At 36.8% G+C, this 113,615-nt stretch overlaps 15 protein-coding genes and 1 long non-coding RNA gene across 16 annotated transcripts; 7 read left to right on the top strand and 9 right to left on the bottom strand.

Annotated features, from left to right (window-relative positions):
• Nucleotides 1-8,200: 8,200 nt before the first annotated feature.
• LOC148768372 (uncharacterized) lies at nt 8,201-9,769 on the bottom strand. The gene is made up of 2 exons (XM_088821173.1): nt 8,773-9,769; nt 8,201-8,682 (listed from the first exon to the last, which is right to left on the bottom strand). The coding sequence occupies exons 1-2, from the start codon at nt 9,767-9,769 to the stop codon at nt 8,201-8,203; spliced, it is 1,479 nt and encodes a 492-aa protein (XP_088677299.1).
• A 2,078-nt stretch (nt 9,770-11,847) lies between these two features.
• LOC148768371 (uncharacterized) lies at nt 11,848-13,059 on the bottom strand. The gene is made up of 2 exons (XM_088821172.1): nt 12,939-13,059; nt 11,848-12,797 (listed from the first exon to the last, which is right to left on the bottom strand). The coding sequence occupies exons 1-2, from the start codon at nt 13,057-13,059 to the stop codon at nt 11,848-11,850; spliced, it is 1,071 nt and encodes a 356-aa protein (XP_088677298.1).
• Nucleotides 13,060-16,946: 3,887 nt separating this feature from the next.
• Nucleotides 16,947-20,129, bottom strand: LOC105976811 (amino acid permease 3-like). Its single transcript, XM_088821809.1, has 7 exons — nt 20,009-20,129; nt 19,696-19,823; nt 19,290-19,523; nt 19,111-19,204; nt 18,816-19,030; nt 18,536-18,675; nt 16,947-17,790 (listed from the first exon to the last, which is right to left on the bottom strand). The coding sequence occupies exons 2-7, from the start codon at nt 19,820-19,822 to the stop codon at nt 17,134-17,136; spliced, it is 1,467 nt and encodes a 488-aa protein (XP_088677935.1). The 5' UTR covers nt 19,823; nt 20,009-20,129; the 3' UTR covers nt 16,947-17,133.
• A 2,497-nt stretch (nt 20,130-22,626) lies between these two features.
• Nucleotides 22,627-28,483, bottom strand: RSW3 (Glycosyl hydrolases family 31 protein). The gene is made up of 6 exons (XM_013002132.2): nt 26,651-28,483; nt 25,877-26,150; nt 25,646-25,781; nt 24,808-25,018; nt 24,429-24,635; nt 22,627-23,165 (listed from the first exon to the last, which is right to left on the bottom strand). Exons 1-6 carry the CDS (start codon nt 28,223-28,225, stop codon nt 22,797-22,799), a joined length of 2,772 nt encoding a protein of 923 aa, XP_012857586.2. The 5' UTR covers nt 28,226-28,483; the 3' UTR covers nt 22,627-22,796.
• Nucleotides 28,484-33,025: 4,542 nt separating this feature from the next.
• Nucleotides 33,026-36,495, top strand: LOC105976870 (BTB/POZ domain protein TNFAIP protein). The gene is made up of 10 exons (XM_013002133.2): nt 33,026-33,544; nt 34,771-34,868; nt 34,957-35,002; nt 35,128-35,210; nt 35,343-35,407; nt 35,620-35,681; nt 35,851-35,910; nt 36,026-36,058; nt 36,172-36,237; nt 36,324-36,495. Exons 1-10 carry the CDS (start codon nt 33,104-33,106, stop codon nt 36,366-36,368), a joined length of 999 nt encoding a protein of 332 aa, XP_012857587.2. The 5' UTR covers nt 33,026-33,103; the 3' UTR covers nt 36,369-36,495.
• A 3,715-nt stretch (nt 36,496-40,210) lies between these two features.
• On the top strand, nt 40,211-41,454 carry LOC148768370 (F-box/kelch-repeat protein At3g23880-like). Its single transcript, XM_088821170.1, has 2 exons — nt 40,211-40,470; nt 40,698-41,454. The coding sequence occupies exons 1-2, from the start codon at nt 40,211-40,213 to the stop codon at nt 41,452-41,454; spliced, it is 1,017 nt and encodes a 338-aa protein (XP_088677296.1).
• Nucleotides 41,455-41,947: 493 nt separating this feature from the next.
• LOC105976810 (uncharacterized) lies at nt 41,948-55,508 on the top strand. Its single transcript, XM_088821169.1, has 14 exons — nt 41,948-42,005; nt 44,044-44,133; nt 44,283-44,401; nt 44,483-44,571; nt 44,875-44,980; nt 46,950-47,017; nt 47,093-47,215; nt 47,295-47,553; nt 47,615-47,719; nt 47,801-47,923; nt 48,019-48,079; nt 48,187-48,300; nt 54,311-54,369; nt 55,235-55,508. The coding sequence occupies exons 9-14, from the start codon at nt 47,628-47,630 to the stop codon at nt 55,506-55,508; spliced, it is 723 nt and encodes a 240-aa protein (XP_088677295.1). The 5' UTR covers nt 41,948-42,005; nt 44,044-44,133; nt 44,283-44,401; nt 44,483-44,571; nt 44,875-44,980; nt 46,950-47,017; nt 47,093-47,215; nt 47,295-47,553; nt 47,615-47,627.
• A 12,742-nt stretch (nt 55,509-68,250) lies between these two features.
• Nucleotides 68,251-69,303, bottom strand: LOC105969684 (uncharacterized). The gene is made up of 2 exons (XM_088821168.1): nt 68,730-69,303; nt 68,251-68,672 (listed from the first exon to the last, which is right to left on the bottom strand). Exons 1-2 carry the CDS (start codon nt 69,301-69,303, stop codon nt 68,251-68,253), a joined length of 996 nt encoding a protein of 331 aa, XP_088677294.1.
• A 1,679-nt stretch (nt 69,304-70,982) lies between these two features.
• LOC105976851 (uncharacterized) lies at nt 70,983-72,728 on the top strand. The gene is made up of 3 exons (XM_013002112.2): nt 70,983-71,119; nt 72,155-72,289; nt 72,384-72,728. The coding sequence occupies exons 1-3, from the start codon at nt 71,072-71,074 to the stop codon at nt 72,462-72,464; spliced, it is 264 nt and encodes an 87-aa protein (XP_012857566.2). The 5' UTR covers nt 70,983-71,071; the 3' UTR covers nt 72,465-72,728.
• Nucleotides 72,729-79,608: 6,880 nt separating this feature from the next.
• On the bottom strand, nt 79,609-80,932 carry LOC105960505 (uncharacterized). Its single transcript, XM_012984693.2, has one exon. The coding sequence runs from the start codon at nt 80,820-80,822 to the stop codon at nt 79,755-79,757; it is 1,068 nt and encodes a 355-aa protein (XP_012840147.2). The 5' UTR covers nt 80,823-80,932; the 3' UTR covers nt 79,609-79,754.
• Nucleotides 80,933-82,176: 1,244 nt separating this feature from the next.
• On the top strand, nt 82,177-83,358 carry LOC105976807 (F-box/kelch-repeat protein At3g23880). The gene has a single exon (XM_013002068.2). The coding sequence runs from the start codon at nt 82,177-82,179 to the stop codon at nt 83,356-83,358; it is 1,182 nt and encodes a 393-aa protein (XP_012857522.2).
• A 545-nt stretch (nt 83,359-83,903) lies between these two features.
• On the top strand, nt 83,904-87,441 carry LOC105976908 (putative late blight resistance protein homolog R1A-3). The gene is given in 4 exon segments (XM_013002181.2): nt 83,904-84,682; nt 84,685-84,912; nt 84,914-86,136; nt 86,285-87,441. Coding segments are annotated over 4 exon segments (3,174 nt in total). The 5' UTR covers nt 83,904-83,983; the 3' UTR covers nt 87,309-87,441.
• A 1,551-nt stretch (nt 87,442-88,992) lies between these two features.
• On the top strand, nt 88,993-90,403 carry LOC148768369 (uncharacterized). Its single transcript, XR_016032828.1, has 3 exons — nt 88,993-89,472; nt 89,556-89,625; nt 90,213-90,403. It is a non-coding gene; the product is annotated as an uncharacterized LOC148768369 (long non-coding RNA).
• A 2,155-nt stretch (nt 90,404-92,558) lies between these two features.
• On the bottom strand, nt 92,559-94,030 carry LOC105976853 (F-box/kelch-repeat protein At3g23880). Its single transcript, XM_088821167.1, has 2 exons — nt 93,566-94,030; nt 92,559-93,434 (listed from the first exon to the last, which is right to left on the bottom strand). The coding sequence occupies exons 1-2, from the start codon at nt 93,952-93,954 to the stop codon at nt 92,687-92,689; spliced, it is 1,137 nt and encodes a 378-aa protein (XP_088677293.1). The 5' UTR covers nt 93,955-94,030; the 3' UTR covers nt 92,559-92,686.
• Nucleotides 94,031-97,218: 3,188 nt separating this feature from the next.
• Nucleotides 97,219-97,608, bottom strand: LOC148768368 (uncharacterized). The gene has a single exon (XM_088821166.1). The coding sequence runs from the start codon at nt 97,606-97,608 to the stop codon at nt 97,219-97,221; it is 390 nt and encodes a 129-aa protein (XP_088677292.1).
• A 1,971-nt stretch (nt 97,609-99,579) lies between these two features.
• On the bottom strand, nt 99,580-102,602 carry LOC105976907 (G-type lectin S-receptor-like serine/threonine-protein kinase At5g35370). Its single transcript, XM_013002180.2, has one exon. It carries the CDS (start codon nt 102,434-102,436, stop codon nt 99,791-99,793), a length of 2,646 nt encoding a protein of 881 aa, XP_012857634.2. The 5' UTR covers nt 102,437-102,602; the 3' UTR covers nt 99,580-99,790.
• Between the last annotated feature and the right edge of the window lie 11,013 nt (nt 102,603-113,615).

Here is a 113,615-nt window from a genome sequence, read left to right as displayed (position 1 = left end):
GTTGAATTTGAATGCCTATCAAAGTCCACTCATCTGTTGAGACAGACTACATGTTACGACATTAGGTGACGTAACAGAATTGTTGTGTTGTCACAGTAATAAATCTACGAAAAGCAGAATAAAGAACACAACAATTTAATGTGGTTCGGATACAAACGTACCCTACATCCACGAGGACTTGCAAAACTAGTTCAGATTTATGTGTACATTAATAGGACTTAATAAAACACTAAAGACTCCCTCTTTATGTGATACGCCGTTCTTGCACACGACTCGAACTTGTTGATAATCAAAGCAATTCCTCCTCCGCACTCTTGGACTTCCTCCAATGTTGAACTTCCTTCAAACGGCGGATCGACCTCTCCCGAGATCTTTTAAGCACTTCTCCCGAAACGCCGATCTTCTTTATGGCCTGGTAGAAGAAACCTGTTCTGTTGCCACACCTGCCGTGCAGACAGGGCTGCAGCACGGGCTGCACCCTTCAAAGCCTTTATGCTGGGATTTATCTTTTTTTAAAGCTCCATCGGACTCATATGAGGTTGAGGGCCTTATATAGGCACGAAATCCACCACCCTAAACCTAACTTGGGCCCTAAGAAATCGATTAACTAGGTAATAGAATCCTAGTCGATTTCTACTTATATTCTAGATAAGTACAAAAGATACCTAACTAGAATATAATACATGGAAATAAATCTAAGTCCTAATAACAATATTACAAAAATAGGACTCTAATTAATTCCAAAATAAACATGGAAAACAAATCTTTGCCAATCTTTAATTTCCACGTATGGCGGATTTCTTCAATCTTCACAAATAGAAATCTCGTGCCAACAGTAACTTAAAATAATTAGTTTAAATTGCTAGTTGAGAATTTGGAATTCATAATTAGATGCACGGCTAAATAAATTGAGTAAACTATAATATAACATAAAGTTTTTGAAGTGAGTGTAGATCGAAGTCTAGCAATATAGTGGACCTATTTGCAAATTGCCATTGATTAATTAATTTCAAGTCCATTATTTGTGATTTGCGGAAGCTTCCATTAATTATATGTGATTATATCAATTATTAGTCCATTTAAGCTTGTTATACTATAGTTTATATTAGGCCTCGTATACCATGATGCAGTTCCGTTTGGCCAAGCTTATTTTAAACCAGCGTCAAGTCCTACATCTGATAAGTTATTTTAAAATCTAATAAACTGTTACATCTTATATTTTGAACTGATTTTTAAATTGTTTGGATAATGATATTATAAGTCAGTTTCACTCATTCTAAGATCATAAATAAAATGATGGGCTAAATGTTTTTTTTTTAATATCTCATTTGCACATCTTATATGCTCTCAAACACCTTATAAGCAACTTATAAGTTCTCAAACATCTTATAGACTATTTTTAACAATGGAACAAATATGGCAATTTCATTTACTTTAGAAGTTGCTGTTGAACTGTTGTTGAATTGGAAGTACAAAGTACCGTAAGTAGAAACGTAAGAAATAGAAACGTGTTAATAAAACCCTAATAATAAGTAAGGTTCTCCGATTTCTTTGATGGCCTCAACCAACTCTCGACGGTCACCGAGTCACTCACCCTATTATTTAAGTTAAAGGATTGGGAAATCCGTAATAACAAATTTATTGAATATGTTTGGATTGAATAATTTGGCTAGGAATTTCATTTTTCCATTGCTCTTATTTAAGTTGTTTCTCGAGCAATGCTGGTGGATTTCAAATTTCTTCACAATAATTATAGTAATTTGAAATTCTCTCCATTTGAATTCATTTCAACTACATTCATGTCACGTTTTCTCAATTACTAAAACCCTCGACATTTATTAATATTTTTTTAGCGAAAAATAATGCATTGTTTTAGTCCAACTCCTAAATTATGAGTTTCTGAGTTAAAACATGATTATATGATTAAGAAATGTAAACTAGAACCCCCAATGATTCAAAATATCAGCCAAACTTCTCAAACATGCTAATATATATAAACATCATGAAAACTTTAAATTAGATGTGAAGAACTCAAAACTTTAGTCCGGTAACATGTATATTGAATCGAATTCTAAGATAGACATAGACAATAAATTAAGTATTCATGTGTGTGTCTATATATGTGTGTGTGTGTGTGTGCGCGCGCGCGCTCTCGCGTGCGTGTGTGTAATGCCACCTAAGTAGCACAGACACAGAAACGGCAATACAGCAAAACATCGAAACTTTCACTGGAAAACGACATGTCCGAAAAATGATGATACGGAAACTTGGGGAATAATATAAATATTAAAAGTATAGGGATATATTTATAAATATGCTATATACACATATATAACTTTTTATTTACATATAATTTGTTTTCTTTATATTTCCATACAAATACATTCAAAATTAATATTATTATCAACCGTCAATTTATAGTTGGTCAATAAATCGTCTAATTCACTAGGAAAGTAACAAAAATATATAAAAATTTGCTTTTCAAATATGTTCACTAAATTTGTAGACATTGCAAAATGACCCATAAGGTGTCCGACAAGCGTCCTCGAGTGTCGGACACAAACGTGTTTAAAACAAGAAACGTTAAGTTAAAATTTAGTATTATAGAAGCCCACATATTAAGTTTTTCCAAGATGCACAAGATAATATTGTAGTAAAAAAATCTTTTGAGTTATATGTGTGCCACATATAATTGCATGATGCAAATGTTATTCTTTTTTTTTTTTTCGAAAAAAGAAATATTCGAATATAAGTCTTATTGATACATGCACCGACACTCATATATATCACATGGGTATTAATTAGATCGTTGCAAATTGCAATTATTTGAATGTATGTTGATGACGTAAAAAATAAATCACCTAGTGTGTTGAAGCTGGGAGAGCAAAGTAGGTCACGTGCTCACGAGCTAGATAGTCCTGAGAACTTTAATTTACTCTAGGATTCTGCGAACAGAAAACACGTAATCTAAGCCGGGGGTTGATCCGACGGAAACCCCTCCGACGCTCAAGTCAGACGTGAAGATAGTGGGTAAATGAGGAGAGAATTCGAATAGAAGAATTGAGGGAATAATAATAACGTACCTTTATTAAATGAATTTAAGTTGTATTTATACTTTATGGATTGGGCCGAGATCAATTTATCGGACCCAACCTTTTTTTGGTGTGATTGGGCCTTCGTATAAATAGCTATTAAGTTGGGCCTGTGGCCCAGTAAATATGGGTCAATTGGGCTGGCCCAATAGGCATATCATTAAGCCCCCCACTCTCGAGTCGATGTGGAAGTGAATTGTGGTGAAGTACCGGATCGTGTCGAGAGTAGAATTGTTTTTCGGTCTTCGTGTTTGTGTCGTTGACGGAGGGATCAGAATAATAATTTATTATTATTACTGTGTGAACCGGAGTCTTGAGCGGATTTATATTTAAAGTGTTTAAATATAAATTTGCTCCTTGTAGTAAGTAATTCCTTGTGAAACAGTACAGAGGTCTATCAAGATTCACGTCGAATAAATATGGGTGAGTAATCAAATTTATTATTTTATATATCTCTCTATTTTATTTTGCTCCATATACTCCGGTGTAGAAAAGAAAATATCTCTGGTTGAGAAGATCATCGGATAAAATAATTTATATGTCCCAAGCGGGGAAGGCGAAACAATTGAAAATTATCCTGCGAAAGTCGATTGTAGAGACCGAGATGACTTTTGGTACCGTAGGGAAGGTAATTGGGTCGAGTTCCGGTAAAAAAGTTGCACCGGAGAAAGACATCGCGCGTTCCGATTGTACGCGATTGGGGATATCCGGAGAAATTTCTGCGGAACCAGTAGACGGAGCCGCGCGGCTCGAGGATGTGAGAGGAGCCGCGCGGCTGGGCTCCGCGCGAAGTGGAGCCGCGCAATCCATGTGTGAGGTTGAAGCCGGGCACGGAGCCCAGAGTGGAAAAGTGTGTGAGGAGAGAGAAGGGGGTAGGAGGAGATGGTGGGGTTGGGGTAGGTGGTGCTGGGGTTGGTAGGGGTAGGGGGAGGGAGGAGAGAGAGAGAGAGAATGAGAGGGTAGGTAGGGCTGGTAGGGGTGGGGGTAGGGAGGAGAGAGAGAGAGAGAAAGAAAAGGGTAAGGGGGTAGGGTGGGGCGCATCGCGCGGGGGGGGGGGGGGGGGGGGGGGGGGGTACCCGCGCGACGCGCGGGATGGGGGGGGGGGTCTGGCGCGCGTGGACGCGCGTCCGCCGCGCGTGGGGGCGCGTGTGCGGGCGCGTGCGGGCGCGTGGAGGGGCCGTTTTCGGCCGTTTTCGAGGCGCGTCAACCTGTTTCTTCTCCGGGTGATTTTTTGGCATCAAATGTTGGTGATGATGTTGGTACTAGTAGGAGACGTATTCGGTCTCAATTTGTGGACTTTGGGAGTGATAGTGAAGAATCGCTTAAGTCGAATTCTTCTAACGAGTCCGAGGGATCCGAGGGATCCGAGAGTGATGTAAATCCGGATGGAGATGTGGGAGATGGTGATGATATTCCACGAGAAGATGTCATTATAGATAAAAATAGAGGGAAGAAAATAAAACCACTTAATTTGAGTTTGGTGGATTATGATACTTCGTTAACCGAATCTCAATTCGGTATTCTTCGTCAGCTAGTTGGGGCTCCGAGGAATATTGAGATGCTCTTACCTAAAAAAGGTGAACGATTGTATGCACCCCCCGTAGGGTTCCACACCCAATACGTCGCATATTTGACATGTTCCTCGCAGATTGTGCCTCACTCCACTCTTTTGAAGGTATGTGAGGAATTTCGGGTAGGATATAGTCAATTAACTCCGAACGTGATTCTCACTTTTGAAGCTTTTCGACAAAGAATGATCGAAGTAGGATTACCGATTAGTGTGGAGATGTTCAAGGCCTTGTTTACTCTACACCGTTCAAGTGATTTACCCTTCTTCTGCACACATCCTCGGGTTCCTTTAAAATTTTTGAAGAGCATTAACTTGAAGTGGGATAAATGGAGTACTTTATTTTTTTATGTAAGGGCTCCGACGTCCGATGTTCCCCTTGTTTGGAATCCGGTATGCGAATCTTTTAAGATAATGAAGAATATGAAGAAACGTATTAAGGAGTCGGGGTTGTGTGCTTTGGAGTTCGATCCGAGTTGTCTTATTCCAAAGGGTCAGGTGCATACACCGTTGCGTGTAGTCTACATGTTTTATGCATATGTGCCTTATTTTGTGTTGTCTCTGCTATTCTATTTTATCCGTGAGTAAATGTTTTTTTTTTTTTTTTTTTTTTTTTTTTTTTTTTTTTTTTTTTAGATGGGTGTATTGATTTCGCGGCTCTTCGGAAGAAGGCTACTGGAGGTGCAAAAAAGCAAGCGAAGAGGGATCCTTTGAAGCAAGCGAAATCGAGTAGTAGCAAATCGCGCGAAGTGACCCGCGTGGAGGCTTCGCATGTGAGCGGAGATGATCGTAATCATATGGTTGAGGGGGATGAGCTGGATCGAGCGGTTAATAATGGGAAGGATGAGTTGGTTGAGATCGAGAATGTGCCTGCACCGAAACGGCCTCGAGTGGATCCTGAGGTTTCTCATGTGCCTCCAGGGGGTGCAGGCAAATGCCTGTTCACGTACGGGGTGAACCGAGAGGGAAAGGATTCTTTGTGGGATACGACCGATCATACTATCGCGTTGAGGAAGACCGAGGATTTTGTTGGGGAGTACGACCGAAGTCGGATGTCGGGTAAAGGTCGTGCTCATATGCTTTCGTTGGCTGGAGGAGACATGTGTCGGGTAAATTTTTTTTTTTTTTTTTTTTTTTTTGGCTGGTGACGCGCGCGCGCGTCAGCGCGTGAACTCCATGCGCGCGTGATGTGCACGCGCGCCCCCCTCTTCCTTTTTTTTTTTTTTTTTTTAAATTATAAGTTTCGATAATCTAATATTATCTGTTTGAATTTTGATATAGCTTATAGCTATATGGAGGTATTTTATGGAGCAGGAGGAGCAAGTCGAGAAGACCAATGATGAGGAGCGTGCTGGTTGGGAGGCAAGGGAGAAAAAGCTAAAGGCTCAATTGGAGGCTGCGGAATCCAAACTAGAGGTGGCCGAGACTCTGCTCATTCAGAGGACCGATGAATTGGAGATTAGTAGGAGCGAGACCGAGGCGAGTAAAATTGAACTGATGAAACTAGATCGGTGCTATGACGAGCTGAAGGAGAAGTATGATGCCGAGAAGTTTACGGGGAAGAGGTTTTTGGCTTCTTCGGCTGGAGCAACTTACAAGGAATCGGTTATGTTAGAAGGGGAACGTCGCTTTCAGAAGAGTGATATCTGTCGAGCTATGATTGAAGATCGAGCAATAGCTGGGGTTTATGCTCCTTTGGTTAGGACGTGTCGTCAGTACTTACGCAAGGTTGGAGGAATTGACGAGAAGATTATTCGAGGTATGGAGGAGGACATTCCTGATGATGGGGAGGATATTGATGTCGAGTGTACTGAAATTGCCTCGGATGCGGAAGCAGATGACCGAACTACCGAAGCTACTTCTGCTCGTAAAGTGTAGTTTGGTGTGATGTTATGTTTATTTTCCTTAGAAAATGACTTGGTTTTATTTTTATGTTTTATTTTTATTAAGTGGGTATGTCCACTAGTATTTTTGCATGCTTCATGACTGGATATTTGGTTGCACCTTGAGACGTTGATTTTACTATCAAAGTTTATGGTTTCTTCTTATTTATTGATTTTGCACTAATGTTTTGCATATAGCATTGTTCGCAATGTACTTGATGAGGGGATCAGTCTCTCAAGATTTTTTATATTTTTTTGGGATCATGCCCTTTATTTTGGACCTCGTAGGTCGGAGTATTATTTAGTCCATGACCACGTTTTAAGCATGAGGACCCTGAAAATCAAAATAGAGAGACTCAGATAATCCAGCTGGCCAGGCTATATGGACTATCTTAATTTCTCTAAGTGTTTTTAGGGTTGAAGTGAGATGAACCCATCGTAACGGTTAAGTAGTATATGAACAATAACTTTGAGAGTAAAGTAAAAGCTTGATTTAATCATTAATAAGAAATTCGAATTGTCATAAGCTTCCGTGAGGCGAAGGGAAATAACTTGTAAAAAACAAATAAATTGAACTATTGAAAAGTAATCTATGTGACTATAAGAGATTCTATTCTTCTTCCACGTCTTCCTTGTGCTCATCCGTGCTTGGTGTAGGGTAGTATGTCTACTATCTTTTGGTGTCTCTTTGCCTGAAAAGTATCGGGGTAAAAAAAATTCAAGTACTTGTATTGAAGATTTAATAGTTTCATAAGTTGGAGTGATGCGTATTTGGGATCACGTACTCAATATTGGGACTTTTTCTGTTCCTCGCATTCCGAGATATGAGAACAACTCATGAGTTGCGGTGGATTGCTGCGCGACCCTGTCTGTCAAAGGAGATGGCGTTATTGTTTAGTATAGAGACCCACTAATGTGCTTGTGATATGACTTAGTAAAAGTGGTGTTACCCTTAGTGAGATAGTACAGAGTATCTTCTCTCTTTGGGTGAATGGTGGTCGGTAAGTATCCTCTCGTAATTGGCTCTCAATCTGTAAGAAGATGATGAGACGTGTTATGGAAGGTTGATGTAGATAATATCACTAGCCCCCCTAGTTTGGGAGGGATGTTTACACACCTCGTTATGGAGTCCCTTCTCGAGCTTTTAGAGACATTTTTGCATGAAGAGAGACGTGGAAGGTTGTGAAGCCTGCAAGGCGACTTTCGTATGAGGAAGATGTAGATGTAAACTTAAACAAATTTGATTTAAGATGGATGTATACCTCAAGCGTAGAACCTTTTGAGATTCCCTATATTCCAGGTTCTGGGTATAGGGTGTCCGTCGAGGTTCTCGAGACGATATGCTCCATTGTTAATCACTTTTGTGATTTTATATGGTCCTTCCCACTTCGGGTCGAGTTTGCCGATTGGGCGTGAGGCTTCGGCTTTGCGGAGAACTAAATCTCCTACTTGGAAAGAGCGAGGGCGGACTTTAGAGTTATAAACTTTCGCCATGCGACTCTTGTACATTTGCTGTCTGATGGATGCAATCTCTCTTAGCTCGTCGACGAGATCGAGGTTAGCCCTCATTGCTCCTTCATTCTCCTCTGGTGAATAATTGATGACTCTCCAAGAGGGTTCGCCAATCTCTACGGGTGCTACAGCCTCTGTTCCAAAAGCTAGGTTAAATGGAGATTCTCCTGTTGCTGTTCGTGGGTTGTTCGATATGACCACAGAGCATTGGGTAATTCTTCAACCCACTTTCCCTTGGCACTTCCAAGCCTTGTCTTGAGATGTTGAAGTATCGTGCGATTGGTTACTTCAGTTTGACCATTTGCTTGGGGGTTTGCCACCGAAGTGAAGAATTGCTTAATAGATAAGCCAAGGCACCAACTCTTGACTTTGTCTCCACAAAATTGTGTTCCATTGTCCGAAATAATGGAACGGGGAATGCCGAAGCGGCACACAATGTTTTTCCAAAGGAATTGGATGACGTCTTCTTCTCGAATGCGAGCTAAAGGTTCTGCTTCTACCCACTTGGTGAAGTAATCTACAGCTACAATGAGGAACTTGCGTCCTCCTGTTGCTGGTGGAAAAGGACCGACCAAGTCAACTCCCCATTGAGCGAAAGGTATGGAACTGTCAATCGGTTGCATCAATGCTGCGGGGAGATGAAGGATGTTAGCGTGTCAAGGCTTGCATCTCTGCACTAGTTTTTTCGCATCTTCATGCATGGTGGGCCAATAGTAACCTTGTCTCAATATTTTGAGAGCTAAGTTTCTTCCACTTAAATGATTACCACAAATGCCTTCATGTACTTCCCGAAGCACATAGTCTGCTGCTGATGGGTTAAGGCATTTAAGATAGGGGGAGGAGAACCCTCGCTTGTAGAGATCTTCACCTATCATTAGGAAACGAGCCGCCCTTACCTTTATTTTCTTCGCTTGGGCGATGTCAGTCGGAAGTTCCCCGCTTTTGAGATAGTTTGTAATGGGGGTGATCCAACAGGGTTCGCTCTCTTCAGCGCAATTCACTCCGTCGGTGGAGACTATTTCTGGTTGGGAAGCCGTGAGGAGGGTGATTTTCCGGCTTCCAATGCTTGCCGTGGAACTACCAAGTCTAGCCAACTTGTCTGCATCAATATTGTTGGCTCGTGGTACTTGCTTTATCTCGTAGCTATCCAATTTTGAGAGGAGGGTAAGTGCAAGAGCAAGGTACTTTGCCATGGATTCTTCTTTGGCTTCATAGTTCCCAAGGACTTGGTTGACCACCAACTGGGAGTCGCTGTGTACTATGAGTTTGCGAGCTCCAGCTGCTAAAGCGAGGCGGATACCAGCGATCAAAGCTTCATATTCGGCTTCGTTATTGGAGGCTTTGAAATCAAACCGTTTAGCATACTCGAATTCATCGCCATCTGGGCTTGTTAGTACAATACCCGCGCCTCCTCCTGTAGCGGTAGATGATCCATCAACATTGATGGCCCAAGTGGGTATGGATGTGCTCTCTTCCGATGTAGTCATCTCTACTACAAAGTCTGCTAGGATTTGAGCTTTGATGGCTGGGCGTGGTTTGAACTCAACCCCATATTCACTTAGCTCTATAGCCCATTTAGCTAATCGTCCGGAAGTCTCGGGACTTCTCAATATTTGTTTAAGGGGATAGTTGGTGAGAACTATCACCTGGTGCGACTGGAAGTACGGACGTAACTTTCTGGCTGCATTGATGAGCGCGAGAGCAAGTTTCTCCATATTGGTGTAACGGTGCTCTGGGCCTTGGAGAGCTCGGCTTATGTAATATATCGGTTGGTGACCTTTTTCACCATCCCGAATGAGCACTGCGCTAATGGCATCAGCAGAAATGGCCAATTATAGGAAAAGAGTATCTCCCGGCTGGGGCTTCGTTAGTAGAGGTGGGGAAGTGAGATATGCTTTCAATCCTGTGAAAGCTCTTTGACAGTCTTCATTCCACTCAAACTTTTTCCCACCTCTTAGTATCTTGAAGAAAGGAAGACCCTTATCAGCCGATCGGGATATAAATCGGTTTGGGGCTGCCAAACAACCATTAAGTTGTTGGACCTTCTTAATCGATGTGGGAGGGGCCATGGAGGTGATAGCTTCAATCTTTGCTGGGTTGGCTTCAATTCCCCGTTGTGATATCATATACCCTAAGAATTTTCCGCCTCGAACTCCAAAAGAACATTTTAGGGGATTAAGCTTCATCTTGTATTTACGTAAGATGGAGAAGCATTGACTTAAATCGGTTAGGTGATCCGCGACTTTAATACTCTTGACAAGCATGTCATCAATGTACACTTCCATGTTCTTACCAATCAAGTCCGCGAACATCGTGTTCACCAGGCGTTGGTAAGTAGCTCCTGCATTCTTGAGACCGAACGGCATAACTCGATAGCAATAGATGCCTTGGTCAGTAATGAAACTAGCTCTCTCTTGATCTTCTGGGGCGAGCAATATTTGGTTGTATCCTTGATATGCATCAAGGAAGCTGAGAAGTTCGCACCCTGAGGTTGAGTCTATGAGCTGGTCGATCCTTGGTAAGGGAAATGGATCCTTCGGGCATGCCTTGTTGAGGTCGGTGAAGTCTACACATAGCCTCCACTTGCCTCCGGGTTTAGGCACTAATACCACATTGGATAACCACTCGGGATATTGAACCGATCTAATGTGGCCTGCATCTAAGAGTTTTGCCACTTCCTCTTTGATATGTTTGTTGCGCTCAGGACCGAAAGTCCTTTTACGTTGCTTGACCGGTTTCAATCTTTTGTCAACGTTTAGTCGATGCAATGCTACTTTCGGAGGAATTCCCGTTAGATCTTGAGCTTTCCAAGCAAATACGTCTCCATTTTAGCTGATTCTCCACTTCTTGATCTAGATAAGAGCCAATGCGGAGAAGCTTAGAATTATCTCTGGGTATGAGTTCTACTGATTTGAGCTCTTCAACCGCGGCTAGCTTGGCGGTGTCGTCGGGTACGCTGATTAGGATTTTTTTATCAGCTTCGATGACTGCGTTGACCCATTTTCGCTTATCTTGTCTCGGGGTGTCGTCTCCTTTCCCTAGAGGAATAGGTCTCTTATATGGTTCACGTAGAGCTCTTGCATAACATTCTCGAGCGAGACGCCTGTCTCCAAGTACCTCTCCCATCCCGTAAGGAGTGGGGAATTTCCACTTTTGGTGGTAAGATGAAGGCACAGACTTGAATGTATGGATCGCGGGCCTTCCCACGATGATGTTATAAGGGGATGGTTTGTCGACGATAAGGAATTTTATCATTTTCGTCACTCGACAAGGATCTTCTCCTAAGGAGATGGGTAACTCTACTTCCCCCATGGATAAAACACCTTCTCCCGTGAATCCTTTTAGTGGTGTAGTGATGGGACTGAACCGTGCATTGTCTATGCCTAGCTGCTTGAATGTGTGGAGATACATAATGTCGGCTGAGCTCCCACCGTCCACTAATATCTTTTTAACTATGAAGTTGGCCACCGTTGCTGTTATCACTAACGCATCGACATGATCTTCATCTGGACGTTCAAGGTCCGAGGAGTTGAAGACTATGCCATGATCAGGTCTTCGTATTTGATAGAAGGATGCGGATGGAGAAGCATGTTCTTGATTCATACGTGCTGATCGAGCGAGGGTGCGTCTCGCATTTTGTGAGTCGCCACCTGCCGGTCCTCCGGAGATAAAAGAGATGATTCCTCGGGTGGGTTGGTTATCATTGTTATCTGGGTCGCGCCGATGACCCCCCTCCTCTCGTCGTTGCTGTTGATCTCTATTGTTATCTCGGCGTGGAAGATCATCGCGGCGCTTATTTCGGGCCTTGCTTGATCAACCTCTCAATCGCCAATTTGAGTTGCGCACATTCCTCGGTAGTATGCCCTTTATCTTTGTGGAATCGACAATAGCGATCCGATTTTTCTCGTTTTGCATTGGGTTGCATTGGGCGTGGAGGCTCTGCCAGACCTTTTTGTTCAATCACATGAAGTATTTCAGTGAGACGAGTATTGAGTGGAGTGAATCGATTATAAGTTGAAGATGATTGGCCTTGAGGCGGGGGTGGAGGACGTCGATCATCTCGTCTCCTAATATCCGGGCGTTCATCTTCTCTCTTCCTCTTGGGAGGAGCATTGGCAGAAGCTTCCTCTATGCGTATGTATTTTTCAGCTCGATTTAACAGCTCATCTAAGTTGCCAGGAGGTCTTCCTGCGATAGATTCTTTGAACCTACCCGACTTCAGGTTTTGCTGCATAATCCCTGAGAGCATATCTTGTCCTACACTGGGAACTTCATGAACAGCCTCCACAAAACGCCTGATGTAGTTGCGGAGTGTTTCATTGTCTTTCTGTACGATAGAGAAGAGATGTGCTGGAGTTTTAGCATATTGCTTATTGATGGCGAATTGGTTGGTGAAACGCAATGACAACTGAGCGAAAGTGTCAATTGATCCTGTGGGCAGAGCGTTGAACCAATTCATGGCTCTCTTGGATAGAGTGGTGCGAAACATCTTGCACATTGCTGCATCTGTCGGGCCATATAGGTCTGCCATAGCGTGGAACTTCTCTATGTGTTCCTGCGGGTCGGTAGTTCCTTCGAACTGAGGTAAGCCCGAGACTTTCACTCCTTGAGGCAATACCTCGTTGAGGATGTTTAGGGTGAAAGGACTGCGCCTTGTTGGGACTGGCGCTCTTCCGTCAATTGGATTGTTCAATCTGGGGAACTGGTTTTGGCGAGATACTCTACTATTTATCTCGTCTTCCCCTTCATTAAAGAGATGAGCTCTTCATAGAGACGCATCACCCCGTTGGAGCGAATGGTGGCGTTGTTGTCTGGGTTGTGGCTCCCTGTGATTGGTGGATAGCTGCATCCGGGATCTTGGATCTGAGGTGGATGAGGATACACTTATCCGATCGTCATTGTTCTGGGCCGGTTGCTGTACCCTGGGTGGCATTGCGGGTGGAGCATTAGCTGGGATCACGGGGGGAGCGTTAGCTGGGATCGCGGGGGGAGCATTTGCTGCCATCGTGGCGATATATTGCGCCACCGCATCAGTGGCGGCGCGAGTAGAAACTTCTGTTATCATTCGTTGGAGTGCCTCCTCGGTTATTTGAACCGTTCGAGAAGCAGGTAGAGGTGGAGCCTGTAGTGGAGGATCGGCGAGTGGTGGATCCCGAGGGGGAATCACCTGAACCTCACGTGGTGGATCCGGAGCACGTGGAGGAGGTGGCAAGCCAGAGCCTCCTCGAACTGGGAGGTTGTTAGCTGTGTCATTCTCTCTCCGAGTGGACTCAGGAGGATCTTGCTGGCTACGTGATCTGGTCTGCATTCCCACAGACGGCGCCAAAATGATGACGTAAAAAATAAATCACCTAGTGTGTTGAAGCTGGGAGAGCAAAGTAGGTCACGTGCTCACGAGCTAGATAGTCCTGAGAACTTTAATTTACTCTAGGATCCTGCGAACAGAAAACACGTAATCTAAGCCGGGGGTTGATCCGGCGGAAACCCCTCCGACGCTCAAGTCAGACGTGAAGATAGTGGGTAAATGAGGAGAGAATTCGAATAGAAGAATTGAGGGAATAATAATAACGTACCTTTATTAAATGAATTTAAGTTGTATTTATACTTTATGGATTGGGCCGAGATCAATTTATCGGACCCAACCTTTTTTGGGTGTGATTGGGCCTTCGTATAAATAGCTATTAAGTTGGGCCTGTGGCCCAGTAAATATGGGTCAATTGGGCTGGCCCAATAGGCATATCATATGTAAAACCAAACTTCATCCACGACTTTTGGATTTTGATAATGCAACAAAAATAATTTACAAGGGTTCGGATATAATTTAATTTGAAATAGTTTTTTTTTTTTTAAAACCTTTTTTCTATTAATTTAATTTCAGATGGTTGGGCTTTATAAATTATCATGGTCTTGGTAATTAGAATCTCACTATATCTCGAACTATGAATCAACCGCGGTTTAATTCCACTTTGGTTCTTTAAAATATAATATTATGATACTTCACACTTTAAAAAAACATAATAACACCATTACCCTTGAAACATAATAAATCATTCACAATGTACCATTACCCTTGAGACATAATAAATCATTCACAATGTAGTTTAAACTATATATTTAAAATTTAGGGAGGGTAATTTTATTTTTTATCGGTTATTTTAGGATTTCAAATGTCAAATCAATTCTTTTTCGAAACAATAATATAGAAACAAAAATAAATCTCATGACTATATTACATTAATTTTTTTTTTTCACAAAAAATAAATAAAAAAAACCCTTTGTTTATTGCAACACTAGCTTTTGGTCCCATATTATTTTCTGTATTGTCTACTTCCACGAAGATATTTTGTGTATCTTCAATAATGTGTTGTACTTGTATGATTGTAGGCCGATGGTAAGTATTCTTGAATGCTTGAAAGAGGTTACAAGTTCGAATGCTATATAGGATGTAATTTAGACTGTTGATATAATGATTTTTACATATAATAGTATAACTGGGGGTGAAAATTGGAAGGAATGGTTCGGAAATGCCTTTTTCGGATATTTTTCAATTTTTTTCTGAAGTTAAAAATAGGTTCCAATTTCTGTTTCAAAAAATTGGAATTTCAAAATCCATTCCAATTTCGAAATATCTCGGAATCGGCGGAATTTCGGAATTTTCGGAAATTGCGTTAATTATTAATTTTTTGCTCCAAAATAAAAAATAATGGTAATAACGTTTTCGTAATTTTTCGGCAAAAGGCAAGAATCCAAAACAAAAGTCAATAAGATGAAGTGTGAACTCTTGTAAAAACAACATAATCAGTTTATCGGATCAAACATAGTTCTTACAAAACACGAATAGAAAAACAATTTAAAAATACAATATATATATATGGATTATTTTGTAGACCCCCCTCATTTCCAAATTATATAGAACTAACTACCAAGTGGATTACACTCTAGGTGAAACCCCCCTCATTTCGAAAACATTTTGACATACCCCCCTGGGCTACCCTGAAGTTCCTATAATACCCTTCTAAAATCAGTTTTAACCCTAGCCACTCAGAGTATCTCTCTTCTTCTCCCAGATTCAAAATCCTGCCTCTACAAACCTCTCACCGGCGAAATTGCTTCCCAGAGCCATAACTCTCTCTCCGGTGGTCGGAATTCGATGGTTTAACTACCATTGGATTCCTCTCGTCAAGCTCTTTCTTTTGGTGATGATTTCTTTCAGTTTCGAGCCCGGATCTGTTTCTGCAATTTTTTTTCATTCGAGGACGGTGGTCTTGCCGGAGCTTTATTTTGTGTTCCACCCGTCGAAATTTGACGGGTCATCCATCGTTGGATTCCTCTCGTCGGGATCTATATTTTGATGGTAATTTCGTTTATTTTTATCTTTTCAGATTTATTTCTATATTTTTTTGCATTTCCCAGCAATAACCTCTCTCTCTATCTTTCGATCTCTTAATGTTTGGTGATTTTTGAGTGTTTTAATGTTTTTATTCAAATTTGTTGATTTGCACTTAAGTAATTTCTTTTTGTTTTGATTTTGCAATTGCAGCTTAATGAAGGCCATTGATCCTTTCCTTGAAGGTGTCAATTTTTTGTTATTTTAAGTTACATCAGATCTGTTCAACAGACTGTATACATTACTATACATTACTATAGTAAACATGTAGTTACATGTAGTTACATATGCGTATATTTATGTATTTTCGATTTGTATTTTATTGGTTCTGATGTGATTTGTAATAAAAATATTTAAATTTGTAAATTTTTGTTGGGGTTTTATGAATTTATTTTGTATAAGTCAGTATTCGTGTGTGTATATAATTGATCGACTAAAAATATGGGGAAAAAACGAACATAACTATGAGTTACTATAGGTACTATAGTTACATGTAGTTATTTCAGTACTGTAAACATATTGTTTTGAAAATTAAAAAAAAAAAAAAAAACAAATTAATATATATATATATATATATATATATATATATATATATATATATATATATATATATATATATATATATATATATATATATATATATATATATATATATATATATATATATATATATATATATATATATATATTTAACAAACAGATTTATAAAAAAAAAAAATAATAATAATAATAATAATAATAATAAATAAATAAATCAGCGAAAATGATAAATGCATGACCATAAATGCTGATCGCAGTTTGGCCGAAAATTGCACATAAGGGTAGTATAGTACTTTCGCTTCCCCAGGGGTATGTCAAAGGATGATTTGGGCTTGGGTTTATCCCTAGTTTATTTGGTGGCTAGGGGGTATGTATAATAACCCCATATATATATATATATATATATATATATATATATATATATATATATCGGAAATAAAATCGAAATTTCCAATAATTTAATTTTATTTGTAATTACAATTCTGTTCAAAAAATAATCGGAAATCAGAATATCGGAAATTGGAATGAGAAAAAGTGTTCCAAATTCGGATATTTTCGGATCGGAATTGGCGAAATTCGAAAATTCCGTTCCAATTTTTACCCTTAAGTATAATTGACCATATCTCATATGAACTGTGTTGATGGTATTTCACCCTAGACAAAACCAACTTAGGCGACAGCTAAAACAAATACCATTTATTTCCCACTTCAATACCACCAACATAAAAAATAGAAAATAAATAGATAATAACATTAATATTCTTAATAAAATCAATACCACACAAATTTTGTGTATGATATTGATTTTCATTAAGGGTAATAATGTTATTACTTATTTATTTTCTATTTATTATATTGGTGGTATTGAAGTGAGAAATAAATGGTATTTATTAAGATGCATCATTTGTTTAGACAACCTTGCATGGGGAAACAAATAATCGAAAAAATGAAAACAAAATAAAAAGTGAAAATAAAAAGTCCTTAGCCTTGATTATACATTGTAATAACAAGTACAACAATAGTAACATGAAAAGCAAAACACAAAAGATTATTAATTTATTACATCAAAAACAACACCAACCACAGCACCAAATTCTAATGTACAACAAACACAAAATATTAATTATTTAATTTAATTTAATTTATTGATCATCAGTAGCTTGTCTTGAACGGCCTGTAAACCTTGAGATCAAGAACCACTCCGGCGATGGAACCGGCCGCCGCGGCGATCGAGATCACGAGACACGCGAAACTCAGCATCTGCAGACAAACCCACCTCGTGCTCCACCTCGGAATCTTCTTCTGCGCGATGTACATCTCCACCGGGAAGTACACCGTCAGCGGCCAAAACCCTAGCGCCCCGAGGATCCCCACCACGTCGTTGAAGAACGGGAGGAGCATCGATATCACGGTGGTCGCCGCCACGAACGCGGTCCTCCACACCAGGCGGAACGTGTTCAGCCTGAAGGGCTGCTGGCAGAAGGGGATCGGGATTCGGATCTCGCCGGCGATGAACCCGCTGTCCGGCCACTTCTCGGCGGCGCGTTTCTCCACGAAGGCGAAGAGCGGCTGGCAGTAGACCTGGTAGGCGCCGACTAGGTGGATCACGATGGCGGCGTTGGCTATGTCGAGGAGCCAGTATGGGTTGTAGAATCCGAACCCGGTTAGGAGGTTTCCCGGCGCGTGGTCGCCAAACGCTGCGTACCCCATGCAACCGCAGAGCATGTAGAAAGCTGTGGTGACGATTGTGCTTATTAAAGTGGCTTTCTTCATTGTTTTCGCCTCTGATGGTGGCGATTTCACTGTGTCCTGTTTTATTTATTTTTACACAGCTCAGAAATTAATGAAAGTTAAATATGCATGCATGCATCAGGGAGTTTCATCGAGGGGCGGAAATCGGACCGGTCGAGAATTGATGTTTTCGGAACTAAATAACTAATTCCGATTCCGTTAAAAAAAAATCGGAAATTTCAGAAATCAGAAGTATTTTTCGGAATTTGGGACGAAAAAATTTGTTGATTATTCTACAGTTGGAAACTTATTCTACAATTGGAAACTTTTAGGATCGAATTGGCGGAATTCAGAAAACTCCAAATTTTACTCGCTAAAATACCAAAAACATAATAACTTCGATTTTATTATAAGTGTACATTTCGGAATTTTTGAATTTATTTTCGGAGTTTGAAATTGGATCAGAAAGCGGAATATAATATTTATTCCAATTCCAATATATAAAATCTTGGAAAATTTGGAAATTGGAATTTCGGAAGTTTTAAATTTATTTTCGGAGTTTGAAATTGGATCGGGAATCGGAATTTTATATTTATTCCAATTCTAGTATATAAAATTTCAAAAAAATTGGAAATAATTTTTTTGAAATTTGGAATGGAAAATAATGTTCAAAAATCGGGAACTTTCGGATTGGAATCGGAAATTACATTCCAATTTCCACCCCTAGTTCCATCTATAAGCATACTACAAGATACTTCCATGAATGCTTCCTACTATGTTATGATGTGGCTAAAAATGTTTTTCTTTTATTTAATATTTGTACCTGAATTTCGATAAGGATTATGGAAAACGAGTAGGCGAAAGCGATGTCTCCGAGAGCTTGGAAACTCCTCCAAATTTTCTGAGTTTGAGTCACAGTTCCAATGCTTATTCCAGTGAGACTTCCCTTGATGCTTCCATTAGCTGGCCGATCAACATAATTATTAATTAATTAATAATAATAATAATAATAATAATATACAAGTATTTAATATTTTTCGTACAAAAAAACGATGGAAATTATTCGACATTTTTGCAAAATGTATGTATAATATAATATAGACCTGCTACTTGGATAATGCCGAGGCCTAAGCCGATAGACGAGTAAGTGAAAGACATAATAGCAGCCACAATAGATAGCCACCATATTTGATCAAAATCCGGAATCTGCGAAAACAAGATTTGCGTAACACCAAAAGCTATCATGTACGGGTTGCTCGACATATGGCACGGATTTTTCCCGTCGCTCTCGTGGAAGCAATTCGATCTTTTTATAGCCCTATTCGTAAAAATCAAATTATCATCCATGCAAAAAATTTCAAAAAAATCGATATGAAACAATTAATTATCACTAATTACATCATGCTTATGGAAGCTGCAATTGTGTAGCCGATGGCGACTCCGAATATGTTGAGATACTGAATTAGACCACATAGCTTCACCTTAGATCCGCCTGGTTCGGTTTATAATGAAAATGCAGTTAGTACGATTAATTGATTCGGAAAAGGAGTTAAGAAATTGTGATGCACGTGTGTTACCGAGACTGGATCGAACAGCGTCCATGTAAGTATAGTTTCTCTTGCCGAATAATGGATCGCCCGAGCGGTAGCAGTCGGCTAAGAGAGTGGAGGTGTAGTAAATTACGAAGGAGAACATGAACATGACTGTGGGGCCCGCAATCCATCCGAGCTGAGCTATTGCCCATGCTAACGAAAGAACTCCCGATCCGATCACCGCTGTTATTATATGTGCACTCGCAGTCCAAACATTCCCTAAACAACAAATGTTACATGAGAGAGAGAGAGAGAGAGAGAGAGAGAGAGAGAGAGAGAGAGAGAGAGAGAGAGAGAGAGAGAGAGAGAGAGAGAGAGAGAGAGAGAGAGAGAGAGAGAGAGAGAGAGAGAGAGAGAGAGAGAGAGAGAGAGAGAGAGAGAGAGAGAGTACCGGTTCTTTGAGGCCGGCCATCATCATCGACATTTTTGGAGGAAAACTGAGGAGGGAAATCGACAGAGAAATCGAATACTTGGCCGTTGTGGTGGTGGTGGTTATTGGTGGCAGCGCTTACACCCATCTTGAAGTTCATACAATTAATAATGTTCAATCAAATCAGTCGAGAACCGTGAGTATGTCGACGAGTGCGCACTAACATGCACGACGAAAACAACTGATGCATTGCATTACTCAAATATATATATATGCTTCATACAAAATAAAAACGAAAAATCATATCGACGCATCGTTACGGTAAAATGTGTACCTGAATTGTTATTAAGTAGCCCTCTAAATATTTCCCTCAGAAAAGAGGAAGAATAATAATTATATATGTACAGAAGAGGGTATTTATTTTGATAGATGGGATAAAGCTAACTGCTGCACACTCTTTTCAGCTGTGTTTCTTTGAGTTTATATAGATGGGAGAAAGCAAACCACTATGTATTAAAAAATATTGTTAATTAATTTTATTAGATCTAATTATATATATTTAAAAAATATTAATTTTTTGTACACTATTCTGACGTGTAACCTTCCCTTCCATCAAATGCAGAAAACAGCATAAATGCTGTCTTTAATTTGGCATTTTGGTAAGAATAATATAGTCAAGGTCCAAGTATGAATTATTAAGCACTTTCTATGGATTCTTAATCTAAATAGCATCATGCTTTAAATATATTTCTATTTAGATACTAATTGGGAATATTATGTGACAAAAGATGGCTTTTAAGATAGGTGGCATGTATTAATTAATTATGATGTATATATATGCTAAAAAAGGGGATCAATTTGGATTACAATATAAATAGAAATAATTAACAAGTTTAAGTTACTTAGACTATTTTCTGATTGATAATATATATGGAGTAACAATTTATTTAATTTAATTAACATGCACTTGAATGACATTGTAGAAAGCTATTGCTGGAAAAAGAACATGTCCAGTAGAACTTAATAACCTTATTTAAATAATAATTTAATTATTTCGATCCCGGCTCGGTAAAAACGTACTAAAATATCAGTTTGATAATTTAAAAATTTCGCTAAATTAATAGTATTTTGTTAGTTCTGATTGTATTAATTTATAGAGATTTAACTATATATATATATATATATATATATATATATATATATATATATATATATATATATGTAACAAAATCAATCGAGCAATTGAGCTCGAGTTCAATTCACTATTAATTTATCTTTTTAGAGTTACATAATTATGATTATACATCACTTATATTATAAAGATCTACAAGTTAATATTTGATTTATACATATAATTATTCTATTATTATAATTCTTTATTATTTCTTACCGAGATATAATTACAAGAAGTTACAATAAAAAAAGCTCACAATCCGGCTCAAGGGAAACTAAAAGTGGGCATGAGGTCGAACTCTAAAAACTCGAGTTTGAGATCGAGTCGACTCAAATTAATTGAGGTGGTATTATATTTTTATTTTGAAATAAAAAAAACAAGGCGCAGATTGATTTGATGGGACACTTGAGGGGTTATATGTTGCATGATTTAACAAATGGTAGATTGGAGGTTCACATGCATCCAATTTCAATAATGTGGTGGACTATTTCCTTACCAATTTTAATTAGGTCTAAAGTATATATATATATATATATATATATATATATATATATATATATATATATATATATATATATATATATATATATATATATATATTCTATCACCACCATTGAATTAGGAGGTATATAGTCAAGACCCTAAAAAAAGAACTCCCACTTTCAATGGTGCCTCTTTGAAGTTAGTTGTCCCCATTTATTTATATATATATATATATATATAGCTTGCACTCAAGTACCTCTAAGCTCAACTCACACTCATATGCATGAGTTTTAAATAACAAATTCTAGAAAATTCGTTTACACATACCAACAAAACTTTCATTTTCCCTCACCTTTTTTTTTTTCTTTCGTATTTTATATGGGCAAATTACGGCCACTTTCCGGATGTAATGTTAAATTACGAAAAAAATCCCTCTTATTTGGATAATTACAACCACCATCATCAGTAATGTATTGTATTGCAAAAAACTCATCTTTCAGTAGATAAATTTGACATCATCAGTTATGTATTGTCTTACAAAAAACTCATCTTTCAGTAGATATATAAATTTGATATTGTAAGAGAAGACAATACATATTTGAAGGGAACGGTTGTAATTATCTAAACAAAAAAAAGTTGTTCTTAATTTGACCTTCAGGAGGGCGACAGTAATTTGCAATTTATATCTTAATTGATACGGACAATACTTTCGTGACCAATTTTGTCCCTCGTCGCAAATAGTTTGTCCAGTGAGGTTTACACTCTCGTGTTGATTCTTAATCGGTGCATGAAGGCGATGTTTATGTAGTGCACTTCTATAACTACAATCTTTATATAATGGATTATGTGATGTTAAATTAAAAAAAAAAATTGCATTAAAAGAGGAAAAATTAAGGTGAAGAAAAGAACAACAATCATGATCTTTAATCATACTTAAGTACAAAAAAGGGGTATAAAATGAACGGTTAAGAATTAATAGTATTGTGGCACTTGTTTGGAATGAATGAATGAATGAATGGAGATAGGATTCCTTTGGATCCACCATTTAATTTAATTTTAAAAAGAAAAATGATTATAAGAGCCACTAAAATAGTTGGCTCAATAAGCTATCATTCCCCCTCAGAACCAGATACTATACATTCTTCAGTGGAATGAGTTATTCTGAACCATTCTTTTATTTACTATTTTTTTTTTTTTTTATTAAAAACATTATTTTCATGAATCTTTGACCTGTCAAGATTTTGTATGAACAATAGTTTTCAGCACACAGAATTGCAATCCAGCAGCAGACACAATTTCAAAATAGTGATGATACATTGCCCAATCAAGAATCGCCACGTAGGATTCCGAATACGAAAACCACCGTTACACATCTACTAGATTATTCTTCTACTACTGTGTCAGCTCTACTATGAAAGTGGCTCTTCAAAAAATCTAATGCAAAATGGTAATAATTAAGATGTTCTTACAAAATTTGAATTGTCCAATCATCTGCAATTCGCACGTTGGGCTTGCGGATTGTGAGGACAGACGGGCCGGGCCCTCCACGAAGCAGGAGCGGGCCCCACGTGATATCCACCTTGCGATTTTCTGGTTCGATGAGAGCGGTTTTTGGTTGAGTGGACAGGCCTAAAAGTATGATTCTCTCCACAGTGCATTCTGACGCATATTTGCGGTCGCCAGCTGTCGTGGGCCCCACGTTCGAAGAAGTGAGCCTTCCGTTTGAAAATGTGAATCGGCGGTGTATGTAGGAGCCTTGCTGGAATTCGAAGGTCTTTCCGTCGTCCACATAAAGCTCGCCTTCAGCTGACTTGGAACTGTTGAGAGCTATTACCTGCGAGGGGGCGCATGAAATTGGAATTAATGAAATGTGATTAAATCTTTATTGCGTTCTTGTGAATTTCGTTCTCGTAAACGGAATTATTTGGACCGACAGACAATTGCTGTCACCTAACTAGTTCCGTTTCTTGATTGGCTCAAGCACATGGACAAACAAGTGAACAATGAAAATTAAATTTGGTGTTTACTTTCACACAATGTGTGTATGTGTGTGAGAGAGAGAGAAACTGCATCCTGCATTTCAGTGCATGTCGGAACACGGGTGTAAATGAGCCGAGCCTGGCAATTTTGGAGAGCTCGAGCCGAGCCTGACAATTTTGGCAAGCTCGAGCTCAATGAACTTCTATTGTCTGAGCTCAAGGTCATTTTGTGTTATTTTTTTTAATTATATGTTTAAGCTCATATTATTAATTTGTTATTATTATAATTTATTTCTTAGGGCAAATTACGGCCAGCCCCCAAGTTAAGGTTAAATTACGAAAAAAACCCTCCTGTTTGGAAAATTACAACCACCCTCAACTATGTATTTTCTTACACGTCCATTATTACAGTGTCAAATGTACCTACTGAAAGAGGAGTTTTTTCGTAAGACAGTACATAGTTGAGAGGTGGTTGTAATCACCCAAACAAGAGGATTTTTTCGTAATTTGACTTTACCCCAGGGGAGTGGCCATAATTTGCCCTTATTTATATTATAGTTAAAAATTACAAGACAAAAGATGAAAAAAATTATTTTTTATATGCATTTATTATATTTTATCGGACAAATTACGGTCACCCCTGAGGTATGGCCAAATTATGAAAAACCCCCTCTTGTTTGGATAATTACAGCCACCCCTCCTTTTAAATATTTTTACATAAAATGTATGTGCTTTGGTTATTTACCGAACCAAATCGTATATTCAGTTCGGTAAACGGTATGAAATGTTCGCGTACCGAAATTTCGATTCAGCTTTACTATTTAACATTGCTAAATTCACCTCTGGAGGGGTATTTTTGTAAGACAATACATAGTTGAGGGGTGGCTGTAATTACCAAAACAGGAGGGGGGTTTTCGTAATTTGACCATAACCCAGGGGGTGCAATTTGCCCTATTTTATATCATCATATATATATAAAGTAAAAATAAATAAATAAAAAGCTCGCGAGGTGGCTTATAAACGCGTGAACAACTACAAATGGGCTCGAGCCAGCTCATTTACACCAGTATTTTGAGAACCACTTAATTCATGGGGCAATTTAGAATTAGAAGACATACCAGAGTGTAAGGGTCGTATTCCATTTGTGTGGAGCTTCGCCTAAATCTATCTTTCCTCGGTATGATAGTACCAGCTCTTTGGAAAGACGGGATGCTGTCTTCCAAAGCTTCCAACTTATGAATTGCCCTTCCTTTGTAAGCACTCCCGCTTTTCATATCGTACCAAGACTCATCCCCCGGAAGATACACCGACACGTGTTTCGCTCGCTGTCAAAAATTTTTTGTACTTTAATTGTTTAGTGGAGTTTCAAAAATAAAAAATAAAAAATGGAGATGATATGAAGATGAAAAAAAAGTGGCAAATTCTTTATACAATATATATATATATATATATATATATATATATATATATATATATATATATATATATGTATAGCACCTGAGTGTATATTCCTTGTACTAAAAGACCGTTTCCAACCATAAAAGCCTCGTCGTTGCTGAATGTTTTTTCGTCGGAAGGAAATTCCATCCAAAGAGGACGAATGACGGGGATTCCGGAGGCGTTTGCCTCTCTGAATAATGTGTAAAAATAAGGGAGCAGCATATAGCGTACGTGTATGGCTTCTCTCATGAGTTCCGTATTTCGTTCCCTGTGAACATGCATGTTTTTTTAGCTTCAAACATTTTAATCTACAAGACTACGAACATAAGATTTATATCAGAGCAGGATAAAACAAGTATACGAAAGGGGGAAAAAAACGGTTCAATCTAGATAGCCAGTTATTTATGAGAAGTAAGGTCAAATTACACCTAAACCTTCTCAGGATTGGAAAATTACATTCACGTCCTTTAATTTCGGTTCCGTCTACAAACCCAACTCAAAATACAGCATATTCTTTTGAGAATTGTCATTTTCGTTCACACAAACAATTGCATTTCAATTTTGGTTGGTTTGAGGTTGTATTTTTCGAGTAAAAAGTACATAAAAACCTTACTTTCGATTGAAATAAAATCTGAAAGGGTAAAAATTACAATAAAAATTTATAAATATTTGGTTAAAGGTAAAAAAGGAATTACAATCAATTTTTTTTCATTGACATGATCACTTTTCGGTTAGTCCATGGCCATATAGGGGTGAATTGTTGACTGGAACCAGGAGGTATATGTAATTTCCCAAACCTGAGGGAGTCTAGGTGTAATTTACCATATAAATAATACCAAACGTTAACTAAAACCACGCACGCAACAAAAAAAAAAGAAAGAAGAGGAAATCGTACCCAAATAACCAAGGTTCGCGTCGCTTAGTGTCGTGATGCGCATGTCCTCTAAAGAAGGGATAATAGGCACCGAGCTGGTACCACCGAACCAACAACTCAGTATCGGGATTACCGAAAAACCCACCAATATCAGCACCTGCGAATTAAATACATTTCTTGAATTAAAAGAAAACATAATACCTAATACGATTTTTTAAAAGTAACAGTTTTTATTTTTTATTTTTTACGAACCGGAGAATGATATTCCAGTAAGACCAAGTGTTAAGGTCATCGGAACTGAAACTCGCAAGTGGTCCCAGTCAGCTGAGTTGTCACCCGTCCAAACAGCTCCGTATCTTTGACTACCCGGAAAAAAAGCTCTCGATAAAACGAAAGGTCTGTCTTTTCCGTCATTTCGCTTAACGAGTCCCTCTGCTGTAGCCATGTGGAAGTAGTAGCCGTACGCGTTATGCAACTCTCTGTGCTCGACATCTCCATGGTGTAAAGCATCCCTCGGCATCGAAACCTGATTAAAGAAATCCGAGGTTTTTGTTTCATTGGAGAGAATCAGAATTGTCCAAACCACAAATTTAGGGGGGAAGATACAAACTTTTCGACACAACTATGGGAAGGAGAACTCGTTTCTTTAACAATAACTGCTACATAACTGAATATAAGGAGTAATAAAAAGGTTGCATATGGATGGAAGGATTAGAGGGAGGGATTCGAAATCCATTGTACTTGTTTGGATCGAGTCATTTGATTATGAATCTCAAATCATTGGCTCTCATTTTAAGTACATGGGATTTGTTATTATGTATTTGAAATCCCTCCAAATCCTTCTATCCAAACGGAGACGAAGAGTATTATATACAAGAAAAACCAGCATTCAAGATTCTATAAAATACCACAAAATTCGATTTAACGAGAGCAAATGCATTTAAGCTATTTAATATCTCCATATCCTTCCAACTAATAAACCAAGCAGAAAAAGTAATTTTGCAAACATCGAAATAAAAAGTTTACCTCCGGACCATTGAAGACAGAAGGTTCGTTCATGTCATTCCATATATACAAAGATGGAGTCGAACCAACATAATTCTCGTACGAGAATTTCTCCGCCCACCAAGACCTAATCTCCGGATTCACCATATCGATATACGAAGACGACCCAGACCAGCACCACCCATCGAAATCCTTCCCACTCGAGTCCTTCACATAATACCCCTTCTCCGAAGCCTCCTTGTGTATATAATACGACTCGTCCCTCTTAATATGAGGGTCCACAATAGTTACCATACGCCTCCCTTTTGCAGCCAGCTTATTCTGCATCTCTTCCGGATTAGGGAACAACATCTTGTCCCACGTGAAATACCTCTTCCCATCGGTATGTTCAATATCGAGCCATAAAACATCGTACGGGATATCGTGCTCGTCGAATTTGGCGTCCACGTTATATACATCCTCCTCGTCTCTATAGTTCCATCTACATTGATGGTAGGCAATTGCAAACGACTGAGGCAAGGCTGAAGTGCCCGTCACGCTCGTATATTGTCTAACTACATCTTTCGGTTTCGGACCTATAAAAAAGAACGCATCCACAACACCAGCCTCGCTCATCCACAACGTATCGACTCTTTTCTGATCGGTAGGCAGCATTAATACAGACGAGTACTCGTCGTTCCAGCCAGGGCTAAAGACGTCAATTTGCATTTCGGCTGCGTTCAGCCAGAAAAACCCGGAACTCCCTCTCGATTTACCGTGCGATGTCATGAACGGAACGCTTCCGTAAAGCCCGAAAGGCGAATCGTGAACGTATTCAAAAACGTCGAGATTGAAAAGCCTGTAGGGCTCCGAGTCATCAACTCCAGGACCTTTGGTCGGCTTTAGGGCTAAGCTGGTGGCGTGTTCCGGAATTCCGTACACGAAATCGGCATCGTAAAACGACACATCGAAGCTAATGCTCTGTGGCCCGTATGGTCTTTTATCGGTGTGCGTCCTGAATTTCTCCTCCCAATCCTCGTTGTCCTCTTTATTTTCCTTCAGCTGTTCGAAATCGAACAAGCCGTTCGAGTTCAAAGACAGCACCTTTTTCCCGTTTTCGCCGCTCTCCCTCACGAAAACCTCGAAAGGATCGTGCCTGATCACACCCTCGTACCCTTCGGAGAGATACACAACGGATGAAATTACCAAACCGCCCTCAATCCTCTCCTCTTTCAGCCTCTGCAGCCATAGCTTCTTGTTTAAAAACTCGGGTACAATCACATCGGGCACCTCGAATCTCTTCTTGCGCGGTGGGGCTAGGGTTTGGTCCTCGTCGATTTTGAGCCGCATCACGCCGTCTTGATAGGCCGATATTGTGAGAACCAGAGGCTTTGCGGGGTTCTCTTGACTGCTCTCCTTGGGGATGAGTTTCGCGACGAGATCGCCGTCGGAGATGGATACATCGGCGGCGATTAAGGAGCAGGATCCCGGTTTACGGGAGCGGGCGCGCTTGCAGAACGGGGTCTGATTGCAGTTTCTGAACTCGTCCTTTTTCCAGGAATAAACACAATTGATGAAGAGGAGAAGGAACACGAGAGTGGAGAGAGGTTTACCCATGGCTTCGCGTTTCAATTTATGCCCTAAAATTCAATCAGTGGTCATCGCCACAGTGGAGAGAAATCATATAATTGGGGGGAAGAATTTTCTGTAGTTTTAATGGAAGTTTAGTGTGAGAAAGTAAGAAATGAGACGGGAGACTGAGACCAGGAATGGATGTTTTCGTTATTTGCACTTTGACCCCTCGATCTCACTCCAACTTCAATTAGAGTGTCCAAGTTTTCATAAATTACATGATTAGTCATCATTCAATACTTCAATTTTAAATGGGCTATCCGACAAATATTGACATCCAATTCTTTAGGATTGTGCAGACTTGTGCTTCAGTAGGCGTGAAAATCGTAATAAAATTTTCAAATTTCGTCAATTTCAATTTGAAAATATTCGAATTTGGAATCGTATTTTTCATTACAATTTCCAAAGTTTCAATATTCGATTTTTATGAATTTATTTGAAATGGAATTGGAATAGTATATAAAATTATCAGAAATTCCGATTTTCGATCAGATTTTAATTAAGAATATTTCTATAGTTTTCGAAATATATAATTTAATTTTATGATGTATTTTGTATTTCCATAATATAACTTATGTTATATGTTATATGAACAATATAAACTGGATATAGCAAAGCATATGACCGTATTGAATGGAACTTTCTCCGAGAGGTGCTAGTCAGATTCGGATTTCACAACTCTTTTGTTGATCTTGTTATGCTTTGCGTGTCTACCGTCACTTATTCTTTTCTTGTGAATGGTTCTCAGTGTGGTCACCTTCGCCCATCCCGGGGCCTTCGTCAAGGAGACCCTTTTTCTCCGTATTTATTCATATTGTGTGCAAAGATCCTAATTGCGATGATTAAGCATGAAGAAAGTCGAGGCAGAATTCAAGGTGTTCAGATTGCGTCTACAGCACCAGTTGTGCCAAACCTTTGTTTTGCGGACGATACATTAATCTTTTGCAGAGCGACTGAGAAAGAGGCGACAACACTCAAACAGGTCTTGGAGAAATTCGCAAGAGTATCGGGGCAGCTTATTAATCTTGAAAAATCAACTATGACCTTTAGCCCAGGCGTACCAATGGGGCTGAAACAATCGATTGGCCAGAAACTTGGTTTTCGCATAGTTGATAATTTTGACAAGTATTTGGGGATGCCAATAAATCTTGGACGTACACGTAAGGAGATATTCAGCTTCATCTGAGACAGAATTTGGGCTCGGATTAAAGGTTGGGGCGAGAAACAACTCTCAAAGGCTGGAAAAGAGGTTTTAATTAAAGCCGTTTTGCAATCCATTCCGTCTTACATAATGAGTTGTTTCGTTCTTCCCTATTCCTTGATCCGTGATATAGAGGCAGCGATTCGACGTTTCTGGTGGGGTGATGGAGTTAACAAGAAAATAAGCTGGATGTCATGGAATCGTCTGTGTGAGCCAAAAAGTTTAAGAGGTATGGGTTCAGAAACCTGAAGAGTTTTAACATAGCTTTACTCGTAAAACAGGGGTGGAGAATTCATACAAACCCCGACTCCTTGTTGTCGAGACTACTTAAAGCACGGTATTTCCCGAGAACAAATTTTCTTAGAGCTTCAAATGGGGTGCGGCCTTCGGCCACTTGGAGGAACATTGTTTACGCAAAACCTTTTCTGAAAATTGGTTTAAGGTAGAGAATTGGGAATGACAAAAATACAACGATTTGGGGGGATTCGTGGCTTCAAACGGATGGAGATTTTAAGGTTATAACGAAGAGACCGTTGCATTCGCCCTTCCCAGACCAAGTAATAGATTTGATTGACAATTCCACAAAAAATTGGAACGAACAGCTTATTAATGATTTGTTTTGGCCGATCGACAAAGAGAGAATTTTGGAAGTTCCCATTGGAAATCTCGGAGCAGAAGATCGTACGGTATGGCATTATTCCCGGAATGGGAAGTTTAGTGTGCGAACCTGCTACCACAACACACGTGTTGTATTGCTACGCACAAATGGTAGGGTGCATGGCATTGGGAGTGGTTCCACAACGAAACCATGGAACGTTATTTGGAATCTAAAGCTTCCACCCAAAATCGGAATCTTTTTATGGAGGGCTTGTAATGGTATTCTACCAACGAATGAAGAGCTTTTCCGGAGAAAAATAAGCACTAGCCCGTTGTGTCGACGATGTGGTTCACCCCGAGAATCAACTATGCATGTTATTGGTCACTGCGGTGGGATAAATAAAGTATGGGCAACACCTCCTTTCAATAAACTCGATAAGGTTGGCAAATACAATAACTTTTCGGTGTGGTTTGAACACCTTCGTCTGACATTGAACAAGGAAGATCTGAACCTTGCAATTGTCATCAGCTGGAAAGCATGGCATATTAAAAACCAAGAAGTGCATTAGTCGCCTAACACAGTAGTTTCGGACCTGGTCTCTTGGGGGAAGAATTATTTGACAGAATATCACATAGACAGGCCCATAATTTGCAAAACTCAGCAAGAGAGGGAAATGCAATTTGGTGTCCTCCGAACGAGGGTACAATTAAAGTGAATTTTGATGTGGCGTTTCCGACCAGAATTTTTTTTTATAAAGTGGCGGCGGTGGCTCGAAACTCAATTGGGGAGTGTGTGTGGTGGAACGTACGTAATTTTCTAGGCCGACCGAGACCTGTCGATGGCGAAGCAAGAGCGGCGCTACATGCTCTTATGATAGATCGAGAAAAAGAATGGAAACAAATTATTATTGAAGGGGATTGTTTGCAAGTTATTAATGCACTTAAAAGTCCAGAGAGCAATTTGACGTCTTTTGGCGCTTTGATTGAAGAATGCCGTCTCTTTGTTAATTACTTTGATTCTTGTATATTTTCTTTTGTCAAACGAAATGGGAATTGCATTGCGCATACAATAGCCCATCTTAGTGTAGATGATTATTACGAAGATGATCATCTTCCAACTCACTTTGCATCATTTGCCTAATAAAATGGTTTCACTTTTGTTCTCAAAAAAAAAAAATATAAATACCGAAGGCTCAACTAAATTAAAATCTTACAAAAAATTAATTGGTATCAGAACTTTTATGTTGCATTTTTCCTTATAAGAAAATCAATGTTTCAATTGTTGCTCCTACATATGTTTTATTTGTTGCGTTTTATCGAACTATCTTTTGGATTTCCCAGTAAAATTTCTAAAAAGATAGAAAACAATTGAGAAAATTTTCATTATATATGAATGTGGGACAACAAATTATAAACTAATGTAATTTTTGAAATTTCCACCGATTCCGAGACATTCCAAAATCGCAATAAATTTTTGCATTTGATTGTTTTGGAACGGAAATTGGAACCCATTTTTTCCTTCCAAGAAAATTTGATTTTTTTTTTGGAAAAATCCATTATATCCGACTTCCACCCCTAGTCTTCTTACCTAAAAACCAATCCATTTTGACCTATAAATCTTGCTGTTTGTTATTAAAATTTTAAATTTTAGCTAATTATATCCAAAAAAAATCCTGCAATAAGAAAATTTAGAATTGTCACCTTATCTAAATTATATATTTTGGTTTTCAATTTTTTTATAACAAGCAAAAATTAGCTCCTTCGTATTTCCTCATATTTTGATGGTTATCAAATTGGAAAATATCGGCGTATCGTTTTCCTCCTCATATCGTATCGTATTGTAAGATATTTAATCAATTATTAAAATTAGTAAAAAATATATATCTACATAATAAAAATACTATAAACATGTAAAATTGAATATTAGCCAAAGCCACTCATTTTTAAATATATATAAAGTCAAATTTCAACATTGCATTATAAAATAGGACAAAAGTCATAAGCGCTTATAAAATAATATCAATAAAGTTCAATTTGAACCCCTAATTTCAAAAAAAAAAAAAACCTAATGCATCACTCATGATCTTCAAGATCAGTGTCACTTAAATCGTCTTCATCCACCGATTTCAAACGATTGCCTTCGTCCCCATGTTCATCAATCTCTTCAAGTTCATCCACTCTAAATTTGGCTTTTCCTTTTTTTTTTCTCTTATCAATCTCAAATACGACGTTTAAATTTCTTGGATCTAATATGTGGAAGAAAAACATTAAATAATATTGAATGATAGTATATATAAAAAAGAAAAAAACTGAAAATGACGAAACCCAGTCAAATTGGCACTTGAATCGGTCTTGAATTGCAAACAAATCGCATGAATCTATAGAAATTGAGTTAGGGCCGCGGTATTGTTAGAATTCTTGGAGAAATTGAAGAGAGATGAATTAGGGTTGTGAATATGAAGAGAGTTATGTTGAAATCCATTTTTCAGGCCCTCACTTTTTTAATATTTATTTTCCTTCTCCCCCTCCTCTCTCTCTGTTTTTTTTTTTGATTAATATCGTATAGTATCGTGATATGACAATACAACACGATATCTCGTGATATTTACCGGTATTTATACATAGCCGATACATAGTATAAGTTGTATCGTTTTAATTGGACTCGCACCCTCTTACGATATGTATCGCAATATCTCGCGAGTTTAACTACACTAGTCAAAAATACCAAAACATCTTAACTAATTTATTGTATTATACTCCAAATGAAATGATAACATACTATTATATATAACATTTTTGTGTAAACTAAATATTAAAATAAAAAAGTAGTTAATTATGAAACTTAGTTAAAATTCAAGGACTTGAAAGTGAAAGTGAAACTAAATAAGTAAATACCAAAAACTAAATGGTAAATTATGAAATATAGTAAAAATTGAAGGGCTTGAAAGTGAAAAATGAAGAAAAGGGACAAAAAGAAAATCTGAAAATCACCGATTAGAGAAATAAGAATATCTCCATTGTCCACAGTCCAACACTCCCTCAGCTCTCATAACACACTCCGAAAAATGGCATTATTCTCTACATCCGGATTTTCCACCTTCGCAACAATTTCACCAAACAATTCTCGAAATTCGCCCAATATTCAGCAGCCCTTTGTCAGTTTTCCTCAACCCAGCAAGACAAGAAGCACAAGCTTTGGTTGTAGATACGGTTTGTTATGTTGCTCCGCCGCGGCCAAGCAGCAGAAATCCGGCGGCGGCGCGCCGCCGGCGACGAAGAAGAAAAAGAAGCCCACTAGCAAGAACAACGGCAGCAGTTTTCCCGAAGACGATTATAAGATTGAAATGGGTGGTGGTGGCGGAGTGGAGTTGCTAGAGTCACCGTCACCGTCACAGTCGGGGCATTCACCGTACGCGGCGCTTCCTCTGCCGAAGCCACCGGCGGGGTTTGTGCTGGATGGGCAAGGAAAAGTTCTTATGGCTTCTAACAAACGCATTGCCACTATCGTCAGTTTTTTTTTTACCCCATCTTATTTTAATTTTTTTTTCAGTTATTGTTGTTTTATTTTTGAATTGACAATGCATAAAATTAATTTATTTATTTGTTCGATATGCCTGTGTTAGAATAATCGTTCTCATGATTATTGTTATCCATTGTTAGTTTTTGTGCTTGGGAAACACAACGAAGTTGGATATAGGTAGAATTTATGTGCGAGAGAGGTAAGAATTGATGAAATTTGGGGTTTTTTTGATTATACGAACCCCAACGAAAGTTCACTGTATGTAGTGTTGCATCCGGAAAATATTGCAGTCTTCGAGGCCAGGGCATTTTTGCTTTCGTTGTGTTTAAAATCTACACGTTTGACCAAAGATTAGTAAAACATAATACGCATTCGTTATTGACTACTAACATTTTAGGAAACTTTCGGGATAGGTTGTTTGCGTAATTAGTTCCTCCTTTTTGTTCTGAACAAAAGTAATACCAGTAAATGCCTTCATATTAGCGTAGCTTCTATATTGTTTACTCCTTTTCTCTTAATTTCCTGAGAATGTAGAAGTTGTTTCCTTAGGCCTGGTTTGGTTGGGGAGATTAGCCATTATTAACTAAAGAATTGGACTTTGTTTGATGTTTGGTATTTGTCGAGTCGACCCGCAAGTATTATGTTATCATGCCTTCTAGGTATGTTTTTTTATTAGACCTTCCAAAGTTCAATGATACAATGGGGTTTTGTTAGATTATTTAATTTTTATCTTGGCTACCAAACGAGGCCTTAGTATTTCGTTCCCTTTTCTGGTTTTTATGTCATATACTTGAGTGTATACACATGTGGCGTTTTGAATTTTTTTGTTGTTGTTTCCTTAGGCCTTGTTTGGTTGGGGAGATTAACCATGATTAACTAAATAATTGAACTTTGTATGATGTTTGGTATACCCAATAACTTCCCGGTCGACCCGGAAATATTATGTTATCATAGCTAATCTTGCATTTTCGGGAGATTTTTTGTTTAACCTTCCATGGTCCAATAATACAATTGGGTTTCATTAGATTATTTATTATAGGCTAATCCTATTATGGCAACCAAACGAGGCCTTAGAGAATTATTCTGAACTCTTGACTTGAATCAAGATGTATTGTTTGATTACATTTGCAATATCCGTCTCATTTATCAGTTCACTCTTTCACACACAAATTACGCGTGTCAATATATTTCTTTATAATATATTTCTTACAGGTTGATGCAACTAATAACTTCCCCCTGGAATGCGTTATAAGAAGAGTATTTAAAAATTCACGTGGAGACGATTGCATGCTACTCTGCCCAGTCGATACGTAAGTTACATTTCCAAAGTTTTTTTTCATATATATATTTTTTTTTATCCTGATAAACAAAAAATCCAATTAATTCAATCGTTTGCAGTCCCGTTCAGATTTTGAAGAGCGTCAACGTTGAAGGATGGGCTGCTGTAAGCATTTACTCTACCTCTTCAAGATTCCATTTTTTTATCAAAAAATAAAATAAAAATTATCCGTAATCATTTTACTGATTACCGAATAAATTCCCCTTTCGTCCCTCTTCTTTGCTCTGTAGGTTAGTGATGAAGAAGTCGAGGGTATACTCCCCGCTGCAGCTTATGCCCTTGCCAAAATACACATGCATCTTGTATACAGTGGGTACGATATAATATTATTATATTATATAGCATAAGTTAATTTTCAAATATAATTTATCTTTGCCTTTTTTTTCCGCTTGTATTACAGATTTCCTGACATACTGTTTTTTTTTTTTTTTTTTTTCAATTTCAGATTTTGTTATACAGCACGAGGCGGTTTTTGCTACACCGAGGAAGATATATTCGAGTTCAACATAGGTAAAAACTTTGCCCTACTGTTAATTTTTCTGATTTTACGACTTGGTCGCAACGTTAATTATGTATGAAGTAGCTGCGATTTTTATTCGTTTATAAATTTCTACGATGAGATTTGGCACCAGTCAAAATATCCACTGAGAAATCTTACGGTCAAACCCTCGTTTGTTATTACAAAAATTTCAACTTGTTAATAAGAAATCATTTTTTTGCAGATAATGGTGAAAATGTAGATGGATTGCCAACTGAAGGCATTGAAATTGCATGCTTCCATCTGGTACGGCATTAATTATACGCTATCATATAGATACAGTGTAATGTTCTCTATAGTATTTAAAAATCGTAACATAGTTTACACAAAAAAATTGTATTTTTCAAATTTCGAGATTTGGAAAAATAATTTTTAATTTTCAAAGTAAAAGACTTTATATATCTTCTTCATGCAGGATTCTTCACATTACATGATTTATACGCCTTCGGACCCTCTTCTGTTTGTTGCTGTGAAGGTAAAGAATAATTTTATTTTTTTTAATGTATTTTTTCAATTTCCTTTCTCGAGTATTAGATTTTTTGCATCGGAAATTCTTCCATGTGAAAAATAATTTACGGTCTCTGTTGCAGGATAAAAATGGCGTACTACAAATAGCAGATGATGTAAGCACCTTCGTTTTGTATACTTGCAGTAGTCATCATTAGTTTATTAATTTTGATTTAATTATATTAATTTAAAATGTCTCGATTTTTATCTTACCTATGCTTAAAAACAGGAACTCTTGGAAGATCCCGCTATAATAAGCGCCATAGACGAGGAGACTGAATTCAACGCGTTAGTGGTATGTATATATAACCGCTTCCATTGACTGAATTGACCTTATTAGTTGACTCATTTTGCTTGAATCCATTTTTTCGTATTTAACAGGAAGAAGAAGATGCTCTTCTAGATTCCTTGCTCGGAAGAAGGTGATCCCATCTTTATATTTTTTTACCATAGGAAGCAGTTTATGAATGTTTGTCAATTAAATTCATCTTTGTTGTTAGCTTATGAAAACTTATCAATATTGTATATATTATGTTTCTTTGAATGTTTTAAACAAGTGCCAGCTTTAGTTGACCGTTTGTACACGGACGATATATAGCGCAAGAATCGAACGGTATTGAAAGAGTTTATCGCGGTTGTACTGAAATTTGATTTAGTTGACCAATTTGATCATGATTTTCTCGAGAAAAAAAATTGTATTCGGAGATTCCACTGAATCTGATTTTCGTTGGTTTTATCTGTTCAAACCAGAATTCAATTGGGAGCGTAGCTATATTAAAATTGAATGTTTACTCTCGAAGTTGTGCCGGCATTTAGGCCGTGTTTGATAGCCCCAATGGTTTTTACAAACGAAGCACATCTCTCATTCGATTAGGTATCTGATTATCTGAATCTAGCAAATTATTGCGTACCGCTTCAGTTAACAATATCGAGCTTTGTTTCATTCATAAGTTAAATGAATGGATTTCAGACAAATTTTGTAATCCCCAATCATCTCATACATGGCCAATAATAAGCATATTGCTTCAATGCATATAGTTAGAATTCATTATTCATGATGCATGATCATGAGTTGTTGCTACACATGTGCCTTAATTGTGTTTTAATACCTGATTGAATACTTTTCTTAAAATGTGCTAAACGATCATATATTCGTCCTAATTGCATTTCTGCACTGTGATTACATTTTAATATGATAAGTTTCATACATAATTACTTGAAGTAACTCATATAGGACTAAAATCAAAAGTATGCAAAAGCGTACAATTTAATTGGTTGGTTGACTAGGTTGCACATGACCATTCTCAAATTGTTTACACTTGATTATAATGAGTAAATCAACCTCCTATTTCATCTCAAGCTATGAAAATGTGGAGGAACCACAAGAATGCAGCAAATTCAAGCCTTCCAATCATCACCCTCCATTTGGCCTTGTTGGGAATGGGTAGATAAGTGAAGACTTTGTGTTTTAGTCTTCATTTTCACTTGTCTTCTTCCAAAAAAGACCAGACTAATTCACGTAAACTTTTCTTCTTATTTCTTCACTTCCATATTCACATAAGAGAACATCAAACCATAAGAACTCATAGAAGTATAGCTCGAACAAATTCTTCACCTTTTCTAGCTGAAAATCCCACGTTTTGAAGTTTGAATCCATCTCTAATCAAGGGTTTTAGCACACCCTATCTAAGACTGATCTTTTCACTTCATACACTACATTGACTTTAGATAAGTTGAAGCTTTCATTTACTCATCATAAGAACTATATTATGTGTGCTTTAATGTGTCTTTTGCTACGTGTTGTGCATGATGTTTGAATGATTGATGAGTCATAGTGATATGAAAGAATATGTTTTGAAAATGGGATATGGTACTTGATTAATGGTCGGGTAGGCAAGGGACGCGGGAGGAACCGGCGGACCGAACACACGGTGGCAAATACCTGAGGTCGAAAAATCAGTATGAAAAACCCACAATTAAAGAAATGAAATACGGCTAATACCTGAGGTCGAAAGGCCGGTATGGAAACCTCGTATTATATATTGGCTAAATATGATGAACATATTCTGAAAACCACAATCTATTGCTATTAGTTAAGTACCACAATTCAAGGGTACCCGAAAAAGAGAAGGATTTCAAAGAAAATGATCATGAATGAAGTTATATATGTTATTGTACATATTGATGAATTTATGTAATATATTACTATTACATCAGTTTCAACTTGCTGGGCCATTAGCTCATTAATTCTTATGATGCAGGTAATGATTTACATGTTTAGAAGTTGACCTAGCCAAGAGCGGCCATGCAGAGATTTGTTCCTATGCCATGCTTCGAGCCATTTTTTGTAGCCGATCTAGAAACTCTGATTTCATTTTGTTAGCCGCTTTATTATGGTTTTTGAAAAATGTAATTTTGTAAAACTATATATATATATATATATATATATATATATATATATATATATATATATATATATTATTTTTTAGATTGAAACAAGATTTTAGATTTCAAGTTATGTTATCATAATTGAGCCCTAATTTATCTTTTGGTACTATTTGTTCCAGCATCTACTAATTCTACTCTTGAACAGTTGGTATTATCAATTTACACGATCCAATCCAATTCCTCCTCGTCTCATCTAAATCACCATTACCGTAAGAATATTTCTGCAGACAAGTTGTTGTGGCCGCCACATTTTGGTTCAAGGCACAAATTCGATCCATCATAAGGAGGTTTCTACATATTCTTGTAAATAGTTCTAGATTACCACTTAAACACTTTTATGGACATTTTCAATAAGTTCTAGTTATTTCTTTCTATATATTTTATTCGGAATACTCTTGATAATGATTATATACTATATGATTTATTTGATCTTGATTGTCGGTTATGGACATAATAAGGGACTCTTGTACCTCTCTCAATCACATAATTTCCACATGTGGACAATAATTATGATTATAGACTAGTCATACACGATGAGATATTGGATAACTACGAAAAATGAATACAGGAGCTTCAGATAAATTTTGCATTTCAAAATTTTTACTAAAACCAATTACTGTAAATGCGGAATGATCGACTACACGCTTGCTTGTAGGTTACATTGGAAAAAAATTCAGAGTCAATGCAAATGGTCAACCACACGCTTGTAGGTGACATTGGAAAATTTTCAGAGGCAATGCATGCAATGTGCACCTCACCAAACAAGAGGATGACCATTACTTTATTCAAAGTCCAGGCATAGAATTGTTATTTGGTCTGAGATTGAACTTTTATTTATATAACTATAAGAATCTAGAATTGTGCCATGGATTTTTTTGGATGATAGAATGAGACTGGATGCCTGAGTTGAGAAAGTGGTTGAGAAAGCAGTGAGCGAATTGGACAATCAAGTGGTTATTCTTAAAAAAATAACTGGCTATTCTTCAAATGAGAGATCTTAAATAATTTGTATAACTCTAATATATATTAGTTACAGTGCAAATACACGTGAACTGTCAATGAAACCACCGGTTTCGGTCTGTCAACCAACTTTTCTTACCCGTGGTGGAACAAATAGGGGAAAATGATAAGAGTGAACGAAATTAAAAATGAATCCCTTGAACGGAAATAAAGAAGAGAAAAACGCTGTCATATTATGCGCAAAAATGTGGAAATAAAAATAAAAGGCTAAATTGCAACCACTCCTTGGGTATTGTTAAATTACGAAAACCCATCATGTTTGGGTAATTACAATCACCCCTCAACTATAAATCTTCTTACACGTCCACCATTGCGATGTCAAATTTAGTGGAATTTTCTAGATTTTATGGAATATTCTCAATTTTGTACCTGATTTATCCCATTCGAGCTCCACATTTTGAAGCAAGATGATCATAAGAGGTGGTTTTTGACTTGTATATATCATATTGTGCTGCATCAGAAACTGCATTTTTTCACAAAACGAGTACGAACTAGAGAACATTCCACGAAATCTAGAAAATTATGTTGAATTTGATACCATAAGGGTGGACGTGTAAGAAAATTCATAGTTGATTGATAGTTATAATCATCTAAACATAAGAGGTTTTTCCGTAACTTAACTATACCTCAGGGGTGATTGTAATATACCCAAAATAAAATAAAAACGTGTTTACACTAGATTGGGTTTTTATTTCTTTAGAGACGATTTTTTTTTTTTTTAATAATAAAAAAGGATTGGATTTTATCAGGTTAAAGATTAGGTTTTTATTCAGAATTAGAGAAGAGAAATTTTCCGGAGAATGGGAGAACGAATCAGAAACATTCCAGAAGAAATAATCGAGGAATTACTGTACAAATTGCCAATCAAATCCTTGTTGAGATTCAAATGCGTTTCGAAACGGTGGCGTTCTTTGATCTCGAGCAGACGTTTTGCGAAAGAGCATCTGAAGAAGAAATCATCGACGAGTACGAATGATTCAGATTTCAGCCACCACCACCATCACCTCCTCCTCTTCCGCCGTGATAAAGACCACCACAGTATCGGGTCATGTTCACTCCGGTCTGTACTTCATGAACCGGAAAGTATCGGTCCATGCAATCTTACAAACCCCACCCCCAAAACGCCGCCGTTTTTTAACCTACAGTCTTTAGCCTCGACAACTAATTTTTACGACGGGCCCATCAAAATCTCGAATTCCGATATTCAGATCCATTGATCGTGTAACGGGCTCGTACTCGTCTCCTTCACGAGGGTTTTAAATTGTTTATATGGAACCCCACAACTAGACAAGCCAAGAACATTCTTCCACCTCCTTCTCCTGACCTAAGAGCACTTAGTTTGCCTATGTGGCATCATTTCATGTACGGGTTCGCGTACGACGAGTCCACCGACGACTATAAGGTTGTCTGCACCCGCGCCTATTTGTACCCCTACGAGACGCATGTCTATAGTTCCACGACTTGTTCTTGGAGGAAACTTGAAATTTCGGACAAGCGTTACCGTCGGTTCAATTTCGGTCACGGCAAGTTTGTCAACGGAAGGTTGCATTGGACGGTGAAGGGTACGAATGTCTTATTAGATTTACATGGTTGGGATGTTGTTTCTTTTGATTTGGTAGAGGAGAAATACGAAACTTTTACCGGGCCGGAATACTTGCCCCTTAATATTTATTTTTCACCGGATGTGAAAGATTTGGGAGGCTATCTTAGTTTGATTTGTACGACCGTATTTGACGTACATGTTTGGGTTATGATGAAATATGGCGACCCTCAATCATGGACTAAGATTTGGAAATTTTCGGATTTTTATGATCGCGGAGGTTGGGTTTCTCGTGTAATGCCGTTATGGTTGTCGAAGAATGGAGACTTTGCGGTGGCTTTAGTGTCGGATGTAGTTGTTTTTAATGGACAAGATAAGTTGCGAAAGTCTCGAGTTCGTATTCTTGACCCCCGAGTTAATATGACTGACTCAAGAATTGATTCGATTCTCTACTTTGAACACTTGGTATCACCGTTTGGTGATGATGAAGAAAATCTTCGATGATCGTAACTTTACATATTTTTTTTATAATTATTTTTTAGGTTAAGATTATATTTTTCGAGTTTTGGATATTTAATTATTGCTCTTTTTATTGTTTAAAAAAAAGTGTTTTATTTTGTGGTTTGGAATGTTGAATCGGACTTTTTCTTTCCCCTTTGATTTTAAGTGGAACTCATATTTGGATTGATGTTTTATAATTGCCAGATAATTTTGAATGTAGTCACCAGAAAATATTGGTGTAAAATGAATGTAGGAAATTGAAGAAAAACATTAAAACTAAAGAGAAAATAATATATTTAAAGAATAAATTGAAAGAAAATATAAAAAATATGGAAACAATAATATATTTAAAGTATAATTTTAGTAAACTAACTAAAAAAATTAAACAAACAAAAGTAGAAAATCCAGTTGGGGTAAAATTGAGCAAAACACATTTTGTAGAAGGCAGAGTATGTGCAAAAAACCTTGTCGGGCTAGCTTCGCATAATTGTCGAAAAAACTTGTCAGCTAGCCGATGGAATCTCCTCCTTTGAAACGAAGACGGAGCTAGGTTAGTATAAGAAATTCTTTCAATGGTTTATGTTCTACATCTCTATTTATATCTATATCTATACTCTCTATTAGTCGTGATTTTGGTACGGTTGCCGGATATTTTGATCAATACTGTGTACATACCGAATCATATGGTATTGGAAAATTCGATACAACTTACGTACCAACAATTGCGGTATACCGTTACTTTCGATACGATATATCGGTACGTGGCACTCTATCATTAATTTTAAATTGTTATCCTTTAATTTGAATCATATAAATTATAATAAGACGATCTTTATGAATTATGAAGACTCAATAAAAGATTCTAAAGATTTGACCAATGACAATATATGGTTATGTATATGACCGTACTCAAATTCTCTTACCTTTCCCAGTATTTATCAAATTTCAAATTCATTGATTTAGCCACATTTTACAAAATATGATTAATAGAGTTTTGAATTTTCTTTTCAATCTTAATTTGCAGCCCCACTCTTTTAGTGAAAATCAAATGAGATGTTAGTAGATGTAACCCAACAAAATACGGATGATAATGAAGTAGAGGAATCCATGCCATTTTCAGATAAATGTATGCTATTATATATTGTATTTATTAAAAACATTATTGCATATTATTTTATAGTAATCAATAATTTTTTTTCCTTCACATTTTATCTTATGTTACGTATATACATTTGAAATTCTTAAATGTTTACAAGTACAACCAACGATGTGTCCCGTGAACCAAAAATGTGTTACTAGTTATTAGTTAGTGTTAATATGATTTTGCCTCCCAAATGTGTCAAAAATTCAGACACTAAACACCATTTAAATTTATTTATCAAAAATAAAAACACCACTTTAATAAATGAAAATAAGAAACAAAAATAATATATGCATGAGCATAAAGGTGGTATGCTATCTATCATCTGGCTTGGGCACTAAGGTAAGGGCATTTCCGTCAAAAGACAATCTGCAAAATGGTTGGTTGCATTATCATTTTTCTAAGGGGTTTTAATCAATTGGGTGGAATTATTCTGCAATTAAGTTATTATTTCTGCTATAGAGATTATCCATAGATGAAATTGGGTTTCATTAGATTATTTAGTCTTATCTTGGCTAATCTTATCTTAGTCTTAGTGCATAAAGATTGTCCTAAATAAAATGGTGTTGTACTGATTTCCTCACGCCTCAAATCATTTGATAAAATTGTATTATACTGATTTGTATTCGCCTCAAGCATGAAATCTACACGGTTGCAATATTATGATTGGTTGAATTTTTGTTGTCTATTGAATCCATATTAAACGCATTTTTCTAATGGTTTTTTATCATTTCGGGAGGGAATTATTTTGCAATTTAAACTGGTATGAATATTGTTTTAAGTAGTTTTGTGTGTAAAAGTTGTCCTAAATGAAATGATATCGTACTGATCTTTACACGCCTCAAATCACATGTATGTAGCGTGCGGCTGTTGCAAAGTCATTGTGTGCCACCTTTATCTGTACCAACGATTGAATATCTCATTGTCTATGAATGTAGCTATACTGAATACATATAGAAATGCATTTGTGTAATGATTTTTATCATTTATGGTGGAGAAACAAATTCGCAATTTAAGTTGTTTGTTGATTGAATTAGGGTAGAGTACTGTCTGGATGTACTTCTGTTATGGTGTTTGACTATAAGTATCACTGCTATATTTGAATTTATACTTTCTCATGATCATCTCATATAAACATATTTCTTTTTATTCATTTATTATTTGTACTATAACAACTGTCAAAATCGGCCAGATTCTCCTTTTTTAAATGTAGTGCACAATTTTAGAGCATGTAAATGTAAATACGAATGTTTGGTGATGATTATATGTTAGAAACTAAAAATTTTGTAACTTCTAATTCAATACTACATAATGTTTTTGATAATAATATTCATTATTTCCACAAAATGGTTGAACTTTTATCAGATTTATTGTGTCCGATCAAAGTTTTGGTTAAGTTCAGGAGTATGTATTGATGTCGTTGTACTTTATGGTACTAATTAATGTGGCAGTAATGATGAACCCGTGGTATAATTAATTCATCTGTTAGCTAAAAGAGAGCTATCTGGCCAAGCTAAAGGAGCACGACAACTTCAGTCGTGGCATTTGTTCGATTAATCTATCATCTTCCTAGTTTCTTAATGAAGTATTGCTAAAATAATTTGTTGATATACACGGCGGCATTTGTCATATATGATTGTTGATCGATTACCCTATACCTTATTTCTTAATAACTTTGGTTGATCCACAGGGCAGAGGAGAAATCACTCCTCCGACATGGCAGGTTTATTCCACAACCTTTGCCACACTATGTCGGGATAGTTAGGGCTATGGCCTTAGCCCGGATGGGAAGACTATTGCGTGCGCAGAGTTAGTCATCTATTCCATAGTGAATATGTTAAATATTTCTGAGTTAAATTTTAAAAAAATTTGAATTATTTGTTTTGGCAGTTCGAACCACTCATTAAGGCTAATAGACTGTGAGACTGGAGACACCATGAGATTGAAAATTCATTGCAGAATTAAACCTAATGTGATAAGTAGTCTTTACACATCATGGGTCGTTTTGCACGTTGCACCAAAACAGTTTTATTTTTATTTTTTTTCAACCTCACAGTTTAACCATTTTTTCATATTTTGCACTAGAAATTTTACATGTGGCTTTCACGTTATTTTAGCATGGTTAATATTTTCAATTCATAATGCGTAAAAAAATCTAAACTAGCAATATCGTTTGCTCCTCCGATCCACTGCAGTGTTCATGCCCTTATAAACAACCGCACATGAGCTCTTGTGAAAAAAATTGATTTTGCTCCTTATCTGATATGCTGACATTTGTGCAGGTCAAGTTCCATCCATTGTATCCCGAAATTGTAGTAAGTGCTGGGGACATGGAAGTTCGTAGGTGGGATACAAGTCAAGGAACGATCCTAGGATCGCTTAGCTCTGGTAGGCACTAGCATTTTTTCCCCGTGCGATGCACGGGATATTATTTCAAAAGTGAAAAAAAAATCAATTTATACATAATAAGAAAATATAGTATATTAATATAGTAAAATTTAATAATGTAGTATTATACATATTTTATATAACATTAGTTTTTTTTTAAATCAGACATATTAAGATTTATAATCCAAATTAGGGTGGATTTTTTTACCAAATTGCCCTACCAACCCGTTGCCCTACCGAGCCCTACCGATTCTCTACTGAAATATTTCTACCGAATTATTACCGTACCCTACCGAAATGTTTTGGTAGGGCAACGGCACTCAATATTATTACAATGGTATTGCCCTACCGTACCGAAATATTATTAATAAATAAAATTTTATTTTAATAATTAATTTATTATATATAGAAAGTTAATATAGTATCCTAACTAACTATTATGAGTTAAAATTAATTATACTCTTTAGGTATGTCAAAAATATTTTAAATTGCTTTCATTAATAATGATTTAATTGATATTAAAAGTTTTTATTTTATAATTGTATTTACGAAATATTTAATATTAGGTAAATTAAAAACATATATTTAGAATACTTATATCATAAATACTAGTTTGAACATTTTAAACATGTATATACCTTGAATGGTTTTGAAAAAAATGATATTGAATTTAGATTTAAATAGTAGATAATATAGATTGGTAATTACCATTACCATACCCTACCGTACCGAAATTTTGGTATGCCGAAATCGGTATACCAAAGTTTTTGGTAGGGCAATGGTAATGGATTTCATAATACCGAAATTTCGGTAATGGTAGTGATTCGAGGGATTTGGTACGGCTGCCCTACCAAACCCACCCCTAATCCAAATATATAGATTAAGATTTAACAAATTAAATTTCTATCATTATCTTTTAAGATTTGAGATATACTGATGAAAAAATAGAATAATTGTTGAAAACTATAGTTATAACTTAGAAAATTAGTAGGCAAAAAATATTAAAAATAAATAATTACTGAAGTACCATTAGGTAGGATTCTTTACGGTTTAGTTTCAATTTTGATAATTGTTAAAAATTATAGTTAGAAATTGTTAGAGAAAAAAATATTAAAAATATTTAATTACAGAAATACCATTAGAATTTTGGAGGTTGCCCAACGTTTCTTTCTTTTATATATAAAATATTAAAATAGTAGAATATGATTTTATTTAATATTGATATACATAAATTATAGTATTTATTTTACCATATCTATTTCATCTTAGGTTATTCTAATAATTTTTTATCCTCGTCGTAACTTTAAAAACAATATGTATAGTGATTTTTTTTTAATTTTTTCTAAATTAGAACATTTTCTTTCTTGTAATTACTTTTATTTCAAGTTGCATCATTTACTCTTGATTATTTATCATTATATATATATATATATATATATATATATATATATATATTATTGTTAGAACAAAGGACAAATGGATATTTATGAAAAAATAAACATAAATGAAAAATAGGATGAAGACTCGTGAACCAACGGTTCACGGGTCAGAATCGATCGGGGTTCACAATTTAAAAATACAAGATCATTAACCAACCTTTAAGGTTAGGAGTTTGATTATGATTTTAAAATGCAATTTCACAAATCGACTGTTGGTTCAACCAACGATTACCCACCGATTTAAGTTGTTGTGGTTACAATTTTTTTCTTAACGAAATCTAAATACTCAATATACTCAATAATCAATTATTATTAATTTTTGTATTTAATATTCATTAATAAACTATTTAATTATTACTTTTTTTACTTAATTGACCTTGAAGTTTTAATTATTTTCAGGGGAATTTTTGTCCAAACAAAAATGAAAGAAACCACCAAACATTCACACTTTTATAGATAGTATAAATATATATTTATGTTTCTATTTTTCTGATTTGAAGTATTTCGATGTTTTCGTGTAAAAATCCCAGGTGGTATCATAACTTCGATGGATTTTCATTCCAATGGGGAGATTCTGGCCGTAGCTGCCGGCAAAAAAGTTATATATTTATGCAGCATCAAATAGATTTCGTTATCTAATAATTTGTTAACATTTTTTCTTTCTTATTTGCAGCTATATTTGTGCAATTACACTAGGGACGGGCCTATTGGACCAACGATTAGTGTATTGCATGTACCCGACATATTCAAGGGTGTCTATTTCAATTCATGTCTGCCCTTAATTGTTACTGTTGAGGTAATGCATTTATTTATGTTCAGTTACTACTATTATAAATCTTTCTTCCATCGATCAATTTCATAGTGTATCTTTTCAGCATGCTCCTTGCACAGTTTCGGAGCTCTCGGTACTCGACAATTTGCCCTGTGACGTGCAGTACCCCACTCCATTCACATACAAAGTCTGTGAAAATGAGTTGGGCATGGACACTCCTCTCTCCGTCATTCCATGTTTTATGTACCGGAATAATTCCGGCCGATATCAGTTTATACCCTCTTCGTTAGAGAAAGGGGATTCTTGGTTCCGGTATTGGCCACATCACCAAGTTCCATTTGAAGAGAGAGAGTTCGACTCACGTATCGGTTGGTTCCGGTATTGGCCACATCACCAAGTTCCATTTGAAGACAGAGAGTTCAGCTCACGTATCATAATGCAACTTAGCATATGGCGACATGATATGAGAAATCCCCAGACCCCTCTTGATGCACCACGGCTAACAATTCCGCATGTCGTACTACAAAGGTACGTTCATGTTGTGCAACTATCTCTATTTAATTTTTCATTACAAAGGGCATTAGTTGAAAGGAAACGAGGTTTTTGCAGATCCATGGGTGCCCACATGTCACCTGCGTGTATTGCATGTCTTTCACCAAGACCAGACTTGGATGATCCACGACCTCAACAAGTTATATATGAGCTTAGGATCTACTCACTTGAAAAAAATACGTAAGTAATTTTATATCGAGATATGAGTGCATGTATTTTTACAGGTTGTTGTAATCTTGTATATCTTTTTAACTGTAATGAATCTGTGTGCTTAGATTTGGCTTAGTCCTGGAATCTGGGGCCATAAGAGATGCTCACTTTTTGACATCTATACAAGTGAGCATCATTTCATAATTGTTTTCATAATCGTATATTCACTCGTACGTTTCAGTAAAATTTTTGAAATGAAAAATTTATCCGAAGTTTGTTGTCCATTGTTGCAGTTTTCTCCCACATCTCACCATATGGTACTTGCGTATGGTGCGCAATCTGGTCCAGTACGAAGAAATTACGTGATCGATGGAGATGAAAGAGTAACAGCTCACACAATTTCAGAGGTTAGATATTTGGCCTTTAGAATTTTATAAGTATCACATGATTTGTTGATAGGATGTTTTGTTTGTGTCTCCTGTTTTATTTTATTTTTGGGTAATTACAATCACCCCTGAAGTATGGTCAAATTATAAAAAACCCCCTCTTGTTTGGGTAATTACATCCATCCCCTCAACTATAAATCTTTTTATACGTCTATCCTTGTTGTTTCAAATTTAGTGGAATCTTCGAGATTATATGGAATAATATAACTTTTGTACCCGTTTTATCCCATTCGAACTCTACATTTTGAAGCAAGATGATCATAATATGTGTTTTTTGGCTTGTTTATATCAGATTGCGGTGCATCAGAAACTGTGTTTTAACACAAAATGAGTACAAACTAGAGCACATTCCACGAAATCTAGATGATTATGTTGAATTTGACACCATAAGGGTAGAGGTGTAAGAAAAAAATCATAGTTGGGGGTAGAAGTAATTATCCAAAAAAGAGGGGGGTTTTCGTAAATTGACCATACCTCATGAGTGGTTGTAATTTACCATTTATTTTTTTTTCTTCCTGATTTTTCCGCCACAGATTTCCGGCGTTTACTTTTTCGATTTTTTTTTCCTGTAACATTTTTTTTTTCCCGTGTAAACAACAATATTGTTGTGATTGACAATAATATTAACTATTACTGTTAAACACAGTAAAATTAACTATACTACAGTTTAACACAGTAATATTGCTATATTAATCTTTAACACAGTAATATTAACACAACAAAATTCTTAATATTAATATGTTAACCGTTCAACAAATGTAAACATAATAAAAAGCCAAAAGAATTAATATTACTGTGAGTGACAGTAATATTACTATAACAACAGTAATATTACCGTCAACCACGGTAATATTAGAGTAATAGACAATAATATTATGTTACTCCGTGAATAACTCAAACAAAACAAAAAAAACCCAAAAGAAATAATAATATTGATGTAGTTGACAGTAATATTACTATAACAACAGTAATATTACCGTCAACCCACAGTAATATTATTGTGTTTACATTAATATTACAATGATAGACAATAATATTATTACGTTACTCCGTGAATAACTCAAACAGAAAAAAAAACCCAAAAAAAATAATAATATTGATGTGGTAGATAGTAATATTATTGTGTTTACAGTTATTTTACTGTCAACGACACTAATATAATTACGTTGACTTGTCATCAAATGAAACAAAATAAAAAAAAATAACAAAATAAAATATTAATATTGTCATTGACTCTAATTGTACTGTCAACGGCAGTACAATTACATAAATGTATTGTCCACGGCAGTACAGTTACGTTCATGTACTGTTAGTGACAGTATAATTACGTTAATTTACTGAATTACCGTTAATAACAGCACAATTACGGTCAACGTTTAGCGGCGGGCGTAAAAAAAAAATCGAAAAGTCAACACCGGAATCCGGCGGCAAAAAAATATTTCTTGAAAAAAAAAAAGTTTTTGAAAAAAAAAATTCATAATTGGACTTTTGTGGTCAAAATTGATTAAATTGAGGTTACAATTAAGAATTATGTATAACGGGTTGGGGGTAATTTTGTCATATACATGAATTTTTTCTTTATTTATAATAAATATTAAAGGATGTGCTTATTGCTGAAAGAGATATAGCCCCTAAACCTAGAATGATAAATATGCTTGGTTAGAGACTTATGCACAAAAACCCCTTGCATTATTGGACCATGAAATGTTCAATAAAATAACATTTAAAAGACAAGATAAACCATGATAACCTAACGGCCCAAAATTTATTTGGCACACCAAACATCATAACAAATTCTAATTATCATTTAGTTAATCATGGCTAATCTCTCAACCCAAACGAAACCTTAAACTTTTATTTAATAGGATTAAACCCAACATTTTTTCATTCGTTGTACATACTCCTCGCTTTTCCTATTTACAAATTTTCCCCTAATACATTGAAACAAACGATGCAATAGAAAATTAGAATAAAACAAAAATCCCAAAAAACCCCGTTAATCTCGCCACTTCCCATTTTCTTCAGCTACATTGGGCAAAGGGAAAACACCCCCAAAATCATCTTCTCCAAATTTTTTGCAATATCGTTTCCCATGATCTGAGGGGAAAAAAAAAAGGTCATCTTCACATCAGCATTCGCCTAACGCATTTAGTTTTATTTCAAGCGCAAACGCTCTGATGATGCTAAAAATAGATCACCTTATATAGTTGAGATTGAAGGAGCTGGGAAAGCAAAGTGGGTCACTGCTCACGTGCTAGATAGCCCTGAGATACCTGCGAACAAAGAACACGTGAACTAGGCCGGGGGTTGATCCGGCGGAAACCCCTCCGACGCTCAAGTCAGACGTGCGGATAATGGAAATAGTTGGGAGAATATGAACCCTAGTATTATTTGGATAATAGGGCGTACCTTAACAAAATGAGTCAAACCTCTATTTATATGTCGTTTATTAGGTTGGGTTTGCTTTGTTGGGCCCAAGCCTTATTTTGAAGGTGTTTGGGCTTTCGTGTAGTGGGCCCAATTATTAGAGCATTTGTAGGCCCATTGGGTTGGCCAAATTAGGCATATCATTAAGCCCCCACTCTCGAGTCGATGTAGGGGCCATGTCGGAATGGATTTCAGATCGTGTCGAGAGTAAAAATTGTAGTAGTCGCTCGTTGGCGTAAGGCATGATGGTGTGCGAAAACGCGTTGGAGCGTGTGTCGGAAGGGAGTGAAGGCGCGTTGGCGCGTAGCGCGACCAAAATGTCGCGATGTAAATTACTTGAGTCGTCGGCGTTGTTATCTCCTCGTGGGAGTTGTTTATGTATTGACGTTGTCAATGGTTTGACGCGTTGCTTATATGTGTTTACATATAGCCTTGTGCGTGATGTACTTGATGAGTGGATCAGACTCTCAAGATTTTTTTTTTTTTTTTATATGGGGATCGTGCCCCTTGTTAGACCTCGTGGGTCGTAAGTATGTTTGGACCGTGGCCACGTTTTAATGAAGGATCCATCGAAAACAAGTAGATAAATTTGAGTAATCAAGCTGGCCAGGCTATATAGATTCCCATAATATTTCTAAGTGTTTCTAGGTATGTAATCGTGCTAACTTGAGCTTGCGATTATATAGTGAGTTTCGGGCGAGTTGTCTCCTCATGGGAGTTGTCTCGCAGCGAAGTTGTAGAATCATTGGATGACGCGCGACTGACGAGTGTGCGGATTGATGTCGCTCTGAGCGATTTCTCTCCTCGTGGGAGTTATCTCGCTGTAGTACCGAGCGTGTTGGCTCCTCGTGGGAGTTGTCTCGCTGCGGGTTCGTAGTACCGAGCGAGTGGCTTCCTCGTGGGATTTTCCTCGCAAGGGGTTGTAGGTCCGAGCGAGTTGTCTCCTCGTGGGAGTTGTCTCACTGCCGGATGTAGGACAGAGCGAGTTTGCTCCTCGTGGGAGTTGTCTCGCTGCTGGTTGTAGGACCGATCGAGTTTGCTCCTCATGGGAGTTATCTCGCTATGGTTACGTAGACCCGAGGGAATTGGCTCCTCGTGGGAGTTGTCTCGCTGCTGGTTGTAGGATGGAGCGAGTGGTCTCCTCGTGGGAGTTGTCCCGCTGTGGGTATGAGACCCGAGGGAGTTGGCTCCTCGTGGGAGTTGTCTCGCTGCGGGTGGTAGTACTGAGCGAGTTGGCTCCTCGTGGGAGTTGTCTCGCAAGCCCCCCACTCTCGAGACGATGTGGGAGCTAAGTAGAAAGGGGTACCGGATCGTATTGAGAGTAGATCTGTGCTGTAGTCTTGCGTTAATCGTTGGCATGGCGTGGAGAAATAATTTTTTTTTTATTTATCCGTTTGATAGCGAGCGCGATTTGGTAGGCGCGTTGAAGAGTTCGCGCGATTTGGTGGAGCGCGTAGAAATTCTCGCGCGATTTGGTGAAGCGAGGTGAAATCTACGCGCGATTTGGTATAACACGGTAGAATTCGCGCGGATGGAGGAAGGTGGGGTGGATCGCGCCTTTAATTGATGGAAGAGAGGAGAGTGGGCCGCGCGATGTGATTGATGGAGAGAGAATGTGAGTTGTCACGTGGGGGTGTGTTGGATGAGAGAAGAGAGAGAGATGAGGGAGGGGTAGGGTAGGGTAGGGGTAGGGAGGAGAGAGAAAGAGAGGGATATGGAGGAGAGAGAAAGGGAGAAGGAGAGAGAGGGGGTAGGTGGGCGGGTGGTTGGGGGTACCCCGCGCGACGCGCGGGTGGGTGGGGGGGGGGGGGGTACTCCGCGCGACGCGGGGGTGGGGGGGGGGGGGGGGGGGGGGGGGGGGGGGTACTCCGCGCGACGCGCGGGTGGGTGGGTGGGGGGGTGGGGGGCTGGGGTGGGGTGGGGTAGGGCTGATTCGCGCGTGAGGCGCGTTATTGGTCCTTTTTCGCCCGTTTTCGCGGAGCGTCAACTTGTTTCTTCTCTGGATCATAATTTGGCATCGAATATTGGAATTACCAATATTATAGATGTGTTGGTGCTAGTAGGAGACGTTTTAGATCCCAATTTGTAGATTTTAGGAGTGATAGTGAAGAATCAGAGGGATCCGAGAGTGATGTAAATCCGGATGGAGGTGTGGGATGTGAACCCGCTTGAGGTTGAAAAGTAAGGGTGGAGTTCAACCATTGAGATGAGATGCCCAACCTTAGCGTGGGATAACCCCCAACTTAGGATGAGACGATCACGTACCCTTGGGATGAGATGCCTAACCTTGGGTGGGATAACCCCCAACTTAGGTTGAAGCGATCACGTACCCTTGGGATGAGATGCCTAACCTTGGGTTGGGATAACCCTCAACTTAGAATGAGGCGATCACGTACCCTTGGGGTGAGATGCCTAACCTTGGGGTGGGATAACCCCCAACTTATGATGTGGCGATCACGTACCCTTGGTGAACGAAATATTTTGGGGGCATTGTAAACCCCCAGGGAGTCGATAACCCTTGGCGAGCGAAAAGTTTATGGGGAACGGTAAACCCCTAGGGAGTCGATAACCCTTGGCGAACGAAATATTTTGGGGGCAGAGGTAAGCCCCCAGGGAGTCGATAACCCTTGGCGAACGAAATATTTTCGGGGCAGAGGTAAGCCCCCAGGGAGTCTATAACCCATGCTAGCATTGAAGGGCCTCGTCGGTTGTCTGAACCGATCGAGGGGCGGGAAGAAGTGAATCCTGTTGAGGATCTGGTGGGACATCCGAGGAAGGTCTCGTGGTGGATCCCGAACACGAGGAGGAGGATGTGGCAAGCCAGAGCCTCCACGAGGTGGGAGGTTGTTAGCAGTGTCACACTCCCCCTGGGCAAATGTCTCAAAGCCATCGTGCGCGCTACGTGATTATGTCTGCCTTCCCACAGACGGCGCCAAAATGATGATGCTAAAAATAGATCACCTTATATAGTTGAGATTGAAGGAGCTGGGAAAGCAAAGTGGGTCACTGCTCACGTGCTAGATAGCCCTGAGATACCTGCGAACAAAGAACACGTGAACTAGGCCGGGGGTTGATCCGGCGGAAACCCCTCCGACGCTCAAGTCAGACGTGCGGATAATGGAAATAGTTGGGAGAATATGACCCCTAGTATTATTTGGATAATAGGGCGTACCTTAACAAAATGAGTCAAACCTCTATTTATATGTCGTTTATTGGGTTGGGTTTGCTTTGTTGGGCCCAAGCCTTATTTTGAAGGTGTTTGGGCTTTCGTGTAGTGGGCCCAATTATTAGAGTATTTGTAGGCCCATTGGGTTGGCCAAATTAGGCATATCACGCTAAAAACAAAATGGTGAAAAGACTTTTTGAAATCATAAGATTATTAGGTTTGAAAATTGTCATCATAATTTCCAGTATTCGCAATATGAAACTTGTGATTGATTGTAAAAAACCGACGTGCTTCTTGAGACCGAATTCCATCTTCATAGATTTCACGAGATATTTTTTACGAAGTTTTCTTTAGCATCTATAACCGCTTCTGGTTTAGGCAAATAGACATCCACCGGAATTAGCTTATCGACTCCCAGAACAGTACTTAAAGAATAGGTACTGATCTTCTGATCAATCCAAAGATCATTTGGATTCCATTAGTAATGAGGATTCATAATATCACACATTGATCAATCAAAGAGAGATTCAACCACTAAAAGAAAGATCGATTCTTTGGAATCCTTCCTTTCTTCAAACGGAAAGGACAAAGATAGAATCAGAGCGGTTGGACGGTTAGGACGCCCTATCTTTAGAGATAAAGAAGGGCGTGAGTTTTTTGTACGTCGTATGCCTACCTTTTTTGAAACATTTCCAGTTGTTTTGGTAGACGACGACGGCTTTGTTAGAACTAATGTTCCTTTTAGGAGGGCATAATCGAAGTATAATGGCGAACTCAATGGAGTCAGTCATAGTGATCCTGTTACCATGAAAAAAATATGCTAGACTTGCTCAATTGTGTGAAAATGTTGAATTAGATCGTGCGACTTTGAAATCTGATGGTCTTTAATTTTTTGTAGCAGGCGTACCAACTTCATGAATCTTTCACCCTAGTTCTAAGCATTCTTCCCCTTTTACATGTGGCACGAACTCCATAAGCAAAAATGATGTATTATACATAAATTGAACACTGGATATATACATAATTTTATTGGAAAATTTAGCAAGAACCCCTCTTCTAGGAAATGTAGTTAAGGAAAATCTCCCTCTAAAAAATAATTAGAGAAAATCCCATTAGTTAATATTTCACCCATGTGCTATTTTCATAATTCCAAAACTACCCTTAAATTATCTACTATACCCTTCCACAACCCTAGTCCTATTTCTTCCGTTCTTCTCCCTTCTCTTCTCTATTTTTTTTACTATTCTACTTTTCCCAATCAATCAATTCTCTAGTTTATTTTCTCTTGATCGAAAGATGAAGAACCAACCACCGGCATCACCGCCAGAACAACGGCGCCAATCCCGTTGGATTCATCGTCGTCGTCGTATCCCTCGCCGTCACCGTCGGGGTTGATCCATCTTCTTCGCCTTTCAATTCCCCCATTGAGACGTCTCCTCCTACTCCTCCCGCTCTCTATCCCTTCGCAGAATTAGGACTTGCAGATCTGAACAAAAGCCCTAAAGGTGATAATGATTTTGATAGCGATTCTGAATTCGATTACCAGGATTGCTACATCGGCGGCGAAAATATGTAAAATTGTCGATTTGTTGTCGGAATCGGATTTTGATGGGGTGGTGGTTCTGCTTTGGTTGGTCGTGCTGACTGTGATTTAGTTTATTTGTAATAAAAGACCGTTAGAATATCGAAGTTGGGTGGTGATGGTGTGATATGGTGGCGGTGTGGTGCCGATGGGGAACAAATCTAGGGTTTTTTGGTAGATTAGACAGAAGACGGCGCGGATAGAGAAATTCGCGCAGTCCGGACCCTTAATTGACTATAATTCATCATAGTCAATTAAGGTAATCGACTATGCTCTAATAGTCGATTAAAGTGTTAATCGACTATTTTGGTAGTCGATTAATGTTACTCGATTTCATTTTTACATCATTTTTGGATTTTTGTGTATTGTTTCCGATTAATATAAACCAATTACAATTTATGTATATTATATGTTTTGAAAAATAAAAATTATTTTCGTTTTATGAAGTTGTGTTTTTTTTTTTTTTTTAGTAGTCAGTTCCTTAATCAACTATGCTTCATCATAGTCGATTAATATGCTTCATAGTCGATTAATATACCTGATAGAGAAAGCAAGTTAAAAAATCAAAATTAAAAAAAAAGTATTAAAAAAAGGCTAATGGGCGATGATAGTGCTGATAAGGTGGCATTTGGATAATTGGAAAAATTGATAGCTGAAATTAGGAGCGCATAATATGGGTCTCCCCCTATCAAAAGAAGTATTGAGGAGTTAAATCGAAGAGACCCATAAATTTAGGGTAAATGGCAAATAGGCCCATGACAAGAGCACTTAATTAAAAAATGGACATCCAACTTTTTTGTCTACCAAATAATTCCAGCTCATTCAAACTTATTTGCAAATAAGGAAAACTCTTTTATATACCAAAATTACCCCCAATTCCTTGAAACCCTAATTCAACTCCAATTTTATGATTTACACCTCAATTTCACCAATTAACCAATTTTGACCCTTATTCCAAATTTTTTTGAAAACTTTTTTTTTTTTCTGAATTTTTTTCCGACAGGTCAACCGCCGTTAAACTTTTTTTTTTTTTTTAAAACTTGTTTTTTCTTAGAAAATATATTTTAATTAATATTACTGTATTGACTGCTAAATTACTATCTGAGACGGTAATATTACTGTCTGAGACAGTAATTTTACTGTATTAATTAATTTTATCGTCCTGGCATTCAATTTTGATGTCTTCGACCATATACTGTCTCATGCAATAATATTACTGTTCGGGAGAGTAATATTAGTAATATTACTGTTCGGTAAAGTAATATTCATAATATTATTGTTCGGGACAGTAATATTCGTGTTCGAGATAGTAATATTAGTAATATTACTTTTTGGGATAGTAATATTACTAATTTTATTGTTTGAGACAGTAAAATTGGTAATATTACTATCTCACACAATAAATTTGTTGTTAAAAGTTTAACGAGGAAAAAAAGTTAAAAAAAAAATCAACGTTGGAGATCGCGGTCAACAGCGGTTGACCGGCCGAAAAAAAAATCAAAAAAAAATAGTTGCAAAAAAAATGTAAAAAAATTCAACGCCGGAATCTGGCCGGAGAAAAAAAATTGTTTCTAAACATAAAAATATTTGTTCAAAAAATTATGAAAATGGGGGTTAATGTGATATGTATGTTCAAATTCGGGGTCAATATGTAATATTGGTAAAGTAAGAGTATAATGGATGAAATTGATAAAAAATATATTATGGAGGGTATTTTAGACAAAAAACATGGGAACGAGTTTATTTGCAAAACTATTTTTTTTATCATACCTATATGCATTTAAATTCCTTGCCATAGACCTATTTGTCATTCGCCCAAGTAAGACAGATTATTAATATACATGGGAAGAGAGCTAGGATCTCCTTGCCCTATCTCTCTATGTGCTTTCCAATGGTCAAAGTCAAAACCATTTATGGAAACCGCAAAAGAAATGGATTCAATACAAGCCATAATCCGTTCAATCAGTTTGGCTGGAAAGTTTATTTTATCAAGGGTATAGGAATAAAATTCCATTCAAGTTTATTATATGCTTTTTCTAAATCGATTTTGAGCGCCATATACGAAGTTTTGGAATTTTGATTTTCATAGAATGGAGGAGTTCTTGTGCCATATAATAATGTTATTGTTGATGAGCCTTTTTGGAACAAACACATATTGAAGAGGAAAAATTAAATCATAAAGGAATGTGCGAATCACGAATGCGATTAACAAGAATATTGGAGATAATTTTATGTCACATTCAGAGGCTAATAGGCAGGAAATGGTTAATAAGGCATGAATTGGGATTGTTTGGAATGCGATTGATTTTCGTATAGTTAAGGAAAAAAAAAAGGAACGAAAGCATTCTTTAATATCTTCCGAATCATATATCCACTCTTTATTATCGTGTTTAATGCTTTGTAATAAGATTTCTTTTTTTCTTGTTCGAAGCAAAGGCATGAAACAATTTGGTATTGTTGTCATCCTCTCTTATCTAAGTTATTCTACATCTTTGACGCCAGGCCTGCTCTAGTGCATAGGCAAGTTAGGCCTATGCCTAGGCCCCCAAACTATCTGTAATATCTTTAGGGCCCCCTAAATTATGTGTATTATAAATTAGAGCCTCCAAATTTGAAATATTTTTTTTAATATTTTCATAAAACTAAACAAAAATATTTATATGAAAGCTAAATTATACAAAATATAACATAAGATCTAATAATTTTAATTATTTGTACTTCAAAAAATAAGAAAATACCAAAATAAAATATTTAATTTTAAATTGAAAAATTACTATAAGGGCCTCCAAAAAAATTATTTGCCTAGGGCCCCATTTGGGCTTAAGCCGGCCCTGTTTGACGCCAATAGATTTCTTTTTATTTAAGAAGATTTCTGTGTTCAGACCTAAGATCATTAAGTTTATGAAGCCCATCATCCGAGTAATTAGCATCAAGTTCAGAGGTTAATTTTCCAGTTTTATTAAAACACAATTGATTTTCGTATCAAAAATGTTTCTTTTTCATTTTTTAGCCAAAACTTGAAACGCCTGGCATTTAGAGTAGAAAGGGGGAAATGAAGTATCTTTTTGAGAATTCATTAAAGAATTTCCAATGAAGAAAGATGGTATAATTTTGACGACTGGGGATTCATTAATCCACTCATGGTTAGCTAAAGCTCTGTTTAATCGCTCCCAATGAAAGAACTTCCAAATTGACTATTAGTCCAAGTAAAATGATGTCAACTTATACCTAAATCCATGAGCTTGCAATTTAAGAGACAACTTCAAAATTGCATAGAACTACTATTGTGTAATTTCTAATTGCCAAAAAAACTATCATGTCAAAAGAATTAGCAAAGACTCCTGTGAAAGTTAGTCAGGGCCGAAATTACCCTTAACAACTTTTCGTGATGCCCAATCACGGATTGTGCGGCTGGAGTAAGTGTTTGGACTAGGAATTTTATAAACCCCAAATTAAAATTTTCAGAATTTTTAATTCAATCCTTTTCATTTTCGAAAAATCCTTCTTCTTCAATCTGCTCCACATCGTCACTGTATGCTGCCATCTTCTTTATCAAACAATAATGCATACATCACAAAAACTGAAGAACATAGAGAAAAAAAAACGTCTTCCCCAAAATTCTCCTTCTTCCCCATTGAATCACCACCACCAACGCCTCAGCTGTTAGAGAATATTATATTATAGTAATATTGGGATTCTAGTATGATTCGGTTACCTAGATTAGTTAGGATTTAGTTACCTAGTCAAACTCTATTACCTTACAATATTTCTCTATATATATTCCATGTAATCAACCCATAACATAATGGGGGTTTCTATTCTACGTATTATTATTTCTCTCTTTCTCATATTCTATTCTTCCTATATGGTATCAGAGCACCAGGTTTAGGTTTTTTTAACCTAGCCGCCTTCCTTCTCCATGGCGGTGATAACCTAGCCGCCTTTCTTCTCCATGGCGGTGACCACCCAATTTTCTCCCTCCCCCGGTGGTGGTATTCTTAATATCTTTCCTTTTTTCTTTCTTTCTATGAACACCACCCGATTTTTCTTCTCCCTCCCCCGGTGGTGCATCTTCTCTATCTCTTCTTTTTCTTCTTATTCATCTTTTCTTCTCCATGGTCTAAGACCTAACCGCCGCCTCTTCTCTTCTCCATGGCCGGCGAACACCACTCATCTTCTTCCCACCTCTCTCATCTCTTCTCCCCCTCTCTCATCTCTTCTCTCTATCTTGATAAAAAAAAAAAAAAAAAAAAAAAAAAAAAAAAAAAAAAATTGCTTATTTTTCTCTCACTCGTTTATTGTTATTATTATTATTATTTTAAATTTGGCAGATACTTCAACAGAGGAATTCTCTAGCGACGTGTTTCGCGGTTTCTGTCCAGTCTTCACGTTTGAAGTTTCCAGTCTTCACGGTTGAAGTTTATTCGTTTTGAAGTTTATTCGTTCCGACTGCGGGAGCGTGCTAGCAAGTGATTGTCCAGTCTTCACGTTCGTCACGTTTCGACTGCGGGGGCGTGTTAGAGAATATTATATTATAGTAATATTGGGATTCTAGTATGATTCGGTTACCTAGATTAGTTAGGATTTAATTACCTAGTCAAACTCTATTACCTTACAATATTTCTCTATATATATTCCATGTAATCAACCCATAACATAATGGGGGTTTCTATTCTACGTATTATTATTTCTCTCTTTCTCATATTCTATTCTTCCTATATCAGCCCCACCCCTTTCCTTTTGCCAGATGCCTCCTTGGCTATCCTCGTTACTGACATCTTCTGTTACAGAGGCATTTCTCCTCCACCGCCAAGTTCTTGAACCAACCCCCCCCCCCCCCCCCCCCCCACCCCCCCCCCCCCCCCCCCCCACCCCAAACCCTCTCCCGCGTTCAACCATCCATCTCCCTCCTCATTACAACGCCAAGCTACCATTCATTGTCAAAGCTACTTTTGACTATGGAGGCTGGTTCAATGTAGTTTAACGGGGCATACATTTTCCTGTCAAATCGAGTCGTACAACTTCGATTCTGGTGAAATATAAGGGTGTGTTCTGGCTCGAAATAGGTTCGAACAAGGCAGGCGTTTTCCGGACCAACCAAACGGCACCACTTTCATTGCAGCGAGATGTCAGGGATCAACACCAAAGTGCGTTGGAGAAGAGGCCTTTCAGACTTTGGGTTTTGCTGCAAATCCTTTGCGCTTTCTTTATTTCCCTTTTTTTTAGTATTTCTTTTATGAGGGTAATATGGTCAATTAACGTAAGTCAACAATAAATTTCGAAATAAGGGGCGGTGTGCTTTGAAAAACACAACATATGAGACTTTTTGTTAATTATTTTAACTGATGGCGTTTTTTGGCAATTAAAAATAACACAGGGGTCTGTGCTATTACATTAGCTCCCTTTCTTTACATTTTCATTTAAAATATTATTAAAGTCACCTAAATTTACCCATCGCATAGAGATAGATTATGCAATGGAAATAAGTTCATTCCATACATGTGGTTAAAGTGATGGCTGAGGGTAGTTGTAGATAGCTGAGAGCCAAAAAGGCGGGACCCCCGGGTTCAATGTAACCACGGCAGTCGATGTGCGGTTCGAATTTCGAAACCTGGATCTGAGTAAGAGTGACAAGATCATTCCTCCAGAAAACCCAAATGCCACCTGTCTAATTAACAACTGAAACCACAACATTATCATCAACGTAGATCTTTCAAGACAAAGTCTAGTGTACAAAACAATGAAAATGTGTGGGTTGTAACTGTTAAAAGTTAATTTGTAATTTCAAAAATTAATATTTTAGAATCATTTAGAGAAATATGTTTCATCTACCATCATTAATGTGAGAATTCTCTGGAGACGTATCTTGTTGCTCTTTAAATTCTCCTTGTACTAGTATTTGGAATATCAAAAGAAAAACAATAGAGCCGCAACTCAATTATCCCTAAAATCTCCATTCTTATTTGTTCATCTTCCTTTGCCTTCTTTATTAACAACATTCTTCCATATCAAAGGGCAAATCCATTTATCGATCTTCCGTTGTGCCAACAGTAATGTGCTAGCAAATCTCTAGCATCGTTAACAAATTCTGGTTCTCTAGCTTGTTGAACTAATGCATTTTGCTATTCATGTATTTTAATATTCATGTGCTTTAGTATAATTCCGCAAAATATCCAATATGGTATCAAAGTCCGGTTGATCATATTCAACTGAGGCATTAAAAAATAAAAAAAAAAAAAAAAAAAAAGCAAAAGAAAGATAAAAAAAAATTAATAAAATTCAAAGGGAATACATATACCAGATCAAGAAGGAAATGCAATGCAAGTTCCGGAATCTCTCAACTAAGGGTGAATTCGGGACGGGATTTCGGGAATTCGAGATTTTCGGGATTGGGATTTCGGGATTCGGGATATAAATTTTAAATCCCAATCTCGTCCCATATTATTAAATCCTGGTATATCGGTATCCCTAAATATTTCGGGAATTCGGGATCGGGATCGGAAAATCCCATATTTTGCCTAAAAAGTAAGAAATATTGCAAAAGAAATTAAAAAAACTAGAAAATATAAAATGATTGTCTAAATTATGTGTGTGTGTGTGTGTGTGTGTGCAGTGTGTGTGTGTGTTAGTTTTTTTTCTTCTTTTTTTCCTAATTCGGGATTAAAATATCCCCATCGGGATTGAACCAATTCCCTAATCCCGATCCCGTATTTGTTCCTAATCCCAATCCGGAATCCCGTAATTCCAAATTCCCAAAGTTTTAGTCCCTAATAGTGAAATTCCGATCGGGACGGGACGGGATCCCGAATCCCGATCCCAAATGTCCAGCCCTACTCTCAACCTCATCCAATATTTGATGGCGAAAACTATGATTTTTGGCGTATCAAAATAAAAACTCTTTTCCTTTCATTGGAATCATAAGATCTAATAGAAAAAGGGATTATCAATGACGGAAAGAACCTCTGCTGCAGAAAAGAAGAATCAACAAAATGATGCAAAGACATTATTTTATCTTCAACAAGCAGTAAGTGATGCCATCTTCCCGAGGATTATGGGAGCAACTTCGTCCAAGCATGCGTAGGAAATCTTGCAAAAGGAATTCCAAGGGAGTTCCAAAGTAAAAACCATGAAGCTTCAAAATTTGAGAAGGGAGATAGAAAATCTCAAAATGAAAAATTCTGAGAATGCTATGCAATATAGCACCAGAATGATCGATCTCATCAATCAAATGAGAACTTATGGAGAAGTCATTGTAGAAGAAAGAATTGTTCAAAAATTCTTGATTACTTTGACGGAAAAGTACGACCATGTAGTCGCAACAATTGAAGAATATATGGATCTATCAACTCTAACCCTCACCGAACTCATGGTATATATCTTTACAAGCACACGAGCAAATGATGAAACACAATAGTGAAGAGCCTTTGGAAAGTGCCTTCTACTCCAAAACCAACTTTAATAAATCATGTGGTCACAAAAAGAAGGGCATAAGTCATGAACAAACCTGCATCAAGAGCAGTAAGTAGATTTATCCCACGTGTAGTATTTGTAAAATGACAAACCACATGGAGAAGAACGGTTACCACAAAGGCAAACCTCGGTGTACAAACTGTAAAAAGTTTGGACATTTGGAAAAGTATGACCGTTTCAAAGGAAAACAAATTCAAGCAAATTACTCTAAAGCAAATGAAGAGTGTTTGTTCTTTGCTAGTCATATTCCTAACGAAGAAGAAGAGTACTGCACTAGTGCTTATTCTAAAAGAAGCTCGTAGCCACTGAAGAAATGCATTAAGAAGGAGTGCTGAAACATGCACTTTGGTATTCATGCATTTTAATATTTATGCACTTGGTAGTTCGAAAGTCCATTTTAGTTATCCAGGCAAAAGTTTCAAGAGTCATTTTATTATCTATTTAAAGGGTCTTTACCTTTGTAATTGTAACCCAAGAAATCAAGAATTCATTGGAAATAAAATTATTAGTAAGAGCTTTGCCGTAGCAACTCTATCCTATATTTCCTTGATTTTCTTTTCATGTATTTCCGCATAATATCCAACACAGCTCCCCTACATTTCCATGTCAGAATCTACACGAGGAAGGTCGTTGGTGGAGGATTTGTGCATGTTGTCGTTCAGCATATTAATTTGGGACGAGGATCACTCCTCCGTTTTGGAATGTACGACCGGTTCTAGGTATGTGGAGGTGTATTTGCGTCTCTGTGTGGGCGTGGAAGGATAGGCGAAAGTTGTGTTTTAAAACACATTTTCGATGAGCGAGGCTCTTTACCGGTTGTGGGCCGTACGAGCACCACTCCAATATTCTGTGGAAGGCCCTTTACGAGCACTACTCCAATAGCCGATTTTTTTGGAATTGTGTTTTAAAATGAAAAATGAGGAATTTATTCATACATTTTTAATGGGTGTGACCAATAGTCATACCTCTATGGAAAATTATCATTTGAAAAATACTACATCTTATTCATAAATGACAAACACCTATTCACATGGATAAGCATCTTAATACATTTCCAAAATAAATAATCAATAATCAAATTTTATTCACGATAAATAACTTTAAATAAATAAACCATTTCAGCAACTTTTAGTTGAAGCAATTTCAATAGTTCATACAAGGGTTAAGTGATACAATTCAAAATAAAAGGAGGTAAAGTGTTACCGAAATAGAATTTACCCTATTATTATTCAACCAAAATCTTTTCTTTCTCAAAATATTAGAGAACAAATATAGATATTGAGGTCGTGTTTGCAAAAGCTTTTAGCTTCCGAGCTTTTTTTTTGGGCATAATCTGTTATCTGTATTTGTAAAATCAAGTTTTGTTATTGCTTATCTTAAAATAAATTGCTTCAAGCTATTCTTTTAAAAACATCTATGAGCCTATTTTTTTTATTTAAGATTATTTTTGTTGTAAATCGCCCTAATGGTAATGCTCTTCGGTTTGATGATTGTGGAAAATAAAGTATGACAATAATAATACAAGATGAGAGAATGCAAAGACAAAAATCCGTAGAGAGATTAATAAGGGTGTAAATATGGGGGAGGGAGAATTCCATTATATAGGTGAAAAACCACCGGGAGTTACAAGAGAAGTTACAAAAGAGGTTACTGTACCACTAACACATAATGGGAAGACATGGGTAGGTTAGAGATCTAGTGGGGAGTTGGGTGGTTATGTTAGGAAACCCCACACACACATATTATTTACAACACTCCCCCTTGGGGATTCCTATCAAAAACCGCTATTGTGCATTTCTAGTTGCCTCATTAAAACCTTCCGAGTAGTAAAACCCAGTGGGTCAAAACAACCTCGGTTAGGAAAAAGAGTACAACGCACAATCTTTCCAATCAGCTATATTGCCTCGTTAACACCTTAGCTTGTAACCAAAAACCCTGTGGGAAAATAAATTCCGCAAAAAGGAAAAAGAGTACAACAGGGCATCTAGGTATCTTCTAGATACTGAGTACCTACAGGGTACTCCCTCTCAAGTTAACTCCCCCTGATGTCTATAAGGGAGCGAGCTCAGATAATCTACGCATGCCAATAGCCTTAACATGCTTTTCAAAAGTGACTTTAGGTAATGATTTAGTAAATAAATCAGCGCAATTATCTTGACTTCTGATATGCTGGATCATTATTTGTTTGAGCTCTTGTTGTTGCTCATTAAAGAAAAACTTTGGAGCTATATGCTTGGTGTTTTCACCTTTAATGATGCCCGTCTTCATTTGCTCAATGCACGCTGCATTATCCTCGAATATGTTCGTAGGATCTTCTGTGGTAGCCAATCCACAGGAATCTCGAATATGCCCATTCATGGCTAAGCCAAGTACATTCACGCACTGCCTCATGAAGTGCTAAAATCTCTGCATGATTCGATGAGGTGGCAACTAAAGTCTGGTTTGTAGACCTCCAAGATACAGCTGTGTTCCCAATGGTAAACACATATCCAATTTGGGAACGAGCTTTGTGTGGGTCTGACAGATATCCAGCGTCAGCATAACCCACAAGCTTTGCATCCTTTAATGATGCATAGGGATAGAACAAACCCAAGTCTATAAAGTGATCGTCTCAATCTAACTGAGATCGTGTTCCGTGGTCTGGAACTGATTGCTTCGGGTAATCGAAGTCCTTCAGGAACTTTCATATATATACTCGTATCTAGATCCCCATATAGATAAGTTGTGACCACATCCATGAGCTGCATAGTCAGTTCCTCGGATACACCCAAACTGACTAGATATCTGAATGTAATAACATCCATAACAGGAGAATATGTCACCTCAAAGTCAATCCCAGGTCGCTGAGAAAATCCTTGTGCTACGAGACGAGCCTTATATCTCATAATCTCGTTTTTCTCATTTCTTTTCCTTATGAATACCCATTTATATCCCACGGGTATCACTCTAGGAGGTGTAGGAGCTACCGGCCCAAACACTCCCCTTTTTACCAATGAGTCGAACTCAGCCTGGATTGCTTTTTCCCAATTCGGTCAATCATCCCTCTGTTTACATTCATCAATTGATCGAGGCTCAATATCGTCACACGATACAGTTTCAGTAGCTACTGTGTAAGCAAACACATCATTGATGATTATTTCATCCCGATGCCACACCTCATTCATGCATGAATAACTAACCGAGATTTCTCTATTCTCAGGAATGTATACTAATATCGAGGCATCCCCCGATTTCGTCTCCAGGACGGATCCATAGTCCGGAACTATTTCATGAGATGGATCGGGTGGGATCCCATTATTACTAGTGCTAACCGCATTCAACTGTTGGGCATTCATCCGCTTCCGGGGATGAGAATCCTTTGATCCAATTGGTCTCCGCCTCTTCTCGACAGGGATATATGATTGGTTAGCAGGGACTGATGGCCTTCCCACGTTTTGTCCTTCTGGGACATCTATCCTCGCATGCACGTTTGCAGCTGGTATATGAGATCTCGTCACTTTTTCTAAGTCAGAGAATGAGTCTGGCATATTATTGGCTACTTTATGTAGATCTATGAGTCTACTTACTTCAAACTCTCTGACTGAAGTAGGGGGATCGTGATAAGACACAGTGGGGTCATTCCACACGACTTCACGTCGTTCTTCAGGAACGTTAGTGTGAATGTTCTTTCCTCCCCCTAACGGCGGGAAGACGGTCTCATCAAAGTGACAATCCGCGAATCGAGCGGTAAAGAGATCGCCTGTCAAGGGTTCTAAATATCGTATTATAGATGGTGATATGTAACCAACATAAATGCCCAATCTACGTTGAGGTCCCATCTTGGTCCGTTGTGGCAGAGCAATTGGCACATAAACTGCACACCCAAATGTGCGTAAATGAGAAACGTTTGGTGTACTTCCGGACACCAGCTGTAACGCAGAATATGGTTGGGTTGCAGTGGGCCTCAATCGCAGTAACATAGTTGCATGCAATATTGCATAGCCCCAAGCAGAGATTGGAAGTTTGGTGCGCATTACCAAAGTTAGTGCAATCCTCTGTAAATTTTTAATAAATGCCTCTACAAGGCCATTTTGGGTATGAACATGTGCTACGGGATGTTCTATGTCAATACTTAAGGACATGCAATATTCGTCGAAAGACCGCGACGTAAACTCTGCAGCATTATCCAGTCGAATAGACTTAATGGGATAATCTGGATAGTGTGCTCTCAATCTTATTGTTTGAGAGAGGAGTTTAGCATAAGCAGCATTCCAAGTAGACAACAAATCGATCTGTGACCACTTACTCGAAGCATCAGCCATCACCAAAAAGTATTTAAAAGGTCCACATGGTGGTGAGATGGGGCCACATATATCTCCTTGGATTCGTTCCAAAAAGCCAAGAGAATCTTTACTAGTTTGTGCATAAGCTGGCATATGATCAAGTTTTCCAATAGAACATGGTACACATATCTTATCATTGTGTACAAGATCCTTATTCGTTAGTGGATGCCCAATAGATGTGTTGATAATTCGGCGCATCACTCTTTGACCCGTATGTCCCAGTCGGTCATGCCATAGAAAATATTTGCTCGGATCACTAGACTTCGAGCAATCGACAAGGTGTGCTTCTGGCACTCGAATTCTGGTCCTATATAACCCTATCGAAAGTCCCTCTAATTTTTCCAAGGTACGGTTCTGGCCGTACACGTTAGAGGTGATGCACATATATCCGATCCCCTTTTCATCGGTTGTTTCAACATGATAACCATTGGCTCGAATATCTTTAAAACTCAACAGCGTTCTACTGGAACATGGAGAATAAAGAGCTTCTCTAATGGTCAGAATTGTGCCATGAGGTAACATAATATGGGCATTACCATAACCATCTATTATACTAGATGTGCCTGATATAGTAGTCAAAGAAGTCTTACTAGACATGAAACTAACAAAATATGACTTATCTACCCCTAAGGATAGTGTGCGTTGTCGCACTATCTGCCAGACATTCATCCCCACATGCCATGTCTAGAAAGATAAATAAATCTAATCATATATTCCGCAATTGAAAATACTTGAATAAAATTCAAACAAGATAACTCTACCGAGTACCATAAAAACTGGATTAAAACATAGCCACATAAAATATAGTCCAGAAAATAAAGCACAAACATAATCCAAATACGAAATTGGTTCATAAGCATGACCAAATAAACAACATAATTTAAAACTGATAAACTATAAACATAAAAGAACATAATGTCTAAGCTCATAAAATAACACTCCAATCATATTCCAAACTGGGTCATTGGGTCAGATGTGCCCCGATTTGGAAGTCGAGCAATGGGCTCCTCATTGAGAACATCTATCTCAACTAAGTTGGTCTCCGGTGGTGCATTGTTATTTACACCACCGACCATAACGTTCCTCGCACGACAGGTGCGTGACCAATGCCCAGTTCCACCACACCTATGACATGTATCTCTATTCTGATTTTGATTTTGATTCGGGGCTCTATTCTGCTGCGCACCTCTAGGTCGAGCATTGTTACCTCCTCTTGGCATATTCCCCCTTCGCCCATACTGTGGGGGACCATTAGGTGGCCTATTATAAGGAGCATGTCCGCCCCTATTACCCCGTCCTCTCACTCGACGATTGAACCCCCGGTCTCTGCCTCCTCCACGATTGTTTCTGTTGACCAAATTTGCTTCTGGCAAAGGTTGAGGATTTCGATTGACCAAATTTGCTTATGGCAAAGGTCGAGTACCAATTGGTCGAGTCTGGTTGTTCTTCAAAAGAAGTTCAAGGTTCTTCTCGGCGAGGAGCAGAACTGTGACCAACTCTGAAAACTGAGTATAGTTCTTGGCTCTGTACTGTTGAGACAGTATCATATGTGAGGCAGGGAATGTAGAGTACGTCTTCTCCAGAATTTCAGCATCAGTTAGTTTCTCTCCACAAAACTCCAGGGTGGATTTGATGCGACATACTTCAGAGTTATACTCGTTAACGGTTTTGAAGTTCATAAATCGTAAGTGAATCCATTTGTTTCTTGCTTCAAGCAAGAGGATTGTCTTTTGGTGATCAAATCGACTGGCCAGGGCATCCCATAGTATTTGGGGATCCTCAATCGATGAGTAGTCCAAACGGAAGACCTCATCTAAGTGCCTCCTAATCAGAATCATAGCTTCAGCCTTCTGGGCTTCATTAAGCAAATTTTCTTTGACAATAGCCATCCTCAGTTTCTTACTAGTGAGATGGATCTTAACATCCATTGTCCAACTCACGTAGTTCTCACCAGATACATTCAAAGGGGTGAAATCAAGTTTGCTCAAATGTTCCATCCTATCATACATAGACAAAGTATACATGCGAATCAAATTATTGTGTATTACTTTTATGTTATGAAATTTGCATATGACGGGATACAACCACGTATAGCATATATGACTCGCATAGAATCTACATATATTTCAAAAAAAAATATTTCAAACAGTTCATGATTATTAGGCAAACCGATTGTTTCATGCATACAGAATATTCACATGGATGATTTTATTCACTGGTTAAATAACACTAAATGTCCAAACATATACGCAAAATATTCATAGTGAAATAATTGTACAAGAATATTACATATTATTCATCTTGACAAACAGATTAATTCATAAACTTCTTATCTTCATTCACCAACAAAGTACCAATCATATAACAATCTATTCATGAATATACAGTACTCGAAACATCAACCGAGATTTTCAAATAAATATCAAATGTCATCAAATAAATATGCTACACAACTTTTCATGCCAATTTAAATTTATCTAGCATGCATTCATATAAAGAATTTCAAGGGGTTAAGGCTTACTTGAAAATTGATAAAATTCAGATACTATAGAGAAGATTATACGTTCTACGAAAGTAGATCACCGTCTCACAAACGAACCACGCTCACAATTTCTCCAAGTATTCTAGCCCCACGAACAATTGTTCTTCCACGATCACCGCGAGCAATTCGTGCTGATAACGTGTTGTAAATCGCCCTAATGGTAATGCTCTTCGGTTTGATGATTGTGGAAAATAAAGTATGACAATAATAATAAAAGATGAGAGAATGCAAAGACAAAAATCCGTAGAGAGATTAATAAGGGTGTAAATATGGGGGAGGGGGAATTCCATTATATAGGTGAAAAACCACCGGGAGTTACAAGAGAAGTTACAAAAGAGGTTACTCTACCACTAACACATAATGGGAAGACATGGGGTAGGTTAGAGATCTAGTGGGGAGTTGGGTGGTTATGTTAGGAAACCCCACACACACATATTATTTACAACAATTTTCCATTTTACAAGCATTATTAACTTTTAAAACTGATATGCTAAATCCCACACCAATTTTACCAAATCATACACACAATTGAAAATTTCTCTCTCTAAAATCTCATGTTCTCCTTCCTCACCCTTCTTCTTTTTCCCTAATTTTTTCACAAAATCACACACTAAAAACGTTCATATCATTCCAAGTTCGAATTTGAGAAAAATCTTCATGTGTTCAAACTAAAATGAAGTTGGAATTTGAGAAAAAAATTCGAATTGATATGAATTTAAAAAATTAAAAAGGCATAATGAAATTGAAAAATATTAAATAAACCTAAACTCATTTTTTATGATTATTCACGTGAAAGATTAATGAATTTTGAGTGACTTGGAAAAAATCATCATAGAAAAAAGTTAGAGAGAATATAAGTAGAGAGAATTTTTTTTTTTTTAATTTATATGTGGGATTTAGTAAATTTTAATATGGGATAACCAGTTAACTCATAGCCTCTAACTTTTCCTTTTAAATAAGCTTTTACAAACACCACATAAATAGTTGAAGCACATTCAGTTACAAAAACATGGACACTACTTCAGATTACACCAAGTCAAAGGCAGCAATTCACTCGTCACCAAACAATTTAAACAGATAAAAGAATGTAACAATTAATCGGTAAACTTATAAATACCTCGCAGATTAAAAAAACATTAATCATTCACACTAAATTAAATTACTTTCTTTTTCAATATTCGAAAAATTTAGCAACTTTTACTCGATTAAGTTACAAGTGAAAAATGTCGAGCACTCAGTTCAACGCAGGAGAAAACCATGGCCAGACCCAGGTATTGTTGCAAGCACGAAAAATCTTATTTGCTCTCAACACCATTTTACTACCTAATTTTGCGTTAAATATCGAAGTCTTGGTATTTTTAAATAAAGATCGTTATATATACGTTAAATATAAACAGAAGGCATCATTTGATTCTTGATCGTTTACATATATCGAACTAATTTGGATTTAATTTGATTTGATTCTGCGTACCTAATTATTTATTTAGTAAGATATTTGGTTCCTTGTATTAGCCAGGTCTATTCTATGCTACATCAGGTAGATCTTTATCATTCATATACACACACATTCACATTGATGCGTGTAGATCAACAGTAAAAATTCACCCGATGTAATCTTCACTGGGTGTAGCATAGTATTAGCCGCTCCTGTAATAGAATTACTGAAATATGGTATTAAATGTAATTTATCAGTGACACCCATAATTTAACAATAACTTTCACATAATTTGTAGTATTACATGAATAAAATTGTCTATTCAAGTCTCGTTCGGTTTAAAATTTAATATTGAGTAACTAATTCTTTTTTATTAAAATATTCGATTTCTTATTTTTACTCTAGCATGGGTTAAATTGCATTTTTCTCAATCATTACCTACAAATTTAATGCAAGGCAATGACAACATCTAATATGATATTACTGAATAGCAACATATAGTTGTTGAATTCAATTTTTATTATGAACATGAATTAGTTTGATTCTTATGAATCAAATACATTACTAACTCTTATTATTAAATTAATTGAACTTAACGGTGGTAACGGAAGCAACCCTTAGTATAAAATCAATCCTATAGTTGAGAAGATTAGTCATTATTAACTAAATAATTGTGCCTTGTTTGATATTTGATAAACTCAATAATTTCTCGAGTCGACCTGAAAACATTACGTCATCCATGTCTTATTTAGCATTTAAGATATCTATTTTATTGAACGTCCCGATCGAGTTACAATAAAATAATAGAGTTTTCATTAGCCTATTTAATCTTATATTCTGATTAATATTATTTTGACAACCAAACGAGCAGAAGAAGGCAGAGGAATGGATAGACTCAGCTAAGGGCACAGCACAGTCGGCACATGATAAGACATGTGATGCGCTTGGGAGAACCCAAGAGCAGGCCCATAGAAGCCAGGAAGAAAGTGCTGGATTCCTTCAACAGGTCCTCCAACTTCTTCTTTATTACTTTTCACTCCCTAGGAAATGTATATTTACTAATCAACCACAGTTTTTTTTTTTAATGTATAATTAAACAGACCGGAGAGAAGGTGGCTAATATGGCTCAGGGCGCCGTCGATGGTGTGAAGAACACTCTTGGGATGGGTGAGAAGAAGTGAGAGACAATGGCATTGTTGTTATTTTCCCTTTTTTTTAATGGTTTTATTTATGAAATTAATGATAATTGTTTGGTGGTTGCCAACTCCCAAGATGTAATAAGACATTTAATTAGCAATTCCATGCTATGAGAATATATGTAGATTTTTTTTTTTCTTTTTAATAATCGTTTTTAGGGAAAATTAGCAAGATCGTTGATTTGGGATCCGAAATTGTATTGAGATAGATCCGTCCTTTGGAAATAATAAGTGACAACGTTATTCTTATATATGTTTTTCGCGAATTTCTAATTTATCTTATGATTTTTTTTTTTTTTTTGGGAAATTTGGATTAAACTGGACACTAATGGACTATGTTGTTTGCATAGTCGATTTATTAACCGACTTTAGTTGATTAAAATATTAAAGCGTATAATAAACCGACTTTCAAATAGTTGATTTGTTAATCGACTATAGTCGATTTCGTATATTGAACCGCCTGGTGATACCGAAGTAGCATAGGCCGCAAGTGTAAGAAAAGCCGCCGCCCTGATTTCCACATACGTCCACCGAAAAACGCCTTCAGAGTAGACGGGCTTCGGCTGGAGAACAAGTGCGTGGATTTGGTCGATCGGGTGGTTGATTTGCTGAGACAGTTGGTAGCATTTTTGGCGGAGGATGAAGAATTTGAAGGTGTAGACAGTAGACGGAGCCGTCAGAGGCGACTGTGGCGTCGAGCATTGACGAATCCAGGATTTTTGCCAAGGGGTTCGAAATTGTAGAATTAAAAATTTAAATATCACTTTACAATTTACAAATTTTAGGTGAATTGTGGAAATATTTAAGAGAAAAAAAGGTGAAATTTACAAAAATAGTGGGCTTTTACGCGTTTTAGGGTTTCAGTGAAATAAAGTGTTTTTTTTTTGGAGTTTTGTTATAAACCGCAAATAGCAATTTTCAAACCGCAAAAAGCAATTCCCTTTTGAATTTAAGGTGAACTGTGGACATATTTAAAGAGAAAAAAGTGAAATATTAGGATTTGAAAAAGAAATTAGATTTTGAGAGGGTGGATTTTGAATCCAGGTTCTATGAATGAATTAAGCATATATTTACCACCTTAACCAATAGCATTTTCTATCAACATATGTATACCAGTGCACTTTGTTTAAAATCAAGGGTGTACAACTGCACACCCTAGATCATAGCCAGATCTGCCACTAGCGTCAAGTTTGCAGGCGGAGCATCAACATTGGCCGCCTCTTCATTGGCTCCTCGGCGGCCGTCGTCGATGTGATGAAGTCCGTTTCAATTCTAAGGGTACCGCTTCAGCATTCAAAATTTCTTTGTGCCTAGAATTGAAAACATCATTTACAATTGTTTTCTTTTTTATCATTGAACACACGCACACAAATTCAGAGGGAACTAAAAATATGATAGTAAACTAATGAAAATTATAGTGAAATTTAGAAAATTGAGTATTTTAATAAAATATGATAGTGAACTTTTCGAAAATAGCAAAATTTGGTATTGTTAACATAATATGACGATGAACTTGTGAAAATTGGGAAAAAGAATCACAATTTTACTTATGAAATGGAATGAAAGTTGAAAGCGAATTTCTAAAGTGGGGCAATTTGGTCTTCAAAGAACAAAAATACATTTGAAGGAGAACCGAATGAAGCATTGGAAGTTATCTCTTTCGTGAAGAACTATGGAGACATGCTACAAAGCCCCACAAACATGTGCTTCAAGGAGACATTGGAAATAAAAACTACGATTCTAGTTGATTGCCAACGAATGTGAATGTGGTCAGGGTGAATTTTGGGTGAATTTTGATGCGGCAATCAATGAATCTAATGGTACTGTTGGGCAATGGGTTATCACTCGATCACATGCATGGGAGTGTTTTGACTGGTCTTCGATTTGTCTTGCATCAGTAGAGGAAAAAGCGGTCTATCTAGCTAGAGGTGAAATTGGCTAAGTATAACAATTGAAGCAAAGTTGTCAATGAGGACGATTCCAGTATAGAAGCGATTTCGAGTCTCAAAGATGATAGATCGAGTTTTGAGACAGTGTGTCAGACTCATTTGAAACTTTTTCGGCACGGCATATCAGGAGGCAAAAGAATAGAGTTGCAGACGATCAAGTGGCTCGACTTTCTTTAGAAGATCTATGTATTTTAACGAATTTACCTCATTTGATTGCTAGAGTAGATGATCTGTAAGCCAACTCTTTGTTACGGTTATCCTCTTACTTGTATAACACAATCTATTTCGTATTAATGAAAAACTCTATATTTGACAAATTATATCTTTTGTCCCTATAAAAGTGAAGATATGAGCTTATAGTTACTCTAATATACTCTAATATATTTGACAAATTATACCTTATAGTTGTTGTTCTTGGTAATTTTGGACCTTAATGTGATTGACTCCGGAAGTTCGTAATAATGGATTGCAAATTGAAATTAAAAGAAGAATGTGTTTTCATTTAGTTGGAGAAGACTTTCTAAATTGGATTTTTCCTTGATTTAGAAGGTGTCCGGAAATCAAAGTTTCCAAATTTCAGAAACTGGAAAATACATTAGGGTAGACAAAACGACAAGGATTTTTCGCTCGTTTTGAATATGTAATTGTTACATTTTTTGGAGTTACCATTTGATAGATATTGAGCTTACGATAAATAACCCGCATGGGTATAGCTCAACTAGTTTCGGAGGTGGTAAGTTGGTACAAGGTCCTAGGATCGAATCCTGGCAGCCGCAGTGTGGGAATTTTAACTTCAATGAGGATTGGTTCCTTGTAGGCACCAGGTCCGGGTCCGCTACCTTAACGCGCCGTTGAGTCACCATGATTTACATTCCTCCATCAAATACTTGTTGGGCCAAGGGATGGGGCCCTGGGGCGAGAATAGAAATAGATGGGGCATTGGGGCCCTGGGGGCGAGAATAGAAATAAATGGGGCGAGGAATTTCGACTTTTCGGTAAATAATAATTATATATATATAGTAATTATATTGAACTCCTTATAGAATAATGACTAAACTTTAAATATAATTATCTCCTACGGTTAAGAGAGCACTATATATATATGACTTCTTGTACGCAAAATCATATATTTTGTTATAAATATACTAAAGAAACTCAAGTAAAATAAGAATATGGAGATCAAATGTAAGGATAATAAAACCTTTTCCTCTTATTCTTTCTTGTATATTCAAGTGTGTCAAGTGTGTCTTTGCCTATTACAAAGTAAGCTATTTATACTACAAGGAAGATTAAGGTCCTAAGAGTTACAAGAGTGCACTTCAATTGAAGACCATTAATGGTTGTAACTCTTCATTAATTGGACATCCACTTAATGCATTTTCAATGCATTTGCAACACTCCCCCTTGGATGTCCATCTTTATAGAGTGATATGCCTTGTTAAAAACTTTGCCAGTAAAACCCAATGGGAAAAACCTGGACAAAGGAAAAAGAGTACACATCCATGTGAAGCTTGCGATCGTGAGACACTGCCTCGTTAAAAACCTTGCCAAGAAAAACCCAGTGGGATAAAAACTTGAACGAAGGAAAAAGAGTACAGTGTGTTAGAGTTAATGATCACGCTCCCCCTGATGTCGGCAACAGATCTTTGAGTCGACGCATTCCAATACTATGGACCATCTTCCTGAACGTTGTAGTTGGCAGTGCTTTAGTGAATAAATCTGCCAAGTTGTTGCATGACTGTATCTGATGAACGTCAATATCACCATTCTTTTGTAGCTCGTGAGTGTAGAAAAACTTGGGTGATATATGTTTTGTTCTATCACCTTTAATGTAGCCGTTTCTGATTTGTGCAATACAAGCGGCATTATCCTCGTAAAGTATTGTGGGTGTATCTCGTATTGAAGTCAGCCCACAATTTTCTCGAATATGTTGGATCATTGATCTCAACCATATACACTCGCGACTGGTTTCATGCAATGCCAGAATTTCTGAGTGATTTGAAGAAGTAGCTGCCAATGTCTGTTTCACTGAACGCCATGAAATTGCAGCACCGCCACAAATAAAAACGTAACCACTCTGAGATCTGCCTTTGTGTGGATCAGAAAGGTAGCCGGCATCTGCATAACCCACTACTTGGGATTCTGAATTGTTTGAGTAAAACAAACCCATATCAGTTGTTCCACGAAGATAGCGTAATACATGTTTAATGCCATTCCAATGTCTTTTAGTAGGCGCAGAGCTATATCTTGCTAATAAGTTGACCGAAAAAGCAATATCAGGTCTAGTGTTATTTGCAAGATACATTAGTGCTCCAACGGCACTAAGATAAGGTACTTCTGGACCAAGTAATTCTTCATTCTCTTCTCGAGGGCGGAATGGATCTTTCTGTATATCCAACGATCGAACAACCATTGGACTACTCAAAGGATGAGATTTATCCATGTAAAATCGTTTTAGAATCTTTTCTGTATATGTTGATTGATGGATGAAGATTCCATTGGACAAATGCTCGATCTGCAGGCCGAGACAAAATTTTGTCCTTCCGAGATTTTTCATCTCAAATTCTTTCATCAAATAGTTTGCGGTCTTTGTGAGCTCTTCAGGAGTTCCCACAAGATTTAGATCATCCACGTAAACCGCAATAATAGCGAATCCACTATTAGATCTTTTGATGAAAACACAAGGACAAACTGGATTATTTATATACCCTTCTTTAACAAGGTATTCACTTAGACGGTTATACCACATTCTTCCAGATTGTTTCAAACCGTACAAGGATCGTTGCAACTTAATTGAGTATAAATCACGAGACCTTCCTTTAAATGCTTCAGGCATTTTAAATCCTTCAGGGATTTTCATATAAATATCACTATCTAATGATCCATAAAGATATGCAGTAACAACATCCATAAGGCGCATGTCAAGCCTCTCTGTGACTGCTAAACTGATCAAATATCTCAACGTGATTGCATCGATAACGGGAGAATATGTTTCATCATAATCAATCCCGGGTCTCTGTGAGAAACCTTGTGCAACTAGTCGTGCTTTATATCTCACGATTTCATTTTTCTCATTTCGTTTTCGTACGAATACCCATTTATATCCAACGGGTTTTACACCATCCGGTGTTTGGACTGCTGGTCCAAATACTTTACGATTTTCAAGGGAATTTAATTCAGCTTGAATAGCATTTTCCCATTTTGGCCAATCATTTCTATGTCGACATTCTTCGACAGATTTTGGTTCGGGGTCCTCATTTGCAATATCAATTGCAACCCCATAGACAAAAATATTATCAATAACAACTTTATTTCTATCCCAGTTTTTTCTGGTATTTATATAGTTTAAAGATATCTCTTCAGATATAAGTTCTTTCTCATGATCCTCTCCAGGGGCATCATGTACTTTAGACTGATCAGTCACATTTTTCATAGCGCTTTCTTGTTCAGAGATAATATTCTCTTCAGGAGAATTTACTTCTATTACCCTTTTCCTTCTAGGGTTCTTATCTTTCGCGCCAATAGGGCGCCCACGCTTCAAACGAGGTTTCATTATCTCTTCATGTTGTCCTTCAGGGACATCAACCCGTGCCGGGGTGTTTATAGCGGGTATATGAGATTTTGTTACCGTTTTCATATCGGTAAAAGCATCTGGCAATTGATTTGCAATATTTTGCAAATTGATTATCCTTTGTACTTCTTTCTCACATTGATTCGTGCGTGGGTCAAGATGAGACAAAGACGGTACATTCCATGTAATTTCACGCCGTTCAACCTGAACCGACGATCTCTCTCCCCCTAACGGCGGGAAAATTGTCTCATCAAAATGGCAATCAACAAATCTTGCCTTAAACAAATCACCCGTCAGGGGTTCAATGTATCTAATTATAGACGGGGAATCAAAACCAACATAAATTCCAATTCGTCTTTGGGGACCCATTTTTGTTCTCTGAGGTGGAGAAATTGGAACATAAACAGCACAACCAAATATTTTTAAGTGAGAAATGTCTGGCTGTTGGCCAGAAACAAGTTGAAACGGTGAATACTTCTGAAATGAACTTGGTCTAATCCTGACCAATGAAGCAGCATGTAATATTGCATGTCCCCAAATAGAAGTGGGTAAATTAGACCGTAAAAGCAAAGGTCTAGCAATCAGTTGCAATCTCTTAATAAATGACTCTGCAAGTCCATTTTGAGTATGTACATGGGCAACTGAATGTTCAACATCAATACCAATTGACATGCAATAATCATTAAATGCTTGAGATGAAAATTCACCGGCATTATCAAGACGAATAGTCTTGATAGGATAATCGGGAAATTGAGCTCGTAATCTTATGATTTGAGCAAGAAGTCTAGCAAAAGCAACAGTACGTGTTGACAATAGACTTACATGTGACCATCTAGATGATGCATCCAATAGAACCATAAAATAGCGAAATGGTCCACAAGGTGGATCTATAGGTCCACAAATATCCCCTTGAATTCTTTGTAAAAATGTTGGGACCTCGCTATGAATTTTCATTGGAGATGGTCTTATAATTAATTTCCCTTGTGAGCATGCAATGCATACACATTCATGGGGCAAAAGAATCTTCTGGTTCTTTAAAGTATGCCCATATGAATTATTTATTATTCGACGCATCATGGTCGATCCTGGGTGACCAAGTCGATCGTGCCAAAGAGAGAAAAGTTTCGGATCATTGGACTTCTGGTCCATCACAATATTTGTTTCTATTGCGCTTATAGTCGCAAAATACAACCCTGATGAGAAAACTGGGAGTTTCTCTTTAACATGCTTCTGGCATGAAATATTGGTTGTAATACAAAGAAATTCCATATTCCCCTCATTCATAGTCTCGATATGAAATCCATTGAGACGTATGTCCTTGAAACTCAATAAGTTTCTTTTGGATTTATTAGAGTACAAAGCCTCTTTGACCAAAATATTCGTTCCACCAGGCAAAACAATATTAGCTCTTCCGGAGCCATCAATTAGTTTAGTAGTACCAGAAATTGTACTAACACTTGCCTTTGCCAATTTCAAACTCGAGAAATATTTTTCATCTCGAAGAATTGTGTGTGTTGTTCCACTGTCAACCAAACAAATGTCTCCACCGTTCAGGTTGCTCACGGACTCATTATATTCCATTTTCTGGGAATAAAATAAGTAATATAAGAAGTTATAATAAAATTTATTTTCTTATATCAATCAAACCACCAACCACACATCAAAATTATTTCGAACTCATTTAGGGAATGGAAAGATAAACATTATTTAACTCAAATGCAACATAAATGTAATATTTGATCAATCCTGATTGATCTATTTGTTGCCATCATTGTTATCATCACCATGAAATTTGATTTCATCAATTTCTCCACTTGGCGCGGGAAAGAAATCAGCAACATCCAAATGGGTAAGGTCCATTGGATCAATATGGTCATTCTCGGTGTTGCTAAAATCAGTAAAATTGATTTCTTTCCCTTTTCCTTTTCCCTTGATGGATGCTTGATATAAATCCACAAGGTGCCTTGGAGTACGACATGCACGTGACCAGTGCCCTTTCACTCCACACCTGTGGCAACTCTCATTTTGATTATTAGGAGGGCCAAATTTTACAGCCTTGCCCTTGTCTTGTTTTTCACCATTTTTATTCCACTTCGGGTGGTATGGTGCAACTCTAGGACCATCTTGATGTCGACCATGACCACGGCGATACCCACGGCCACGGCCACGACCTCGACCACGATTATAGTTGTTTGCATTCACTTCAGGGAATGAAACATTTGCATTTACTTCTGGAAATGCTTGTGATCCTGTTGGGTGGGAGTTATGATTTTTCATCAAGAGCTCGTTGTTCTGTTCAGCAACGAGGAGGCAAGAAATCAATTGAGAGTATTTGGCAAAACCTCTTTCACGATATTGCTGCTGCAGGAGCATATTAGAGGCATGAAATGTGGTAAATGTCTTTTCTAACATGTCCTGTTCTGTGACATCGTCTCCGCATAATCTCAATCGAGAAACAATTTTAAACATGGCGGAATTATACTCATTTACCGATTTAAAATCTTGCAAACGCAAGTGCATCCATTCATATCGAGCTTTAGGAAGTATCACACTCTTCTGGTGATCATATCTTTCCTTTAAATTATTCCATAGAGTAGCAGGGCCCTTTACCCCAAGATACTCGGATTTTAAGCCCTCGTGGAGATGATGGCGAATAAAAATCATTGATTTCGCCTTATCTTGTTCACTTTCCTCATTACCATCCTTAATGGTATTTCCGAGGTTCATGGCATTCAAATGGATCTCAGCATCAAGGATCCAAGTTAGATAATTTCTTCCGGAAATATCTAGAGCAGCGAACTCAAGCTTGGTGATGTTTGCCATAGCACTGTGTCATAAAATTAATAGTGCTTTAGATTATATGTATACTCAAAACTTCAGGTTTGAGTCTAATTTATTCAATATATTCAAACTTCAGGCTTTGATATTCGATATAGACTTCGGGCCTATATTTTCTATAAAGAACTTCAGGTTCTTATGATAATTTGCATAACAATAAAGCAAATAAATAATAATTAAAGAGATAGCATTTTAATTAATACATAGTAAATTAATATATTTATTATTGTATCAAAACATTTGATATTATTATTATGCACAAAGTGGTGTAAATTATATGTGCAGAAGATGCAATATATCATGTGTGTAAGACAAAACACAAGAAATGGATTCATACAGAATCGCAAATAACAGGTTTGAGAAAATTAAGGCATTCTCATGAATACAAAGTTAAATCTTAGGATAATAATTAACATGTATAATTTAATAACAGGAAGAGACACTCTACTGTATAATATAAAACTATATGCATATAAATTAAATGTTGAATGGATATAAAATGTAAGCATAAATAAGCATATATACATAGGAATTCAATATATTTTATTTCTACATATATGCATTAGTTTATATATATTTTCAGGCAGTTAAAACATGATGAGTTCATGCTAATATACATATATGTGCACCTTGACCTTTAACAAAATGGTTAGACCATAAATATCCCTGGTGAATGAATGCACATCCGAATAATTGAATACTCAACCAACAAACCTTCATGACAGTGAGTGCATACAGACTTTCAATTTATGTCCTTACCGGATAGTGAGGTAGAGCAATTCGTGCTGATAACGTGTTATAAATATACTAAAGAAACTCAAGTAAAATAAGAATATGGAGATCAAATGTAAGGATAATAAAACCTTTTCCTCTTATTCTTTCTTGTATATTCAAGTGTGTCAAGTGTGTCTTTGCCTATTACAAAGTAAGCTATTTATACTACAAGGAAGATTAAGGTCCTAAGAGTTACAAGAGTGCACTTCAATTGAAGACCATTAATGGTTGTAACTCTTCATTAATTGGACATCCACTTAATGCATTTTCAATGCATTTGCAACATATTTTTATTTTTTAGACACATTTAGGTTTTTTTTTTTTTTAATTTCCGCTGCTGCGTTAGGAGGGGGTGCATTAACCCTAAAATGTGCTCCTTAAATACAAAATTTATGTTTGTTCCAAAAAAGAATTAGGGTTACCTCTTCAACTAGTTACATTGCACATAATATTCTGAGCAAATCCATAGAAATTTGCATTCAAATAAATCAAACGTTAATTTCTGATGCATACTAAATATTCTCATTCATCAGTCAACACCTCCGATCGATTAATAAACCAGGGAATGGAGGAAGAAATCGAGAACCTTCCGGAAGAAATAATCGAGGAAGTACTGTACAAATTGCCAATCAAATCCTTGTTGAGATTCAAGTGCGTTTCGAAACGGTGGCGTTCTTTGATCTCCAGCAAACGTTTCGCGAAAGAGCATCTGAAGAAGAAATCATCGACGAGTACGAATGATTCAGATTTCAGCCATGGTAAATATCGTACCCTCTACAGCTTTCATCGTTGGCACAACTATTGCGGTTCAGATTCTGTGGGCCAACGTAATCTTGCTACCGAAACGTCGTCGTCGTTTAATCTTCAGTCTTTAGCGGCCGCAACTTTATCCATAGATTCGATTTCCATAGTATTATATGGTTCATGTAATGGGCTAATACTCTTCTCCATGCTACATTGTTTTTATAGTTTGCTTATATGGAATCCTGCAACTAGACAAGCTAAGAAACTTCCACCTCCCTATTTGCTTCCCCAAGCTACGTGGCCGAGTTGCTTCACGCACGGAATCGGGTACGATGAGTCTACCGACGACTACAAGGTTGTCAAAATCTCCAAATATTTGAAACCCTACCACTACCAGACACATATATATAGTTCCAGGACTGGTTCTTGGAAGAATATTCGATTTCCGGAAAACTGTTTTCTGAATTTTTTTGCTTCTTACGGCAAGTTTGTCAACGGAAGGTTGCATTGGATGGTGTACAAGGAAAATTGTAATTATAACGAAAATCGGGATATTGTTTCTTTTGATTTAGTAGAGGAGAGATATAAATTTGTTGGCGGGCTGCAAAACTTGCCAATTATCGGTACCGAACTGAAGTTGACGGATTTGAGTGGCTATCTTAGTTTGATTTCTTCGACAGAAGCACGAGGAATAAATGGTACATTTAAAATAAATATTTGGGTTATGATGAAGTATGGTGAACCTCAATCTTGGACTAAGATTTGGAAACTCGAGGATTCGGTACTCAGTGGTCGTCTGGTTCCTAATGCAATGCCGTTATGGTTGTTGAAGAACGGTGACTTGGCGGTGGCTTTAGGATCGGATGTACTCGTTTATAATGGACAAGATAAGTTGCGAAAGACTCGGTGTAAGGTTAGGGACTGTAAGATCGATTCCGCTATCTATTTTGAAAGCTTAGCATCACCATTCAGTGATGAAGAAGAACATCGTCGTCGTCAATGATCGTATGGCTTTATTTTCAGTTTTCGAAATAATTTTCTTGAGTTTCTATTTTTTCGCTTTTCAGGTTTTTATTAATACTATTAGGTGATTTTGCTAGATATGTTTATATTGGAGAATTGCTATGTTTTCTCACAAGGCCTATGTATCACTGTTTATAGTGTATTTTTCGGAAAAAAAATTGGAATTTTCGGAATTAATTTCGAAAATTAAGTCGGATCGAAAACCGGAAATTTCAATTTTTTTTAATATAATTCCAATTCCAATAAAAAAAAACAGAAAAAATCAGAATGAAAAAAGTTTTTCCAAAATCAAAACTTTTCGGATCGGAATCGACGGAAATTGGAATTTCTATTCCAACTTGCACCCGTGGTCCAATCCAATATAAAAGTATTGCCGACAAGTCCGAAGTGAGAGAATTAAAAGGGTAGACTATTATTGGCAACTAGAACAATAGTTTTCAGAATAACAATAATTTCATGGCAACTATTCTTTCCTGATTAATAATATGTAACAAGAATTTAATGGTACAAACAACTAGTCAACTAATCTCCACCTTTCATTCTTTCCAGCAAACATTTGGTGTTCACATAATAATATCCCCAAATTCTCATCACCAACTCAAAGTATGGCTTCTCCCTCTCATCACAAAACTCTGTTACAAGTTCTTCAAGAACTAACCGTATGCAGGTCCGCCGCCTCAGATTTGAGCCCCTACGAAATCGAAACGATTCCCTGGACCGAATCACATATTTCAGCAGTCATTGATTACGTTTCGGAATTGGAGAACGCTAAATGCTTCGACTTCAGCGCTTGGAGCTACACGAGTATCCCGTCTCTCGGCGAAGATAATAGTTGCAAATTACCATCCGCCAAAATCGTTGCCGCCTTCTTCACACAAGAGCTTCGTCAACTGTTTCAGTTGCCAAACCTTCAGAAGAAAAATGAACTCGTGGCGACTTTCATCAATTTCCTTGTTCGGTTACTATACCACAGAACAAATTCGATGAAAATCTTTGATGATGAAATCAACGTTCTTACAAGAGAGCTCAGATTTCTTGTTACGATCCTCGGTGATACACCGTTTATAGAGTTCGAACAAGTCCACGATCTCTTGGAAGAGTTCGAGGCGGTGGCTAATGATGCTGCAGGTTTAGTGTATTCCTTCATTTTCCTATCCGAATGCATGGTGGGAATTCATAAGCCCTTAGATGCTCTGTTCAAACGTATCGAAATCTTGAAAGCTAATATCATCAAATTCTTAAATTTGCTGCCGTTCATCACTACTGATGAATTCATTCTTGGGGATGCTTCTGTGGACTCTCTGATCTTTTCATTGTCGATTCTCTGCTTTATGATTTCGAAGAACTAATGAACCGAAATGAGGGTCCGATTGTTAGTCTAAAGGACCAGATCCGAATACTCCATCAACAGCTAATGCTTTCCTGGTCCCTGCTCAAGAGCATCAAGGTGCCGCCACACAATTCCTCGGGGATCCAAGAATCAAGAGCACTAATTAGACACTCGGCTTACGAAGCTGAGTACCTGATCAACTGTTTTTAAGGTTGGAGATGCTCCTCGTTGGTATGTCACCATGCGGCTCACCTATATCATCCAAACAAATGAGCTTATCTGGACTCGTCTTCAGGTAATCAAAGAGAACCATGACTTGGCAGTTGTTGGAGTTGCAGAGAATTTCAGATCATATGTATCGTCGTTACAAACTAAAAGGATTACTGAGTTCGACGATGTTATGGTTGGATTTGACGACAGGGCAATACATATTCTGGATCGACTGGTAGGAGGGAGAGATCAGCTGCAATTTATTTCCATCTTCGGGATGCCCGGGCTTGGTAAGACTACTTTTGCGAAGAAAATGTATAATCATCCATTAGTTAATGATAGATTTGACAGACGCTCATGGTGCGTCGTTTCCCAAATGTATCAAAGGAAACGTCTATTGGCCGACATTCTGATCGGTTTATCGAGTGAGTTTGACAAAGATATGGATGAAGAAATGTTAGTCGTACGCATTTACCAAAGTTTGAAGGGAAGAAGATATCTGATCGTGATGGATGATATATGGGATTTGAAGGCATGGGACGATGTGCTCAGATGTTTCCCGGATGATGGGAATGGAAGCCGAATATTGTTCACCAATAGGAATAAAGATGTGGCCCCACCTAATAGCCTAATATACCCACTTCCCACTTTGTCGAATGATCAATGTTGGGAGCTCTTAGAAAAGAAGGTGTTCCACGATGAACCGTGCCCTCTTGAACTGAGAGGAATTGGAAGACAAATTGCAGAGAATTGTAACGGGCTACCACTTGCAGTAGTTGTTCTGGCTGGAACTCTTTCGACTATGGATAGACAAGAAAATACGTGGAAAGAAGTTGGAAATGGTGTAGGCTCGTATTTGTTTGATGGTGGAGATAATTCCGCGATGCAGAAGATATTGGAACTCAGCTACAGACATCTACCAGAATATTTGAAACCATGTTTTCTTTATTTTGGAGTATTTGTACAATACAGAAAAATTCATGTTCGAAAGTTGATTAGACTTTGGATTGCTGAAGGATTCATACACAAGGGAGAGGGGAAGAGTGCAGAGAGTACAGGGGAGGAATACTTAACGGAGCTAATTGATAAGAGCTTAGTCATCGTCTCGAAAAGAAGATCTAATGGTGGAGTCAAAACGTGTATGATTCGTGACGAGGTGTATGAATTCTGCCAGAATATTTCTGAACAAGAAAACTTCCTCAAAGTTGCAATTGTCCGGTAAGTTTACTCTCTATATATTGTTCACTTTATAACGTACAATTGCGATTTTGTTTTAGCTTACTTATGACAACGCGCAAGATGTGTTGATTCATTTTACGATTGTACTATCATAGTTATGGTGACCTCATGCATGTGTCTTTTGCAGCAACGACTACTCAATATATTTAACGGGTCCTTTTGGATGGCATGCTCGCTCTTTTCATTGCTTGCCTATGGAAAAACAAATTTATTTTGGCAACATGGTACAACTTAGGGTTCTTGATTTTGACTTGCATCCTCCTCGTTCCGTGATTGGATTGGAATATCTTGTTCAATTGAGATACTTGGAAATAACTGATTTGCCGGGATCGATAGGCAGCCTTGTGAACCTAGAATGTGTTATTGTAACGAATAAAACGGAAGTGGTTATACCTTTGGTAGTTTTGGAAATGAAGAGATTGAAATACATTCTTTTAACCTATGTATCATTTTTCAACCAATATATCGACCGCCCTGAGAACAATAATAACATACAGTTTCTTCGCAACGTTGGTATTTACGGTCTCAACGATGAAGAGATCTTGAAATGTTCCCCCCATCTTCGCAAACTCAAGTGCGAATGTGAACCATATTATGACAAAGAGAAGGGAGCATACCGATACCCCGATTTCCGCTTCTTCACCGAGCTCGAGTCGCTCAACCTCAAATGCGTCAACATGTATCGAAAGTGGGTTGGCATTAGCCTCCTCCCCGGTATAAGAAAGTTGGTTCTTTCCGACTTATGTTTGACTTGGGAAATGTTGTCCGTAATTGGAAGACTGCAAAAACTTGAGGTTTTTAAATTACGATGCACGGCCGTTGAAGAAAGAATATGGGAGACAAGAGAAGGCGAATTTCAGGAGCTAAGAGTATTGAAACTCGAAGGATTAGAACTTGCTGAATGGAATGTGGGCTCTAGCGAGCATTTTCCCAAGCTCCAACAATTGGTGCTGCGTGATTGCACCGAGCTGAAAGAGATTCCTTGTGACGTCGGTGAAATTGTGACGCTACAGTTGATTGAGGTACGGGGGTTCTGCGAAAAGTCATCGGTGAAATCGGCTATAAAAATTAAAGATGAACAAAGGGACATTGGAAACGAAGAGTTTAGAGTCGTCATAGCTCACATTCGGCGACCGTGGCGACCGTTGTAACGTCCCAATTATTGGTAGTTGGTTGGCTCGTGAATGAAATTCTTGTTTTTTAAGGGTAGAATGTAACTCTATTAATAGACATGCATTTATAATTGCTAACGGGAAAATCACACTTTTTTGTCCCTCGGGTTTACCTCGATTTCATATTTGGTCCAATTTTTCACAAAAAAGAAAAAAAAAAAAAACAGATTTAGTCTCTCGTGTTTAAAAAATATAACACTTTTGGTCATTTCCGTCGAATTTTCGGTAATACAAATATAATAAAACAACATGTCATAACCAATTATATGTCAAATGATTAGAGATGAAACTTTTGAAAAATTACGGGCAAGCATAAATGTTCGAGTTAATTGCATATAATCCCCTGTGTAATTTCGAATGGCTAAAAAACCCCCTGTGTTAAAAAAATTAGCATAAACCCCCCTATGTTGTTTTATACGAAGCACACTGCCCCTTTCGTTAAAATTAGCTATTGACTTACATAGAATGACTAATTTACCCTTACGAAAGAAACATGAAATTGTTAAAAAAAAAGTAAAAAAAGGAATTTCGAACAAAACCCGAAACAATCTTCCCCAACACACTGGAAAATCTAATTAAAAAAAAAAAAGAAATCTTACAAAAATAAACAGTGTGAAAAAAAATATGAGCTATTGTTTTTTTTTTTTTTTTTCCTATTTTTGAATAATTCTTCACTCAAATCCTCCCCAAAACATTCATCTCCTTAGATTTTTAATAATTTTTCAGTAATCATTCCGCACAACTCGCCAGAATCGAAGTGTTACTGTTCAATTTGGCCGTAAAATGTTTGCCCACATCGAATCTACCTTTAACCAGGCCCCCACCCTTATTTCTCGCCGAAATAACTCCCGTAGTCGGATCCGGTTCTTCTCGCCGGAAAAATGTTGTTGAAGGACGCATGTGCTGAAAATCCTCCATTACCGATGAACGGCGGAGGGCTGGGGGATTCAAGCACTTGGCGTTGGTGAAGAAAAGTTGTCGGTGGAGGAGAAGATTGGAGAAGGCCAGTGGTGGGAGGAAAGGGGCGGCAGTAGGAAGAGGAAATTTGGGAAGAAGACAAGTTAAATTGAGATCTATTTTTTTTTTTTTTTTTCTAATTGAGTCTATTTTTTTAAATTCGGCTGTAGAATTTTTGTTTGGGTAAGAAATTTTGAAAATTATAATTAGATCAAAAAGTTTCTATTATTTACATTTAAACCCAAATAGATTTATGTTTATTTATAAAAGAATTTAAGAGGGTATTTTTGACTTTTTACGTTAAAAATTACACTCTCAGTTACACAAGCCGCGCGTACAACACACGACATGCTGTCAAGGACTTTTTCGCCTTTGACTAATTTTCATCGGGGGGTTCCTGCTAATTTTTTTAACACGAGGAGTTTTTCGGCAATTCGAAATTACAGAGGGGTGGTTCTTGCAAAAAACCCTAAATGTTCTGTCGACCAAGAAACAAGTAATACTCGAACCTTTCCGATAAGATCAAGAATATCTTGATTATCAACGAACTCTTTATAAATCCAATCAATGTCTTCTCGTGTGAACTGTAATTGTTCCATATTGAAAACATGCCTAAAAAAAAAAAAAAAAAAAGCTAATGTTACTTGTTTCTGCTTAATTAGATTTTAAACCTTCTAGAATTATTAACCAAGTACATACCATAATATTATGGGGCAATTTGATATAGGTCCTCCTCTAAGAGATTTTATGTCTATAAATCCAACTAATAAAACTCAATTTTTAGTAAATTTATTATTTTTAATATGTCAAAAATATCCCTAACAATATATGGAAATAAAAATCTCCAAAATAAATATCCCATATTTTTCTCTTTGCAGTTAATTAACCCATTCCAAAATTTCACGTATTATCAATCTCAAATTCCACCACACCCAAAAATCGATTTCATCAAATTTCACCGCTCCAAAACATCGATTTCATCAATACCAAACCTAATTACAAATTGCATTGAGCCTGCCGTTTGCAATCCACAAAATTTCGTTTGTTGTCTACGTTGGGAAATCAATTTTTTTTTTTCTTTTCTCGTTTGCTATTTGGAGATCGTTTGTTGTTTGAAGACATCGTCTGTTGTTTCTTCATCTGTTGTTTGTGATTTCTACAATGGCTCAAACACAATTTCGTCTCGGTAAACAATACTCCTATTAACTACATGTACATAGCATTGTTCGATTTTTTCAATACTCATTCAAAAACCCGGTTTTTTTTTAGACAGCGAGCGAACGAGGATGATGAATTCGAATCCCCGAGAAATCAGATATAAATTGCAGGGTTTGTTGAAGTTAGTAGTCTAGTTATTTTTTTTTAATTGCAGTTTGCAATTTGCGATTCTCTATTATAATTGAAGTTGTTATTGGTTGTTTGCAGTTCATGTTTGGTCTTAACTGGAGTTCGTATTAGTTGTTTGCAGTTCATGTCTACATTTGTAAGATAAACTGTTGTTTTCATCTCCAATGAATAATTGCTATTAATTTCTTTTAAATTTTACTTAAGCAGTTTTTATTAAGCTACTTTTTTTACACTTTGAAGTATGTATGTTGCAAAAGAATTTGCAATTTTAGTTTTCACTTTGAAACTATTTTGTAATGTAATGCTTGTTGTATGTTGACGTTCTTGAGTTGCAAATTATGTTGCTAGCAATTAGGTTTACATTGTACTATAAGCCTCATAAATTGGACTTTAGATTAGTTTTTCTCTTTTTACACATGTTTGCAATTAGTTTTCTATTTGCATTTTCAGATTATTTTGCAAATCTTGTTTGAACTTGCGTATATTGTTTGTTGTTTGCAATCACAATAACTTTTTGCTATTTTCCTTAACTTTGCAATTAGTAAGTCGTGGTTAAAGTTTGCAATTGATTTTTTGTAGGTTCAAGATTGTACATTATATCCTGCCGTGAGAGTGTTTCAACCCATACATGTCTGGATAAAAAAGAAAGAAGATAATTTTCGGTTAATGCCGCTGACATGAAAAAGTTCCTCGATAGTGCCAGTGCCAGTGGTCAAAAATTATTGTTTAATGTTTTACATTTATTTTTCTCTTTGAAGTTTAATTTATTGTTTGCATCATGATTTATTGTGTTAATATTACAATTTTTAGAGTTTTGTTGCACATCCTGTAATATTGTTATAATTTATTTTTTCTATTTCAAATGGAAATTTGTATTTTTTATTTTTTATTGCAAACATATTTTGTCGTTTTAAATAACTTTGGTGGTTTACAGTTTACAGTTTGCACTTCATTCTTTATCATTTTTCGTGTACAATTTGCCTTCACTGTTTGTATTTGCAGTTTGTAATTAGTGGTTGTTAATGTTGCCAACTATTACATTTGTTGTTTTGTATCGTTGCAGTTTTCTATTTTATGTTGCAAATTTATTATGTTGTTCAAATTTTTTATTTTGTTGTTTGTTCAAGTATAACTAATAAGAAAATGCAAACAAAAAATGCAATATTATCGAGAACATACAAAATAACAATTAAAATCCAACACATATGATCTCAAAAAAATTAATAATTGAAAGATTGCTGTAAAAATACTTATGTAAAAAATATTAAATATTTTTATAAAGCAATAAATAATTAATTTTCAAATTTTGTTGCCTTGAGAGAGAGGGTGAAATACGTGTAAGGGATGAGAGAGAGAGAGATGCGTGTAGTTGTGATGAGATGGGAGATATGTTTGACCGTGTAGAAAGGAGAGAGAATGAGAGATTTGTGGGATTTGTTCCCTTAATTTCTAAAATAACTATTTACATATAAATATTAATTGGGGGCATCTATGTCTATACACTAATAATTTAATTTAATTTAATTAATTAAGGACCTACACCTATATTCATCTAATAGATTGGATCTCCACCTATATAAGTCTAGAATAAGGGGTGTCTAGCCAATTTCCCCTAATATTATATGCTTACTTACCTGATTGAAATGTTGATGCAGTTTCTCCTTAGTCAAATTTATACACAATTGCTAAAAGCTGCAAGAAGTACGATAAATAAGGAAAATAAGCATCAAAAGCATCGATCACCAGAGAAAAATAATCAAATTCTTATTAAACTTAGTGGAATAAAATTTTCTCATTGTATAATGTTCATCAATTTCATCCATTGTAATAAAACTTCATCAATATTGTACTTTGACCCCGGAATTGAACAAATATATCACATTAATCCCCATTTTCATAATTTTTTTAAAATTTGTTTCTAATTTTTTTCCGGTAAGATTCCGACGTTGACCGCACGGTTCTCTGGCGTTTTTTTTCTTTCTTGAAATTTTCTTTTTTCTAAATTTTTTTATCCGCCGGTCTCCGTCGTTGACTTTTTGTTTTTACTTATTTTCTCTCTAAGTTACGGTGTTAAAAAAAATTATTGTTTGAGTTAGTAATATTGAATACCAAAACAATAATATTACTAATATTATTATCCCAAATAGTAATATTACTGTCCCGAACACTAATATTACTGTCATGAACAGTAATATTATGAATATTACTTTCCCGAACAACAATATTACTAATAAACTGTCTCAAACAGTAATATTATTGCATGAGACAGTAATATTACGGTCGAAGACAGTGCAATTGCAGGCCAAGACGATAAAATTAATTAATACAGTAAAATTACTGTCTCAGACAGTAACATTACTGTGTCAAACTGTTAACTTACTGTCTCCAACAGTTACGGTAAAATAGCAAGACAAGACAGTAAATTAATTAAAATATTTTTTTAAGAAAATACAAGTTTTCGAAAAGAAAAAAAAAAAAGGTTAACGCCGGAGATCGGCGGTTGACCTACTAGAAAAAAAATTCAGAAAAAAAAAATTGGAAAAAAAAAAGAAAAAAATCAACGCTAGCTCCGACGGTGGCGGTAATAATTGGGTGAAAATAAAAATAAGAATCAAATTTGATTAATTGGTGAAATTGGACTAAATTAGAATGTAAATCATGAAATTTGGGTTTTAAAAATTTGAGGATAATTTTTGTATATATAAAAGGGTTTTCTTTTGAATGAGTTGGATTTGTTTGAATGATATAAAAGTCGGATCTCCCCTTTTTTTTTTTAATTAAGTGACATTTTTTAAAATAAAATGCCCCATGCCTATTTGCCATTTTGTAAATGTACCTTCAAATAATATATTTATGATAAAAAACATCAATTTTAAATGTACCTATTCTGCATACAGAGAAAACTGTGATACATAGGCCTTATGAGAAAACATAGCAACTCTCCAATATAAACATATCTAGCAAAATCACCTAATAATATTAATAAAAACCTGAGAAGCGAAAAAAAGAAACTCAAGAAACATATTTCGAAAACTGAAAATAAAATCATACGATCATTGACGACGACGATGTTCTTCGTCGCTGAATGGTGACACTAAGCTTTCAAAATAGATAGCGGAATCGATCTTACAGTCGCTAACCTTAGACTGAGTCTTTCGCAACTTATCTTTTCCGTTATAAACGACTACATCCGATCCTAAAGCAACCGCCAAGTCACCATTCTTCAACCACCATAACGGCATTGCCTTAGGAACCCGACGACCACTGAGTACCGAATCCTCGAGTTTCCAAATCTTAGTCCAAGATTGAGGTTCACCATACTTCATCATAACCCAAATATTTATTTTAAATGTACCATTTATTCCTCGTGCTTCTGTCGAAGAAATCAAACTAAGATATCCACTCAAATCCGTCAACTTCAGTTCGGTACCGATAATTGGCAAGTTTTCGACCCCGCCAACAAATTTATATCTCTCCTCTACTAAATCAAAAGAAACAATATCCCGATTTTCGTAATTATTAGCATCTTCCTTGTACACTAGCCAATGCAACCTTCCGTTGACAAACTTGCCGTAAGAAGCATAAAATTCCAGAAAACACTTTTCCGGAAATCGAATATTCTTCCAAGAACCAGTCCTGGAACTATATATATGTGTTTGGTAGTGGTAGGGACTAAAATCTTTGGAGATGTTGACAACCTTGTAGTCGTCGGTAGACTCATCGTACCCGATTCCGTGCAAGAAGCAACTCGGCCACGTACCTTGGGAAAGCAAATACGGAGGTGGAAGTTTCTTAGCTTGTCTAGTTGCAGGATTCCATATAAGCAAATTACCAACCAAATGTAGCATGGAGAAGAGTACTAGCCCATTACATGAACCATATAAATTATGCCGCATCCGGCAACCGAATCTACTGTTGCGGCGGCTAAAGACCGAAGATCAAACGACGACGTTTCGGTGGTGCTTGTTTCAGATGGAAGATTACATTGGCCGAGGTGAAATATAGACCCGACGGAATCTGAACCGCAATAGCGGTGCCAATGATAAAAGCTGTAGAGGGTACGACGGCTGAAATCTGAATCATTCGTACGCATACTCGTCGATGATTTCTTCTTCAGATGCTCTTTCGCGAAACGTCTGGTCGAGATCAAAGAACGCCACCGTTTTGAAACGCACTTGAATCTCAACAAGGATTTGATTGGCAATTTGTACAGTACTTCCTCGATTATTTCTTCCGGAAGGTTCTCGATTTCTTCCTCCATTCCCTGGTTTATTAATCGATCGGAGGTGTTGACTAATGAATGAGAATATTTAGTATGCATCAGAAATTAACGTTGATTTATTTGAATGCAAATTTCTATGGATTTGCTCAGAATATTATGTGCAATGTAACTAGTTGAAGAGGTAACCCTAATAAAGGATATATAAACCAACTCAAAAGTTGTTCTTTTTTAGAACAAACTTAAATCTTATATTTAAGGAACACCTTTTAGGGTTTATGCTCTCCTAGCGCAGCGGAAATTCAAAAGGGTTTTTTTTTTTTTTTTTTGCATAAGTGTCCAACAAAACATGTTTATTATTCTAAGTTTATGGGTTATATCTCTTTCACCAATAAGCACATTCCTTTAATATTTATTATAAATAAATGAAACATTCATGTATATGTATGACAATATTACCCACAACCTTTTATATTCAATTCTTAATTTTAACCCCACTTTAATCAATTTTGTGTACAAAAATCCAATTTTGACCACAAAAATTCAATTTTGACTTTTTTTTTTCAAAAACTTTTTTTTTCAAATTTATTCTTTTTGCCGCCGGATTCCGTTGATGACTTTTTAATTTTTTTTTCCGGACGTTTTCGCCGGTTTCCAGTGTTGACCAGCGGTCAACGCCGTTCTCCGACGTTGACTTTTTTTTTCTTTTTTACTTCAGCCGCTAAACGTTGACCGTAATTGTGTTGTCACTAACAGTAAATTAACGTAATTATACTGTCAATGACAGTTAATTAACGTAATTGTAGTACCGTTGACAATACAATTATGTAATTGTTCTGCCGTTGACAGTAAATTAACGTAATATTATTATTTTTTATTTTTTGTTATTTTTTTTTTTATTTTGTTGGATTTGTTGAAAAGTCAACGTAATTATATTACTGTCGTTGACAGTAAAATAACTGTAAACACAATAATATTACTGTCAGCAACATCAATATTATTACTTTTTTGGGTTTTTTGTTTTGTTTGAGTTATTCACGAAGTAACGTAATAATATTACTGTCTATTATTGTAATATTACTATAAACACAATAATATTACTGTGTTTGACGGTAATATTATTGTTGTTATAGTAATATTGTTGTCAACCACATCAATATTATTATTTTGTTTGGATTTTTTTGTTTGTTTGAGTTATTCACGGAGTAACGTAATAATGTTACTGTCTATTATTATAATATTACTGTGGTTGATGGTAATATTAGTGTTATTATAGTAATATTACTGTCACTCACAGTAATATTAATTATTTTGACTTTTTATTATGTTTACATTTGTTGAACGGTCAACATAGTAATATTACTCTATTACACAATAATAATGAGTTTTGTTGTGTTAATATTACTGTGCTAGGTTAATATAGCAATATTGATGTGTTAAACTGTAGTTTAGTTAATTTTACTGTGTTTAACAGTAATATAGTTAATATTACTGTCAATCACAACAATATTGTTGTTTAAACGAAAAAAAAATTGTTACAGAAAGAAAAAAAAAATCAACGCCGGAAACCGTCGAAAAAAACAGGAAAAAAAAATCAAAAAGTCAACGCCGGAATCTGGCGGCAAAAACAAATTTTGGAAAAAAAATTGTTTGAAAAATAAAAATATTTTGGGTCAAAATTGAATAATTTGTGAAATTTGGAGTCAAAATAAGGTTAAATTAAAATATTAAAGTATGAGGGGCTATTTTAGTCTTTTACAAAAATCTAGACCATGTGTGGATTTATTTGTAAAAGAGTTTTTTGTCTGGATCTTTTTATGAATACGTATCCATTGATAGGCTTATTTGTAATTACCCCTTCAAAAAAATTATTTAACATGCATCTATAAACTTCTATCAAGCACATGTATTCTATGTTCGACAATTTAAGTCTAAATTATCAGCAGATTTTTGTCAAAAATTTGGAAGAAGAGAAGAAGAAAAATATTATTCTCCACAAGAGATAAAAGAGGCGTTTTTTATGTGGGTAAAAGATATGATCTCTTTTGCGTACGATAAGTCCTATATATTTAGTGTAACTTACGGGTAAACAGCATAAAACCTCTATGTGTTAAGGAAAATTTGCCTCAAGTTCCCCTGTGTTTTTTTTCTTGCGTAAAACTCACTTCTATTTTATTTTACTTTGCACGAAGTTCCCTTTTCCGTTAAAAGTTAACGCCGTTAATTATAGAAGGGGTTTTATGCAAGTTTTTTGTAACATAGTGGAATTTAGTGCATATTTTCTACAATACAAGGGGATTTTATGCAAAAAATAATTTATTTGTTTATATTTCATATTATTTTCTGAAATTAAGTTGAACACATTTATTCAATTACAATATCAAAAAAAAATTAATAGGTGTGGTGAATGTTTTTTTTAAAAAATCAATTTTTATATGATATATAATTTATTAATGTATGAATTTTATTTTTTAAATTATATAATTATTTTATTAGAATTATTATATATGTTTATAATATATTCTTGATTAATTATATGTGAAAAGAATATAAATAATTTGAGAATTCGATCCAACTTCTATCTCGAGTATTATTTTCTTAGTTTTCATATTTTAAATTAATAGATATATTCGACTTAATTTAAGAAAATAATTTGAATTTTAAATGAATAAATTAATTTGCATAAAATTCCCTTGTATTGTAGAAAATATGCACTAAATCCCCCTATGTTACAAAAAACTTGCATAAAATCCTCTCTATAGTTAACTATGTTAAGCAAAGTAAAATAAAACAAAAGGAGGTTTTACGCAAGAAAAAAAACACAGGGGGATTAGGTGCAAGTTTTCCTTAACACAAGGGGGTTTTATGTTGTTTACCCGTAACTTAGGAGATAATTATATTTAAAGTTTAGTCCTTATCCTATAAGACTTAAATAAAATTGTCATATATATATATATATATATATATATATATATATATATATATATATATATATATATATATATATATATATATATATATATATATATATATATATATATATATATATATATATATATAATTATTATTTCACTTAAGCACAATATCTCTCAAATAGTAACTCCAAAAAATGTAACAATGTATTTTCCAAGTTTTTATATATTTGTCTCTCAAGTTTCAGTTTTATACAACTCAAATTTAGTTTGAATTTTAACCACAAAAAATATTAGTTTGTACCGTTAAGCAAATTATTAGAAATGTCATCAGAATCTTACGCAATAATGTCGAACTTCAAATTATGCTACTCAGGACCTTCATTTTGTTTGGCTCTGATACCATGTTGAATGACTATTTCAATCAAAAGCTTAAGCTTTTTACTGAAATGTATCATTTAATATTAACATTTTCAGTATTATAAACGACTACATCCGATCCTAAAGCAACCGCCAAGTCACCGTTCTTCAACCACCATAACGGCATTGCATTAGGAACCCGACGACCACTGAGTACCGAATCCTCGAGTTTCCAAATCTTAGTCCAAGATTGAGGTTCACCATACTTCATCATAACCCAAATATTTATTTTAAATGTACCATTTATTCCTCGTGCTTCTGTCGAAGAAATCAAACTAAGATAGCCACTCAAATCTGTCAAATTTGGTGGAGCACCAATATCTAACAAGTTTTCCAGCCCACCCACAATTTCATATCTTTCCTCTGCCAAATCAAAAGAAATAATGTCTGGATTTTCATTATTTTCGTCTTCCTTGAACGCCATCCAATGCAACCTTCATTGACAAACTTGCTATAAGAATCAAGAAAAAAACATAAATGCTTGTCCGAAGATTCAATTTTCTTCCAAGACACGGGGGCGGAACCGAGGGCTTTTAGTTTGGGTGGGGGGGGGGGGGGGGAGGCAAAATATGGGGTGAATAAGAAGAAGCAAAAAAAATATTTTTTATGGTATAAATTTTAAATCTTGGTGGAGCCAATGTATATAAATAGTTGATAATTTTTTTTTCTGCGGGACGATCCCATGGGTTGTTTCTTGGGAGGCTAGAATATGGGGTGAATTAAGAGAATGTTTTTTTCTTTTTTCTGTTTATAGACTAAAGTGTATAAAATTGAGAATTTGGGGCCGAAAGTCCATTAAGGGGGCACTAGACATGGCCACGGGCCGGGTCTGACCCGGCCCCGCCCTGCCCGTTAACCATGGACCTGGACACGACAAAGCACGAGTCGGTTTCGGGTCCAGAAATTTTGGACCCGAGACCCGACGGGTCTACTCGGCGAGGGGGCCCAAGGGCCCAACCCGAGGTCGGGTCCACCCGAATTTTGAGTGTAATAACACAAAAAAAGGAGGGATTGGGGTTTGAACCTGGGTGGCCCAAGCAGTTTAGTAAAGTACTAATAAACTCAAGCAAGGTTAATGTTTACTAAACTAATTCTAATATATATATATATATAAATAAATGTAAAATGATTATAATAATTGTATAATTAATGTTTAATAAATTATTAATTGTCATGTACATTATTATAAATATTAAAAATCTTTACTAATAACAAATGCATATATATTTAATTATGAAAAATATAAAAAATTACGATTCAATTTAAAAAAAAAGATTGAATTTTGATTTTTTTTTACTTTTAAATTTTCAAAATTTTCACATATAAATACGTACAACATATAAATATCCCTAATCCAATCTTCACAATTTTCATTTTATTTAGTTTATATCTCAAGGTATTAATCGTTTATTTTTTCTAAAATTTTTTAGTGTTTAAATTCAATTTTTTTTTGTTAATATTGAATTTAAAGTTAATCTTAAGTTTTTTCAAGTTTCAATTTAAGTTTTTTTTTCTTATAATTATTTGGAAAAAGAAAAAAAAAAAAAAAAAAAAAAAGGAAAACTGGTTGGACCCGGGTGGACTTGCCCCGGGCCCGGACCCGCCTCCCCACGGGGCGGTTTCGGGTCCCCTAAAAGTCGGACCCGAACCCGACCCGCCCCGTGGTATTTACACTCTATATCAAATTAGTCCCTTAGTTTTCTATTGCCTTCAATGCCATCATCCACGTTCCATTTCAGCGCCAATTATAAGCCAGGTATTCTTAGATGGTGTTTGCAAAATCTTATTTAAAAACAGAAGTTAGTGATTGTGAGTTGAATCAGTTTGAAATGTTTATTTCTAAAAGTTGAGGGGTGTTTACAAATATTTTAGAAAATGAACTTAAATAAAAAAAAACAGGTTCAGGGATGCTTTTAAAAAAAAACTTAAATCATATAATTTTAAGAGAAGTAAAAGCAAAAATTGATTTTGCAAACACCTAAAACCAAATTATAAACAAAGAAAAGGTCATAATTACTTTCAAAAAACTTTTGCAAACACCACTTTAGTTACCAATATTAACCTCCTATTTAGGTGCCAATTATAAGGAAAAAGTTAGATTACAACCACCACCCTGAGGTAAATGTCTGTATATGAAAAAGTCCCTTGTTTCTAAAAATTACATCGAGCCCTTTGCGGTTTATAAAAATTTCTTACATTCATATTAATGTTAGAAATCTACAGATAACATAGGGTGCACAATTACGGTCGTCGTCGGACGCCCACTTAATTAGACGTAAAAAAAAACTGACAGAGAAAACGAAAATTCGAATCTTAATAAATAATAATGTGTCGAATATTATCACAGCGCCGAACAATTTGTGCTCAAAGTTGTCTCATTGTGCACACATAAAACTTAACAATTCTGATATAGTAACAATCACTCTACAAATTACACAAAATATAATTACTATAATATCCCTCCTCCATTTTCTGTAGCCAGGGAAAAAAAAAAAATAAAGAACAATAACTAATATCCTAAAAGATGCTATCCTGTGATCTGTGAATTTATAAACAAATTTAAAAAAAAAAAAGAACAAAGAAAAAAAAAAAAAAAAAAAAAAAAGCTATCTAGGACCAGAGACTTGCTGTGATGACATATAGGAGTAAGAATCACAAGAGCTTGTAGTGTTAGTCATAGGTTGTCTGTACATCATCATAAACTCATTCTGCTCACTGTTCTCCTGCTCCAATCTCGACTCCTCTGTAAATCTCCGCCCGTAGAACCTCAAGAAATTCAACGACTCCACCCTCGGCTCGCCTAGCGGCACCGCCCCTTCCATCATCCCCACCACGCTAGTCATCGAAGGCCTCAAATTCGGCTCTTCCTGCACGCAACAAAGTGCGACCCGGACGAGTTTCTCCACTTCATCGCTCTCGACCCGACCCATCAATCTCGGATCCACTAGCTCCAGATACCTCCTCTCCTCGTGCATTTCCAACGCAAACAACGGGTAATAGACGAGCCCCGACTCTCCCGTGGAAGGCGAAGAAAGGGGGCCGTTGCCCCCGTTGCTATCGCTCCCTGAAGTATTATTATTATTACTATTGCGTGATTGAGGTGATGAGTTTTTCTTCCCTCTTATGATCTCGAGCAATACCATTCCATAGCTGTATACATCCGTCTTGTCCGAAATAGACGAGCTCGTTAGCCACTCGGGCGCTAGGTAACCCCTAGTACCTCTCATGGTCGTAAAAAGGCCCGACTGCTCGGGGGTTAGGAGCTTCGAGAGCCCGAAATCGGAGATTTTCACCTGCGACTTATCGTGGAGGAGAATATTCTCCGGCTTGACGTCGCAGTGGATGACTTTGTGCTCGCACCCGGTGTGCAAGTACGCGAGCCCCTTGGCGGCGCCGAGCGCGATCTCGTACCGCTCGCCCCACTCCAGGACGGGGTCGCCGTGGAACAGAGTCCGGTCCAGCGACCCCCGTCTCATGTACTCGTAGACCAAAAGCTTCTGCCCTCTGTGAGCGCAGAAGCCTCTGAGCCTGACGAGATTGACGTGGTGGATCTTCCCAATCACGGCAATCTCGGTGAGGAACTCCCTCTTACCGTGGGCCCCCAAGCACGTGATCTTCTTCACCGCCACGTCAGTACCATCCTTGAGGGTCCCTTTGAAAACCGTCCCGAATCCGCCCGACCCGATTTGGGTCCCGAAAGATCCGGTGGCTTCCACTAGTTCTTGGTAATCGAACCTCACCGGCAAACCGGGAATCAATACGAAATAATCGATGTCTCCGTCGGTGGAGGACGAGGAATTGCCTCGGCCCAACTTCGAATTCGCGTATTTTTGCAGCCTTTTCTTCCTCCTTCGGAACAATATGAAAGTTGCGACGAGGATGATTATTACGACCCCCGACGAAGGCAATAAAACGGAGGCGAATATAGGGAAATCGGAGCTCTTGTTGTTGTCCAAATAACCGTTTGGAATATTATTCTCGACCGCTATTGCTTTGACGTATCCCAAGCGATCGTTCAAGCTCGATTTGATTAGAACGGAACCGAAATAGTTCATAATCATGTGACACGAACCAAAGCTGTGGCTGTGGAAAACACCGAGACAAGAGCAATTCTTCGAACAGAGATTCTGACACGTCGAGAGCGTCGCATCGTGGATAATTGGGTCGGTGAAATCGTTGGAGAAGTAATCCAAATCGTTCCTCAAATTCAAATACTTGACCGCTTCTGATGATGATGATGATGAAGAATCGTTACAGCGAGCCGGTAGCGAGAGGGAATCGTCGGTCGGCGAGCAATCTCCGCCGGCGTTCGTTTTGGGATCGGAGCGAAACGCCGGCGCACACTGACAATAGCCGCCGTTGGTACAAACGCCGAGGCGCCGGCAGATGTACGGAATTTCACAGCGATCGGGCGGTCCGGTGAACTCGGGCTTGTTTGACCTATCGTTCGGATTGAAACTCATTACGATCAGGGCACCATCGCGATCCAGTTTCACGATCTTGAAATTCGAGGAATTCGACGAATCGGGGAAGCTGATCTTGATCACGACCGCTTCGCCGATCAAATACAGCCCGGTGAAATTCATGACCATGTAGTCAACCTTGGAATTCGTGTCCCGAAAAGCCCTTTTGTCCATCGACAGCTTCCAGTAGTTCATCAGATTCCACTGCAGAACGGCGTCGTTTCCTCCGACGACCAGCCGGTAGCTGCCTTCCGACAGATCGTCGTCGTCTACCGACGAGACCAGCGATTTTCCGGCGGGTAATTTCTGCCCCGCGACGAGTACATCGGTCGGAGAATCAAAACTTCCCCAGACGGAGTTGTTCGCGATGTCAAGCAGGACTAAATTCCCCGATTCGAGAAGACGCATAGAAGAAACCGACGGCAGTTTTTCAGGCGTTGACCAAATTGAATGGCCGGTGTCGTTGTACAGGGTGAGGCCGGCCGCCGTGAACCGGAGTTGAGAAGATTGCGAGATGGGCCGGTTGCGATTGGCCGACCAGATGATCGCGTTGGAGGAAACGTGGGCAACGACGAAGTAGAAAGATCCGGATTCGGGCTTCGGGTTGGCTATTCGGGCCTGGAAGGAATTGTTCGGAGATGACAAGAACGCGCCGGAGTTGTCTATGAAGTGGAAGTAGGAAGCTGTGAATTCGGGGGTTATGGAGTGCTCGGAAATCGGACCGGAAAGTGCGGGGATGGGGAAGAGTGCTGCCCAGAAAAAGATGAAGACGGCGGCGGCGGCGGCCATGCGGCGGAGGCGGTGGAGGGAGGATTTTGGGGGTGAATTGAGGAGGAATGGGTTTTTTGTGGTGGTGGTGTTGGAATTTGGATGTTGTGAGAAGAGTTGATTTGGGGAATCATTATTGGTTGGGGTTTTTGATTGATTTTGATTGGGTGTTGTTAATTACTTTTTCTTGTTAAGCCAAAGGAAATTGGTGATGGTGACTTATGTCTTTTTTTTCTTGCGTTGACCAACTATTGTGTGTTGACTCTCTGTGTGTGTGTGTGAGAGAGAGTTTATTGTCCCTGGGTGGTTTTCAACGGTGGCTGCGTCTGTGGCGCGGCGTTTGGGATAAGATCCAGCCGTCACTACCGGCGGCTAAAACAAATGACTTGCTTCAATTAGTATTTTTATTTTTAGATTTTTTTTTAACCTAATTTATTTCTTTTTAGTATCTAATAATACATTTTAATATAAATATACTAGTATTATATATGTAATATGCGTAAGATGATAAATAAAAAGTATTAAAATAAAGTTGTGGTATTCCAATATACTAAATTGAATATTTCGGGAACCAAAAACCAAATACCGAAGTGAACCGATATTCGATAAAATACTTGTCATTTGTTTTTTTTTTTTCTTTTTTCTTTTTTTTTTTTGGTATGTATGACACGATTTTATTGGTTTATCCAGTCAAAATACATTAGTTAGCTTATACCATTTTTTTTATTATTCAGTTCAATCAAATTTCAAATGAATGCAAAAAGAAGTCCTAAAGATTTTTCATTTCCTTTTACTCCAATTTTCTGGTTTTTCAACAAAAAGTCTTTAAAAAAAATTCGGATGCAGAATTTAGTCCACCCAAATTAATGAAAAGAATGCTAAAAAAATCCTCTCTTTTTTTTTCCTTTTTCCTATTTTCTAATTTTGTCAAGAAAAATCCTAAAATATTTTTGGGAAGTGTTGCCCCCAAAGGCCCAAACCTCTAAAAATCTAAACTCATTCTGTAACAAATTCTTAAACACACTGCTTGGGGTTATTTGTAATTAGGAAAAAAAGTTATGAATTTGTCGCATTCTGTACCCTATATTAAACGATTCTAATATTACCAACAAAATAATCTATAATAATAATTTTTTTAGTATATAATCTCTAAAATGTTGAATTTTAGAAAGTACTTTTATTAGCTTGGGTTTGACAGCAATTGTTTATGAGGTGGAGGTTTGGGTATGACCGACTCACAATTAAATATCGTGGGTGTGTTGTGTGTGTTGAATGCATTATAAGATTAGGGTTTGCGCCTTCCCTGACATCAATTAATTTTAGGATAATCGGTAGCGCCTGAGGTCTTACAAGTGGTATCAGAGCCAAGATCACGGATTCGATTTCCAACTGGAGTAATTGCCAAGGGGAGGTTTAGTAGCGCCTGAGGTTCTACAACTTTGCTAAAAAGATGTAGGGGGTTAATTTGTAGTATTTTCTTTGACCAGTTTACGAAGTCATTTATAGCAATATTCTGAAACATTTAAAAATTTGGGTTATTTGAGATAGCCCCTTACTAGGGGGCAACTATTTCAAATCCCAACTTTTGCTTATTTGAATACTACCAAGTTGAAAATCACAATTGAGTACATATTTATAAGTTTTTTCTTACTTTAATACCAAAATAAAAAGAAAAGTACAAAAACACCATTTCATACAAAATATCAATTATATCAATTTTTCTTTGAAATTACCTATTTGAAAACCAAATTAAAAAAAAAAAGAAAAAAAAACATTTCATTCAACCGTCCAACCCTCCCTCGCCGCCGAACGCCGCCGCCGCTCCAACCCTCGCCGCCGCCTGACGCCGCCGCCGAACACCGTCGAACACCGCCGAACGCCGCCGCCGCTGAATCCATTGTTATCAAGCCGCTCCAACCCTCTTCGAATACAAGTAATATTTGTTTCAATTTTTTTTTCTTTAATATTTATTTAGGATTTGATTGTTTGATATGGGTAATTAGGATTTGGTTGTTTTCGGCAAGGTTCTAAATATCGGTTATCGGGTCCGGGGCGGTTAGGGACCGCCACACGATAAATCGGCGCGGCGGTGATTAATCGGAGATATATCGGAAATAAATCGGTTTTTAAATTTAGTGTAATATATTTCTAAATATTAATTGTAAATACATAAAAACGTATAAAAAAAATTGAACATGATTCTCTCCTCATCGTTTATATATTCTAATCACATAACAAAAGTTTAATAATAGTGAGATAGAGAATGCCGCCGCGGTGTGTGGATTGTTTTGTGTTTTTTTTTTTTCAAGGTCAGGTTCTTCTTACGGGGTCGGTAATTTTGGGTTTGATTGAAAGAGATAATGAATTAGAATTAAAAAAAAATAAAAAAATAAAAAAAATAAAAAATAAATACCCTATTTTCCTTCTAATAAAAAAAAATAAAAAAAAATATTTTTCCGATATATCGTTCGAAGTTTGACCCGATATATCGGTTTGACCCGCCACAGACCGCCTCACCGTCAAAAAACCGATTTTCAAAACCGCCACACATATATCGTAAAGGTTTATGTCCGCCACCGATATGGCGGCCGATATATCGGCCACCACGACCGATATTTAGAACACTGGTTTTCGGTAAGAATGATCGTTAATTAGTAATGGGTGCATCTGATTTCAGTCGATTTGAGCATTGATTTGAGATTCGTGGGTCGGTTCTTCGTTAACAATTTTCGACCTGTATATGTCGATTTTTTCAAAATTTTCGACAGCTTGATGTCGAAAATTCATCAAAAATCGACATATAGTTGTCGAATGCTGTCGAATGCTTTGAAATATTTGAATTGAATTTTTGATAATTCGACAGCACACTGTCGAATTATGTATTAATTTGTTTTTTTTTTTAATTTATTAATTTGTTTTCTTTCCTATTTTTATTTGCTTGTGTTTATATTATGTATATTTATTTTTATTTGTGTGTTATTTTGCAGTGGAAGAACCACGCGAACCTCGTATACCTCCGACTGTCTCGAACCGTAAGAAGAGGAAGGAATTATCCGATAGAGGCAAGGGCAAGGCAATCACGACCAAGAAAAAGACCACGACCAAGAAGAAGTCTGGAGAGGGTTCTTCCTCAACGAATCCGGTGCCGGCTCTACCTTCGACTGTAGAAGTTGGTGATTCGAGCAACGAACCGGTCCGAGGTCCCGAGATACCGGAATTGTACACAAATTTTGATAAGCACATTGCTTATCATATTGTGAACGGAGGTCCAGAGCGCTCGGAGCGCGGCTCAGAATTTTGAATTCGAAATCACACAGGAACTTTGAAAGGTTGGGTGTCGGCGCCGTTTATTACAGAGGTAGTACAAAGAGTTGGATTAATGTCAGTTGTACAAGCATCGTACAACACTGTGGACGGCCATCTACTTAGAGCCTTCATAGAGAGATGGCAGCCAGCTACCAACACATTTCATTTACCTGTTGGAGAGATGACCATCACACTTGATGATGTGAGTACGTTGGTCGGTTTGCCAGTTGTTGGGCGTACCGTGTCTTGCGAGCGTCTGATCCGTGATTCCAAAACGAAGCCCAGTAGTTTGATGTTCGAGTTGCTAGGTGAGTACCCGGACGATGTAGACAAGAAGAAAGCGGTATAGTTGGAATGGTTGAAGGCTAAATTTAGCAAAGTGACCATGAGAGACAGTGCGGAGAAGAGGACATACGCCATTCGGGCGTATTTGTTATTTTTGCTCGGGTGTACTACACTGTGCGACAAAACAGGCAACATGGTAAGCGTGGAGTATCTAAATCTCGTCTCTGATTTGGATCGGATCGGCGAGTATGCTTGGGGCACTGCATGTCTTTGCCGGTTGTACGATGAGCTTTCGTCAGCCTCACAAAAATCAACGAACTCGATGGCTGGCTGGCTGACGCTCTTTCAATCATGGATTTACGAGCACTTTCCCTTATTTGGCCGGTGGCACATTGAAGACGGAATTCGAGGGGCCATTAGCGAGCCGATGGGAGCCTCAGTCAAAGACTACTTCCACGCCTGAACGAGCGTCGTACCTGCGATCTCGATTAGATGATTTGATCCCCGATCAGGTAAAATACCAGTTTAATAATTTGTTATTACTACTTAAGTAGGTTTTTCAATCTAATTTTTTATTTATTTTACTAGGTTTTATGGTCACCGTATACGGCTATTCGTGATCGTTTCCCGATGCCAGATTATGCTTGGTTTAGTGGGATGATATGTTGCATGGACCACTTCGAGGCATATCATCCGGACAGAGTGTTGAGGCAGTTCAACCGGGTGCAAATTATTCCAGGTCGTGTATACATGTCAAAAGATATGTACAAAGCTCTAGTTAACAAAGGTCGATCAGTCCACAACTCAATATTCGTTGCGTATGGCGAACGTTTCTCTGATCGGTGGGAGGAGTATTGTCTGGACGAGGAGTCGAGGTCTGTTGAAGTTAAACTCGGGGAGGCGGATACTTCGAGCATAAGAGTGTCCGTGCAAGTTTTCAAACAAGTTGTGGTTGTGAATACCACTATAAACATCCAATTTCCATTCAGCCTTTTCATCATCCTTGTGTTCTTTTGTCCCCTTCAATTTAAACGGACAATTGCATTTTTTTGAACCGGTGCTCCTTTTTCCCGGTCTTTGATCATCTTCACCTGTTACCTTCTTGCCAACATAATGGCCCCCACGCTCACAACGAACAATCACATACGGTGTCCTACGTCCTCTATCCCCGTCACTCGAACCCGCAATCATTAACACCATTCCAATGCTTTTACATACTTCACGAACCCATGCCAATAAAGCTTCTTTTGTTGGGAATTTTTCTGACGTGGTAAATGAATGGGTGCAATCGATCTACACAAAAGTGTCAAAAATATAAGACAAGTAAATTTGCAACAGCACTAAATCGACACCTAAGTGTCGAAAATGACCCATATTTTCGACACTTTAAGTGTCGAAAATATGGGTCATTTTCGACACTTAGGTGTCGAAAAATGTAGCCAAATTCGACACGTAAGTGTCGAAAAATAAAATATCACCTGTTATGTTTTTCGACACATACATGTCGAAAAATAAGCATATTTTTGACTTGTATGTGTCGAAAATTGATGGCGACTTTAAAAAAAAAAAAAATCAAAATCGATGTTTTAGCTCAAAAAATACATGAATACATACCTTAATGGGTTCTCCTTGCTCGTAAACTACCATTCTATTGTCATTTGACGTCATTTTGCAAGTTGTGTAAGGTTTTGATTTCTTTTGTTTTGAGATTTTTTAGGAGGGTTTTTGGGGAGGGAGAAGAAGGAGGTGGAGGAGGTGAGGGGTTTGTGAGTGAGGAGGGAAATGGTTTTTTTAGGGTTTTTAATTATTTGGTATTTAAGAAAGAAAAATAGTTTTTGTAATATTTTTTTGGTTTTAATTTTCATTAAGGGTATTAAAGTAATTTACAATTAATTATTCATTTTTTATTTTTTTGGTATTCAAGTAAGTAAAAGTTGCGATTTGAAATAGTGATCCCCTTACTAGCTTACATAATGGGGATAAGTCCAAACATTTTTAAGTTTTTTAGTAAAACACATTAGTTTTAAGTTTCATTTGATATAAACCCAATAATTAGCTTATATCATTTTTACCCTTTCGAACCCTAATTAGAGTTTTTTTTATCTTATTTTATTTTGATTACTATTCTTTTTATTTATTTCGTTAAAAAAATAATTTAAAAAATAATAATTTCTTTTCCAGCGGTGGTTTGGGTGGTCGGAGCCCCGGTTAGTTGACTCACCATTAGTTAACTTCAATTAGTTGACATTCATTTTTTTTTCTTTTGTTTCATTTTTTTTCCAATTTATTTTTCCCAGCGGTGGATCATCGGAGCTCCGATTAGCTGACTCAACATTAGTTGACATTCATTTTTTTTTATCTGTTTAAAAAAAAAAAAAACCCGACAACGGGTTGTCGGAGCTCCGGTTAGCTGACTCAGCATTAGTTGAAATTCCACTTTGTTTGTCATTCTGTTTTTTTTTTTTCTCGACAGGCGGTTGTCGGAGTTCTGGTTAGCTGACTCAGCATTAGTTAACTTCAACATCAGTTGACATTTGACATTCCAATTCTTTTTTCCTTTATCTTTTTGTTCCTTTTAATTTGTTTCCGAGGGTGGCTGTCGGGGCTCCGGTTAACGAACTCAACGTTAGTTAATTTCAACATTAGTTAACTTTAAAATTTGTTGACATTTTTTTTCTTCCAGTGGTTGTTCATTGGAGCTCCGGTTAGCTGACTAAGATTATGTAACTTCAAAATTAGTTGACATATCATTGTTTTTTCTTTTATGTTTTTTTTTTTTTTTTTGCGGCGGGTCGTCGGATCTCTGATTAATTGACTTACATTAACAAATTACATATTAGCTGGCTTCAACATTAGCTAACGTCCAACTTTTTTTCTTTTTAGCTTCTTTTTTTTTTTTTGCCGGTAACGGGACGTCGAAGCTTTGATTAGTTGACTGTTCGACAGTTCACTAGTGTTGAAGTTAACTATTGTTGAGTCAACTAATCGGAGTTCGGACGACCCACCACCGAAAAAAAAATAGAAAAATGGATTATTTAACGTTAACTAATGTTGAAGTTAACTAATGCTGATTCAGCTAACTGAAACTCCAACGACCCGCCGCCGGGAAAAAAAACAATTAGCTTTTTTCTATTTAAAGATAAAAAAATAAGATGTTTACCAATGTTTAAGTTAACTAATGTTGAAGTTAATTGATGTAGAGTCAGCTAATCAGAGCTCCGCCGACCCACCACCGGAAAAAAATTAACAGAAAATAAATAAAAAAATTAAAAAAAAAATAAAAAAAAACAAAGATTGTTTAAAGTTAACTACTGTTGAGTCAGCTAACTGGAGTTTCGACAACCCACCGCCGGAAAAAGAAAAAGTAATTAATTAATTTTTTTTCTAAAAAAAAAAATATGACCTGATCTGGCTGGACCGAATCGGGTCGGACCGGCCTGAGATGGGTTGGACTTATCTCGAATAGAAATATGTATGGCTATTTTAAAAATTAGTATTTTTTAGGGTATATTTGAAATAAAAGTTAAACAGTTAGCCTATCAGTATTGAAACTTAGATTTGTGGGTCTATTACAAATCCACCCAAAAAAATTATTTTGTTTCATAAATCGCAACTTTTTCCTTAATTCTATATTAAAGACCAATGTTTTCAGAACCAGACCGGCTATAGAACCGGACGACCATTTGGGTCACAGGTTTATAGGGTCGAACCGGTTCAACAGGGTTTTTGATTTTTTTTAATATGGCATTATTTTTTTAGTTTTAATGTTTTAAAAATATTATTTTCTTTATATTTTTAATCTCCGAGTTATTATTTTTACTTTTATTTACTTCACCTCATTTTTTACTATATTTTATTGCTTATACTCTATATTTTTCCATTTTTGATTCTTCAACTCCGGCAATCGGCCACCTTTATTCGATCACCCATGATCAAATCCGACAATCATTCGACCACTTATGACTAGATTCGGCCACCCACTACTAAGTATGTGAAGGTTCGCTCAATTCTAACCACAAATAACCAATTCAACGGTGATTCGAGACTTTTTGGTCGAAAACCGGGTTCCTTGACTGACTCGTCGGTTCTCGGGTTTTACCCGGTCGAACCAGATTTTGGTCATTTGACCCTGTTTTTGATTTTTCCGGTTTTAGATGTTAGACCGGACCGCTTTATTGCCGGGTCACGGTCAAACCGGCCGGTTCGGTCCAGTTCTAACAACATTGTTAAAGACAGTATTTATTTTGGTCATATTTTTATACTATGAAAAGGGGTTTTGCGGCTTGGTAACAGTTCCGATGAAGTTACAGTGGAGAGATAGATTGAATTGTTATATCCCATGGACATGATCAAAACCTTTAAGCACTTCATTTGAAAATGAGTTGTGAAATTCATTTTAAGAGAACGATCCAGTATGCGGCTCATATTGCATATTTTCATATTATTGTTAATCTTATTACATGTAATTGTCAACTATAAAAATAGAGCAAATAGAGTCTGAGTCTCAATCCATTATTTCGTGATCGATCGTCAAAGTAGATTCATAATCCCAATAGAAGAAATACATCACATAGTATATCTTTTCAAGAATACAAAATTAAATTAAACATAAGGCGTTGAAACCGGTAACTCAAAAATTAAACTGCCACCGAATTTTGAGTGAGGAAAATCCAAATTGAAGGATACACAATTCACGTGTTATAAGATCCACAAGATTTTGGCCACTAAAGAAGGAAATGAAAATATAGCATCTTGGAGAAATTAAGATGTGGGTGCACATTTGAGCGTTAGCTGGTGGTAGTTGTGCTCATTAAATTAGAAATTCATTCAATTTGATTTATACATTTTGTCAACGGAGAAAGAAAATAAAAGATTAGTTTATCATTGGTAGTAGGACCCATTTGATAAAATAGTCAACGAGCCCGCAATTAATTGTTGTGGCACCATTAATTCGAGCAAAAAAAAATGAATGAGCTTTGCATGTTTGGCATTATATTGTAGGCTAAATTATAGCCACTTAGGTAAAGTTAATTTACGAAAAAATTACAGTTTTTGAGAAATTACACACAAACTTCTGCAGTTGGAACAGATGTAATTATGGAAATGACAATACTAAATGGCCAGAATCTGGCCGGCCAGAATCAATTTTTTTATTATTTTTTTATTTTTAATTTTAATTTAATACCATTTATACCCTTAACGGGGTGTTAATCCAAATATAATGGTTGGCCCGAGTTTTGGGGTCCCCCGAAACCAACCTGCGAGGAGGCAGATCCGGTCTGGGGCGGGTCATGACGGATTCGGTCAAGGGGCCAAGGCATATTTTTATTTTTAATTCGAAAAAATGCTACAGATGAGGCATAGCAACATTAATCACTATGACATCCCAAATATGCGTTAAAAAACTAGACTATTAGTATATGGGGAAATATGCAATACACCCCTTAAATGAAAAATATTTTGAACTAAACCCAATTGATTTTTAAAGATTTTTCCTACACCCAAATTTCATTCTTAATTAGTGAGACTCTCATTTACTAGTGTGAGAAGACAAATATACCCTCAACTACTATAACCCTAATTATTTGCCCACATCTATCACTTTCATCTTCTCCACCTCTCCACCTCCTTCAATTCAATCCGGAAATTTCAATCTTCATCCTCCGGCGTTGCAACCGCCGCTGCCGCCGCGCCACCGCCGCACCGTCGTCGCCGAGCCATCGCCACTCATTGTCGTCGTCGCTTCCCCCTTCATCTCCACATAAATATATTTCTCTCTCGTTCTTTATCACTCTCGGTTTCTCTCTCTCTTTACACCACCATCGTTTTCACATAGATATTTACACCACCACCATTGCCGCCCGTTGCCACCGCCGCGTCCTTCGTCTCTTGGTAAGGTTTTTTATCTCTCTTTTGTTACTTCTCTCGATTTCTCAAAAAAAAAAAAAAAAAAAAATTCAGATCTGTCCACCACCAACATTGTAGCTTCGTTCTCCACTCTCTCTTTCATTCACCGTCGTTGTTGCCGCCTCCCCTTCCCTTCCTTTCGTTATTTTCTGACTTTTTTTTTTTTTCCAGATTTGAAGCAGCAGAATTAACGTGACTATGGTCTGGTTCGAATATGACTATTGCTAATTCACTCGATTAGTGATTTATTAACCACTCTTACTCTCGCTTTCATTCACCGCCGCCCCCGTCGTTGTCGTGAACTCCCCTCCTTCTCTTTTGTTATATTTCTCTCTCTATTTGTGTATTTTTTTCGATTTTTTTTCCTTCAGATCTAAACTATGAGCAGTAACATGACTATAGTCATATTCGACATGACTATAGTCATATTCGAATATTTTTTTTTCTCCAGATCTGAAGCAGCAGAATTAACGTGACTATAGTCTGGTTCGAATATGACTATTGCTAATTCACTCTATTAGTGATTTATTAACCTCTCTTACTCTCGCTTTCATTCACCGCCGCCACCGCCGTTGTCGTGAACTCCCCTCTTTCTCTTTTGTTATATTTCTCTCTCTATTTGTGTATTTTTTTCGATTTTTTTTCCTTCAGATCTAAACTATGAGCAGTAACATGACTATAGTTATATTCGACATGACTATAGTCATATTCGAATATTTTTTTCTTTCTCCAGATCTGAACTAGCAGTAGTAATATGACTATAGTCATATTTGAATATGACTACAGTTTGAATATGACTATAGTCATATTCAAATATGTTCCATATTTTCGTTTCAAGTTGACTTGTAATAACAACATTCAAATTGTGATTTTTTTGTGTGGATGTTTTTCGTAAACATGACTCTTACATTCAAATAGGCAATTTTTGTTTTTTTTTTTTTTATAATTTGGTAAACATGACTCTTACATTATATAATCGGAATTTATAAATTGAAAATATAAAAAGCAGCTATAAAAAATAAATATGACTACAGTCGATATAGTCATATTCACCAATAGTCATATTCGGCAAAGTAAACAAGTTGAGAAAAAAAAATCATTTTTTTAATAATTTATAAAATATTTTTATTAAAAAAATATTAAAAAATAAAAAATAAAAATTATTTAAAAAATAAAAATAATGCGAAATAAATCTGAAAATAATAAAAAATAAAAAAATAAAAAAAAAAGCCAATAAATCCGAAATAATAAAAATAAAAAATATAATATTCAATTTACTTATTTATTTTTGATTTGGTAGCATATTTTTAGGAATTCGGAAGCAATTTTTTAGGGAATTAAATTGTTGTTATGGAAAGAGAGAGAAATGGAATAATTGAGACAAATTATGCTAATTGACTCAAGGGTATTATTGGGAATACAATTTATAGGGGGTTATCACAAAGAAAGATTTAAGGGATGGAATAATGGACATATCACTATTTATTAGCTATATGAGGGGCTTATTGCTAATGACCCCTTAGTATATAGCACAAAGTAAAAGTGTATAATTGTTATACTTAATGATAAATAGATTATTAATTAGCATATTCATTATTATTAAATAATGTTAATTAAATTATTGGAAAATGTAATATAATAAAAAATTTAAATAAAAAAAAATTAAAAGAACTTGAACTTAATCGATTTAAATTTTACGGTT

Source organism: Erythranthe guttata, chromosome 8, assembly GCF_056151865.1.
Source record: "Erythranthe guttata isolate IM_541 chromosome 8, IM_541, whole genome shotgun sequence".
In the NCBI taxonomy this organism is placed as follows: domain Eukaryota; kingdom Viridiplantae; phylum Streptophyta; class Magnoliopsida; order Lamiales; family Phrymaceae; genus Erythranthe; species Erythranthe guttata.
The sequence above is the reverse complement of the archived record's forward strand: the minus strand, read 5'-3'. Positions and strand labels throughout refer to the sequence as shown.

Coding starts and splice junctions, on each gene's coding strand:
- LOC148768372 (XM_088821173.1), bottom strand. CDS start 9,769: ATGGAGAAACTTGCTCTCGCGCTCATCAATGCAGCCAGAAAGTTACGT. Junction 8,683..8,772: donor TCTCAAAATATTGAGACAAG/GTTACTATTGGC, acceptor ATCTCCCCGCAG/CATTGATGCAACCGATTGAC.
- LOC148768371 (XM_088821172.1), bottom strand. CDS start 13,059: ATGGCAGCAAATGCTCCCCCCGCGATCCCAGCTAACGCTCCCCCCGTG. Junction 12,798..12,938: donor GAACAATGACGATCGGATAA/GTGTATCCTCAT, acceptor TCTTTAATGAAG/GGGAAGACGAGATAAATAGT.
- LOC105976811 (XM_088821809.1), bottom strand. CDS start 19,822: ATGGGTGTAAGCGCTGCCACCAATAACCACCACCACCACAACGGCCAA. Junction 19,031..19,110: donor GCAGCTTCCATAAGCATGAT/GTAATTAGTGAT, acceptor TTTTACGAATAG/GGCTATAAAAAGATCGAATT. Junction 17,791..18,535: donor TAATCCTTATCGAAATTCAG/GTACAAATATTA, acceptor TAAATAAAACAG/GACACAGTGAAATCGCCACC.
- RSW3 (XM_013002132.2), bottom strand. CDS start 28,225: ATGGGTAAACCTCTCTCCACTCTCGTGTTCCTTCTCCTCTTCATCAAT. Junction 24,636..24,807: donor TACAAGGAATATACACTCAG/GTGCTATACATA, acceptor AATTTTTGACAG/CGAGCGAAACACGTGTCGGT. Junction 23,166..24,428: donor AATACGACCCTTACACTCTG/GTATGTCTTCTA, acceptor GCCCCCTCGCAG/GTAATAGCTCTCAACAGTTC.
- LOC105976870 (XM_013002133.2), top strand. CDS start 33,104: ATGGCATTATTCTCTACATCCGGATTTTCCACCTTCGCAACAATTTCA. Junction 34,869..34,956: donor CTACTCTGCCCAGTCGATAC/GTAAGTTACATT, acceptor AATCGTTTGCAG/TCCCGTTCAGATTTTGAAGA. Junction 35,408..35,619: donor TATATTCGAGTTCAACATAG/GTAAAAACTTTG, acceptor ATTTTTTTGCAG/ATAATGGTGAAAATGTAGAT.
- LOC148768370 (XM_088821170.1), top strand. CDS start 40,211: ATGGGAGAACGAATCAGAAACATTCCAGAAGAAATAATCGAGGAATTA. Junction 40,471..40,697: donor ATCGGGTCATGTTCACTCCG/GTCTGTACTTCA, acceptor CCCCACAACTAG/ACAAGCCAAGAACATTCTTC.
- LOC105976810 (XM_088821169.1), top strand. CDS start 47,628: ATGCAACTTAGCATATGGCGACATGATATGAGAAATCCCCAGACCCCT. Junction 47,720..47,800: donor CCGCATGTCGTACTACAAAG/GTACGTTCATGT, acceptor AGGTTTTTGCAG/ATCCATGGGTGCCCACATGT. Junction 48,301..54,310: donor CAGCTCACACAATTTCAGAG/GTTAGATATTTG, acceptor CTTCTGGTTTAG/GCAAATAGACATCCACCGGA.
- LOC105969684 (XM_088821168.1), bottom strand. CDS start 69,303: ATGGAACATTTGAGCAAACTTGATTTCACCCCTTTGAATGTATCTGGT. Junction 68,673..68,729: donor CAACCAGACTCGACCAATTG/GTACTCGACCTT, acceptor AACCTTTGCCAG/AAGCAAATTTGGTCAACAGA.
- LOC105976851 (XM_013002112.2), top strand. CDS start 71,072: ATGTCGAGCACTCAGTTCAACGCAGGAGAAAACCATGGCCAGACCCAG. Junction 71,120..72,154: donor AAAACCATGGCCAGACCCAG/GTATTGTTGCAA, acceptor CCAAACGAGCAG/AAGAAGGCAGAGGAATGGAT. Junction 72,290..72,383: donor GTGCTGGATTCCTTCAACAG/GTCCTCCAACTT, acceptor ATAATTAAACAG/ACCGGAGAGAAGGTGGCTAA.
- LOC105960505 (XM_012984693.2), bottom strand. CDS start 80,822: ATGGCAAACATCACCAAGCTTGAGTTCGCTGCTCTAGATATTTCCGGA.
- LOC105976807 (XM_013002068.2), top strand. CDS start 82,177: ATGGAGGAAGAAATCGAGAACCTTCCGGAAGAAATAATCGAGGAAGTA.
- LOC105976853 (XM_088821167.1), bottom strand. CDS start 93,954: ATGCATACTAAATATTCTCATTCATTAGTCAACACCTCCGATCGATTA. Junction 93,435..93,565: donor ACGTCGTCGTTTGATCTTCG/GTCTTTAGCCGC, acceptor TCCTGCAACTAG/ACAAGCTAAGAAACTTCCAC.
- LOC148768368 (XM_088821166.1), bottom strand. CDS start 97,608: ATGGCGTTCAAGGAAGACGAAAATAATGAAAATCCAGACATTATTTCT.
- LOC105976907 (XM_013002180.2), bottom strand. CDS start 102,436: ATGGCCGCCGCCGCCGCCGTCTTCATCTTTTTCTGGGCAGCACTCTTC.